Genomic DNA, 137,181 nt, shown 5'->3' on the forward strand with positions numbered 1-137,181 from the left:
CTAACAACCAACCTTGAACCTCTAGAAATATGTCTACTTACGCAGCAAACCCTCCCCCCGCCTCCCGGTATTCTTCACATCGCGATTAAGTTCATAAACATTTCAAAACCCTTTTCCTGTTTACACTATGCTGAGTCCAATGATAAGCATTTACTTCTTGATATCAGAATTTATCTAAAGCTGCACTTGTTTTAAGATGAAAATTTCACAACTTTAGTTTTATTTTATCTCATAATTGCAGTTCATGTTTGAAAATAAATGCACAGACACCTTCGTCAACATAGTTGAGGCAGACAGTGGTAAGGGTTTGCACATCAAGGCAATGGATGGAATGACAAACCCCAGATCACAATGTTTCAGTGGCTTGGAAATTGCAGAATGCTATTTGACCATGGGATCTGGGAGTTGCTGGTAACATTCAGCGCCCATCCTAAAAATACCACAACCACATTGTGAGTTTGAAGTCACATGGTTGCCCAGAATAGCTGTTTTCTTTCTCTCAAGGGACCACATGCGTTTTCACAACAATCAACAATAATTTGAGTTTAATTTGGAAAGCAAAATCTTTCAGAGAGCCAGGACCTCATCAGTAATAATCTCCGCATTGCTTATGGTGCCACATTCTAGTGAGGGTCAGAACAGGAGGCTATGGCAGATGAGTGTGTGACTAAAGAATTGGTTCAGTTGGCAGGGATTCAGAGTTTCAGATCATTGGGATCTTTTCTGGGGCAGAGGCGACCTGTTCAAGAGGGACGGGTTGCACCGGAACTGGAGGGGGACCAATCTCTTGGTGACCAGGTTTGCTCATGCGAGGGTTTAAACTAGATTGACAGGGGGGGTGGGGTCTTCAATAGCACGGAGGCAAGTGCGAGACTGGAAGGAGATACAGTCATCAGAAATAGTAAAGTGAAGAGACAGGTCAGGCTAGAACACAACAGGGAGTGAGGAATCCCTGTTGGATTAAATTGCATCTATTTCAGTGCAAGAGGGCTGACATATAAGGCGGATGAACTCCGGGTGTGGATAGGTAGGTGGGACTGGGATATTATAGCCATTACAGAAACATAGCTAAAGGAGGGACAAGACTGGCAGCTTAATGTGCCAGGGTACAGAAGTGGTGGAAAGAAGGGAGGGGGAGTCCTGTTTTTGATTAAAGGGAGTATCACAGCAGAGATGAAATGATTGAAGGATCATCCTGTGAGGCTTTGTGGGTGGAGTTAAGAAATAAGAAGGGGGTGTTGACATTATTGGGGTTGGACTATAGGCCTCCAAATAGTCAGTGGGAATTAGAGGAACAAATATGCAGGGAGATTGGGAAGACTTGCAGGAGCAACAGGATCATCATAGGAGGGGATTTTAATTTTCCTGACATAGACTGGGACTGCCAGAGCATTAAGGGCATAGATAGGGTGGAATTTGTTAAGTGTGTTCAGGAAAGTTTCCTCAAACAGGATATTGAGAGTGCTACACGGGAAGGGGCAAAACTCAAACTATTCTTGGGAAATAGGGCAGGACAGGGTGACTGAGGGAATAGTAGGGGAGTACTTTGAGACCAGTGACAATAGTTCTATTAATTTTAAAATAGTTATAAAAAGGGACAAAACTGGTGCAAGATGAATTGACTCTGTTTAGATTAGATTAGATTGGATTAGATTACAGTGTGGAAACAAGGCCCTCGGCCCAACAAGTCCACACCGACCCGCCGAAGCGCAACCCACCCATACCCCTACATTTACCCCTTACCTAACACTATGGGCAATTTAGCATGGCCAATTCACCTGACACTGCACATCTTTGGACTGTGGGAGGAAACCGGAGCACCCGGAGAAAACCCACGCAGACACGGGGAGAATTCTGCTGAAATTAGACGGGAGCTTGCAGGGGTTGACTGGAGTAGTTTGTTTGCAGGCAAAGGGACCTCTGGCACATGGGAAGGCCTTTAAAAATAAGATAGCTGGAGTTCAAGGTCTATATGTTCCTGTTGATGAAGGGCAAGGTTGGCAGGAATAGGGAACCCTGGCTGACAAGAGATATTGAGGCTTTGCCTCAAAGGAAGGAGGCATGGCTCAGGTACAGGCAGCTGGGATTAAGGGAATCCCTGGAGGTATACAGGGGCTACAGGAGTTTACTGAAGGAAATCAGGAAGGCAAACAGGGGGCACAAGGTAGCCTTGGCTGAGAAGAGTAGGGTGAATCCAAAGAGGTTCTTTAATTTTATTGAAGGAAAAAAGAATAACTAGGGAGAGAATAGGACCCCTGAAGGATTATGATTGTGTAGAACCGCAGGAGATCAATGGAGGTCCTCAATGAATATTTCTCCTCTGTGTTTACGATGGAGAAAGACCTGAAGACTGGTGAACTTGGGGAAGTTAGTGCTGATATCTTAGGGACAGTCTATATCACAGTAGAGGAGGTGTCGGATGTGTTAGAATATGTGAAGGTGGATAAATCACCTGATCCTGATCAGGTACATCCAAAAAGACTGCCAGAGTCATAGAGTCATAGAGACGTACAGCACAGAAACAGACCCTCAGTCCAATTCGTCCATGCCGATCAGATGTCCTAACCTAATCTAGTCCATTTGCTAGCACCTTGCCCATAACACTCTAAACCCTTTGCATTCATATTCCCATCCAGATGCCTTTTAAATGTTGTAATTGTACCAGCCTCCACCACTTCCTCTGGCAGCTCATTCCGTACACACACCAGAGGTATAGTTATAGAGTCATTGTGGTGTACAGCACAGAAACAGACCCTTCGGTCCAACCCGTCCGTGCCAACTGATATCCTAACCCAATCTAGTCCCACCTGCCAGCACCCGGCCCATATCCCTCCAAACCCTTCCTATTCATAGACCCATCCAGATGCCTTTTAAATGTTGCAATTGTACCAGCCTCCACCATTTCCACTGGCAGCCCATTCCATACATGCACCACCCGCTGCGTGAAAAAGTTGTCCCTTAGGTCTCTTTTATATCTTTCCCCTCTCACCCTAAACCTATGCCCTCTAGTTCTGGACTCCCCCACCCCAGAGAAAAGACTTTGTCTATTTACCCTATCCATGCCCCTCATAATTTTGTAAACCTCTATAAGGTCACCCCTCAGCCTTCAACACACCAGGGAAAACAGCCCCAGCCTATTCAGCCTCTCTCTATAGCTCAAACCCACCAACCCTGGCAACATCTTTACAAATCTTTTCTCAACCCTTTCAAGTTTTGCAAAGTCCTTCCAATAGGAAGGAGACCAGAATTGCACTCAGTATTCCAAAAGTGGCCTAACCAATGTCCTATACAGCTGCAACATGACCTCCCAACTTCTATACTCAAGGAAGATAGAGAAGAATTGTGGGGGCCCTGGCTGATATTTTTAGCATCATCGTTAGTCACGGGTGAGGTCCCAGAAGACTGGAGAGTAGCGAAAGTTGTGTCCTTATTCAAGAAGGGCTACAAAGAAAAGCCTGGGAACTATAGAGCAGTGAGCTTAACATCTGTGGTGGGTAAGTTACTTGAGAAGACTCTGAGAGATAAGATATACATGCATTTGGGAAGACAGGGTTTGATTAGGTGTAATCAGCATGGTGTGGGAGATCATGCCTCACAAATTTGTTAGAGTCCTTTGACGAAGTGACCAGGAAGGTTAACGAGGGCAGGGCGGTAGATGTAATCTATATGGATTTCAGTAAGGTCTTTGATAAGGTTACACATGGTAGGCTGCTCTGGAAGGTTAGATCACAATGAATCCAGGGAGAGCTGGCGAATTGGCTGGATGGTCAGATGCAGAGGGTAATAGTGGAAGGATGCTTGTCAGACTGGACGCCTGTGACTTGTGGAGTGCCTCAGGGGTCAGTGTTGGGCCTATTGCTGTCTGTTATCTATAATCAATGAGTTGGCAGACAATGTACAAGTCATGATTAGTAAGTTTGTGGATGACACTAAAATAAGTGATATTGTGGACAGTTATCAGAAATTGCAGCAGGACCTTGATCAGCTGGGGAAGTGGGCCGAGAAATGGGAAATAGAATTTAATATAGATGAGTGTGAGGTCTTGCATTCTGGGAAGTCAAATCAAAATAGGAGTTTCTTGGTGAATGGCAGGGCCTTAAGGAGTGTAGTGGAACAGAGGGACCTTGGAGTTCAGGGGCACAGTTCTCTGAAAGTGGAATCCCAGGTAGACAGGGCAGTGAAGGCGGCTTTTGGCACACTAGCCTTCATTAGTCAGGGCACTGAGTAGAGAAGTTGGGAAGATATGGTGCAGTTACACAAGACGTTGGTGAGGCTGCACTTGGAGTATTGCACTCACGTTTGGTCACCTTGTTATAGGAAGGATGTTATTAAACTGGAAAGAGTGTAGAGGAAATTTATAAGGATGTTGCCAGGACTCAAGGGTCTGAGATTAAGAAAAAGACTGAACAAGCTAGGACCTTTTCTTTAGAGCATAGGAAACTGAGGGGGCACCTTATAGAGCTGAAAATGTGTTGCTGGAAAAGTGCAGCAGGTCAGGCAGCATCCAGGGAACAGGAGAATCGACGTTTCGGGCATAAGCCCTTCTTCAGGAAGGCTTATGCCCGAAACGTCGATTCTCCTGTTCCCTGGATGCTGCCTGACCTGCTGCGCTTTTCCAGCAACACATTTTCAGCTCTGATCTCCAGCATCTGCAGACCTCACTTTCTCCTCAAAGAGGGCACCTTATAGAAGTGAATAAGATCATGCGAGGCATGGATAGAGTGAATGCACTCAGTCTTTCTCAGGGTTGGGGAATTGAAGACGAGAGGGCATCGGTTTAAGGTTAGAGGGGAAAGACTAAAAGGGAACCTGAGGGGCAACCTTTTTTACACAGAGGGTGGTACGCATCTGGAATGAGCTGCCAGTGGAAATGGTTGAGGCGGGTACATTAACAACATTTAAAAGGCATTTGGATAAATACATAGACAGGAAAGATCTAGAAGGATATGGGCCAAATGTAGGGAAATGGGGTTAGTGTGGATGGACATTTTAGTCAGCATGGACCAGTTGGGCCGAAGGGCCTTGTCTCCGTGCTGTAGGACTTTCTGGCTGTGTCTGACCAGCATGAGCATGATGGGTTAATTGGCAGTTTGTGTCCAATTCCCTGAAACTATGTAACACAATCTGGTTCAGTTGAACCAAACAAAAACAAGGTTTTGGGAAATTCATTCAGATTTTAAGTATGCCCTTTTTTAGATTGTATTAGTTGTTTTTTTTGGACGCAGTTGATCATATCTACTTTCCAGAAACTTCATGATGAAGGCTAAGAAAGAGCAGGCGATGACCATTTGCCTTTGATATCCTCAGGCCGGAGCTGGCTGGTTTTTTATTCCGGATTTTAAAATTAAAGACAAATTTCATCATCTACCATCAATCCCTGCCTCCACTTCATTAGCCTGAGGCTCTGCACTGCTAGTCTAGACTGGGAGTATTATCACTACATCACAACCTCCCTCTAGTTATGTGGAAGTATAATATAAAAAGATGATGTTTCACAACTTGGACTAAGAGTGATGGTTTGAGGGTTTGTTCTGAAGCACACCTTGTGCAGGTGAGACGCTAACCTGAGCCCGGCACTGTGAAATAAAATTCTCATCTATCCTCCACACAACCAACACCTCAAGTCAGCAACTTGAGTCAGTCTGGATCACTTGCACACCTCAGTCAGAAGATTCAAGCCAGACTCCAAGGTTTAAGGGTACAGTCTGGGATGATAGTCAAATGTGCCAAGTATGACAGGGTTTTTTTCTGGTGAAAGACACGACTTGCAATTGACAGGCTTAGTGATTTTGAAGCCAGAGAATACACAAATAAATCATATTTCAAGGAAACGCTCAAAGCAGCTCAGGGCAATACATTTGTGACTGGAAGTGAATTAGGCTCTTGGTCTCTCTCTCCCTCTCTCCCTCCCTCTCTCTCTCTCCCTGCCTCCCTCTCTCCACCTCTCCCTCCTTCTCTCTGTCCCTCCCTCTCTCCCTCTCTTCCTCCTTCTCTTCCTTTCTCCCTCCCTCCCTCTCTCTCTCCCTCCCTCTTTCTCTCTCTCCTTCCTTCTCTTTATTTCTCCCTCCCTCCCTCTCTCCCTCTCTCCCTCTCTCCCTCTCTCCCTCTCTCCCTCTCTCCCTCCCTCCCTGCCTGCCTCACTCTCTCCCTCCCTCTGTTTTGCTAGGGGGACAAAGTCCAGTGGCAAAGCATATTACAGACACATATTTTATACCTACCTGAGATGGCAGACTGGGCCTCTGTTTAACACCTCAGCTGAAAGTAGGCAACAATGTATCACTCACTGGGCACTGCATTATCAGCCTAGGTGACATACTTGAGTCTTTTGGACTTGGAATTGAATCTACAGTCTATTGGTATTAGGTGCACCACAGCGGCTCAATGACTAACACAGCTGCCGCACAGCGGCAGGGACCTGACTTCGACACCAGCTCAGGAAACTGTCTGTATCGAGTTTGCACATTTCCCCCATGTCTGCATGGGCTTCCTCCAGGTGTTCTTGCTTTCTCTGATAGTTCAAAGATGTGCAGGTTAGGGTGGATTGGCCAGGCTAAATTGTCCATAGTGTCCAGTGATGTGCAGGCTAGGTGGGTTAGCCATGGGAAATGCAGGGTTGGAGGGATAGGGTATGGAGATGGATCTGGGTTGGAATGCTCTTCGGACGGTCAGTGATGAACCAAATGGCCTGCTTCCACACTGTTGGGATTCTATGATCTGAATACCAGAACCCAAAAATATCTGCAATATGTACAGCTGCTATTGGTCACCCGGAGAACTGTACAGTCCTTTATCTTCCTCTTTGAACTGGACACTAACCCTATTTTAACTTTGTACCCCTGTTGTTCAGGCCTGTTGGATGTTGTACTCTTTTGTCCTTTCTGCTCACAGTAAGAAAGTGATAATATCGCTCATCCTTTCCGTCCCACGGAGAGGTAAGAGAAATACAAGAAATGAGATTTCAGCATTTGGAGTCAAATGAGATTATTTCTGACCTAAGGTAACTCAAAGACCTGGGATCTTTCACATTGCCCTGAGCAAGCAGATCAGGCATGACATCTCCGAAAGACTCATTGCAACCTCAGATCTGCCGGTCATGCCTTGAACTCTTCAGAATTAGTTTTCTGATGCTTTGTTTAACTGAGTGTGCAAATTAGGATCAGAAGTAGTCCATTCATCCCCTTGAGCCTGTTGTGCCATTCATTAAGACCGTGGCTGATCTGACTGTGGCTTCAACTCCACATTCCTGCCTCTCTGATAACCTTTGACTCCGTTGTCAGTCAAGAACGTACTTGTGTCTGCCTTAAAAATATTCAATGACCCAGTGAACTGAAGAACAGTTATCAATGGATCAGAACAGATTTGAAGAAGGGTCACTGGACCAGAAGCGTTAATTCTGATTTCTCTCCACAGATACAGCCAGACCCTGCTGAGATTTTTCCAGCAATTTCTGGTTTAGTATTACAAAATAGTAATTGCACACAATATTTGATCAAAAAAGCAAAAATGTACAGTAATTCAGGGAGTTCAGATATGTCATTAATTGAAGTACTTGGCTGAAAAACTGGACTGAGCTCAAACTGGGCCATAATCTAGATGCACTATCCTGAACAATGTCCTTTTGAATTTGTTTCTCTTATAATTTCTGCAAGTAGACAGGAGCTTGACTTTACAGTGTTTTCAGTATAACAATGTTGCTTCAAAGCTTTGTGCCATATATCTGATTTCTTGGAGATATTGATGTTCTCGTTGCAATATCACTTTAAGGGAGCATGCAAATGAGCAGCTAACCAGAATGTAAATCAGCAAATGACCAGTGAACGGGTGGGAGGCAAGTGGTCATAAAGAGACTACAGAGGTACAGAGACAGGTTAAGCGAGTGGGCAAACATTTGTCACATGAAATTTCTGAGATTGATTATTTTACAGAATAATCTCGGGACTCTCAGGTACAGGTTAACGAACATGTGCTTGCCAATGCATCAGGAGAACACCACCCCAAAGAGCTCTGCCCTCGACAAGAAACCTCAGATAGAACATAGAATGTTCCAGCGCAGTACACGCCCTTTGGCCCTCGATGTTACGCCAATCTGTGAAATGAATCTGATGCCCATCTAACCTACACCGTTCCATTATTTTCCATATGTATGTCCAATGCCCATTTAAATGCCCTTAATGTTGGCTAGTCAACTACTGCTGCAGGCAGGCCATACCACACCCCGACTACTCTCTGAGTAAAGAAACTACCCCTGATATCTGACCTATATCTATCACCCCTCAATTTAAAGTTAATTCCCTCGTGTTAGCCTTCAACATTTGAGAAAAAAGGCTCTCACTGTCCACCTTATCTAATCCTCTGATTATCTCATATGTCTCGATTAAGTCACCTCTCAACCTTCTTCTCTCCAATGAAAACAGCCTCAGTTCCCTTAGTTTTCCTTCATAAGACCTTCATTCCATACCAGGCAACATCCTGGTAAATCTCCTCTGAATCCTTTCCTAAGCTATCACATTCTTCCTATAATGCAGTGACCAGAAGCGCATGCAATACTCCAAGTGTCTTGTACAGCTGCAGCATGACCTCGTGGCTCCGAACCTCAATCCCCGAACCAATAAACGCCTTCTTAACAACTCTATCAACCTGGGTGGCAACTTTCAGGAATTAATGCACCGGACACCGAGATCTCTCTGTTCATCTCTGTTCGTCATCAGATCTTTGTATATTGTAAGTCAATAGTACGTTGTTCAGATGGACATCTTATTTTCTAACCATTAGAAAATGGCAGAGAGGCCTAACTACAATTTCCTGTCGCATAAATCCATTCATGTTAGCGGTGACTTCCTCTATTCTCTCTCCATCACTCCATCTCCCAGTTTGCTGGGAAGGAGTGACACAGATTTCCTCTTGGTCCTGAGTGATTATCACATCTAGTGACAGCCACCACAATAGAGCATCTATATCCAGTTCGGCCAACTGGGAAACTGCTACACCCACCATCACACCCTCCACTTCAGCCCATGTCACCACCATCGGTTCTTACTCACTTGTCAACACTGGGTCAAATCTCTGACGTCTACAGTTTCACAACCCTGAGAGTGAAGATTGTCCACTTCATCTCTCCACCTTACAAAGGAGTGATCCCTTATTCTGAGATGATGTACTGTGCTCCGAGATTCTCCCACAAGGGGAAACAGCCTTTACGCAACTAACCTGTCAAGTTTTCTAAGAATCTTGGATCATTCAATAAGATCACCCCTCCTTCTTTCAACCTCAATGAAGTAAGGGCCCAACCTACTCAACCTCTTCATAAGACAGTCCCTTCCTAACTTTAATGCCTGTGTAAACATTCCACCCAGGGATTTTTGGAAAGACAAAACATTGTGAAAGATCTGAGATTGGCAATGAATTCATTTTTACTTTGATGTTGGTCAGAGTGGGTCGGTCAGTTCAGTTGGTGATACAGTGTGGTGCTGGTAAAGTATAGCCAATCAGGCAGCATCAAGGAGCAGGTGAGTCAACATTTCAGGCATAAGTCCTTCAACCAGGACTTCCTCAGGTGCTTTTCCAGGACCACACTTTTTGACTCTGATCTCCAGCATCTGCAGCCCTCACTTTCTCTCAGTTGGTGATACGGCTGGTTTGCAACATTGAGTGTCGTTTACAGCGCAAGTTCAGATTATGCACAGGCTGAGGGTACTATGAGATTCCTGCCTTCTCAGCCTCTCCCCTTTCCTGAGGCATGGTGACCCTCAGGTTAAACTACCACCAGTCATCTCTTTTGAATGAGCGATGGGATTATGGTGATGTTTTATATTGACGCGATGGTCAGCGGGCTTCAACAGAGTGAGTTCTGAAGAATACCTGCCTCAGGCCACTGACTGTGTGGAGTTTGCACGTTCTCCCCGTGTCTGCGTGGGTTTCCTCCGGGTGCTCCGGTTTCCTCCCACAGTCCAAAGATGTGCAGGTCAGGTGAATTGGCCATGCTAAATTGCCCGTAGTGTTAGGTAAGGGGTAAATGTAGGGGTATGGGTGGGTTGCGCTTCGGCGGGGTGGTGTGGACTTGTTGGGCCGAAGGGCCTGTTTCCACACTGTAAGTAATCTAATCTAATCTAATCTAATCTAAATCTTACCAGACTCGAAATGTTAACTCTCTCCACAGATGCTGCTGCATTCCTTCAACACTGTACTTTTGTGGGCTTAACCAGAAACCAGACTGTGAGGTCACACTCCACCCCAACTCTTGCTGTTGTACACTGAGGTGGAAACTTCCGAGAAGAGAAATTCTAGGCTGTTCCTTGTGGGTACATTTTCCCATTGAAAAGTTAACACCATTGCAATCTGGTGTTCGAAGGTGTACAAAAGAGATCAACGTAATTTTTGAACCGCGCAGCAGTGAGTCATGAGGAAATGTTAGCTAGCTCTTAAATGAATGAAAATACCTTCAAACGTTCACAACAGCCACATTGAACCGCCTTTTCTGGTTTTAAAAGCCAACAAGAGATGACCAAGGAAGAGGGAGAGAAGAAACTTGGAAAGTAACCTAGCAAGTAACAGAAACAGGCTGTAAGAGCTTCATTAAATATGTAAAGGGGAAGAGCAAATGAACACAGACTGCTTAAAGAATACGGCTAGGGAACTAACAATGGAAAACCCGGAAATGCCAGAGGGGTTCACCAAGTAATTTGACTTAGTCTTCACATTGGAGAAATACAGGGAGAACTATCCATTTGGATACAAAACTGGCTCAAAGGTAGAAGACAGAGGGTGATGGTGGAGGGTTGCTTTTCAGACAGGAGGCCTGTGACTGGTGATGTGCCAGAAGGATCAGTGTTGGGTCCACTACTTTTCGTCATTTATATCAATGATTTGGATGTGAACATCAGAGGTATGGTTACAGAGTCGTAGAGATGTACAACACAGAAACAGACCCTTCGGTCCAACTCATCCGTGCCAACCAATATCCTAACCCAATCTAGTACCCGGCCCATATCCCTCCCTAACCTTTCCTATTCATAGACCCATCCAGATGCCTTTTAAATGTTGCAATTGTTTCAGCCTCCACCACTTCCTCTGGCAGCCCATTCCACACACACACCATCCTTCTGTGTGAAAACGTTGCCCTTCAGATCTCTTTTATATCTTTCCTCTCTCACCCTAAACCTATGCCATCCAGTTCTGGACTCCTCCACCCCAGTGAAAAGACATTGTCTCTTTAGGGAGAAAGTGAGGTCTGCAGATGCTGGAGATCAGAGCCAGAGATGTGTTGCTGGAAAAGCGCAGCAGGTCAGGCAGCATCCAGGGAACAGGAGAATCGACGTTTCGGGCATAAGCCCTTCTTCAGGGTAAATTGTCTATTTACCCTATCCATGCCCGGCATGATTTTATAAACTTCTATAAGGTCATCCCTCATCCTCCAATGCTCCAGGGAAAACAGCCCCAGCCTATTCAACCTCTCCCTACAGCTCAAATCCTCCAACCCTGACAAAATCCTTGTAAATCTTTTCTGAACCCTTTCAAGTTTCGCAACATCCTTGCAATATGAAGGAGACCAGAATTGTATACAATATTCCAACAGTGGCTTACCAACATCCTGTACGGCCGCAACACAACCTCCCAACTCCTGTACTCAATACTCTGACCAATAAAGGTTAGCATACCAAACGCCTTCTTCACTATCCTATCTACCTGCGACTCCACTTTCAAGGAGCTATGAACCTGCACTCCAAGGTCTCTTTGTTCAGCAACACTCCCTAGGACCTTACCATCAAGTGTATAAGTCCTGCTAAGATTTGCTTTCCCAAAAGCATTTATCTAAATTAAACTCAACCTGCCACTCCTCAGCCCATTGGCCCATCTGATCAAGATCCTGTTGTAATCTGAGGTAACCTTCTTCGCTATCCACTACATCTCCAATTTTGGTGTCATCTACAAACTTACGAACTAGACCTCTTATGCTCACATCCAAATCATTTTTATAGAGGACGAAAAGCAGTGGACTAATACTCAAGAGAAAGAAGGAAGAAAGAAATCAATACAAGATAAATCACTAGAGAGAAAGAGCTGGAGAACCTAGTGGTGCTAGAAGCGGCTAAATCATAGAGACATAAAGTCATAGAGAAGTACAGCACAGAAACAGACCCTTCGGTCCAACTCCCTCCCTGAACCTGATGGGATATAACCAAGGATATGAAAGGAATTATCTACAGAGATATTAGATGCATTGATATTAATTCCAGGAATGTTTAGATTCTTTAGGAGCTTTCAAGAAGTGGAAAACTGCCAATGAAATACCATTGTTCAAAAAGGAGAGGAAATAAAAGAAACAAGTAACTGTAGGTCAGTTGGGCTTAAATCCCTCCTGGGAGAAAATGTTAGAACCTGTTATCAACAACGTACTATCAGAGCATTTAGAAATGCATAAAATGGTCAGAGTCAGCACGGCTACATGAAGGGGAAATCGTACCTGACAAATTTATTATAATTTTTGAGGAGGTAAAAAGCAGGAAAGTAAAGGGGAATCAATAGATGTAATATATTTAGATTTCCATAAGATATTTGAAAAGGTGTCACTCGTAGGGCTACGTAATAAGATAAGATCCCGTGGTATTTGGGGTTAATATGTTAACACCAATAAACAATTGGCTAAATAAGAAAAGACATAGAATTGGGATAAAGAGAGTTTTCAGAATGGCAACCTGCAACAGATGGATTGCCATGGGGGCCACAATAATTGAATTTTCCAATGTCCAGTCAGTCCTCATTCCAGTTTGTATGGGAGTTGGGCATAGGGACCCTGTAGGTCCCCATCATAGTAGATTTAACTTGACACTGGAAATTTTTCTGCACCTGGAATCCTCCAAAAATCTCTACTGAAATTGGAAAATTTGGAAGCTCCAATAAAACTAATTAATATATTTACGAAAGAAAAGTTAAACTATTAAATAAATTATCTAACTCCTGGACAACTATTTAACAGACCCCATACTTAGCTCACACACTCCCAACTACACCTCCCCCAAACCTTGAATACCCCAAGCATTTAATAAGTCTTTTCAACTTAGGAAAGATATTCTGGCATTGGAGCTAGTCCAGAGAATGTTCAGTAGGTTGACCTCAAGTATGGAGATACTGTCTTGTAAAGAGACACGGGGTTTGTACTCATTCAGAATTGAGAAGAATGAGGGGTGACCTCATTGAAACATTCAACGTTCTATGGGCTTGACAGAATAGATATGGAAAGGTTGTTTCCCCTTGTGGGAGAGTCTGGGACCAGAGGGTGTAATCTCAGAGTGAAGGGTCGCGTATTTCAGACAGAGATAAGGAATTTCTTCACTCAGAGGTTTGTTAATCTGTGGAATTCTTTACTGCAGAGGGCTGTCGAGGCCAGGTAATTAGGTATATTCAAGGCTGAGATAGACAGATGTTTCATCGTTAAGGAGACCCAGGGTTATGGAGATAACGGCAGGAAAGTGGAGTTGAAGATTAAACATAATGGCATGGAATGGCAGAGCAGACTCAGAGAATAGATTCCCGACAGTGCGGAAATTGGCCCTTTGGCCCAGCAAGTCTAAACCGATCCTCCGAAGAGTAACCCACCCAGACCCCATTCCCCGACCTCATTACTCTACATTTCCCCCGGACTAATGCGCCTAACCGACACATCCCTGAACACATCCCTGAACACCGTGGGTGGCACGGTGGCACAGTGCTTAGCACTGCTGCCTCACAGCGCCAGAGACCCGGGTGCAATTCCCGCCTCAGGCGACTGACTGTTTGGAGTTTGCACGTTCTCCCCGTGTCTGCGTGGGTTTCCTCCGGGTGCTCCGGTTTCCTCCCACAGTCCAAAAGATGTGCAGGTCAGGTGAATTGGCCATGCTAAATTGCCCGTAGTGTTAGGTAAGGGGTAAATGTAGGGGTATGGGTGGGTTGCGCTTCGGCAGGGCGGTGTGGATTTGTTGGGCCGAGCTTACAGTTTCCACACTGTAAGTAATCTAATCTAATCTAAAAAAAAAACTATGGGACAATTTGGCATGGCCAATTCACCCTAACCTGCACATCTCTGGACTGTGGAAGGAAACCCACGCAGACACGGGGAAAATGTGTAAATTCCGCATAAGTTGCTGAGGTTGGAATCGAACCCAGGTCCCCGGCACTGTGAGGCAGTAGTGCTATCCACTGAGTCACCATGGTTCAACGAGCTGAATGTCCTACTTCTGCTCCTATATCTTATGGCCTCTCAGAAAGTGCTTCTGTGGAAACCTATCTTGGGGGAAGTGACTGTTGTCAAAGGAGAAGTGACTAAATGTGAGATCAGTGCAGGCAGAATGAGGGGGCGGGTGGTGAGGGGGAGGCAGACTGCTTGGCCTCGCGTTGAAGGTGAAAGTGGAGAGGCGGCGGGTAGCTGTAGTGGGAGATGAAGGTGCAGTGAGGCGTATAAAGGAAAGTGTGAAGTGTTCATGTGAGGGAGAATGTACAAAGACGTCACAGAAGTTTTTCCCTGACAAAGGTGGGAGTGTTTATGAGCAAGAGGGCAGTGAGCTGTTTTACAAACTGCTTTTCCAAACTTCCTGAAACAGAAGAATCAAGATCGGAAGATCCAGTAACAGATACACGCTGGAACCTTCTGGATTTCTCAACAATGAGCCGATCAGACTTTTCAGATCTCACCGGTCATTCTCTGTCTGCAGAGACTGAGTACTTTCAGGCTTTTCTGCATCTAAGTCCATTTTTTACAAAATGAAACAGACATATAAACATAAACAAAATGTAGGCCATTCAGCCCTTTGAGCCTGTTCCACATCTCAATACGATCACGGCTGACTGTCCGACTCAGTCCCCCGTTCCTGTTTTCTCCCCATTCCCTTTGATCCCTTTAGAATAGAGAACTCTATTCCTATAGAATCCCTACAGTGTGGAATCAGGCCATTCAGTCCATCAAGTGCACATTGACCCTCTGAAGAACATCCCACCCAGACCCACCCCTATGTTTCCTGATGAAGGGCTTTTGCCCGAAATGTCGATTTTCCTGCTCCTTGGATTCTGCCTGACCTGCTGTGCTTTTCCAGCACCACTCTGATCTAAACTCTGGTTTCCAGCATCTGGAGTCCTCACTTTTTCCACGTCTATCCTTGTAACCCTGCATTTTTTTTTTAGATTAGATTAGATTCCCTCCAGTGTGGAAACAGGCCCTTCGGCCCAACAAGTCCACACCGACCCTCCGAAGAGCAACACACCCAGACCCATTCCCCTACATTCACCCCGACTAATGCACCTGACACTACGGGCAATTTAGCATGGTCAATTCACCTAACCTGCACTTCTTTGGACTGTGGGAGGAAACCGGAGCACCAAAGGAAACGCACGCAGACACAGGGAGAATGTGCAAACTCCACACAGGCAGTTGCCCGAGGCAGGGATTGAACCTGGGAGCCTGGCGCTGTGAGGCAGCAGTGCTAACCACGTAACCACCATGCCACCCTCCCATGACTAATCCACCTAACCAGCACATCTTTGATCTGTGGGAAGAAACCGGAGCACCCGGAGGAAACCCACGCAGACACGAAAAGAATGCGCAAACTCCACACAGTCGCCCGAGCCTGGAATTGAACCCAGTTCCCTGGTGCCGTGGGGCAACAATGCTAACTACTGAGCCACCTCACATCTAGCAAGAACTATGTCTAACTGCTTCTTAAAAACATTCTTGGCCTCAACCACTTTCTGTGGCAGAGTATTCCACAGGCTCACCACTCTCTGGGTGAAAACATTTGTCCCATCTCAGTCCTGGATGGCCAACACTATACCATTAGATTGTGACTCATCCAGACCAGAACCTGGCTATTTGATCCAACTAGTCCTTCCTTGTGTTTCTTCTCCCTCCCCCCTCACATAACCTTCTATTCGCTTCCCCTTCATGTATTTATCAGCTTTGATCTCTTAGATGTATTTATACAATTACCTCAAGCACTACCAACACAGCAAGTTTCACTATTCTAACCATTTTCAAAGAATTTTCTGTTCAGTTCCCTGTTTGACATCCTCATCTGTTCTTCCCCATGAGCAATCTTAATTATTCATTCAGTCCCCCACCTTTTCCTCCGCTACATCGATGACTGTATCGGCGCCGCCTCGTGCTCCCACGAGGAGGTTGAACAGTTCATCCACTTCACCAACACCTTCCACCCCGACCTCAAATTCACCTGGACAGTCTCAGATTCCTCCCTCCCCTTCCTCGACCTTTCTATTTCTATCTCAGGCGACCGAATCAACACGGACATCTACAACAAGCCAACCGACTCCCACAGCTACCTGGACTACACCTCCTCCCAACCTGCCCCCTGTAAAAACACCATCCCATTCTCCCAATTCCTTCGACTCCACCGCATCTGCTCCCAGGAGGACCAGTTCCAAAAACGTACAACCCAGATGGCCTCCTTCTTCAAGGACTGCAATTTCCCCCTCGACGTGGTCGACGGTGCCCTCCACCGCATCTCTTCCACTTCCCACTCCTCCGCCCTTGAGCCCCGCCCCTCCAACCGCCACCAGGACAGAACCCCACTGGTCCTCGCCTACCATCCCACCAATCTCCATGTTCAGCGCATCATCCGCCGTCATTTCCGCCACCTCCAAACGGACCCCACCACCAAGGATATATTTCCCTCCCACCCCCATCAGCATTCCGTAAAGACCACTCCCTCCGTGACTCCCTCGTCAGATCCACACCCCCCACCAACCCAACCTCCACTCCTGGCACCTTCCCCTGCAACCGCAGGAGGTGCAAGACTTGCGCCCACACCTCCCCCCTCACCTCCCTCCAAGGCCCCAAAGGAAACTTCCATATCCGCCACAGATTCACCTGCACCTCCACACACATCATCTATTGCATCCTCTGCACCCGATGTGGCCTCCTCTATATTGGAGAGACAGGCCGGCTACTTGCGGAGCGTTTCAGAGAACAACTCTGGGACACCCGGACCAACCAACCCAACCACCCTGTGGCTCAACACTTCAACTCCCCCTCCCACTCCACCAAGGATATGCAGGTCTTTGGACTCCTCCATCGCCAGACCACAACAACACGACGGTTGGAGGAAGAGCGCCTCATCTTCCGCCTAGGAACCCTCCAACCACAAGGGATGAACTCGGATTTCACCAGTTTCCTCATTTCCCCTCCCCCCCACCTTGTCTCAGTCAAATCCATCGAATTCAGCACCGCCTTCCTAACCTGCAATCTTCTTCCTGACCTGTCCGCCCCCACCCCAGTCTGACCTATCACCCTCACCTTGACCTCTTTCCACCTATCACATTTCCGACGCCCCTCCCCCAGGTCCCTCCTCCCTACCTTTTATCTTAGCCTGCTGGACAAACTTTCCTCATTCCTGAAGAAGGGCTTATGCCCGAAACATCGATTCTCCTGTTCCCTGGATGCTGCCTGACCTGCTGCGCTTTTCCAGCAACACAATTTCAGCTCTGATCTCCAGCATCTGCAGACCTCACTTTCTCCTCGAAGTGTGTTCAGAGCCTAGGCAAACAAGTCGAAAATCAACATGAAATTCCTTCCAGCTCATGCCAATGGCAGCCTGGAAGAGCAGGAGAGATTCCTGGTCTGTCTTGTTTGTGAAATGAAATTGGAGTGTCTACCATCACAGTCCATAGCTCCTGGCTACAACATGCTGAAAAACGTGTGCACCAGCCGGGACTTATCCATTCTTTCATGGGATGTGGGCATCACTGACAAAGTCACCTGTGCCCAAAATGCCTTTGATCTGAAGGGCTCGATTGGCCCTTTCCTGATAAGTTCTGGATCCATCTCGACTGGAACAGGGATTGGACCCTACACTGTTGGCACCAATTGCATCCAGACTTGACCAACCAATCCTCAAGGAGAGACAATGGTGTAGTGATAATGTCCCTCGAAATGCAGAAGGGCAGGTCTATGCTCTGGGAGCAAGGGTTTCAATCCCATACATTGGGAATTTCAGAGAAACTGGTTTGGGAGTCATGTTGTCGCCCATTCCAATTAATAACAACAGTTGCCTTCCCTGAAGGGCATTGGTGAGCCAATTGGGTTTTATTTAAACAGCAATCATTGTCACAGTCACCATTACCGACACCTGCTCCCCAGTGGAGGGCTCTCTATGCGGGAGTCCTCCCTCTCTCTCAGGGATCTGGGGTGGAGGGTGCTGCACACAGCAGTCCCCAGCAACCGCTGATTGCGGTGGTTCACAGACTCCCAGCCCAACTGCTTATTCTATAGTGCTATGGTGTCCGTGGACCATGTTTATATGGGGTGTGGGTGCTCTTTAGTTTCCTAGCAAATCTTCTCCTCTGCATTTGGTTGCACTTCAGTCCCACGCTCCTCTTCTTTGGGCACCCTGTGCGGAGGGGGGGAGGGAAGGTCAGAGGATCTCCTCGTGGGTCTGCTCCTGGGCCTGGCCAAACTGGCTATAAACAGGTCCAGGCAGCGGGCCATGGAGACGGTCGTTCGGGGCGACTGCCTGCCCCTCTTCCGCGGTTATGTCAGAGCCCGGGTGTCTCTGAAGAAGGAGCACGCGGTGTCCACCAACACTCTCGGGACTTTCAGGGAGAGGTGGGCGCCGCAGGGAGTGGAGTGCATTATTTCCCCCCTCCAACTCTATTTTGATTTAATCCCTGCCCTCCCCTTCACTGTTTGATCACGCAGCATTGCCCTTTGATGTGAAGGGCATTGCTTGTCACTGGCCACTCGGGTGTTTCCTTTCTTCCTGGTGGTGGAAACTGAATAAAGATTTGTGCACCTTGTGTCTCTCACTGTGTCTCACACCTGCACACACACAACACGGGTGCTGGGGAAACATAAGCAGTACAGCAGTTAGGCGGTGGTATGTGTGGGTAAAGGAAAATATATATATATATATATATATATAAAACCAGGAGATTAGTATCTCTTTAGTTAAAACAGAAAGAAATACTGACACCTGCTTTCAATTCCAGATTTTTTAACCAAATTTAAACTCCACCAGTTCCTGTGGTGGGATTTGAGCCCATTGTCCCCAGAACATTAGCTTTGACCGGACTGGATTATGAAACCAGTGGCTGTATCACTGCACAAACATCACCCCTCCATTTCTTGGCTACTGAAGATCAAATGGGTGCCAACAAATCAAAGACTGGTTCCTGTTCTGGCTGAGTGGATTCAGAATCCTTTCTGTCTTCCATGGGGGAGAGGTTGAGTAGGTTAGGTTTATTTTCGTTAGAAAAAAGGAGATTGAGGGGGGACCCGATTGAGGTTTACAAAATCCTGAAGGGTATAGACAGGGTGGATAGAGACAAGCTTTTTCCCAGGGTGAAGGATTCAATAACGAGAGGTCACGCTTTCAATGTGAGAGGTGGAATGTTTAAGGGGGATACACGTGGCAAGTACTTCACACAGAGGGTGGTGGGTGTCTGGAACGCGTTGCCAGCAGAGGTGGTAGAGACAGGCGCGGTAGATTCTTTTAAGATGCGTCTGGACAGATGCATGAGTAGGTGGGGAGCAGAGGGATACAGGTGCTCAGGAATTGGGCGACAGGTTTAGACAGTAGATTTGGATCGGCTCAGGCTTGGAGGGCCGAAGGGCCTGTTCCTGTGCTGTAAATTTTCTTTGTTCTTTGTTCTATCACAGCACAATAGGCCGGATCTACTTTCAGGCAGACAACTGAGGAAGGGTTGTTTTCTTTGAAGCAGAGGAGAATGAGAGGGGACGTGATTGAGATGTATAAAATTATGAGGGGCAGAGATAGAGTACACAGGAAGGGACTTGTCCCCTTGATGGGGGGAATCAATGAAGAGGTGGGATAGATTTAAAGTAAGGGGCAGGAGGTTTAGAGGAAATGTAAGGAAAACGTTTACTCCCAGAGAGTGATGGGAATCTGGAACTCTTAGGTGGGAGAGGCAGAAACCCTCACCACAGTGAAGAAATATTTAGGTGTGCACTTACTGTACTAAGGCAATATAAGGCAATGGGCCAACCGCTGGAAAATGGGATGAGAATATTTGGTTTTGACCAGTAAAACTCGATGGGCTGAAGGGTCTTTTTCTTTGCTGTAAACTTCAATGATTCTCAGAATCTTAGTCTCGCCACTATTGCATTGCTCACCTCTGCTTTGCCCACATCTCTTTCTGTGATGGGAACAACTCCTACAATGAGTACAGCGTTAGTGTGATGTTTTGGGTCTTGCACCTGAGAAGCATCTTACTCCATTCCTAACAATACAAGCAGCGCACATAGAGAAATAAAAAAACTGTATCTGAGCAGCAGAATACAGTCTAGAGTCAGTAATGAGAAACAAGCAAAGTATTGGGGCGCAGGAATCTGAAATAAAAACAGAAATGATTAGATTGCCCACAATATGGAAACAGATCCTTCAGCCCAACAAGTTCACACTGACCCTCCAAAGAGCACCCCACTCAGATCCATTCTCTCCCCTATATTGACCCCTGACTAATGCACCTCACACTCTGGGCAATTTATCATGGCCTGCACATCTTTGGATTGTGGGAGGAAGCTGGATCACCCAGAGGAAACCCATGCAGACACGGGGAGAACGTGTAAACTCTGCACAGTCTCACGAGACTGGAATTGAACCTGGGACCGTAGCACTGTGAGGCAGCAGCACTAACCACTAAGCCACCGCTAATGCTGGCAGATTTTGTGAGAGAGAAATACACAGAGTCTGAGTCAATCATCAAACCCCATATACAGTATCCTTCATTTAGGAGCTTGTTTGAATTAATGACAGGCTTGTTTAGGGGAACAAAGGGATGCTGAGATGTTTAAATAGATATGAGGAGAATATGCAAACTCCACACAGTCGCCCGAGCCTGGGATCGAACCCAGGTTCCTGGTGCTGTGAGGCAGCAGTGCTAACCACTGAGCCACCATGCCACCCCAGGTCCAGTGTAAATATCAGGAACCAGGCAGGACCAGCTCCAGACTGATAGCACCAATCTGAGTGTTCAACGGGCTTTGAGAGATGGTGCCAAGTCAGGAATGTCAATTAATTCCAGAATATCATGGCAGGGACAAGTTGTTCCTGGAGCTTGCTGGCAATAACTATTGAAGAGAAACAGTTGCAAACAGCATGGACAAGTTGTTCTTTATTCTGATGTTGTGTCTGTGAGATACTTTGTTATCTCTAACCACAGACATCTTCGAACGCTATGTTTGGCTGGGAGGTTTCTACGAAACTCACTCCAAGAAGAGAAAAGCTGAAAAACGAAGTGACGATGTCTTTACAATTTTTTATTCAACGAAATGAAAACATAAGAGGTCAGATAGAGTTCAAATAAAGTAAAAGGGCTCCAGTCTCAGTATGGAAACAGGCCCTTCGGCCCAACAAGTCCATACCGACCCTCCGAAGAGTAGCCCACCCAGACCCATTCGCCGTATTCACCCCTGGCTATGGGCAATTTAGCCTGACCAATTCACCTAACCTGCACATCTTTGGATCATGGGAGGAAACCGACGCAGACACTAGGAGAATGTGCAAACTCCACACAGTCAGTTACCCAAGGCAGGAATCGAACACTGGGTCCTGGGCTCTGTGAGGCCACAGTGAGCCACTGTGCCACCCCAAATCTTGCTTTCTGTGAACTGTACTATAGATGTACATGTGCAGACATACAGAAAAATGTGCTGTATACATACGGATGGATATAAATATACTTGTGATAGTAGTAAAAATGGACTTTTGAATTTGAACTTCCAGAACTGATTGGCATACTTAAAATATTGCATAGTCTAAGATGGTTTTCCAAAAGGAAGAAATATGGATTTAAAATGGCCACAGTGGTCACCTGACAACAGATTGAGACAAGTTTGGAGGGTCCAAAGATTCTGCACTGAAATCGCCCTGTTTTATGTAATGGCTTTGAAACCAGGCAACTGTGTCAACAACAAGAAATTCACATGTCTTGCTTCACTGACAAACACATGATCATTCCACAATTTGGGAGGAGTCTGCCAGTTAGCAGTTTGGAAAGATAGTGGAGTTAGACTCTAAAAGACACATAGAGCAAGCTTTCAGCAGATGATACAAATATCTCAGCAAAGGACCCAGCAATCACCTCCCTAGCTTCCCACAGAATTCTAGGGTACACCTGATCAGGTCCTGGAGATTTCTCCCCCTTTATGCATTTTAGGAAATCCAGCACCTCCTTCTCTGTAATATGGATGTTTTACAAGATGTCACCATCTATTTCCCCACGTTCTATATCTTTCATATCCTTCTCCACAGTAAACACTGATGCAAAATACCTGTTTAGTATCTCCCCCATCTCCTGCAATTCCACACATAGGCTGCCTTACTGATCTTTGAGGGGCCCTATTCTCTCTCTCGTTACCTTTCTGTCTTTAATATATTTATAGAATCCCTTTGGATTGATTCGGCCACTTTTGGAATATTGTGTTCAGTTCTGGTGTCCTTCCTATCAGAAGGATGTTGTGAAACTTGAAAGGGTTCAGAAAAGATTTACAAGGATGTTGTCAGGGTTTGAACGATAGGGAGGAGCTGAATAGGCTGGAGCTGTTTTCCCTGGAGTATTGGAGGCTGAGGTTATAAAATAATGAGGGACATGGATAGGATAAATAGACAAAGGCTTTTCTCTGGGGTGGGGGAGTCCAGAACTAGATGGCATAGGTTGAGGGTGAGAGGAGAAATATTTAGAAGGGACCTAGGGGGCAACTTTTTCATGCACAGATGCATGTTTGGAATGAGCTGCCAGAGGAAGTGTGTAATTGAGGACTGCAGATGCTGGAGATTACAGTCAAAAAGTGTAGTGCATCAGGAGTGATGAAGAGTTTATGCTCGAAATGTCGACTCTCCTGCTCCTCGGATACTGCCTGACTGGCTGTGCTTTTCCTGTGCCACACTTTTTGCCAGAGGAAGTGGTGGAGGCTGGTACAATTACAACATTTAAAAGGCATCTGGATGGGTACATGAATAGGAAGGGTTTAGTGGGCTATGGGCCAAATGCTGGCAAGTGGGACGAGATTAATTTAGGATATTTGGTCAGCATGGATGAGTTGGACCAAAGGATCTGTTTCCATGCTGCACAGCTGTATAACTGTATAACAGATGCTTTTGAGCAGCATAGCAGAGAGGGAGATAGAACAATGTATTTGTAAGCAAGGACTGCAAGATTTTCTCTGCCTTCATCTTTCTCTCATCCCTATGTTGGAATGCTGGTGATAAAGCAAATTGGAAAAATAATGCTTCAGCAAGAACTCAGAAAAATCTACACATTCCACTGTTGCTGAGGCTACGAGTTAGCATCAAACAATTGAGCTCTCAGGTGAAGAACCTAAAATCTCAAGGACTGCTTCACTTTGTAACCATTAACTTCCCTGTCTGTACCAAGAATTCTCCCCTTTTAAACTTATTATCAGGTTCATGTGTGTGTTTGATATAGTGTTATTATTATTCCTCTTCTGGGGGTTAGTTAGCACGTCAGCAAGAAGTGGTTGATAAGTGGGTTATTCCTTTTCTCGCGAGCTACTGTTAACTGAAGTGTGATAGGCACTTGCTAAAACAAAATAAGAATGTTCTTTGCAACTGATGAAGTGCAAGTTGAAAAAAAGACAGCCAGTTCTCTCTCCTTGCAGCTGGTAAAACAGAACCAAAAATTAGGAATAGGACACGGCTATTTGGCGTTTCGAGACTGCTACACCGTTCAGTATGGTCATCCAACTCAGTATCCTGCTCCTGCTTTGTCCCGCAGCCTTTGATCTCTTCAGCGATATTTAACTCTAAGATAGGTGGACACAGAGCCATAGAGATGTACAGCACGGAAACAGACCCTTCGGTCCAACCCGTCCATGCCGACCAGATATCCCAACCTAATCTAGTCCCACCTGCCAGCACCCAGCCCATTTTCCTCCAAACCCTCCCTATTCATATACCCATCCAAATGCCTCTTAAATGTTGCAATTGTACCAGCCTCCACCACATCCTCTGGCAGCTCATTCCATACACGTACCACCTTCTGCGTGAAAAAGTTGCCCCTTAGGTCTCTTTTATATCTTTCCCCTCTCACCCTAAACCTATGCCCTCTAGCTCTGGACTCCCCCACCCCAGGGAAAAGACTTTGTCTATTTATCCTATCTATGCCCCTCATAATTTTGTAAACCTCTATAAGGTCACCCCTTAGCCTCCAACGCTCCAGGGAAAACAGCCCCAGCTTGTTCAGCTTCTCCCTGTAGCTCAGATCCTCCAACCCTGGCAACATCCTTGTAAATCTTTTCTGAACCCTTTCAAGTTTCACAATATCCTTGCAATAGGAAGGAGACCAGAATTGCATGCAATATTCTAATCGTGGCCTAACCAATGTCCTGTACAGCGGCAACATGACCTCCCAACTCCTGTACTCAATTCTCTGACCAATAAAGGAAAGCATACCAAACGCCTTCTTCACTATCCTATCGACCTGTGACTCCACTTTCAAAGAGCTATGAACCTGTACTCCAAGGTCTCTTTGTTCAGCAACACTCCCCAAGACCTTATCATTAAGTGTATAAGTCCTGCTCTGATTTGCTTTCCCAAAATGCAGCACCTCACATTTATCTAAATTAAACTCCATCTGCCACTCCTCAACCTATTGGCCCATCTGATCAAGATCCTGTTGTAATCTGAGGTAATTGTCTTCATTGTCCACTACACTTCCAATTTTCGTGTCATCTGCAAACGTACTAACTATACCTCCTATGTTCACATCCAAATCATTTAGATTAGATTAGATTAGATTCCGTCCAGTGTGGAAACAGGCCCTTCGGCCCAACAAGTCCACACTGACCCTATGAAGAGTAACCCACCCAGACCCATTCCCCCCTCACTAACGCACTTAACTCTACAAGCAATTTAACATGGCCAATTCACCTGACATCTTTGGACTGTGGGAGGAAACTGGAGCACCTGGAGGAAACCCACGCAGACACGGGGAGAACGTGCAAACTCCACACGGACATTTATATAAATAATGAAAAGTAGAGGACCCAGCACCAATCCTTGTGGCACTCCACTGGTCACAGGCCTCCAGCCTGAAAAGCAACCCTCCACCACCACCCTCTGTCTTTTACCTTTGAGCCAGTTCTGTATCCAAATGGCTAGTTTTCCCTGTATTCCATGAGATCTAACCTTACTAACCAGTCTCCCATGGGGAACATTGTCTAACGCCTTATTGAAGTCCATATAGATCTCATCTACTGCTCTGCCCTCATCAATCCTCTTTGTTACTTCTTCAAAAAACTCAATCAAGTTTGTGAGACATGATTTCCCACGCACAAAGCCATGTTGACTATCCCTAATCAGTCCTTACCTTTCCAAATACATGTACATCCTGTCCCTCAGGATTCCCTCCACCAACTTGCCCACCACCGACATACACATGCACTGGTTTGTATGTCCTAATTTAACCATCTGATGCTCTTTTTGAATCTTAAGACAGTCCTAGACTATAAAACAGAGGCAGACTAGTAGGCATTCAGTCATAGAGTCAGGGATGTACAGCACGGAAACAGACCCTTCGGTCCAACCGGTCCATGCCAACCAGATATCCCAACCCAATCTAGTCCCACCTGCCAGCACCCGGCCCATATCCCTCCAAACCCTTCCTATCCATTGTGTCTGCTCCATCATTCAATGAGATCATGGCTGATCTAATAATCCTCAACTCCACTTTCCTGCATTTTCTCCATAATCCCTTAATGATTAAAAATCAGTCTATCTCAGTGTTGAATATTCTTAATAGAATAGAATATCCTTTATTGTCATGTGCACTCAAGTACAGAAGTACAGGAGTACTGTGAAACGTCTTACAATGTCACCTCCTACGGCACCATCTTAGGAACAAGTACTGAGGTACAAATCTCAGATACAAAAGAGGAAGAAAAATAACATTTGTTGCATTACTTTACAGTGTTGAAAGAATAAGTTAGAAATAAGATATAGTCAAAGCATTGACATTACAGTCAGATAAACAAATGACACATAAACCTGACTTTGCAGTAGCTCAGCACAGGGTTTAATCATATGGTCTGACCACCCGCACCAAACACCAGTCCAACAACCGTCCCTGCGCCACTCCAGACGTCCAGTCCACTCCATTCCGGCTCTCAGCTGCTCCAAGGTAAGGGCGAGGACTGCTCCCCCTCAGGCTTGCTCCTTGCACCAGCTCCTACTCCAGGATTGTTCCCTGCACTAGCCGCTGCCCCAGGATTACCTCCCCATGTTAGTTTCTGCTAGGGAACTACTTTTCCACATTGATTGTTGCTCTGGAACTAGCTCATGTTGGTCGCTGCTCTGGGACTACCTCCCCACACCGGTCACTGCTCTGGGACTACCTCCCCACACCGGTCACTGCTCTGGGACTACCTCCCCACGCCATTCACTGCTCTGGGACTACTTCCCCACACCGGTCACTGCTCTGGGACTACCTCCCCACGCCATTCACTGCTCTGGGACTACTTCTCCACGCTGGCCGCTGCTCTGGGACTACTTCCCCACGCCAGTCACTGCTCTGGGACTACTTCCCCATGCCAATCACTGCTCTGGGACTACTTCCCCACGCCAGTCACTGCTCTGGGACTACTTCCCCACGCTGGCCGCTGCTCTGGGACTACTTCCCCACGCCAGTCACTGCTCTGGGGCTACGTCTCCACGCTGGCCGCTGCTCTGGGACTACTTCCCCACACCGGTCACTGCTCTGGGACTACTTCCCCATGCCAATCACTGCTCTGGGACTACTTCCCCACGCTGGCCGCTGCTCTGGGACTACTTCCCCACGCCAGTCACTGCTCTGGGACTACTTCCCCACGCTGGCCGCTGCTCTAGGACTACTTCCCCACGCCAGTCACTGCTCTGGGACTACTTCCCCACGCTGGCCGCTGCTCTAGGACTACTTCCCCACGCCAGTCACTGCTCTGGGACTACTTCCCCACGCTGGCCGCTGCTCTGGGACTACTTCCCCACGCCAGTCACTGCTCTGGGACTACTTCCCCATGCCAATCACTGCTCTGGAACTACTTCCCCACGCCAGTCACTGCTCTGGGACTACTTCCCCACGCTGGCCGCTGCTCTGGGACTACTTCCCCACGCCAGTCACTGCTCTGGGACTACTTCTCCACGCTGGCCGCTGCTCTGGGACTACTTCCCCACGCCAGTCACTGCTCTGGGACTACTTCCCCACCCTGGCCGCTGCTCTAGGACTACTTCCCCACGCCAGTCACTGCTCTGGGATTACTTCCCCACGCTGGCTGCTGCTCTGGGACTACTTCCCCATGCTGGTCACTGCTCTGGGACTACTTCCCCACCCTGGCCGCTGCTCTGGGACTACTTCCCCACGCCAGTCACTGCTCTGGGACTACTTCCCCACGCTGGCTGCTGCTCTGGGACTACTTCCCTACCCTGGCCGCTGCTCTGGGACTACTTCCCCACCCTGGCCGCTGCTCTGGGACTACTTCCCCACCCTGGCCGCTGCTCTGGGACTACTTCCCCACGCTGGCTGCTGCTCTGGGACTACTTCCCTACCCTGGCCGCTGCTCTGGGACTACTTCCCCACGCCAGTCACTGCTCTGGGACTACTTCCCCATGCCGGTCACTGCTCTGGGACTACTTCCCCACCCTGGCCGCTGCTCTGGGACTACTTCCCCACCCTGGCCGCTGCTCTGGGACTACTTCCCCACGCCAGTCACTGCTCTGGGACTACTTCCCCACGCCAGCCCCTGTCCAGCATCAACTCCACGCAGATTCACAACTATTAGAGTGAGGATTGCTCACCTGATTTGTCTCTAATGGGCGGCCTTTACTCAGTGTTTACACCAAGTGGTCCCAGACTGTCACACAAGGGGACACCACCTTTCAGCATCTGCCAAGTCTTCTCAGAATCTTGTATGTTTCAATAAGGCCAATTCTCATTCTTGTAAATTCCAATGAGTCCATTCCCAGCTACTCAGCCTTTCCTCACGTCGGATCATATTCAACTAAAGACCGAAGTTGGTGAGTGGTGAAAATACCCTCTTTATTCAGCTACCGCAGTAGCACAGTTCAAGGCAGCAATGGAATCCCAAAATGCAGATCTTACGTTCGCCTCTTTATACCCACATATTAAAATTCTAACACTATGGTGTTACATCGTTTTATCTGTTGTTTACAAGATTTGGATGACATCTGTCCTGGGGAAACAGGAGATGGTTTAAACATTCGGTTTAAACAATTCTGTAAACGGAAATTCACCCCATAGATATATATTTGTGTCTGCGTGTATGTGTAAGAGGGAGGGAGAGAGAGTATGCATGTGTGTGTGAGAGAGAGAGAGTGTGAGTGTGTATGTGTTTGCGTGTGTACATGTATTGTGGGTTGTAGGTGTATGTGTCTGAGAGAGCGTGTGTATGAGAGAGGGTGCCTCATATACACACACTTACCTTCTGAGAGGCATACAGACACTCCCACACGCACTCACACACACTCTCTCTCTCCCTCCCTCACATACACACAGACACACGTATATATCTACGAGGTGAATTTCCATTTGCAGAATTATGATTGCAGATACACTCTATTTTGTTCAAAAAGCACACAATCTGCAAGCAGCAAAACCATGTGACATTTTATAAATTCCTACTTTAGAAATCGAACCAGTCTGACTCAAGATTGGGATACAGACAGACTCTAACCTCACACCTTTAATACATTACCTGAGCTGAGATGTCACCTTTTGTTTTATCTCGAGAATATGATTCGAAAGAAGTTCTGGGAGTTACATATTAATGAGCCGAAACCTGCACCCTATTCTAAACCTAACAGCAATGTAGGTTTGTTCAATATATCATAGAAGTTGCACTGTGATCTTATACTATAAATCCTGTGTCCTGTGACCCTGTTTCAGAGTTGCGTGATAAAGGAGCAGTGCTCTGAAAGTTAGTACTTTGAAACAAACCTGTTGGACTATAACCTGGAGTTGTGTGATGTTTAACTTTGTCCACCCCAGTTCAATACCGGTGCCTCCACAGTAAAGGGGGTAGCTGCCCTGTTTAACGTATTTAACAAGTACATACCAGTTGGGGAAACTCTGATGTTCTGCAACCTATTCAGGTCTTGACAGGCAGTTGGTAAGGGCTGATGAATATTCTAATTTTTCCATAATTTTAGGTGGGCCATGGAGACACTATTATGATGGTGGGGGTATTGTTTTTGAATAGGTTAGTAGTCTTTGATATTTATTCAGAGATGGCTTTTGATGTAACTAGGTCTGATAAAGGTTGAAAGTGTGAAGGAGGAGCAGTAATGGGTTTGGAAGTAATGTTTTAATTAGTCTATCATGCCATAGTAAAATGCATGACAAAAAATGTGGTTTTATGAATGAATGAATGAAAACATGTTATAATAAACAACAAGTTAGTGACAGGGTATGAATGAATGGGAACGTGATATTATTGAATATATTGAGCTGTTGAGTGAGTTAGTTAACACACCTATAACACAACACCTCACACTCATAAGACAATGCTTTCATACTTGGGGAGAAAGTGAGGACTGCAGGTGCTGGAGATCAGAGCTGGAAATGTGTTGCTGGAAAAGCGCAGCAGGTCAGGCAGCATCCAGGGAACAGGAGAATCGACGTTTCGGGCATAAGCCCTTCTGGGGCTTATGCCCGAAACGTCGATTCTCCTGTTCCCTGGATGCTGCCTGACCTGCTGCGCTTTTCCAGCAACACATTTCATACTTGGGATCAACCAAGTAAAACCTCCCTGGACTGCTTCCAAAGGCAGTACAGCTGGTCATAGTACACTGGGTGCGATCTGACGTGTGCCTGGTATACTTTTAGCAAAACACCCTATTTTTTTAAACTCCATTCCATTTGAAATAAAGGGCAACATTCCATTTGCCTTGTCGGTTAGCAGCTGAACTCTTGGGCCAGCTTTTTGAGATTTTGACCTTCTGCTCCTGCTCCGGAAGCTGGGCATGCGCTGACAAGATGGGTGCACTTGAGTTGGAGAGGAAGTAGAATTTGGAAAAAGGAAGGCCAGCGTTCAAAAACAGCATCGTCTGTCGCTTCAAATAGCCTTCAGTCAGCTGATTACAACTTGTACTGATCCCGAATTCTGGTGGCATTGTGTTCCTTTTTACTGGCTGCGTATGCCACTGTTTAGTGCTGTGCACAAGCTCTGACAAATGATACAGACTTACAATCGACTAGGAGGACCGAGCTACAGCTCTATCTTTGTCGATCAAATCCGTTTTAATGTAAACAGCATGGCGATCCTATTGAAGAACATGATGTGCAGGAGCCGGTGTTGGACTGGGGTGGACAAAGTTAAAAATCACCCAGCACCAGATTACAGTCTATTACGGTCTATATCTTCAGACATTACACATCGCAGCATCAACCCTGCTGTTCCATCCTTTCCCAGACTCTTTTTATACCCATTAACGTGGGCGTCATTGGCTAGGTCAGCATTTACTGTCCATCCCTAATTGCTCAGGGGGCAGTTAAGAGTCAACCACGTTAGCTGTTGGTCTGGAGTCACATGGAGGCCACACCAGGTAAGGATGGCAGTTTCCTTCCCTAACATACATTAGTGAAATGGATGGGTTTACTTTCTCCTGATGGATTCATGGTCATCATAGATACTTAATTCCAAACTTTATTAAAATTGGATTCAATTTCCACCATGTGCCATGATGGGATTTGAACCTGTGTCTCTAGAACATTACCTGGGTTTCTGGATTAATAGTCAAGATTAGAGTGGTGCTGGGAAAGCACAGCGGGTCAGGCAGCATCCGCGGAGCAGAAAAATCCTGCTCCTCGGATGCTGCCTGACCTGCTGTGCTTTTCCAGCACCTCTCTAATCATGACTCTAATCTCCAGCAACTGCAGTCCCCACTTCTGCCTTGCTGGATTAATAGTCCGGTGATTATACCACAAGGTCATCATTGCCCCCTCTCGGTTTTGATTAACACGTGAAAAGTGAGATTCAAAGTGACCAAGTTTATTTTCGCTCTTCTACTTTGGTGTTTGGGAAATACGAGTCAGCCTTCAGCCCCTGTACTGTCTGCTTATTCCATACGATCGGTGGCTGCACTTCCTCGCCTCCTGCTCATTTCCTGAGAGATCAGAGACCTGATTTTCCCAGCCTGAGATATATTCACTGACGAAGCGTCCTCACCCCACCGGGATAGAGAAGTTGAAAAACTCTCAGCCCTCAGAGTGGAGGAATTTCTCCTCAGCTCAGCCCCAAATTATTTACCACCCACTTTCCCACCATCGCTAACCTGAGACTGACTCCACTCCATTTTCCCCATTGTTTAAGTAGTGGGTTGCGGGGTGGGGTGGGGGGGGGGGGGGGGATGGGGTGGGAGTTGGGGAAGGTGGCGTACTGAGGTTTTCAGGCCCACCATTTCTCTGGCCTAGATGTTTGCTACCAAGACAATGAGTGCCATTTCCTGGCTCACTGCACTCACCTTGATAGAAAGCCTCCCGAAATGGCCCTGATGGCGTATTGAGGAGGTGATGTCCCAGTGGTATTGTCACAGGACGATTATTCTGGAAACCTGGGTTTGAATCCTACCACAGCAGCCTGTAGAATTTGATTTCAATTTTAAAAATCTGGAATTAAGAATCTCCTGATAACCAAAGAACCATTGCCATTTGTTGCCTTCTAGTCCACTGATGTCCGAATAATCGAAGGAAATCTGCCTTCCTTACCTGACCAGGCCTGCATGTGATACCAGGCCTACAGCAATGTCTTTGACTCTTAACTATCCTCTGAAGTGGCCTTGCAAGCCATTTGGTTGAATCAATCACTACAAAGTCTCATTAAAGAAATGAAACTGATACTATCTACAAGATGTACTGCAGAAATTCACCAAATTTCATTGGACAGCACCTTCCAAATCCACGACCACTTCCACCTAGAAGGACAGGGACCACAGATACATGGGAACAAGTTCCCCTCTAAGTCACTTACCATCTTGACTTGGAAATATATCACCGTTCCTCCACTGTCGCTGGGTCAAAATCCTAGACTCCTCTCCCTGGGTGGATTGCAGCGGTTCAAGAAGGCAGTTCATCACCACCTACCCGAGGGCTACTAGGAACGGGCAACTAATGCTGGCCCAGTCAGCAACACCCACACCCCTCAAATTGATTTAAAAAAAAGTAATGAATTGGTGGTCTGCTGAATGCAGAAAGTAACTAGTGAGGTACCAAAGAGATTGATGCTAGGACCCCAGCTATTCACAATATATGTCAATGATTGACATGAGGGAACTAAATGTAATATCTTCAAATTTGCAGATGACACAAAGCTGGGTCGGAGGGTGAGCTGCGAAAAGGATGCAGAGGTGTTGCAGTGCGATCGGAGAGGTCGGGTGAGTGGGCAAATGCATGGCACGTGCCATATGATGTGGATAAATGTGAGATTGTCCACTTTGTTAGGAGAAAGAGGAAGGCAGATTATTATTTGAGTGGCTGTAGATTAAGAGAGGGGAATGTTCAACAGGACCTGGGTGTCCTTGTACATCAGTCACTGAAAGGAAGCAAGCGATAAAGAAGATAAATTGCATGACGGCTTTCATAGCAAGAGGGTTAGAATACAGGAACAAGGATGTTTTGCTGCTGTTATACAGGACAATAGCGTGGCCACACCTGGAGTATTGTGTGCAGTTTTGGCCTCCTTATCTGTGGAGGGATGTTCTTGCTACAGAGGGAGATTTACCGAATGGATTCCTGGGATGGCAGCACTGATGAATGAGGAGAGATGGAGTCAGTTAAGATCGTATTCACTGGAGTTAAGAAGAATGAGAGTGTGAAGCTCATTGAAACCGATAACAATTCTAGACAGATGAAAAATTGTGACCCAGTGGTGGGAGAGACTAGACGCAGGGGTCATACTTTAAGAATAAGGCGTTTGATAAGGTTCTCCATGGTATGCTTTTGCACAAAATACGGAGGCATGGGATTGAGGGTGATTTAACGGCTTGGATCAGAAATTGGCTAGCTGAAAGAAGACAGAGGGTGGTGGTTGATGAGAAATGTTCATCCTGGAGTTCAGTTACCAGTGTTGTACCGCACGGATCTGTTTTGGGGCCACTGCTGTTTGTCATTTTTATAATGATGAGGGCGTAGAAGGATGGGTTAGTAAATTTGCGGATGACAATAAGGTCGGTGGAGTGGTGGATAGTGCTGAAGGATGTTGCAGGTTACAGAGGGACATAGATAAGCTGCAGAGTTGGGCTGAGAGGTTGCAAATGGAGTTTAACGCGGATAAGTGTGAGGTGATTCACTTCGGAAGGAGTAACAGGAATGCAGAGATCTGGGCTCATGGTAAGATTCTTGGTAGTGTACATGAGTAGAGACATCTATGACCATGTACGTCGATCCCTGAAAGTTGCCACCCAGGTTGAGAGGGATGTTAAGAAGGTATACGGTGTGCTAGCTTTTATTGGTAAAGGGATTGAGTTTCGGAGCCACGAGGTCATGCTACAGCTGTACAAAACTCTGGTGCGGCCGCACTTGGAGTTCTGGTCGCCATATTATAGGAAGGATGTGGAAGCTTTGGAAAGGGTGCAGAGGATACTTACTAGGATGTTCCCTGGTATGGAGGGAAGGTCTTATGAGGAAAGGCTGAGGGACTTGAGGATGTTTTCATTAGAGAGAAGAAGGTTGAGAGGTGACCTAATTGAGACGTACAAGATAGTCAGAGATTTAGGTAGGGTGGACAGTGAGAGCCTTTTTCCTCAGGTGGTGATGGCTAGCATGAGGGGACATAGCTTTAAATTGAGGGCTGATAAATATTGGACAGATGTCATAGGTAATTTCTATACTCTTGGAGCAGTATGGGCATGGAATGTACTACCTGCAACAGTGGTTGGCTTGCCAAGTTTAAATGTACTTAAATGGTCATCGGATAAACATATGGATGAAAATGGAATAGTCTATGATATATAGGCCTCAAATTGGTTCCACAGGTCTGCACAGCATCGAGGGCCGAAGGGCCTGTACTGCGCTGGAATGTTCTATGTTCTATGATAAGGGGTAAACCTTTGAGAACTGAGATGAGGAGAAATGTCTTCACCCAGAGCCTGTGGGGATTCACTACCACAGAAAGTGGTTGAGGCCAAGACATTATGTTTTCAAGAAGGAGTTCTTGTGCATAAAGGATCATGGGATATGAGGAGAGGATGGGGTCAGGGTATAGAGCTTGATGATCAGCCATGATCATATTGAATGGTGGAGCAGGCTGGAGGGGCCGAATGACCTCATCCTGCTCTTATCGTCCACGTTTCTACGGAAAATGCAGCGGAAAATACAGCTAATTCCCCTTTCAGCTTCCTGAAAGAGCATTCAAAATTTAAACTCGTGTGAATCATTTTAAGTGTCTTACAGAAACAAATAAGCATAATGGGATAAATATGATTAGATCACAATTTGAGAGAAACCAAGCTGTGGGAGGTAGGTGTATCCAGTTTGAAAATGCGGTGTTAATTGTTGGATGGTGCCAATATGCCTGGCAGCAGTGTGACTGGAGACAGAGCCAAGATGAGTAAAGACTCTGAATGCCAGGCATGGTTAATTATGTATCATTACCATCACTGGAGCGATGGTGTTAGACAAACTAATGGAGCTAAAGACAGGTAAGTCCCCTAGCCCTGTGCCTTGCAACATAGGATCCTAAAGGTAGGAATTACAGAGCTGATGAGTGGAGTGGTTGTAATTTTTCTAAGCTCTTTGAATTCTGAGAAGTTCCAGAGGATTGGAAAACTGTCACTCTGGCTCCTCAATTCAAAATAGGAGAGAGGTAAAAAGCATGTAGCTATAACCAAAAGAGAAAATGCTGGAAAATCTTAACAGGTCTGGCAGCATCTGTATGGAGAGAAAAGAGCTGACGTTTTGAGTCTAACTGACCCTTTGTTAAAGCTAAAAAAAAGGGAGAAATAGGGAGGTATTTATACTAGGCTGAGAGAAGGTGATAATGACAGTGCATAGAGAGATTATAGGGAGGTTAGGAGCTGTGAATGACCAAGGCTGAAGTCAGTGCTATGTGACAAAATATGTGGGGGATGGGGGAAGCAGAGGCAAAATGGAAAACAGGGGAGTAGGGTAGCAAAGGGGGAAGAGGAGAGGAAAAAGGTGATGAGAGAGTGGGGAGCGAGAGAAAGAGAGACAATCAAGAAATAAGAGGTACAGAACAGTGAAAAAAAAATACAAAAAAAGAAGAGAAATAAAATAAATGAAATAAAATTACAGAGCAGAATGAAAACAGAGGAGTCGAGATGGGATAACCATCTGAAGTTGTTGAATCCAATGTTGAGACTGGCAGGCTGTGACGTGTCTAGTCGGAAGATGAGATGCTGTTCCTCCAGTTTACGTTGAGCTTCACTGGAACATTGCCAACTCATCCCCCCACCATCCCCCACATATTTTGTCACCTCTCTCCAGCGAAAACATCCTCAAGTCCCTCAGACGTTCCTCATAATACCTTTCCTCCATAACAGGGAACATCCTAGTAAGTATCCTCTGCACCCACATCCTTCCTATAATACCTCCATCTACCACTACTCTCCTCCTCCTGGCTGAACTTGTTCTCGCTCTCAACAACTTCTCCTTCAACTCATCCCATTTTCTCCAAATCAAAGGTGTAGCAATGGGTACCCACATGGGACATAGCTATGCCTGCCTTTTCATGGGGTATGTGGAACATTTCTTGTTCCAGGCCTACCTGGGTCCCCTCCCACAACTGCTTTATCGGTACACCGATGACTATTTTGGTGCAGCTTCATGCTCTCGTCCTGACCTGGAAAAATTCATAAACTTCGCTTCCATTTTCCATCCCTCCATCACCTTCACCTGGTCCATCGCCGACACTTGCCTTCCTTTCCTTGACCTTTCTGTCTCCATTTCCGGCAATAGTCTATCCACTAATATCCATTACAAGCCCACTGACTCCCACAGCTATCTGGACCACAGCTCTTCTCACCCTACATCCTGTAAGGACTCTATCCCTTTCTCTCAGTTCCTTCACCTCCACCACATTTGTTCTGATGAGGCCACTTTCCAAAGTGGTGCTCTTAATGTGTGCTCCTTCTTCTCCAACCATGGCTTTCCCACCTACAGTTGTTGACAGGGGTCTCGACAGTGTGCGGTCCATCTCCCGTGCCACAACCCTCACCCCCCCTCCCTCCCCCTCCCAGAACAAGGATAGGGTCCCTCTTGTTCTCACCTTTCATCCCACCAGCCTTCACATACAAAGAATAATCCACCGCCATTTTCACCAACTCCAACACGACGCCACCACTAAACACATCTTCCCTTCCCTCCCCCTGTCTGCATTCCTCAGAGATCGTTCCCTCCAGGACAACCTAGCCCACTCCTCCATCACACCGAACACCTCTCCCATCACACACGGCACCTTCCCATGCAAGGTGCAACACCTGTCCCTTTACCTCTTCCATGTTCACCATCCAAGGTCCCAAACACTCATTTCAGATTAAGCAGCATTTCATTTGTACCTCTTTCAATTTGGTCTATTGCACTCGTTGCCTCCCAACGTGGTCTCCTGATTAGATTACTTACAGTGTGGAAACAGGCCCTTCGGCCCAACAAGTCCACACCGACCCGCCGAAGCGTAACCCACCCAGACCCATTCTCCTACAATTACCCCTTCACCTAACACTACGGGCAATTTAGCATGGCCAATTCACCTGACCTGCACATTTTTGGATTGTGGGAGGAAACCGGAGCACCCGGAGGAAACCCACGCAGACACGGGGAGAATGTGCAAACTCCACACAGAGAGTTCATCTGAGGCGGGAATTGAACCTGGGTCTCTGGCACTGTGAGGCAGCAGTGCTAACCACTGTGCCACCTTGCCGCCCACATCGTCTCTCCTCTATATTGGAGAGACAAAACACCGACTGCGTGATCGCTTTGCTGAGTGCCTTCGGTCTGTACGCAATCAGGTCCCGAACCTTCCCGTGGCTTGCCTCTTCAACACACAATCCTGCTCCCATGCCCACGTGTCTGTCCTTGGCCTGCTGCAATGTTCCAATGAAGTTCAACGCAAACTGGAGGAACAGCATCTCATCTTCCGCCTAGGCACGTTACAGCCTGCCGGTCTCAACATTGAATTCAACAACTTCAGATGATTATCCCATCTCGACCTCTGTTTTCATTCTGCTCTGTAATTTTATTACATTTATTTTATTTTTTTTACATTTTTTTCCACTGTTGTGTACCTCTTATTTCTTGATTGTCTCTCTCTCTCTCTCCCCACTCTCTCATCACCTTTTTCCTCTCCTCTTCCCCCTTTGCTACCCTTCTCCCCTGTTTTCCATTTTGCCTCTGCTTCCCCCATCCCCCATATATTTTGTCACATAGCACTGACTTCAGCCTTGGTCATTCACAGCTCCTAACCTCCATATAATCTCTCTATGCACTGTCATTATCACCTTCTCTCAGCCTAGTATAAATACCTCCCTTTTTCTCCGGTTTGACAAAGGGTCAGTTAGACTCAAAACATCAGCTCTTTTCTCTCCTTACAGATGCTGCCAGACCTGCTGAGATTTTCCAGCATTTTCTCTTGTGGTTTCAGATTCCAGCATCCGCAGTAATTTGCTTTTATAGCACGTCAATTAGCCAACCATCTATCATTGGAAAAATATGGGTGCAAGTATTCAGAAAGTAATAGCACGACATTTGGAGAATCATTATCTAGTCAAAGCAGACTCAGTGTGACGTGGTGAAAGTGGGTACTGCAGATGCTGGAGATCAGAGTTGACAGCGCTGGAAAAGCACAGCAGCTCAGGCAGCATCTGAGGAACGGGAAAATCGACGTTTCGGGAATGAGGCTGATGAAGGGCTTTTGCCCGAAACGTCGATTCTCTTGCTCCTCGGATGCTGCCTGACCGGCTGTGCTTTTCCAGCACTTCTCTGTCGAGGCAATGTAGAACTCCATTGTAAAGGGGATTGGCCAGGGGTATTTGTAAACTCATCACCAAATCACTGAAATAATCAACAAAACAAACAATTCACAAGCAATACCCAACAATAACAAAACCGAAGTAAAAGGGAAGGGGGTTAAATCAAAATGGAATGAGGAGAAATGTCTTTGCCCAGAGACTGAGGAGCCTGTGGAATTCTGTGCCACAGAAAGCTTTGAAGCCAAAGCACTAGATGGTTTCAAGAAGAAGTTAGATATAGTTCTTACGGTAGAAGGGGTCAAAGGGTATGGTGGTGAAAATGGGAAAAGGAGACGGAGTTGGATGATAAACCATGATCATATGGAATGGTGGAGCAGGCCCGATGGGCTGAATGGCCTGGTCTTGTTCCTGTTTTCCTTGTTCCTAAATGATGTTGGAGGGGAAGGTATTGCACTCCAGTCAGAGGGGATTAAATTACTCTTATTACATGCCCCAACTCTCAAGCAGTTAGAGTTTTAAAGACCCAAATCAGGCTGTCAGTGAGGCTCCGGTGAACGGAGTACGAGCTGTGCCAAGAAATCTGGAAGTATCAGGAAAGAAGTTGAGTGAGATCTTTCTCGACAGCATGATCTGTAAATAAGTAGTATTTTCCAACTGAGTTCCAGACTCTGAGATGAGATTCTCACTAGCCAGCAGCACGGGCCTTATTAATAGGGATTAACATTCATTATCACCCTCATTATTACTTCACCTTAATGCGCAGCTCCCTGTCCTATCAGCCACTGGGATTCCCGATGTGGAAATCTGAGTGGGTACCTAGTGACTCCAGCTTGCTCCTTGCTCCTTTGGATCTCCATCTTGGACACTGGGCAGCAACATCTCAGGGTGCCCTCCACAGGCAGTGTACCACATGCACAGACGCTGACACTGGACACATACCAGCCTCACCAGCGTTAGGCATATTAAAACCATGGCCAGTTGGAGTTATCCAGCTCTGTAATTGTTAAATACCATTGACAAAGAGCCAGGAACTAATTGTGCAGGTATGGATTGTGTGTGTAAATGTTTCAGGGAGAGGGCTGTTGTGATGCAGCAGCAGTGTCCCTGGACCAGGAGGCCTGGGCACAAGTCCTACTTGCTCTAAAGCTGTGTAATAGCATCTCTGAACCAGCTGATTGGAAAATATAACTAAAGATATCAGCAGGACTACATTCACTGCTACACTGGAGAGTCAGGTTATAAATCAAATCTCAGACAGTCTGCTGACCAAGAAGTGTGTTAAACTGAGAGAATTATAGAGTCATAGAGGGGCTACTGCATAGAACAGGCCCTTCGTCCCATTGCATCTGGACTGGTCGAAAATAACCACATAATAATTCTAATCCCATTTTCCAGCAATTAGCCCATAGCCTGGAAGCCTTGGCATCACAAATTCATAACTAAATACTCCCTAAATGTTATGAGGGTTCCTGTCTGTATCACTTTTATGAACAGTGAGTTCCAGATTACCACTGTTCTCTGAGTAAAAACGTTTGCCTCACATCCCCTCTCAACCTCCAGCCCTTACCTTCTGTCTAAACCCCCAGGTCATTGGTCCTTCCACCAAAGGCAAAACCCTATTTTTCCAAGCCGACAGTATAATTGTTTGCACCCAACGGGAACCAGAAGATGTGACAGTGATTACACTCCACTCTGCTTTGAGGGCGAGTGTACAAACCCCACACAGTCACTCGAGGGTGGAATCAAACCCAGGTCCTGGGCGCTGTGAGACAGCACTGAGCCACCATGTTGTCCCACTCGAAGAGAGAAATAATTGCAGGGCTGCAGAGAATGAGGAGATGGTGGGACTTACAGAGCTGCTCTCACAGAGAGTTGGCAGAGATAGGCTGGACTGAATGGCCTTGTTTTTGCTGTAGCCAATATGTGATGGGACATTTGGCTCCTGGTTCCATATCAGACACTGCCTGAGCCAAGAGGTGACTCCAGCTAATGCCCAGTCAGTTTCAACATTTTCAGCAGCCTGCTTTATTTCCTTTATCGCATTATAAATTTGACTTTAAAAACAAAGCATATCAAATTGCACATTTTTATCTCAATTGCTGTATGTTCACTGTGGCGGGATAGTGGCACAGTGGTTAGCACTGCTGTCTCACAGCGCCAGAGACCCGGGTTCAATTCCCGCCTCAGGCAACTGCCTGTGTGGAGTTTGCACATTCTCCCCGTGTCTGTGTGGGTTTCCTCCCTCAGTCCAAAAATGTGCAGGTGAGGTGATGTGGCCATGCTAAATTTCCTGTAGTGTTAGGTGTAGGGGAATGGGTCTGGGTGGGTTGCTCTTCGGAGGGTCGGTGTGAACCTGTTGGGCCGAAGGGCCTGTTTCCACACTGTAAGTAATCTTAAAAAAAATTCTGCGCGTTGCACTTTCCCAGAACTGATGTTTACACAAGGATTTAATGTTGCTTCGGATAATGTGTGTATTTCCATTACATCAAAGGCTATTTCTCACAGCTCCTTCACTAGTAATGAACACCAGTTGATTAAATATTGATTTTCTCATAGCTTGAGCTTTTATCTGAATCTCTCTGTAGCTTGTTGCTTGGAATGGCAGCTTTTACAGGTGGAAAACCCAGAGTAATGCAATCTTAATTATTTACAAAAACTGTGTGTGTGGACTAACTACAAAGTCCTAATCGTCTCTGTGTAACATACACCTGTGGTTTCCTTTCTGTATATTTTGACTTGAAAGAGTTGTTTTCTGCTTTATTCCAAAGATAGACACCAGACACAACTAAAAACGATCGAATCATAGAACTGCTACGGTGAAGATGAAAGCATAGGTGAGAGACAGAAACGCAGTTTGATCCTATTCTAAGCAAAGTCCTACAATTGCTGGAGCAGATACTGCTCGAAGCACTCAGCACGTCAGACAGCCTATTACTGGGGGGAGGAACAGAGTTAACACTGCAACTGGGAAAAGATGAAAATGCCATGGCTCTTGAGCAACAGCAAGGCAGCGAGTGTGGGAAGGGAAATAAAAGGGGAGGTTTACGAAAGGTTGAACAGCAGGAACATTTAAATGATGCAAAGATTACATAGCTGGTCGGCTCATGCTTGCAGACTAAAGGGAAGTATCCCACAAAGCCATCTACATTTGGTTTCCTCAATGAGTCAGAAGCCAGGGTTAGAGCCTTCCGAAGCCATGGACAGTACGAGCTGTGCCGAGAAATCTGGAAGTATCAGGAAAGAAGTTGAGTGAGATCTTTCTTGACAGCATGATCTGTAAATAAGTAGCATTTTCCAACTGAGTCTCAGACTCTGAGATGAGATTCCCACTAGCCAGCAGCACGGGCCTTATTAATAGGGATTAACATTCATTATCACCCTCATTATTACTTCACCTCAATGCGCAGCTCCCTGTCCTATCAGCCACTGGGATTCCCGATGTGGAAATCTGAGCGGGTACCTAGTGACTCCAGCTTGCCCCTTGCTCCTTTGGATCTCCATCTTGGACACTGGGCAGCAACATCTCAGGGTGCCCTCCACAGGCAGTGTACCACATGCACAGACGCTGACACCGGACACATACCAGCCTCACCGGAAGGCAGCCAGAGCACAGTGGACATTCCCCCTCTAATGTGGTGTGTTGGTCACCCAATTGGCGCACTGTCTTCACAAAGTCGGGGCCTATGCTTGGACCGGGCTGTAGTGGAGCAGATGATTGGGCTGCCGAAGATGCAGCATAATTGCAGCAGGCAATGAGGCGACGTGTTGGATGTTGAGGAACTGGGGAAGTGGGAACAATGTTCTGAGGAGGACGATGAGGACACAGGGGAGGAGGAAGTTGTCCTTGTGCATTTCAGAGCTCATTGTGCTGGGCGCTAAAAGCCAGACAGGACCTGATTGGTACCTAGTTCCAGTCAATGAGATCAGGGTGAAGTAGGCCATCATGGAATTGCGCGTGCGCACACACTGTCTCTCACTCACACGCAAGCGCGCACACACTGTCACTCAATCACACACACACTGTCTCTCACTCACACACGTGCGCGCACATACTGTCTCTCACTCACACACGTGCGCGCACATACTGTCTCTCACTCACACACGTGCGCGCACATACTGTCTCTCACTCACACACGTGCGCGCACATACTGTCTCTCACTCACACACGCGCACGCACACACTGTCTCTCACTCACACACGCGCACGCACACACTGTCTCTCACTCACACACGCGCACGCACACACTGTCTCTCACACACATGCGCGCGCACATACTGTCTCTCTCTCACACACGCGCACGCACACACTGTCTCTCACTCACACACGCGCACGCACATACTGTCTCTCACTCACACACGCGCACGCACATACTGTCTCTCACTCACACACGCGCACGCACATACTGTCTCTCACTCACACACGCGCACGCACATACTGTCTCTCACTCACACACGCGCACGCACATACTGTCTCTCACACACATGCGCGCGCACACACTGTCTCTCACTCACACACGTGCGCGCACATACTGTCTCTCACACACATGCGCGCGCACACACATACTGTCTCTCACACACATGCGCGCGCACACAGTCTCTCACTCACACACACGCGCACACAGTCTCACTCACATGCAAGCGCGCACACAGTGTCACTCACTCACACACATGCACATGCACACACTGTCTCTCACTCACACACATGCGCGCACACACACTGTCTCTCACTCACACGTGCACACACACTGTCTCTCACTCACATGCGCGCACACACACTGTCTCTCACTCACACACATGCACGCACACACACTGTCTCTCACTCACATGCACGCACACACTGTCTCTCACTCACATGCACGCACACACTGTCTCTCACTCACATGCACGCACACACTGTCTCTCACTCACATGCACGCACACACTGTCTCTCACTCACATGCACGCACACACTGTCTCTCACTCACACACAGACGTGCACACACATTATCCCTCACTCTCACACACATGCACACACTGTCTCTCACACGCGCGTGCACACACTGTCTCTCACACACACACACACGCACGCACACACTGTCTCACACACACACTGTCCCTCCCACACGCACACACACTGTCTCTCACGCACACACTCTCTCTCACGCACACACTCTCTCTCACGCACACACAGACACACACACAATAATATAAAACAAAGAACTATGGATGCTGGAGGTCTGAGACAAAAATAGAAATTGCTGGAGAAATTCAGCAGGTCTGGCAGCAACTGAGGAGAGAGAAACAGAGTCCGGTGACTCTTCATCTGAACTGATAACCATTAGAGAGAAGTGGTATTTATGTTGAAGGTTGGGGGAGAGTGCAGAGTGGACAGGTGGAAATGGAGACCAGCGAGAGAGAAAGACATGTGAAATGGCCTGGCAGATAAGGGCTTATTAATAATAGGCCAGGTCAGAAGAGAAGCTGAATAAGTAACAGAGCACTGAGTGTAGGAAGGAATGGGTAGGCTCTGCTGAAAACAATCAATGTCATGACAGGACCATGGTGTGGGACTTTAAAAACACGGAAAGACAAAATTAGACTCTAAAGTTATGGAACACAACTGTTTTTCCAGCTTTCTGACAAGGGAGGGGAAGGAGAATATGTGAAACAAAAATAGAAATTACTGGAAAAACACAGCTGGTCTGGCAGCATCTTTGGAAAGGGAGCAGAGTTAACGATTCGGATCCAGTGATCTTTCTTCAGAATATGTGTCTCCTTGTGGAATCCACTGGAGGAAATAGAGATGTTGGAGTTTCCGCCCTGCAATTACCTTCGCTTGGTCAATTTCTGATTCCTCTTCCTTTCCCTTCCTCAACATCTCTATTTCCATTTCTGGGGATAGGCTGGCCACTAATGTCCAGTACAAACCCACTGACTCCCACAGCTGTCCTCACACCCTGCCTCCTGTAAAAGACTCTGTTCCATTCTCCCCGTTCCTCTGTCTCCACCCACATCTGCTCTGACGGCGCCAAATTTGACAAGGGGGCTTCCAACATGTCTGCCACCTTCCTCAGCTGAGGATTTCCCAGCACTGTGCTTGTCAGGACTCTCAGCCACGTCCAACCCATCTCTCACACTTCAGCCCTCAACCCCTCTCTTCCGCCCCCCCCCCCCCCCCGACACAACAGTGATAGGGACTCCTTGCCTTCACCACCATCCCACCAGCATCCACATCCAGAGGATCACTAGCCCATCTCCAGTGGGACATCACCACCAGACACATATTCCCCTACCCTCCCTTGTCAACCTTCCACAGCGATTGTTCCCTCCAGGAAACCTGGTCCACTCCTCCTCCTCTCCCTACACACCCACGGCACCTTCCCCTGCAACCGCTGAAGATATAACACCTACCAATTTACTTTCCGCAAACTTACTAATCATACCTTGTATATTCGCATCCAGATGACTTATGGAAATAACAAACAACAAAGGTCCCAGCACTGATCTTTGTGGCACACTGCTTGTCACATGTCTCCAGTCCAAGAAACAACCTTCAACCATCACCCTCTGCTTCCTACCATCGAGTCAATTTTGAATCCAATTAGCTAGCCCTCCCCAGATCATATGCGACCTCAACCTCCTAACTTGCCCTGGCATATGGGACCTTGTCAAAGGCCTAACTAAAGTCCATCAAGATTACATCACTGCCCTACCCTCATTTCGCCCCTTGGTTACCTCTTCAAAAAACTCTAAACCATTTCCTGCGCAGAAATCCATGCTGACTATCCCTAATCAGACCTTGACTATCCAACTGTTGGTTGATCCTGTCCCTCAGTTTCCTCTCCAACAACTTGCCTCCCACTGACATCAGGCTCACTGGCCTGTCATTCCCTGGCTTGTCTTTGCTACCTTTCTTAAACAATGGGACAACATTTGACACCCTCCAGTCTTCCAGAACTTCACCAGTGGCGAAAGATGAAGCAAAAGTCTCTGCGAGGGCCTCTGCAATTTCTTCTGCAACTTATTCACCATCCCTTCTGACCTGGTTTCCTGTCAATAATCCTTTCCTATCTTCCCCCTTTGTCTGTGGACTCTGTTTCCACCTATCTGCTCACCACACCCCCAACCCACACGCCCTACCTACCCCAACCCTGCCTTCAGCATAAATACCAGGTTTTCCCTTGCTGCTGTCCATACTGAAGTAGAGTTGCATCATTTCTTAAATGTTAACTCTGCTTTTTCCCCAGTGATGCTGCCAGACCTGTTGAGTTTCGGCAGCAATCTCCGAGTTGGTCTCAGTCACATACACCCTCGCACACTCAGCAACACAATCTCACCCTAAAGTGCACTCTGGGCAGGCACAGAGGGTCAACAGGACACAGATGTCTTCAACTCTCTGTGTCTCCGAAGGAAGTGTTTATTGATGACTGCGATTAAAGAGGCCAAACTTCTTCAGAATGAATGCTCTGCTGCTTCTGCAGCAAACGCTGCGAAGCGTAGAAAGGAAACACGAGCCCGCAATTTGGTCAAAAATAGAAGTAAGAAATGCAGCAGCCACTTGATGCACACTGCAAGCTCCTAAACATGACTGCTTTCTGTGAGGGATAAAATCTGTTTAGGAGAGCAGCAGGGAAAAACACAATGTGAAAGGCAGAGCAATCTAGGGGCTCAGGTACATAACTCTTTGAGGTTCGCATCACATATAGACGGCGTAATTAAAAAGACATTAAACACACGTTACCTTCATTGCTCAGTCCTTTGAGTATGTGAATTGAAGAGACATGTTGAGGTTGTACAGGACATTGGTGAGGTCTCTTCTCAGATACTGTGTCCAGTTTTTGTCTCCCTGTTGTAAGAAAGATGTCATTAGATGACCAGAAGAGAGGGTTCGGTCGAGATTTACCAGTATGTTGCCCGGAATATTTGAGTTATAAAGAAAGGCAGATAGGCTGGGATTTTTTTCACTGCAGTGGAGGAGATCGAAAGGTGACCTCAGAGAGGTTTATAAAATCATGAGTGGTGTCGACTAGGATGGGGGATTTCAAGACTAGGGGGACACATTTTTAAGGTGAAAGGAGCAAGACTTTAAAAAGACATGGGGGGGGCAAATCGTTTACACAGAGGGTGAATAGCATGTGGAATGACAATGTTCAAAAGACATTTGGATAGGTACTTGGATAGGAAAGGTTTGGAGGGATATGGGCCAAGTGCAGGCAGGTGGGACTAGTTTAGTTTGGCAACATGGTCAGCATGGACTGGTTGGACTGAAAGGTCTGTTTCCGTGCTGTATGACTCTATAACTCCACAGAGGGTGGTATCCCATCACCAAGTCCCTTTTACTTACACATGAACAGTCATTGACTTTAGTGCTGCCTCACTCAGTCAGTTAACAGTATCTCTGATGCTCTGCTTTTTAGCCATCAGCCCGGCATCCCTGATTGGACCAGATTAACAGCCCCAATCAGGGAACTCATGCTCAATGATATCCAGCTGACTGACCTGATTACAATCACTACACCTCTCAATCTCTCACGAGGAGGAGAAAGGGCCTCAGGTTAATAATTTATCCAAAAGACAGCACTTCCAATGGTATAGCACTGGGAATGTCAGCCTGGGTTTCTCAGTTCTGAATCCAGAACCTTCTGGAAATGAGTTTATCTCAATCAGAGCAATAGATTTTGACTTGACCATCAGAGAATTTGTAAGTGGTCAATGGAACTAAAGCTAGAGACAGATGTAAAGAGAGGGGTTGTTTATGTTGTTATGAACTGTTCTATTACTTTGTAGACCCTTTGGTGAGTCCACCCCTGGAGTATTGTGACAAGTTTTGATCACTGTATCTAAGGAAAGATGTATTTGCTGTAGAGAGGGAGTGGAGGACCACCAGGCTGATGCTGTGATGGTATATTGCTTTGTGAGGTGAGACTGAGGCAGCTGGCTCTGTCTTCCCTGGAATTTCAAGGACTGAGAGGTGCTCTCATTGGAACCAATCAACTTAGAGGATATGACTGGGTGGAGGTAGATAGGGTTTTCCCCTTTGCTGGGGTGGGGGAGATGGTGAGGGGGGACTTTACAATACTAGGAGGTTTAATCTCAGGGTAAAGGCCAGCCATTCTGGTCCGAGATAAGGAGGGATTTCTTCATTCAGAGGGAGGTGAATCTTTGCTATTCTCTACCCGAGAGGGCTATCCAAGCTCAGTCATTGGGTTGGCTCAAGTCAGAAATCAATCGGTTTCTGGAGATCTAAGGGATGTGGAGATAGTGCAGGAAGGTGATGTTGAGGAGACAGTCAAATATGGTCTAATCGAGCAGGTTTGAAGAGCTAAATGGCCTACTCCATCTCCCATGTTACTGTTGTGTTGCAGAGACGAATAAACAGAACAGTTATTTTTATCAAGACTGACAGCGTGTTCCTGTCTCTGAGTCATCTCACCACATCTTCCCAAACTCATCTCATGAACTCCCTATCCGACCCCATCAGTGCCTACCTTACCCAATGTTTGCTGTACCCGGGATGTCCCGGAACAGGCCATTATCTCTGGCACCCAAAATCCAGCTGTGTAGCCAGACAAGCACTCTCAGTCTGGAGCTACCCTGCACAATTCCGGACATTTGTCCCGACATGGGGAAAGAAGGACTAACTGGTCCAGCGGTCTGAGGCAGGGTTTTCCAGTCGATGGGTAGGGTAGGTGTGTCCCTGAATACAAACTGTCCTGGTCAAACTGCAATGATGTTTGCCTGTACACTTCGTTTTCTAATGTATTTTCAATCTAAAGGAGCGTCGTACCAGACCCAAAGCATTAACTGTGTTTCTCTCTCCACAGATGTTGAGTTTCTCCAGCAGATTCTCTCTGTTTTTATTCCCCAGCCTGAATGACTAGTGCCGTGGAAACAGCACTATGCCATTATCTCTGCTGCTGATTATTGCCCAATTGTACTTTATTGACTGTGAAGTACATCAGGATGGCGAGTGTTGATGAAAGGCGCTAGATGAACGCACCTCTTGCCTTTAAGCCACCCTTGTGGGAGATCCTGCCAGCCAATTGTGGATGGAAGTAGCAATCATACAGTGGGGCACTAGTTGGGGAACTGGGGGCAGAACTACCTGAGTTTGTGACTCTGGTCCCCACAAAGTGGGATGGGTCTTCATGTTCCCTGAAGGTTTCATTCTTGGAAGGCGGGGCATCACTGGCGAGGCTGGCATTTAATTGCCCATCTCTAATTGCCCCTTGAGAAGCCAACGATGCGTTGCCATTGGTAACCAGTGCAGGGAGGAGGGAGAGGTGTGGGGTAGGGATGGTGTCGTCACACCTGCACTCCTTTCCACTCTTGGATTGACACCAGGGCAGACCTTGCTTGACCAAATCAGAGGGTGACCCACATTGCTGTGGGTCTGTTGTTCGGATAGACAGACTACCCTTGTGGATACTCAAGGTATTCTTTGTATATGTTCCAAGGCACTAATGTGAGATGTAAGCTGGCCCGTTGGGAGAGGTCAGGTCCCCTTTGGAATTATTAAAATTAGACATGAATGTGGGGATGAATAAGCTGACTAACTGGCAAATCTGTGAGAACTCCACAAACCTGTCAAAAGGAACAATCAAAAAGATCAGTCAACTCCTGCCCTTTCTACATTGCTGTGGGCCTAGAGTCAAGTGTGGGCCAGACCAGGTAAGGATGATAGATTTCCTTCACTTGTCTTGACCCAGAGGGGTCCTTACCTGGTAACTTCAATATCAGTATTAAGAAAGTTTAACATTTTGGTGCCCAAAGTACAATTTTATTTAGTTTTCATTTCACCAGCTGTTGTGTTTAGACTAGATTCCCTACAGAGAGGTAACAGGCCCTTCGGCCCAACAAGTCCACACCGACCCTCCAAAGAGTAACCCACCCAAACCTATTTCCCTCGAACTAATTCCTGAATACTACAGGCAATTTAGCCTAGTCGTGGGCGGCACGGTGGTTAGCACCGTTGCCTCACAGCGCCAGAGACCCGGCGCTGGTTTCCTCCCACAGTCCAAAGATGTGCAGGTCAGGTGAATTGGCCGTGCTAAATTGCCCGTAGTGTTAGGTAAGGGGTAAATGTAGGGGTATGGGTGGGTTGCGCTTCGGCGGGTCGGTGTGGACTTGTTGGGCCGAAGGGCCTGTTTCCACACTGTAATGTAATGTAATCTAATCTAATCTAATCTAGTCAATCCACCCTAACCTGCACACCTTTGGGAGGAAACCAGAGCACCCGGAGGAAACTCACGCAGACACGGGGAGAATGTGCAAACTCCACACAGACAGTTGCCCGAGGCTGGAATTGAACCCGGGTCCCTGGTTTGAGGGCGTAGCCTCTCACCGACAGACCACTCATCGAGTCCTCTCGATAACCCCCTGACTCTGAGCAGCAAGCTGCAAAAGGCCAGCAAACCACAGTTTATGCTGCAGGAAAATATTGCAAAGCGTCAAGTGAATCAATGTATTAGAAACCGTGCCCACATCCTGAGATAAATTCACAAACATCCCACATGCAGGGTTGGGGGGCGCGGTATGTGGCAGCGTTTCAAAGCAGAGGCCAATAGAACATTCCGGCACCTTCCCGCCCGCACCGAGAAAGCTCGCTGAGTCAACTGACAATAAACAGTAGGTGCAGGAGTAGGCCATTCTGCCCTTCGAGCCTGCACCACCATTCAATATGATCATGGCTGATCATCCTTAATCAGTATTCTGTTCCTGCCTTATCTCCATAACCCTTGATTCCACTATCTTTGAGAGCTCTATCCAACTCTTTCTTAAATGAATCCAGAGACTGGGCCTCCACTGCCCTCTGGGGCAGAGCATTCCACACAGCCACCACTTTCTGGGTGAAGAAGTTTCTCCTCATCTCTGTCCTAAATGGCCTACCCCTTATTTTTAAGCTGTGTCCTCTGGTTCGGCACTCACCCATCAGCGGAAACATGTTTCTTGCTGCCAGAGTGTCCAATCCTTTAATAATCTTATACGTCTCAATCAGATCCCCTCTCAGTCTTCTAAACTCAAGGGTATACAAGCCCAGTCACTCCAATCTTTCAACATAAGATAGTCCCGCCATTTCAGGAATTGACCATGTGAACCTATGCTGCACTCCCTCAATAGCCAGAATGTCTTTCCTCAAATTTGGAGACCAGAACTGCACACAGTATTCCAGGTGTGGTCTCACCAGGGCCCTGAACAGCTGCAGAAGAACCTCTTTGCTTCTATACTCAATCCCTCTTGTTATGAAGGCCAGCATGCTATTAGCTTTCTTCACTACCTGCTGTACCTGCATGCTTGCCTTCATTGACTGGTGTACAAGAACACCCAGATCTCTTTGTACTGCACCTTTACTTAATTTGACTCCATTTAGGTAGTAATCTGCCTTCCTGTTCTTGCCACCAAAGTGGATAACCATACATTTATCCACATTAAACTGCATCTGCCATGCATCTGTCCACTCACCTAACCTGTCCAGGTCACCCTGTAATCTCCTAACATCCTCCTCACATTTTACCCTGCCACCCAGCTTTGTATCATCAGCAAATTTGCTAATGTTACTATTAATACCATCTTCTATATCATTAATATATATTATAAAAAGCTGAGGTCCCAGTACTGATCCCTGCGGTACCCCACTGGTCACTGCCTGCCATTCGAAAAGGGAGCCGTTTATCACTCCTCTTTGTTTCCTGTCAGCCAACCAACTTTCAATTCAAGTTAGTGCTTTGCCCCCAATACCATGCGCCCTAACTTTGCTCACTAACCTCCTAGGTGGGACTTTATCAAAGGCTTTCTGAAAGTCCAGGTACACAACATCCACTGGATCTCCCTTGTCCATCTTCAGAGTTACATCCTCAAAAAATTCCAGAAGATTAGTCAAGCATGATTTCCCCTTCATAAATCCATGCTGACTCTGACCTATCCTGTTACTGCTATCCAGATGTGTCGTAATTTCATCCTTTATAATAGACTCCAGCATCTTTCCCACCACAGAGGTCAGACTAACTGGTCTATAATTTCCTGCTTTCTCTCTCCCACCTTTCTTAAAAAGTGGTACAACATTAGCAACCCTCCAATCCGCAGGAACTGATCCCGAACCTATCGAACTCTGGATAATAATCACCAACACATCCACGATTTCTCGAGCCACCTCCTTCAGTACCCTGGGATGTAGACCATCAGGCCCCGGGGACTTATCAACCTTCAGACCTAACAGTCTCTCCAACACCAATTCCTGGTAAATATAAATTCCCTTCAGTTCAGGTCCTTCAGCCACTGTTACCTCAGGGAGATTGCTTGTGTCTTCCCCAGTGAACACAGATCTGAAGTACCAATTCAATTCTTCTGCCATTTCTTTGTTCCCCGTAATATATTCCCCTGTTTCTGTCTTCAAGGGCCCAATTTTAGTCTTAACCATTTTTTGCCTTTCACATACCTAAAAAAGCTTTTACTATCCTCCTTTATATTTTTGGCCAGTTTACCTTCGTACCTCATTTTTTCTCTGCATATTTCCTTCTTAGTAATCCTCTGTTGTTCTTTAAAAGCTTCCCAGTCGTTCATTTTCCCACTCATCTTTGCTATGTTATACTTTTTCTCTTTTAACTTTATATGTTTCTTAACTTTCCTCGTCAGCCACGGCCACCCCTGCCTCCTCCTAGGATTTTCCTTCCTTTTTGGAATGAACTTATCCTGCATCTTCTGCATTATACACAGAAATATCTGCCATTGTTCCTCCACTGTCATCCCTGCTAAAGTATTGCACCATTGAACTTTGGCCAGCTCCTCCCTCAAAGCTCCATAGTTCCCTTTAATCAACAGAAGTACTGTCACTACCGACTGTACCCTCTCCCTTTCAAATTGCAGATTGAAGCTTATTGTATTATGGTCACTACCTCCTAATGGCTCCTTCACTTCGAGGTCCCTGATCAATTCTGGTTCGTTACACAATACCAGATCCAGAATTGCCTTCTCCCTGGTCGGCTCCAGCACCAGCTGCTCTAAGAATCCATTTCGGAGGAACTGCACAAAGTCTCTTTCTTGAGGTCCAATAACCATCCTGATTTCCCAGTCTACCTGCATATTGAAATCCCTCATAACAACTGTAGTAACATCTTTGCGACAGGCTAATTTCAGCTCCTTATTCAACTTACACCCTACATCCATACTACTGTTTGGGGGCCTGTAGATAACTCCCAAGAGGGTCTTTCTACCCTTAGAATTTCTCAGCTCTATCCATGCTGACTCTACATCCCCTGACTCTAGGTCCCCCCGCACAAGGGACTGAATATCCTTCCTTACCAACAAGGCCACCCCACCCCCTCTGCCCGTCAGTCTGTCCTTACGATAGCACGTGTATCCTTGAATATTCATTTCCCAGGCACTGTCCACTTGAAGCCACGTCTCAGTTATCCCCACAATATCGTATCTGCCAATTTCCAAAAGAGCCACAAGCTCATCCAACTTATGTCTAATGCTTCGTGCATTCATGTATAGTATTTTTAATTTGTTACTGCCCTCACCCTTCCTATCAACCCCTATTTCACTCAACCTTACAGCATGATCCCTTTTTGAGTCAAGGTCTAATCCATTCGGTACAAACAGACTGCTGACCTTCTCAGGAGAAAGTGAGGACTGCAGATGCTGGAGATCAGAGCTGAAAATGTGTTGCTGGAAAGTCCTGAAGAAGGGCTTATGCCCGAAATGTCGATTCTCCTGTTCCTTGGATGCTGCCTGACCTGCTGCGCTTTTCCAGCAACACATTTTCAGCGCTGTTGACCTTCTCAGCCAATCACAGGCCTTGACATTGAAGCCCTGCTTCGGCAGGATGGGGGAGTTGGGGGTGGGGGGGGGGGAGGGGGAGCGGTATCCTGATCCTCGGGGGTACATGGACAGGCAGTAATTCTTGGTCTTTTGGGACTCATCGAGTGAGGTTGGGTCTGTGTCAGAGGAGGCAAGGGGCTTGTGTCTTTGATCATCCCTATCCCCTCCCCCTCCAGATTGGGGTAAATGGAAAAGCCCAAGCATTTGGGAAACCAAGCAGTTTTCATGCCGACGAAGAAAGAGGATAATTGGGCCGGGAACAAGTGGATAATTGGAGGCCTCTTTTTGACCGCTCAAAGGCCTTCATTACTGGTGAGATGAGCAGATCCTCAGTGGACCCTCCCCCAGCACCTCATTGCTGAGGTGACAAGAAATGGGGAGCAAGTATCTCTCCAGGGTCAACCTGCCCCATTATCTTCCAATTGTCTGCAGCTTCAACACCCCACCCTGTTCCCTCGCCAACATCTCTGTCTCGGGCTTGCTGCAGTGCTCCAGGGAAGCTCAGAGCAAGCTGGATAAATCTCATTTCCCACTTGGGGTCCCTCCCGCTTCAGGATTCAATATCGACTTCAATAATATTTGGGCCTGAACACCTTCTCACATGTCCTTTACCTACCCCACACCCCAGGCTCTGGGCTGCTTCGAGCACAGCCAACCCATTCTCACCCCCTCATGGTCCCCATTTATCAGTTTCTCTCCTTCCCTGTCTTAATACCAACCCACCCTTTGTATGCCAAACTGTCATTCTCCCTATCTGGGCTCTGTCTCCACCCATCCCCTCACTCCTTTCCCTCCCGAGCTCCACAGTCTTCAGCATAATAACAACCTTTTCTGAACTACAAGCAGTTCTGAAGAATGGTGACTGGGCCCGAAACATTAACTCTGCTTTTCTCTCCACAGGTGCTGCCGGACCTGCTGAGTTTCTGCAGTAATTTCCGTTTCTGTTTCAGATTTTCAGAATCTGCAGTTCTTTGTTATATCGTATTCACCCCAATTACCTGCCACATCCCTGGCCACCTCCAGGGAGGGGGAGATTGTGCCCTACGCAGTTAGACACTCCAACAACAATCACTTGCCAGAAGAACTCTGCCACAGAGGGTTACCCACGGAGGCTAGGCCGACACTGCCAGTGCTACACTGAGGGGGTGCTGCACTGTCAGAGGGGCCACATTTCAGAGAAGACATGGATCACAGGAGTTCTTCCCAATATTGTGGCCAATACATATCCCTTCACCAACATCAGTGTAACAGATTATCTGGCATTTACCTCATTTATGTCTGTTCGCGGAAGCTTATGTGCGTGAATTGATGGCCATATTTCATATGTTATAATGCTCAGGGTGAGAAAGGTGCTACACAAATGCAGGTTCTTATTTTAGAACAGAAAATTACCAACAAACCCACCCAGACGCAAAGGCTCGTGCAAACCAGCCCCTATATAAGAATCAGAGGGTCTGGCTGATACTCTGGGTCCATGGGTTCAAATCCCACCAGCGAAATCTGTACAGAGTCATGGAAACACACAGAAACACACCCTTTGATCCAATCAGTTCATGCTGACCATAATCCCAAACTAAACCAGCCACACCTGCCTGCTTCTGGAATATGAAACTAGTGGTGGTGACAATTGTTGTGTTTCACTGAAGGAAGTTGAAGGCAGTATTGTAAAACAATTTATCTCGCCAACTGAAGGTGAATGTTTACCCTACATCTGGAATTGTGAGGCAGCAATTCTGTATAATGATTGAACAGGCAGTTTATTGATTGTAACAGTTTAACAAGGTAATTCATTGAGTTACTCTGCCTCGCCTTCAGGATATGACCTCTTGTGAGTGTTGTAGTAAGTGTGGCCAGCCCTTCTGGTGTGATCCACTCTTGGACCTTGACCTCTCGATGGGAAATGATTCTTTATTCTCTCATCCATCAGATTCAGAGCCAGAATGTATTACTCATCTGTCATGAACCGTGAGATAGTGGGGTGTGCACCAAGTGCTTGGCTGAACCATTGATAAATGAATAAAGAAATATTGCTTTGGGAGAAAGTGAGGACTGCAGATGTTGGAGAGTCAGAGTTGAAAAGTGTAATGCCAGTCAGGCAGCATCCGAGGAGCAGGAGAATCAACGTTTCGGGCATAAGCCCTTCATCAGGAATGGGAGGTGGCCCAAGGGGGCTGAGAGAAAATGGAAGGGAGGTGGGCCTGGGGGAAGGTACTTTGGGTCTGGGGTTAGGCCAGACTGAATAATGGATAGTAAATTTATCTTCTCCAAAGGGCATTACTGATGAGATGAGTTTATGTAACAATCTGGCACTGCCATGGCCCTCATTACTGATATCAACTTTTGGTCTCGATTTATTTGAGTGAATGAGTTGAATTTGAGCAGCTCGGATGGGTTTATCAGTGATATCTATTATTATCAACGATACCAACCTGTAAACCCTGAATTCTATAGTGTCACTCGCGCCAAGAGAATCTTGGGACATTTTCCTACAACAAGGGTTGTGGGTTATGACGTCCATTAGGGTCATGGGTCAAGCAGTCAGGGCCACAGGATCCAAAGCAGCAATGGTGGCTGTAAGGCAGAGGCTGGGACTGTCCTGGTTTTAGCTCCCCTGGTCACATGTGTGTGACTCTTCCTGCCTTGGTTCAAAGCAACATCTCTGGTCCATATGCACCGACCAACCCCACAGTCCAGTGGCCAACCATTTCAACCACCCTCCCTTTCCCCTGATGACACGTCCATGCTAGGCCTCCTCCACTGCCAAATCAAGGCCACACGCAAACTGGAGGAGGAACACTTCATCTCCCGCTTCAAGAACCTACAACCACACGGCCTCAACATTGATTTCACCAGTTTCCAAATCTTCCCTCCCCCCAGCCCATCCCAGATCCAACCCTCCAGCTCAGGGCCGACTCCTTGACCTGACCTACCTGTCCACCTTCCTTCCCATCTATCTGCTCCAGCCTTCCCACCGACCTATCACAATCACCTCCCACCTGCATCCACCAATTGCCAATCCACCTACCTGTCCCCCAGCCCCACCCACCCTCCACTTATTTATTTCCCAGTCCCCTTCTCCCTCCCCAGTCCTGCCCAAAATGTCGAATCCCCTGCTCCTCAGATGCTGCCTGACCTGCTGTGCTTTTTCCAGCTCAACACTTTATCAACTCGAAAGTATGTGCCATCAAGGATTGAGTGCCGAGGGCTGGTCACAGTCTCCAACACAGCCTCCAAAACAGCAGGCAGCTGAAATTATACATCTGGCAAACTTTGCTCTTGTGAAAACCATTTATTAGGGTTTGTAGAGGCAGTGGTGTCCTGGTGAGATCATGAGGCTAGCGTCTAAGAGCATGGATTCAAATCCTTCCATGGCAGGTGATGAAATTTCAAACCAATTTTTTACATGGCCAACCTGACCTCCCAGTCACCACGCCTTTCAGTTCCCCCTCCCAGTCCCTCTCCGTCATGTCCATCCTCGGCCTCCTCCATTGCCATGGTGAATCAGACCACAAACTGGAGGAACAATACCTTAACTTCTGCCTGGGCAGCCCACAGCCCGGAGAACTCAACATTGAGTTCTCCAATTTCAAATAACTTTCCCACCCATCCCCCAACTCCCTCTCCAGCCCCTCCCCCTCCCTTCCACCTACTGACCCTTCCTTCCAGCTACCATACAGATTCATCTCTCCCTTCGACCAATCAGGTCGTACCCACCACTTGTGTTCACCCATCACTACCTTACCATTCTGCCCCATCAACCCACCCATAACCCTTCCTCCCAACCTTTATCTGCAGCTCCTCCGAGCCCCACCCCCCAATCCTGAAGAAGGGTTATACCTGAAACGTTGACTTCTCCACCTCCTGATGCTGCCTGGCTTGCTGTGTTCTTCCAGCCTCCTGCTTGTTATCCCTACACATGACTCCAGCCCACAGCAATGTGGCTGGTCTTCAACTCCCTCTGGCCAATAGGAATGGGCAATAAATGCTGACCTCATCAGCGATACCCACATCCGGTGAACATATAAGAAAAACGCTGCCCTGTGAACTCTCTCACCTGCCCCAATCTGGTACCATTCTGCTATCACAGCATTAAAATGGGATCACAGTGCGAAAGCATTTGGTAACCACTGCCCATGGTCAAGGCATGTTAGACTTCCTGAATGTCTGGTTAATACCACATGGCAGACAAGTTACCCACAGTGAGGCAACTAACAGGAATTCATCCACCACCTGGAAAGGAAGACTCATTGTGTTTGGGGAGTAACGTAGACGCCAGCTGCAGGAATGATAGGCATGTGGTTTGGTTTGGTGTGTTCTAACAAGTTTAATTCCAAACTCAATTCCACTCCATTCAATATAGCCAACTCCCTCCCATGCAACACTTAGAGGTTGGCATTGATCTTTCGAACTGGTGGTCCTTTGTACATGAGCTGGAGGGACCGAGATCCTCCCCACACTCTGCAATGAAAGTAGAGGTCAGAGGTCATGACTGTGGAAGGTCAATGGTTGAGGCCCCAGGGTTAGCTGCAGCCCTTGATCTTTTCCTTTTTTAGGGCCACACCAAGAAGTGAACTTCTCCTCTGGGCACCTCCACAAGTAATTCAAGTCTTATCACTCCTGGATCCACATTGCATCCTTCACCCTGTCCAGAGCACTTCCGTTCAGTTCCATCCTAAATAAACATTGGGCATCTATTGGCATCAAAAGGCTCTGATATCAAACAGAATTAATCATTTGAAACAGGCAGCTCTTTGGACACCTGCCGTTAGATTAGATTATTTTTTTTTTAGATTAGATTACATTACAGTGTAGAAACAGGCCCTTCGGCCCAACAAGTCCACACCGACCCGCCGAAGCGAAACCCACCCATACCCCTACATTTACCCCTTACCTAACACTACGGGCAATTTAGCATGGCCAATTCACCTGACCTGTACATCTTTGGACTGTGGGAAGAAACCGGAGCACCCGGAGGAAACCCACGCAGACACGGGGAGAACGTGCAAACTCCACACAGTCAGTCGCCTGAGGCGGGAATTGAACCTGGGTCTCAGGCGCTGTGAGGCAGCAGTGCTAACCACTGTGCCACCGTGGGTGATGGCTGGGGAACCCTACTAACCCACAAAAGTCCATTCAAGGTTTGCCCCCAGCATCTGATGCACAGGAGTCTGACGAAGGCCCTTGCAGAACACTGGTAGTGTCCCTCCCTATGAGCCAGGAGGCTTCTTCTCAATCTCTACCCACTATTGAGGCATGTAATAAGATTGCTGAACAAGTTGGTACGAAAAGGAGGCTGATCCCAGATTTAACTCAATTAGCCAGGTGGGAGAGCCGGCATGAAAAAGTCATTGAAGCCAAGGACACATCAGACATGATCTTGTTGAACAGTGGAAAGCTTGAATCAGTGAACTCTTTCCTAGTTCTTACGTCCTAATGTTTACAATCATCTTCTCTCCTTCTATCTTCCTACCTGCTTTCATTTAATATTCCAGTTTTAATTACATTTGGTTATTAATCTGAGTCCTGCATTATCTATTGTCTGCACTTGATCCAGGATCATTGCGGCTGAGGTCTCGATACATATTGTAGTGATATGCGATGGAGAAGGCAGTGATGTTGTGGTAATGTCACTGCTACTCATCAATAATCCAAGGCTAAAGATCTGGGGACATTGGTCTGAATTCCACTATGTCAGATGGTGAAAGTTGAATTTAATTTCTTAAAAAACTTTAATTAAAAGCTGATCTAATGTAACCTTTGTTCATTCTTGTAAAATCTCAGGCCATCAGGGAAGGCAATCTACATCCTTACCGAGGGGAAAATGAGTGCTGCAGATGCTGGAGATTAGAGTCGAGAGTGTGGTGCTGGAAAAGCACAGCCGGTCAGGCAGCATCCGAGGAGCAGGAAAAATGAAGGGCTTTTGCCTGAAATGTCGATTTTCCTGCTCGGATGCTGCCTGACCTGCTGTGCTTTTCCAGCACCACACTCTTGACTATCATCCTTAACTGGGTAAAAACAATGACTGCAGATGCTGGAAACCAGATTCTGGATCAGTGGTGCTGGAAGAGCACAGCAACTCAGGCAGCATCCGAGGACAGGCAAAATCCGAGGACAGGCAAAATCGGATTTTGCCTGTCCTCGGATGCTGCCTGAATTGCTGTGCTCTCCTATCATCCTTAACTGGCCTATATCCAATTTCAGACCCATGTCTGACTCTTTAGTGGCGTCTGGGTCAACAGGTATGGGGGACAACCACCGGTCTCCCCAGCAACACCCACATTCCGTAAACAATCTTTAAAAATTGTAGCCGGCACTGCTGGTCATTCTTGTGTGCTGTATATTGTTCTGATGACTGAGCTTTCTCCTGGGAGTGACCGTAAAAGGGCCACAGTTAACCTGGAGGCCTCAACTGTTGACCCGCCACAGTCATGACCTCTGACCTCCACTTTCATTGCAGAATGTGGTCAGCATTTCGGTCCATCCAGCTCCCCTCCCTCATGTACAAAGGGCCACCAGTTCGAAAGATCAATATCAACCTCTAAGTGTTGCATGGGAGGGAGTTGGCTATATTGAATGGAGTGGGATTTCTGGACCTTACTGTTGCAATGCACTTCAAGTTCGTTCCTCACATTTATAACTTTAGTTTGTAATAAATAATTCATCTAAATTTACTTCCGGTTTATAAGCTTTCATCAAAAATTTATCCTCCACTAATCTTCTATCGTTTATCAACATGAGTTCCTTGCTGAAGAAACTCATCAGTTTTAAAATCATCTTTCTTATTTTCATATCATTCGATTTCCTCATTCTCTCTTTTCTCTGTGTTCTCCTCCCATTCTGGTCTCTCGTTTATGCCAGATTTTACTCACTGCACCATGACGTCAACTTCCTGTGACTTGGAATTGGATGTACAGGTCATATGTACATCCCTCTGTTTTGAAGTACGCAAGATGTGTCGGGCCAGTATGTTCGATTTGCCAGTTTTACTGGTCTTTGTTCCTCTGGGCGGTGAGATGACGACAGTCCAGTGCTGAGTTTAGACCTTCAGATGGGGATGAGGTGACCACCTAAAACAGCCAGGTGCCCCTAAAACAGACAGACGCACATTAGGGGCTTATGATCTCAATGAGGTGCCCAGTGGCTCTTTGACCTGAGCTCAAGATACCTCATGTTACCTCACCGCTTCGAGTACACTCTCCTGAGAAGTCCAAAGGCTGTAAAATCTGAAACAGGAGGTCACACCTGGAAGCTGACGGTGGCCTGTCTCTCTTCAGGGGTAACCCAGACCAATCTGGATGAAGCAGAAAGCCAGGCAGCTTTACAGAATGGAATGAGCAAATGGCCACAGCATCACTTGGGTCTGTGTTGCATCTCTGCAGCACCCATTCACTGTATCCCAGTTGCAGTGGGAGAGGATGACCCACATTTGTTAACCTTCTGACGTGAGCAAGATGTCTCTCTTGATATTAAATGATGTGGCAATTTGTTGACCTAACTGGGCTCGGCAACCAATCTTGCACAAACAGAGTCAGTGTCAGAGCATCAAAACTGTGACGAAACTGTCTGAACATGCTACATATCTAGAAACGCATCCTGTGACTAATCTGCCATCTGTTCCTCACTGCAAAATATTCTCAGACAAACCCTGTCGCAGGCTTTTCTCTGCACAGCGACATTTTCTGTTCCTTTCTGCGGGGATGGATGTGTTGTTGAGTTTTCCTCATTGACATCTTGGATAACCCATGGAGATAATCATAGACCTGATGGCACAAATGGCCTCATTCTGTGCTCTATATCAATGTTGTGTTGTGCCTCATGATCAGTATGTCAGTATACCCCTGAAGGGTATCATCTCTGTATGATGTATAATGTGTGACGTGAGGGTATAAACATCTCCAGCTCCATTATCCTGGGCTGACCTCTCCCTATCCCTTTGTCTGTCCAACTGCTTTTCTCTCTCTCTCTGGGCTCCACCCCCATCTATCATTTACACCCCCGCCACCCCTTCTTTAACATCAATAATAATCTTTTCCCAGATACAATCAGTTCTGATGAAGAGACACTGGACTCGAAACATGAACTTTGACTTCTTTCCACAGATGCTGCCAGACCTGCTGAGTTTTCCCCACAATTTCTGGTTTTGTTTCGGATTTCTAGCATCTGCAGTTTTTTGGCAATTTTTTTCATCTTAGCTCAGATCACTTGAAGCATGACACACAATTATAAGTACATTGGCAGGTAAGCGATCTGGTAAACATTGCAATAGATGTTCTGAATGAACTGTTTAGGTTACAAAAATTTATGGAGGCGGAAAGGTGGAACATTCTTTGGATGCAGACAGGAAGCTTATGTTGAACAGTCATGATTTGGTGATGCCGGTGTTGGACTGGGATGGAAAAAGTTAAAAATCACACAACACCAGCTTATAGTCCAACAGGTTTAATTGGAAGCACTAGCTTTCGGAGCGACGCTCCTTCATCAGGTGATAGTCTATCACCTGATGAAGGAGCAGCGCTCCGAAAGCTAGTGCTTCCAAATAAACCTGCTGGACTATAACCTGGTGTTGTGTGATTTTTAACTATGTTGAACAGGAAATTAGAAAGCAGAAGAAACTAGGAAATAAGTCTCAGCCTTCAATTTCCTGGCCATCACCTGCATCCTGTTTCAGGATAAAAATGCTCATTAAAGAAATGTCTTCTTGTTTATGGAATTAGTCTGGCTTATGGTGTGTGTGCAAGTCTGTGTGTGTGTGAGAGAGACAGAGAGAGAGTGTGTGTGTGTGTGAGAGAGAGAGACAGTGTCTATGTTTGTATTGTGTGTGTATATGTGTCTGTGAGTGTGTATGTGTATATTGTCTGTGAGTGTGTGTCAGTGTGCATGTTGTGTGTGTGTGTACGTGTGTCTGTGAGTGTGCATCGGTGGGTGTGCATGTTGCATGTGTGTATGTAAGCCTCTGTCTATGAGTCTGTGCCTGTGTGTGTGTACATTTATGTATGTGTGCCTGCGTGTTTCTGTGTGTGCATGAGGTTGTATGCGAGTGCACACATGTTAGTGTGTGTGTCTGTATGAATGGATGTAAGTATGTGTGATTGTGTGTGTGTCTATGTGTGTCTATGTGTGAGTGTGAGTAGAAACAGATAACGAAGCAGAGTCAGCATGGCTTGATGAAGGAGAAATATTGCCTGAGAAATGTAGTGCAGTTCTTTGAGGAGCTACAAACAGATAGATAAATTTCCAAAGGCATCGATAAGGTACCACACAATATGCCACTTAATATGACAGGAGCCCACAGTGTGGCATTAGGATATTAGCATGGATTGAGGATTGGTTACAATAGAAAACAGAGAGTTGGGATGAGGGTAACCTGTAACTAGTACAGTGCTACAGGGAGCAGTACTAAAGCCACAATTATTTGCAATATACATTAATGACTTTGATACAAGTGAATGTACTATTGCAAAGTTTTTGGATGACACAAAACTAGTGAGGAAGGCAAGTGGTGAGGATGGTATGAAGGGTCTGCAGAGGGATGTGGAAGGGTTAAATGATTTGATATAAACTTGGCAGATAGAATCGAAATTGGGTAAATGTGAGGTCTGCACTTAAGCAGGAAGAATAGCGAAGTTAGTGTTCTTTAAATACAGAAAGATTGTAAAAGCTGCAGCACCAACATTGGAAATGTTATGAACTGCACGGAGGCTAGTGAGAGAATTCAGGTGGATTTAGACAGACTGGTGGAGTAGGTACACACATGACAGATGAAGTTGGATGCAGAGAGCTTGAAAGTGAAAGACTGTGGATTGGAGAAGTGGGCTTTGATATTCTAGCTCTGGAATTCCTCAGAAGGGGAAATTCTTTCTCTACTTTTCTTCTTGCCGTGAGAGGGCTTCAGGACATTGCAACACCCTTGTGATGATGTCGTGATGCTGCACATCACTGAGCATAAATAGCACAGTGTGGGTGGAGTTAGAGGAAAATAAACCCACACTGTACCAGACTGGACTAGACTCCTGAATGAAATGAGTTTTCATAGCATATGGCCAAAATTGTACGCAGTCCTCCAGGTACAGTCTCACTAATGCCTTGCCCAGCTGAATGTATAGTATATGATAGGAGAGGTCCTGTGGTGCAGTGGTAGCATCCCCACCTCTGAGCCAGAGAGCCCAAGGTCAAGTCCCACCTACTCTGAGGTGTGCAATAAGATCTCTGAACAGGGTGATGAGAATATATCGGCAATGTGTAATCAATCATGTTACCTAGAGGTCTAAGCCTGACCTCAGTCTTTGAAGACAGTTCTTTGCCTTCTCATCGATCAATCTACAAAAATGCAATGTCAATAAAAGTGAAACAAACAAAATCCTAAAAATCTCCTTCATCCTTTTAAACGAGATCACCCATTGGCTTTTCCTCTTCGGGGGAAGAGAGTTACAGCCTCCTCTACCTCTCGACCTTTTCGACTGCTCCTTTTCCCTGTGCACGTTTGTTTTTGCAAATAGATGAGTTTATATGCATGCTCCTCGAATGTTTTTCACAAAGGCAACCTATACAGTCATAAGATGAGACATATGAAGATGAAGGAGCAAAATGAGTGTTATCTGTTATTCCCACACTGAGTGTACGTAGGTAAAGTAATTATCTTAATTGCCTGAATCTGACATACATAATTACAATATAATCCATGATAGTGTTATAAAATTTTATAAAAGTGAATTAAAAGGTTGCCGACTCACAGTTAATGTCGCAAAGACCTACAAGAAAATAAGAATACACTGGAATTCTTACGATACACCTACGTTCAGTCGGTGAGATGTAGAAAATGGTAAAGATGTGTGACACACTGCAAGGGACTTAATCCAATTTTCTCTTAGTTTCGTATTAGCTAAAAAGGAAGCCAAATGATGCTAATCCTGCATAAGTTTAAATGTTGCGATATTACATTTCGTACCAATTAATGGCAGTAATGTCACTTGATAACTGATTGGAATAGCAAATCTTAGTTCTTCAATCCAATTAATAACAACTGACAGCTGATAGATTGCATTTAGCCCAGATTCTGCCAGAAATATTAGTGAGCCTAGCATCTAGGGAGAGGGTGGTCTTGAAGGAAATCAGCATAAATAGGGTCAGTCTAAGGATATGCCGTAAACCATTTTAGACTGGCATGAGGAGACATTTCTTCACCCACGGGGTGGTGAGACTGTGGAAATCTCTGCCACAGAAAGTGATGGAGGCAAAAATCATTGAATGTTTTCAAGAAAGAATTAGGTATAGTTCTGAGGGACCGGAGGGTATTGGGAGCAGGCGGGAACAGGGTACTGAAACAGATCATGAGCCATGATCATAATGAATAGCAGTGGCAGACTTGAAGGACAAAATAGTTTACTCCTGCCCCTATCATCTATGTTTCTATGTTTAGTAAGAAAATGGTGCCAGTTAAATGAATAGGGTTAAAGGTTGACAAATCACCAGGGTCTGGTGATCTATATCCCAAAGTATTAAAGGATATGGCCCCTGGAAATATTGGATGACTCAATGGACACCTTCCAAAATTCTATAGACTCTGGAGCAGTTGCTACAGATTGGGGATGGCAAACATAACCCCACTATTTAAAAGGGAGGGAGGAGGAGAAAAAGACAGAATTACTGACCAGTGAACCGAACATCTGTAGTGGGGAAAATGATGGGTCTATTATAAAAAAATGTGATAACAGAACACTTGGAAAGTATGAACAGGTTTGGACAAAGCCAGCATGTGCTAATGAGAGCCAAATCATGGTTAACAGCTCTACAGGAGTGTTTTAAAGAGTTAACTTGCAGAATAAAATAAGGGGACATGAGTGGATGTGGTGCATTTGGATTTTCAGAAGCTTTTGATAAGGTCCCTCATAAAAGGTTAGTGGGCAAAGTTAAAGCACACGGGATAGGGGCAATATATTGGCATGGATCAAGTACTGGTTGACAGACAATGGGAATAAATACATCTTTTTCTGAGTTGCAGACAGTGCCTAGTGGGGTACTGCAAAGATCAGCGCTATGACCTTCTCCATCTCTCTCCTTTAAAATCTACTTAAAACATATCCCTTTAACCAAGCTCTCAATCGCCTAAATGAATAACTCTACATATGCCTTTCTTTTCAAATTGGCTACACTGTCTTGGAACATGTTTTATTACTTACCAGGCAACACAAAACGATCAAACATTGAGCTACAACATGATAAAACATGTGTTAACCAGATCTTCAGGCTTCACTTCCAACATTAAAAGTGCAATACCATGTGTGACTCGTGCTTCAGTCAAAACTATGAGCCAACAGCAATAGTATTGCATAAATACAGGAGAACATCTTAGCCTGTCTTACAATTAAATAACAGAATAGCTCAAAATACAGGAAACTGCAGAGTGAGACTTAAGTTTGAACATTAACCCAATCTTCAAATTTATTTCTTCCAAGACAACCCTCAGGTTTCAGGAGTCTTTGGTTCTTTGTTTATTTGTAACAAGCTCCAGAGAATCATATTAATTTGCACAATTAACACAGGAAAAGCTACAAACTGTAAACTCAGTCTCACAGAGAGCAGTGGAGGGGGGCGGGGGGACACAGCACATTTACAAGAATGGTGGAGGTGGGTACTGCAGATGCTGGAGATTAGAGACAAGATTAGAGTGTACAAAGTTAAAAATCACACAACACCAGGTTATAGTCCAACAGGTTTAATTGGAAGTACACTAGCTTTCGGAGCGACGCTCCTTCATCAGGTGATAGTGGCGGGCTCAATCCTAACACAGAATTTATAGCAAAACTTTACAGTGTGATGTAACTGAAATTATACATTGAAAAATTGATTGTCTGTTAAGCCTTTCATCTGTTAGAATACAGTGATAGTGTGCTTCCAATTAAACCTGTTGGACTATAACATGGAGTTGTGTGACTTTTAACTTTGTACACCCCAGTCCAACACCTGCATCTTCAAATCAAGATTAGAGTGGTGCTGGAAAAGCACAGCAGGTCAGGCACCATCCGAGGAGCAGGAAAATCGACATTTCGGGTGATGAAGGGCTTTTGCCCGAAATATCGATTTTCCTGATCCTCAGATGCTGCCTGACCTGCTGTGCTTTTCCAGCACCACTCTAATCTTGACATTTACAAGAACACTGCGTACTCTCTTCATAAGGAAATGTTGGGACTGCTCTCCATTGAGCGGGGAAGAGGGTCGGATTAAGAAGTTGTGAATGATTCGGTAATGAGGAGTTATTTCCACTGGTGGCACTATCGGTGTTGGGGTGGAATGACCAAATGATTCACTCAAAACCCCAGGCGTTCCCCTGCATCAAAGAGTTCATTGAAATTACACCAGTGGGAAGAAGCCCTCTGAAAATCCAGACAGCTCCCCTCCAAACAAAGAAAAGAAGTCCATTTTTATACATTTGTTGCATCCCACCTTTAACATTTACAAACCAATCATTTTATTAATTAATTACACAAGCTTTATATTATGCCCGAAACGTCGGTTCTCCTGTTCCCTGGATGCTGCCTGACCTGCTGCGCTTTTCCAGCAACACATTTTCAGCTCTGATCTCCAGCATCTGCAGACCTCACTTTCTCCTCAACTCCCCGATGCTCCATGGTCTCACGATGTTTCCCAGATTGTCTTCACTCCCATCTCGGGGCTTTTCACAATGGACATGGGTATTCAAGTACAGACCTTCCCAAACATTTGCAAACTGCCAAGTAATTGGATACTTGCCTATCACTTAAAAATCTTTTAAATTCCATTATACAGTTCATTAACCTCATTGCAGAATATGCAAAAAGATATCAATCTTACTATTTGTTATAATATCAGTTCCAATAAAGTTGTATGGCTACACCTAATGTTAGAATTATCTGGCTAAAAAATTTAGTCTCTTGAATTTGCAGCCAGGTTATGTATCTTCCAGAATGTTCTGTGCATTCTCCCATCGAGTTTTCTGTCAGGAATGTCTTTTTCTATCGAGTCTTCTGTCAGGAACATTTCCTCTGATTCTTCTGTAAGGAAAGCCTTTTTCCATCATTGGTATTTTTCTTTTGTACAATGCTTTCCCTAATACATAGATCACTGTGAGAGCCAGTTTCTCTCTAGAGAGGTGAGGGCCATTAGTTCTGGTGGATAGCTGTTACTCTGGGGTCTTTGTCCAACTGTCCTCTTCCTTCATACCCTTGATGACATATCTTTGTTTTTCTACAGTAGGGATTGGTCCGATGTTGTCAAAACCTTCAAATTTTGATTGAATAGGTTTCTGGTATCGACATGCCTGGTTCAAATTAATTGGCTAACTTCCAAAAAACAGTTGTCTTGGTAAAAGCTGATGCTTGGCCTGCTAACTGTATGGCCCTTCAAGACAAATGTTTCAGTTCGGGTGCTCTCTGTGCGCCTGCAAACCCCCAAGCCGCTGCTTACAGACTTACATTCCAAATCTCTAAGCATTGAAAAAACATCATCTTTTAAGGGGGCCACTCAATGCTTTTCCCCCTAACATTTTACAATTTTACAAATGTCAAATTCTAACTTCCTGCATCCCAATGCATAATTACTCCATCCAACTTCACAACAGTAAGAAATAATTAAATAATTAGAGAGATTCAGTAACTAAACACAGAGTGAAATGTTCTTAACCATGTCTTATGCGTAAATATCTGCAGCTATATATTCTACCATTGGTCTACCTGTGCAGGCTTCATTAAGCAAATATTTTCCTCAGGCTACTGTCAGCTGAACTTTCACTGTTCTTGCCATGGGCGGTCGTCAGCCATTTTGAGCTGCTCAGTCATGGGCAGCCCTAACAATCAGTAATCAGAGATCACACCTTTAAGGCAAATTTCTAAATGGCAGAGACACTGTAATTGATTGGTCTCTGGTACCCACGGCATGGTAGGATGGCAGATGCAAATTCCATCATTGATTTCAAAAGGGAACTAGTGAAATATTGAGAGGATAAAATTGTAGGAAAAAAGTAGGGAAGAGGGACCCAGTGTATAATGGGCTGAATGGCCTCCCCTGTACTGAAGGTTTCTATGGTTCCAGGAGGCATCAGTTTCCGTATGCAGAGCCACAGGAAGTATATTGTGTGTGCTAGACGTTGTTGTGTGATGTTTAATGCATTGAGTGTGAGTAAATTGTTCTTCAGAATACATTAGACTGTGAAGGTGTCCCTTCCCATACATCAATACTACACTGGAGGATCAATGAGTCTCTTCACAATGAGTCTCTTCTCTTCGCTACACTTGTATTGGATACTGAACTGTGCTAGAAGAGTAACCAACCCACATCCATTTTCAATTTGGATTGGTCACACTACAGGGATTTTGGTGGTTAGGTTACAAAACCAGGTATCTCATGACCTGGGCTAATGATGAGGACACCTGAGTTTGAGAAAGGAGCCAGGGAGGGAATTTAAATTTGATCCATTCATTAATTCAAAAGAAAACTTGGGGCATCAGTGATCACGGATCTATTTTTGCTGTAAAATCCCACTCGGTTCACTAATTCACTTAATGGAAGGAAATCTGGTGTCCTTCCTCAGTCTGGCCTGCATGTGACTCCAGTCCCACAGCCAAGGCCTGAGACATGAAGGGAGGGTGGGGTTAAATCAGGGCCAACATAACAGTCCTTGGATCTCTAGAGGGTCCCAGCTGTGTTTGGGTTGGGGGGGGTTATGAGGCTGCGGTGCTGGGGACCATAGTTGGGGAAGGAGACTCAAGAGCAACAGTGGGGTCATAATCTCAGTCCATTCCTCTGGCTGCCACAATACAGTTCACTCTTAGTTTTGTTTTAGATTCACTTGTGGGACATGGGCATCACTGGCTTGGCGAGCATTTATTACCTGTCCCTCATTGTCCTTGAGAAGGTCGGGGTGAGCTTCCTTCTTGAACCACTGCGGTCCATGTGCTGTAGGGTGACCCACAATGCCCTTAGGGAGGGAATGCTGGGAATTTGACCCAGTGACAGCTGCCTCTGAATATACCACTGAGTAATACTCCAGAAGGTAACTCACCACAATCTCATCACAATTAGAGTTGGACAATGAATGTCAACTCTGTCTCTGATCTCTTGAATAAGGAACAAAATATTCGCCAACGTTTATCCTGCCTTCAGAATTGATTGTCTGACCCACCTCCCTCACCAGCATCTGACTGACAGCATTACCAGGGAGGAGTCCCAAATTCTTCCCTGACTTCCTGTAAAACTGTCTTCCTTGCTGAAGCATGTTTTTCTGGGTCAAAGCAGTTCGTCACAAACAGTTCACTTCTCAATCAAGTGAAAGGAAGATGCTGCAGGGGGCTGGAAATCTGAAATGAAAACAAAATTGCGGGAGAAACTCAGCGGGTCTGGCAGCATCTGTGGAGAGGGAAACAGAGTAAATGTTTTGAGTCCAACGTGACTCTTCTCCAGAACTGAAGACTTCAAAAGCCGCCAGCGCTCAGTTGTAAATTTATTTTTAGTTTCATTAAGCTCACAGATGGAGGATACACCAAGATGCATGCTACACATTAAATGAAGCACATGTTACAAATCAGAGTAGTTGATGTTGAATTACTTAGCTTTGAGACTTACTTTCGACATGATTGGATAACCTGAAACAATGACATTGCGGTGTAAATGGTAGTTCCATTGGCTCATTGTTCAAAGCACAAATCGCAAGCTCACTTAGAAATTCAGTGGATGAAGAATGAGCTGGAATTACATGCAAATTTTACCATAGAAGCTAGTAAACTTGGCCAAACGAAAACTTATACTTAATATAACAAGACTGCATCCTGCCATTCACTGAGAGCATGGTCAAGCCTTTGCCACTGGTCCCTTAATATCACTGATGAACAGGAATCAATCAATCAATTAATCTCAAACTCCAGACCTGAGACCCCAATAAAGACCTGTCATCCTGCCAACCAGATTTTCAATTTTGTGGCTCCTGCCCCTCAGTCAGTTTTGGGATCAAGCCAACAATGTACTTGCAATTTCAGAATCTCTCATTGAGATTTAGCGAATGTTTTTGGAAAGCCCACATTAACAACATGGACAGAGATCCAAAGCAAAGAAAAAGAGAACAGCAGATGCTGGTGGTCTGAAACAAACATAAGCAGAAATTGCTGGAGAAACTCAGCAGGTCAGGCAGTGTCTATATGGACAGAGAAAGTAGAGTTAATGTTTCAAGCCCAGTGAGCAAGAAGGGTTTCTGGACTCAATGTTCATACTGCTTTCTCTCCACAGATGCTGCCATGCCTGTTGAGTTTCTCCAGCAATTTGTGTTCATGACTTCTGTTCACTAGTGTAGTCACCTCTTCAGAAAGGGTCATTGAGCATCAACTGTGATTTTGAATGGCAGAGAGGTTTGAGGGGCTGAATGGCCTACTCCTGCTCTTATTTCTTTAGTAAGATGGATCCTTTACAAATCCACGCTGGCACTTTCTGATCCATGAAAAAAAATTTGAGAAAGTTCAATCATTTACATGCTGGTGTAATGTCCCAACCAGAGACAATAAGATAACTGGGCTCTGCAATTCCCTGGTTTTTCTCACAATGACATGTGCAACTCTATAATCTGGTGGAACAGTTCCTTATCGGCCATGCTTTCTGATCACTTGGTGGCACAGAATTGTAAAAAAAATGAAACATTTTCAAAACTTTTCACCTTATGTTTATCAAAACTAAGACAAGAATAGCAAATTCTAAAATTACAACAATTGCCCTGCCATGTAAATTTCTGTAATAATACAATATCGTTGCCAGTGTCAGACAATCAGTTGTAGGAACCTGACCCGGTGCTAAAATGCCCCAGGAGCTTTTAAAGGAAAAGGGACAGGCCAAAGCACATGGACTACAAGGATGTTGCCAGGGTTGAAGGGGTTGAGCTATAGGGAGAGGCTGAACAGGCTGGGGCTGTTTTCCCTGGAGCGGCAGAGGCTGAGGGGTGACCTTACAGAGGTTTATAAAATCATGAGGGGCATGGATAGGGTAAATAGACAAAGTCTTTATCCCTGGGGTGGGGGGAGTCCAGAACTAGAGGGCCTAGGTTTAGGGTGAGACGGGAAAGATATAAAAGAGACCTTAGGAGTAACTTTTTCACGCAGAGGGTGGTACGTGTATGGAATGAGCTGCTAGAGGAGGCTGCAACATTTGCAACATTTAAGAGGCATTTGGATGGGTATATGAATAGGAAGGGTTTGGAGGGATATGGGCCAAGTGCTGGCAAATGGGACTAGATTAGGTTAGGATATCTGGTCAGCATGGACGAGTTGGACCGAAGGGTCTGTTTCAGTGCTGTACATCTCCATGAGCTATGACTTTAATTTGGAAATGTTCCTCTATACATTGCTATTTTCCTGAATTGTCCTAATGAATGCAAGACAAAAAGCTACAGTAACATGTGCCTTTTTTTGAGCAATCCTCAATAAGAAACATTAACATCCTTCATTCAGTCAAATAAATAGAAATACCATGACACGTATGCATTTCAACACAAATAAATATGTATAAGCTTGATTTTACATTACTTAAAATCAGTTCTTTTTAAGAAAATTAAGTTTGATTTCAAAGTCATACAGAAAGAGACATAAATAATGTGAATAAGGAAATGGATGATTGTGCTCTATGTTTGGTGACAAAATGCAGTTGATAACACTCCTGTGAAGCATTTTGGGCTATATTGCTATCTTGAAGGGGCTGCGCAAATGCAAGTTGTTGTTGTAAAATGAGTCTAGCCCTAATTTTAAAATCTTGCCTTCCCTCCTGCAGTTGCATGCACTCAAAATGAAAGAAGATCTAGGACTTTCAGCTTTGCTGCTGATTTCGTAAAATAGGGTTAACTAGGTCAGTGACAATGGATGCCCTTGTTAAGCAGGACACTGGTTAAAATGACTGCGCTTGCATTCAGCTCTGTACTTGCAGCCTGGATATGAAGGGCTTGTTTCTGCTAAAAGCACATCGGTTACAAGACCAAGCAATCTCTGTTGTTTCTCATAAGGTGAACAAAGAACTAAAACGCACAAAGTTTCAAGCGTAAAGGTGAAATGGACATTCTCAAGAATGAGGCTTCTTATCCAGTTGCTGTGGTTGAGCCCTGTCGCTGTCGTCCTGAGCTGTGGGTGGCTAACACTTACCACTCAGCTCGAGAAGGTTATGTGTCACCTCAAAATCACAATCCATCTTTGTAAACACTTGGGAGCCTCTGCCATGATTAATGCTGGGAACTGCACAAAGACAGACTGTCCCGTAGCTTTGTGATCTGTTTACTCGGTCACAACCCAGACACAAAACCAGAAACAGCTCACATTGCACAAGTCTAATCAGGCTTCACCGAGTCACTTGAAGTTTCACTTCCAGCTATGCACCAAACCTAACAATCACACTGACACAGTATTTCTCAGAGCGATAGCAGAATGTAACGTGGGCTCATGAGGCTGAGAATCTTTGTTCCCCCATGTCAAGCTTCTTGAACGAGTGGTTCTCAGAGCCAACTTTTAATGGGTGGCTTTAAACTGGGCTGTTTCAGGATGTCATAGGAACATCAACTGCATTTCACAGCAACTCCTGTGCTGCAGCACTGGGTTACCAACAATCACTCCAGTGTGGATACCCCCACATTTCAGTATTGTTACACAGTCTCTGTTGTCATGCAGTGAGCTCTCCCAAATTTTCCAAAACCAGCCAACTCAAAAAAAGATGATGCTCACACATTCCTTTAGCTGCAGTAACTATTGAATTGTGGGTGCATCACAGGATGAGGGAAGATCTTAGGTCAAATCGAGAACCATTTAAGAAACCAGTACTAATGGCTGAAAGGGGCAATAGGTTCGGGGACCCTCCCGACGTTCATTTTTACAGATTCATTTTGAAAGAGGTTTGCAAAATGGGAATCCCACAATGAATTTTAATTGGTGATGGGGTCCCAAAGGACAGGAGGGGAGATTCCCTGATACAGTTCAATATGACAGCTATTTAAAAGAGGGAAGTTACACTCTTCTGGCAACCTATCCACTTAACTCTCTATCTCTGTTTGCTCACTTGTCTTTTTGAAAGCTATTTTGGTCGTCCTGGGTCAGAAATAGCCTTCTGAGCATCAATGAATCATTAAAAAGGCCTCACTGTCCAAACTTTCCCTTGTTTGCTGTTTACATTTAGTCTCTCTGATGATTCACTCCTTCAACGACAGAAATAATAGTTCCTTAAACACAAGCCCTTCGGACGGTAGAGAGCTCACAGAACAATATTCCTGACTAAACAGATAAAATGATCAGGATAAGCAACAGAGTCAAAAAGTGCGGCGCTGGAAAAGCACAGCCGGTCAGGCAGCATCCGAGGAGCAGGAGAGTCGACACTCGAAACATCGATTCTCCTGCTCCTCAGATGCTGCCTGACCAGCTGTGCTTTTCCAGCGCCACACTTTTTGACTCTGGTCTCCAGCATCTGCAGCCCTCACTTTCTCCCAGGAATAAGAAATTACACGGAGGGCAGTTTAGTCAGAGTATTTAAGATGATGCCAGTAAGCTTGCAGGGTGCAGCAGATGGTGAAGAAAGCAAATGGTATTTGGGCTTCACATTGAGAAGATTCGAATGGAAGATGTAGTGTAATATGGATGAGTGTAAGGTTATCCATGAGGAGTAAAAACAGGAAGGTTAATTATTATCCGAGTAATGATGGGTAAGGGGGAGGTGCAACAAGACCTGGGTGTCTTTACACACCAAACCTAGGTCCCTGGCGTTGTAAGGCAGCAGTGCTAACCACTGAGCCACCCTATGTTCCTTTGCAACAGTTTGAATTGAATTGAATTTATTGTCACGTGTGCCGAGGCACAGTGAAAAGCTTTGCCTTGTGAGCGATACAGGCAGATCACAGAGTTTTACATGTGTGTCCCTTATTCTGTAATGATGTAACCTAGATTAAGACTCCCCCCTTAGTGGAAACATCTTCTCAAAATCTCCTCTGTCAACCCCTCCAACGTCTGGAAATATTCAGCAGCTACGTCAGTATCCGTGCAGAGAGAGAAGCAAAGTTAATGTTTTGTGTCTGATCGGGCTTCTTTTGGACAGCATTTGTGGTACTGAATCCAACATTGCACATTCACACTGCCTATCTTCTGACTTCTCAGCAGGATTAGTAAATACTAAAAGATCCTAGGGATTAACAAGTAGAATTTAACCCCTTTTGATGTTTATCTATGATGTGTGATTCTGAGCAAGCAGAGAGCATGCATCAAAACTTGGGTGAGCAAGTTTGCGGATGATACGAAAGTCGGAGGAGTTGTTGACAGTGAGGAAGGATGTGGCAGGTTACAGCAGGATATAGAGAAGCTGCAGAGCTGGGCAGAAAGGTGGCAAATGGAATTCAATGTAGCTAAGTGTGAGGTGATTCACTTTGGGAAGAATAACAAAAAGATGGGGTACTGGGCTAATGGTCGGATACTTGGTAGTGTGGATGAGCAGAGGGATCTTGGTGTCCATGTACACAGATCTCTGAAAGTTGCCACCCAGGTAAATAGTGCGGTGAGGAAGGCATATGGCGTACTGGCTTTTATTGGTAGAGGAATTGAGTTCCGGAGTCCTGAGGTCATGATGCAGTTGTATAAGACTCTGGTGCGGCCGCATCTGGAATATTGTGTGCAGTTTTGGTCGCCATACTATAGGAAGGACGTGGACGCACTGGAACGGGTGCAGAGGAGGTTTACCAGGATGTTGCCTGGTATGGAAGGAAGATCGTATGAGGAAAGATTGAGACACTTGGGGCTGTTTTCATTAGAGAAAAGAAGGTTTAGGGGTGACTTGATTGAGGTGTACAAGATGATTAGGGGGTTAGATAGGGTTGACAGCGTGAACCTTTTCCCGCGTATGGAGTCGGGTATTACAAGGGGGCATAGCTTTAAATTAAGGGGGGGTAGATATAGGACTGAAGTTAGGGGTAGGTTCTTCACTCAGCGAGTCGTAAGTTCATGGAATGCCCTGCCAGTAGCAGTGGTGGACTCTCCCTCTTTATGGGCATTTAAGCGGGCATTGGATAGGTATATGGAGGATAGTGGGTTAGTATAGGTTAGGTGGGCTTGGATCGGCGCAACATCGAGGGCCAAAGGGCCTGTACTGCGCTGTATTCTTCTATGTTCTATGTTCTATGTAAAAGAGTGACGTGGAACTGGGACTTGCTGGATAAGGGGAGGTGAGTTCCAGAACAAACCTCTCTCTCACAAACTGAACCAATCGAAAGAAGCCTGAACAATCACTGACCTGATTTCTCCTGAAGGAGCCAATAACACAACAGGAATGAAGATTTGGAATAAATCTGCCCTCTGAAGAGCAGAGCTGTAAATTTGTAAATGGTTATAGATTTGCTCTTTATAAGAACCTAATGTTCTATTGAGACAGGTTCCAAAGATTAAATTGCAATTCCCACATGGATACAGACCTTCGACCTTCCTTAGACATGTCACTTGGCCATTGAGGTAGGGCTATTCAGAATATTTCAGTGTGTTTACCCTCAATATATCCCAGCAGCAATCCAGACTAGAAGCACAAACAAGTTGTTTCCAATCTCTGCGACAAGAGGACAAGAGAGAGAGTCATTGCTCAAACTCAGTGCAAGAGCAGAGCCACAGCTGTCATGAAAATACAGTAGACAGCAATACTGTATCTGGTCAAGTACATCAAAGACCCACTGTCCTTAATCAAATACGACGTGTGAAACTGTTCATGTCCCCTTTCATTTGAAACACATTGGTATGAGCTACCTCCACGTTCTGCAAGGTTACTTATGAAGAAAAGGCATTCATCTTCATTTGAAGAACAGTCCATTGTCTGGTCTTGCATCTTCCATGAGTAATGTGCATGATGGGATTGCTTAGGGCATGAAAGGTAAACTGAGCCATGGCCCTCCAGGACAAGAGCGGGATTCTCTCTTTGTGAGGAACGGTAAAACGCAACTAGGAGAAAGAAAACCAGAATCATTAGTGCTCCATCTTGTTAAAGCCGCCTTCAAACATTGTCAGGTATGAGGACAGATCTGACATATTTCAGGACTTCTTGCCTTCGTTTCAGTTCAGTTAGACACTTCAAAGAGCCATAAACATTCAGATCACCAAAGGATCTGCCCCCTCTACCCTTGACTGGTTCATGGTCTTTGACAGAACGATCCAAACTGATCCCACTGACCCGCACTGTCCCATGGGCTCAGAATGTTCCTCAGCTTCAAACTGCAATGACCTTCGCTTCAGTCACCGTTTGTAAAACACCCCATATACCGTCAAGTCTCTGCGCAAACTGAGCTGCACATACTGCTGGGGGTGAGGGTGAGCGGAAACTAATTTGACTGAACCTGTCACTGAAGGAGCCCTTGAGGTCACAGATAGAAATCTGCTCCTTCTGTAGACAGTAAATTCGGGAAAGGTGACAAATTGAACTTCCACCCAGTCATGTAGGTCCCCCACCAGATAGAAATGTGAAAATGTCCCCTACTTCAGAGGGGATTGTAACTGGGGGGGTGGGCTTCTTTGAAGGGCCGGAGCTGCATGATTTATTTACATTCTGTTTCCCACAGACCAACATGGTGGAGGGAGGGGGGGGGGGGTATGTTGGTGTCGGGGTTGGAGGGAACAGCATCTGGCTGGTTAAACCTGTGTGAATTAGCAGCAATAAACTGGAGCTAGGCTGATCGGGATTGTTCCCCAGTGGGAATGGGAATGTCACGGTGTTGGGAATGGAATATTCAGTGCAGCATCAGGACAATGCAGCCAGCACGATGGTTTGATCAGTAACGGGTAGATCACTGACCTACAGGGGCAGTAGGGTGTACCAGCGACAAGATGCACTGCAGCAACTCAACAAGACTCCTTAGACAGCGCCTTCCAAACCCGCAAGGGCGTGGGAACAGACACATGGGAACACCACTTTGCAAGTTCCCCTCCAAGTTGCTCAATGTTCTGTCTCGGAAATACATCAGAATTCCCTCACTGTTGCTGGGTCAGAATCCTGGAGCTCCCTCCATAACAGCACTGTGAGGTATCTACCTCAAGGACTACAATGGCTCAAGATGGCAGCTCACCACCAGACACCAAAGGGTAATAAATGTTCACCTGTCCAACATGCTCACATCCCATGAGTAAATAATACAAGAAGGCAAACAGACAGGATGCCACTATCACCTGATGAAGGAGCGGTGTCAGTGTCAGTGTCAATGGTTATAATCCTGATGAACACCATTTCACTTCAAAGATAATCATCAAGATTGAAGTTCCAACAAAGCATTGAAAATTTTGGGGTGGCACAATGGCTCAGTGGTTAGCACTACTGCCTCACAGTGCCAGGGACCAGACTTGGGTGACTGTCTGTGTGGAATTTGCACATCCTCCCCGTGTCTGCGTGGGTTTCTCCAGGTGCTCTGGTTTCCTCCCACAGTCCAAAATTGTGCAGGTTAGGAGGATTGACCATGGGAAATTGCCCATATTGTTCAGGGATGTGTAGGCTGGGTGCACTAGTCAGGGGTAAATGTCGGGAAATGGGTTTGGTGGGATACTCTTCGAAGGGTCAGTGTGGACTTGTTGGGCTGAATGGCCTGTTTCCACACCGTAGGGATTCTATAACGTTTCACCAAGTGGGGAAAGATTTGAAATTCAGGCAAAAGCAGTTAATGTTTTCATTCTCCCTTCCCCAGGTGAATTTCAATCCCAGTTTTGTAACTGGTGAGGCCTCCAAATATTTAAAAAGGACAGAAAATTGGGTGCCTCTTGATATCTTTGAAACAAAAATGTAACAGTTTGGAATGTTAAAATGCAAAGTGATTACAATATCTTTTGGAAGCTGTTGCAGTTTTAGTCAGAAACGTTTCTGATTATTTTGTGTCTGTTGTGATTGAGCTGCTCAGAGAAATCATCCACTCATTGTAACAAGTGACCTTCATAACTGCTGTGCTGTTGTGAGCGATAACTGAGAAATGAACTGAGATACTGATTCTGTGGCCAGATCAATAAGAGCGAGAATCGCTGTACTCTCTCTCAGCGGAACCTCACCTCTTTCTGAAGGACATTTCTTGTGATCACCATTTTCAGGATCTTGGATAAGGTTGCTGTGAAAATAAATACAATGCTGAGGTAAGTCTGGGTGCTACAGTTCTCCCCTCTGTGAGGTTAATCACAGGACATTAATGCTTTCACAGCCTTCACATTCCAAAAGGGAGATTATCAGCAGGGCACCATTAGTCTTTATTTCAAAAGAAAATTAATGTTTTTCCGGTTGCCTCTTACATGTCTTGGTTTACAAAATATTTTTGGGACGCGGGCGATTCTGCTGCCCATGGCCTGACTCGGAGTACTCTTCACTGAGCATTCCAGTGCCCAGTGATCTCCACTGGCTTCCAGTGCACTCTCAAACCCAGATTGGTGCAGTTTAATGGGAATTGTACTGGGTAATGGGGATTCAACTAAACAATGGACACTACACTGGGTAACATGGGTGCTACTGGGTAACTGGCATTCTAAAGGATGTGTAAAAGGTATTGCACTGTGCGCTGTAGTGATCATTGTATTGGGCATTGTAATGGGCACTGTAATGGGCAATGAACTGGAAACTGTAATGGGCAACGCACTAATAGGAACATGCTCCCTAGGTTACAAGTGACCCCTTCAGTGCCTGGTCATGTGAGCGAGAATAGACTTCTTCAGTGAGTCACTGGTGGAATTGTGTGCAACTACACATGCTGATAATGCTGAAAGAAAGGCCTGCCTCTAGGAACAACTTCAAAACATCCCAAACCACTTTGTAGCCAGTGAAGATCTTTCAAACTGCTGTCATCTTCCTATTGTAGGAAATGTGGCAACTGACCTGTGCACAGCAAGCTCCCACCAGCAGCAGTGAAATGTTGAGGTGGTAAGCTGACTTCAGTGACTTTGTCTGAGGGGTAAGTATTGGCGATGGGAGAGACCCACATCCCATGTGTCATCAAAACAATGTCACAGGATCTTCTGCATCCCCCCTGAGGGGGCAGAAAGGAGTTCAGTTTAAGGTCACACCATAATGGAGGTACCCCGAGGGCCTGAGGGCTACACTGAACTGTCAGCCTCGATTAGTTTCCCTCGGGAGAGCAGAAGATGGGGCTTTGAAAAAATAAGAAAAGGGGTTTGAAATATGGAAAATGGTTCCCCATACGTACCTGGAGCGAGATGTGACAGGGACACAATTCTTCTCTCTGTCATCCCAAGCACAGTAGGGGTCCCTGGCCATGACGCAGCTTTCACAGCTTTCATTATATTTTTCACACTGCATCAGTGGGATCCGAACCACCTCTTTAGCAGCGGTAACGTACAGAAGTTTCTAGAAAGACAAGTAAAAATATTAATTTCACTGCCTTTTTTTCTTAAAACAGTAAAGGATTCCTGCTACTGCCTTTCATTTTCTGGTCAGGTGGATGACCCCTTGACCTTTGTACTTACAGCTTCAGAGTCCAGGGACATTGATGAGATTGGTCCTGGCTCCTTTAGAATCGTAAGTTCTGAAATGATGAAGACTGACTGTCCGATTTCCAGAACCTTCTGGATTTTACCATCTCCTGTGGGGAGAAAAGAGAGACTCAGCGTTTCAATAATGTCAAAACCCGGTGAATTCACATTCCTCATGATTAGATATCTGTTGGCGGCAATCTCTAGAATGGTCAAAAGCCCCAGTGTGAGAAACTGGGCGTTTGATATTCATATAATAGAGGTTTAATATGAAAAACTAAGTCACGTGATCTCAATGGAGCCAATGGTGATCGTTACCTGAGAATAGTTTAGATGAGAAAGAATCAAAGATTGGCAAAAACATCAGAAGAACTGTGGTGTTCTCCCAAACACTGCCGTGGGGTCTTTAACTCGCCCTGGGCCACTTGGGGCCTTGGCTTAACTTTGCACCAAATGTAACAGTGTCCAATTTTACATTTGACAAGCAACAGAAGTCTTCTATTGACTGACAAAACTAGGAAGAAAATGTGATTCTGGATAAGTGGTCCTGGAAAAGCACAGCAGGTCAGGCAGCATCCGAGGAGCAGTAAAATCGACGTTTCGGGCAAAGGCCCTTCATCAGGAATACGTCGATTTTCCTGCTCCTCGGACGCTGCCTGAACTGCTGTGCTTTTCCAGGACCAGTCTAATCCACAATCTGGTTTCCAGCATCTGCAGTCATTGTTTTTACCTAGAAACAAAATGTGAGGCCATTCATCCCATGAAGTTCATGCTGTCATTTAACTCGGTTGTGGGTTGATTTACATCAGAAGAGAATTGCTTTCTCTTTTTATTTGATCAAATCCATATTCACATAAGGCCACAAAGCAAATTCCTGTCAAATCCTGATGCATCTGGGCATTAGCTTCGGATCATTATTCTAGTGGAGGGATATCAGGCTCTGCTTATTTGTAACTCCCTCCAGCATTTAGTCTCAATTTGCAAGGACACGTGCCACTGAGACACACAACCAAACCAGGAGACCCTACCTCTTCACAGCTTCACTCATAGAAGTATCTGAAATGTTATCCCGCAGTCAAAAACACCCATGGGTGTTGGAAGTGCATTCAATGTGACATATTGAAATGAGAATTGGATAAGTGCATGAAGATAAAGGTTGCCTGGCAACAGTAAATAAGTGGGGTAAATTGGATGGCAAAGGAACAGCATGGAGGAGAGGGACAGAATGGCTTCTGTCTGCGCTGTGTAATTCTGTGGGGTGTCCCATTATGCTTTACCTCAGCACAGATGAGAATTAATATGTCGAGTACCAAGTTATTTACAAGTGGTAACATCGGGTATCTTCTCATCTATACAAACTGTTTGGTGGGAAGACCTACCCATGGCCAGGAAAAGGACGTAGAACACTGTTCCATTGAAGCCAACAACGAAATCCACGACGATTTTCTTGAAATGATCCTCATCCTTGAAGACGAGGGGGCCTTTTCCGATGGGATGGATTGGACTCTCCATTTCAGGATGGTGTTCCACCATTCTCAGTACTTTACTTTCCAGACTTTGAGTGTTAGTCCCACACTGCAACAATGTGAGAAGAATAGAAGGCTGTAAGTTATCTTGTGACGAGACACACTTTGGATTCCCTCGACACCACATGATCTCCTCTTCTAGCTGAGAGACCAGAGAGTGCCTTGCATTCGAAGCTACTGAATCCTGACCTTGTTCACACTCTGACCCTAAGTTCACACGTGACAAATGGGTGACCCCAGAGTGAAAACAAGGGATTTGTGGGGAGTGACAGAGTCCAAAGGGGCACGGACAAAACTAAAACAAGTTATGACTTTCAAAGGAGCAAAGGTTTCCGGTAAAATAATGTCCCATTGTTCTACTGGAGACAGGATTGGAGTCAGAGATGAATCCAGGACTATCCCATCCCAGTCCCTACTCCACAGCCATTGTACCATTGTACCTTGGAGTTTGGGACCCCCATTGCTCAGCACATGATCACAGTAGGGGTCATGACCCACAGCTTGAGCACTTTTGCTCTAAGATATTTGTTTTTCTTGGCCAACAACTCATTTGGTTTGATCTGTCCTGGGAGAAACTAAAAAGTGGAAAGGGTAGGGAAAAGGAATTGAAATCAAGGAGAATAAGATTTTCTGTAAATTGACTGGTGAACAATGAGATGTCGATGAATCACCAATTCAACCAATCAGCAAAGAGAATAACAAGGAGAAACTTGACACCTAGACACAGCGTCAACCAAATTTAGAAGAAAAGTTATCAGGAAAGGATTGTATTTGATTGGATTTGATCAGTTCAGTAACGTGGAGATTGGATGGTGCAGTAATTCACACTGAACATCACCCTCTGGAGTATGTGACGGAACAGCGTTTAGACGAATCAAACATCTGACCTGCGATATTGAACACACCGTCTCGGTCAGGATCCAGGACCAGTTACATCAGTAAATTCTGGGATATCAGATTTAACTGAGAGTTATTTCTCAACGTGAGGTATTTGTACTGTGTGCGCTGCAACAGACCAGTCTTTGATGTAGACATTGTCAGCAATGTATTGTAGTCAGTTTAATTGGGGGATAATTCCATTTAACTCTGCCTTCAATCCATTTTGAGATACTGCCCAGTTAACTACAGCCAGTAAGTGCCACTAAACCGTGTATGCTCATCTCACACTTGAATGCCAGTCGTCCCATTATGGATTTTTCTGTGAACGTTTATAATGGGATCGACCTATGTAAACAAGGTCCACCTTACAATGACACTCTCCCACCAGGAGTGCCATTGTGGTGCCTCAGTTCAGCATCGCCCAGTTCCTCAGCTGGTAATGTTCCTCAAACTGCATACAACTCTGCTGTTCAAGTTGCTGCAGGTTTTGTTTCTTCACAATAAATTTTCAAACAGAATCAAATCATTGTGTACAACGAAGTACAAAATGATGACTTCAAATTGACACAGAACTCCGCCACCCTCTGAGACTGCTTTATCTGAAAGATTACACACTGTGTTCACTGTCCCTGTGTAAAATCCAAGCCCGAATACCTCATTTAATAAAGCCATAGAAAATCCAACTTTTCTATCCTCACATAATAATTAAATCATTAATTAGACTGAAGTGTTTCAGTCATTTTCTGGATCTGGTAAAACCAGTGCCCAAGTGAACAAGAATCAGCAGCTTCTTACCGTCCCAGGTCTTGGGTCAGGAATAGATTCAGTGAATCCTTTAAACGTGGAAGTACTGAACACATTATTAATGTCCTCCATGGAGTATGTGCAGATTGCTGACCCGTTCCTAAACACAGACAGATTATTGAGTGAAAGGTTCAGTGAGAAAGGGAATTAAAACAGTTTGTACTGACTTTTCATGCAAGACCAGAAAAGTGAAAACCCAGACCTTGGTTTTCCTGAAATAGAAACAGTAAGTGCTGGAGAAACTCAGCAGGTCTGGCGGCTGTTGTGCAGAGAGAAACAGAGTTAACGTTTCGAGTCCAATAGACTCTTCTTCCAAACACTGAAGACTTTTCCAAAGAAGTCGAAACGTTAACTCTGTTTCTCTCTCCACAAATGCTGCCTGACCTGCTGAGTTTCTCCAGCAATTTCTGTTGTTACTCAGATTTCTAACATCTGCAATATTTTGTTTTTAATGCTGATTTCCTGCTGACTTTTAGATAAAATGTTCCCCATCCAAATGGAAGATTTTCAAAACTGCTTCCAAAGTTTTGAACTTCTCATCACTGAAGCTGCATTGGATTTGAGAGCAGGATTGGAATCTGATGGAAATTAAAGACCGCTCCTTGGACAGTGGGAGCCTGACTGAGACTTCACTCTGACAGACTCTCCCAGTGCTGGCTCCATGCACTGGCCACCACAAACAACTGTAACCCCCACCCTCTCTCTCTGCCCACACTACAGCATCAATCCTGAGGTGGCTACACAGGGAGTGTTGAGATTTTATCACACCCTCTTTCCCGTTTCCAAATGCTTCTAAGACAGTTTTCTCAAAGAAACTGTGTCCCTTTAACCTTGTAATGAGGCCCACACTGTGTGACCTGGTAGGAGCTGCCAGATGGAGCAATCTCCCTGGCTTCAGTCGCTTTGACCACAACTCACTGATACACATTCCACCTTGAGTGGCATCTCGCTCAACTGGATTCTAAAGACATCTTGTCCCAAAGTGGAATCTGGTGTGTGTGTGTGTGTGTGTGTGTGTGTGTGTGTGTGTGTGTGTGTGTGTGTGTGTGTGTGTGTGTGTGTGTGTGTGTGTGTGTGTTTTGTGTGTGTGTGTGTTGTGTGTGTGTGTGATTGTGTGTGTGTGTGTGTTTTTGCATTTGCGTGTGTGTTTGTGAGTGCGTGTTTGCATGTGTATGTGTTTGTGTTTGTGTATGTGTATCTGTGTGTGCGTGTTTTGCATGTGTGTATGTGTGTGTGTGTTTGTGTGCGTTTGTGTATATGTGTGTGTGTATGTGTTTGTGTTTGTGTGTGTGTATATGTGTGCACGTGCGTGTGTGTATGTGTGTGTGCTTGTTTGTGTCTGTGCGTCTGTGTGTGCATGTGTGTGTGTTTGTGTGTGTCTGTGTGCATGTGTGTCTGTGTGTGCATGTGTGTGCGTGTGTCTGTGTGTATATGTGTGTGTGTTTGTGTGTGCGTCTCTGTGTGTGTGTGCATGTGTGTGTGTTTGTGTATGTGTGTGTTTGTGAGTGTGTGCTTGTGTGTGTGTGCGTGTGTGTTTGTGTGTGTCTGTGCATGTGTGTGTGTGTGTGCGTGTGTGTGTGTGTCTGTGTGTGTAGGATTTTGTTTCGCTCCTTGTTCTGTCCTGAACATGTCACTATCTTGCTGACTCACCAGTTACTCTGAAAAATTCCGTAAACGCGGTCTCCACTCTGAGCAACAAAGACATCTTGAATCCTGTTGAAATGCACGTTTTCGGACGGAACGTTACACAGCAGGCGAGCTTTCAGAAAGGTTGCCCATTTATTTTGCAGTTGGAATCGGGAACCACCTCTGTCATTCTGTGGAGGAGAGAGATCACAGCCTGAAGTATTCCCTCACACACACAGCAAACCCACGAGTTCTGGAGTGGATCCATAATCTCCCACAGAGAGACCAGAACGTATGGTCCCAGGGCCTGAGCTCCTAAGGGAACCTGTTCAGATGGATTCAAGGAAGATGTTTCCTCCAGTGGAGGGGAGACAAATATGAGGGGACACAGTTTAAGAATAAAAGGTTTCCCATTTAAGATGGAGATGAGGAGATTTTGCTCTCAAATGGTTTTAATTCTGGGGGGTTTCTCTTCCCTAAAAAATAGTGGAGATTGCAAGTCATTGTATTTATTCAAGGTTGTGTTAGATAATTTTGCTAATTTTTAATGAGTTAGTTTGATTGCTGACAGACAAGGCAGTCAAGGGTCACAGAGGCCAGTCGGGAAAGTGGAGTAAAGACAATAGCCAGATCAGCCATGGCTTTACTGAAGGGCAGAGCATGACTGAAGGGCTGAAGGGTCTGCTTCCATGTTGCTATGGCAACTGCCCCAGGATTCGGGAGATTGAGATATATCAGAATCAGAACAAGAGCTACAGGGTTAAATGCAATTACACATGACATTTCCATCAATAAAGAGGAGAATCCACTTATTGTAAACATGGGGAAACTGGGGAGGTTTCTCTAACAAGTTCCAATCTGAAACTTCAGTTGTCCACCAGGTCAGGAAGGTGAACATTTGGCCCAGTGCTGGGATGGGACAGTCCAACAGCACCCTAAAGGGGCTCTATGGAATATTGAGGACAGACACTCCGTCGCTCAGGAAAATGTAATGACAGGTTATAATGAAAATTCGAGTCCATGTATGAAACATCCAGCTGAAAACATCAACCATTAACTTCATCTGTCGGACTCACCCACCTTACACACACGGGCAACCCGCGATATCCAGGGGTCAACGTCCAGGTTTTCTGCCAAATTCCTTTCCCGGAAAAAGAACAAAACGTGTTCACCCATTGGTGACATTCCCACAAAACTGGGATCTAAATGGGAAGGAGAAGGGAGGGAACAGGAACATGGGTCAATAACATCACAACAGTCCAATACAGCTCAGGGAAATACATCTTAAATTGGGAACATGAGACATGGAAAACTATAGGTGAGTGGAGTCTACAGAAATGCAAGCCTTGGACCCAAAGGCTGGCATTTCTGTAGCACCATTTGTTACCTGAGTCTTTCCTAAAGCACTTTGTGGCCACTGTTAGAATTCTAGTTACTGTTGTAGTACAGGCGACACAGGAGGCAATTTACTCAACGTGAGCTCCCACAAACAACAAAGGGATAAATGATCAAATTGTGTTTTATAACATTGATGGAGAGAGAAATACTCATCAAGACACAGGGGTGAATCTGTTATGATCCCAAAGAAGACCACCAAATTTTGTTATAATCTGGTTACAGCCAGTAACTTCAATTTTGTTTTAAGTGGATGAAGTTTGAGGCCCACAACATATAAAACGACAGGTATCCCCCACTTTGCAAATGTTCACTTTACACAGTTTCACTTTTACAAAAGACCTACATTAGTACCTGCTTTCACGAAGCCAAAGAGGATTTTTGCTTTTACGTGAAACGGTGATACTTTTTCCATGTAAATCACGCACCTTCGCTTTACGCCATTTCTGGCATACGAAAGGTTTCCTGGGAATGCTCTACTTTCGGATAGTGGGGGCTACCTGTATACAATTTATATTCTAGCACCCAATTTTAACACAGGACAACAAAGGACTGATAGACAAACTGTGGTCAAACACCCCACAAGAGCACTCCAAGTAGCAAATGCAGTCAAGATGGTTCCCATGGATATCTAAGCAATACCCTCCCTAAGATTGCAAGTAACCAAATCTCACTGAAACTTTGCCTCCTTTACAAGGGATTCTAAATCTTCATGTCTGAGGATCTATCCTTGGAATTCCCATAAGAACCAGTCACTGAGCCACAGACTGCTCATGTCCTGCCTGTTGAATCTCTACTCCTGAGGTTGTGTTCTACTGGATTCCCAAGGTTGCACTTCAGCACGCATTCCTGGGCACAACTCCAGCTCTTTCACACTGAGAGAGATAATCCAAACTGGCACTGCCTCTGGCTTCTCTGGGCTCCCATATTTACTGCACCAAGCAAACATTGCCTGCGGGCTTCCCTCACCCTGAACTCTCAGCTGCCCTGAAATATCAAAGGTTCCCATGACTTATTCTGAGCTCAATCTCCCAGCCACCTTCTGTTGCTTCTCAGCTCCTCACAACTTCTACCAAGTCTGAGCTGCACGGAGACTCTGGCAATGGAGCCCTTGCTGAATGGAGCCTTTATTCTGATGTTGTGTGACCAGCAATTGCAAGAAGGTTCAATCATTTCTGACCAACACCCAGTTCAACTTCTCTGACTCTTGCTCCCCGACTAAAACTGTCTCTGACCTGTGACCTGCTCTTCGATGAATCTTGTACCAATTAGGGTGACTTATCAAAAACTCTCCAGGAAAATTCCATCATTTTTTAATAATCATAGAGTCATAGAGATGTACAGCACAGAAACAGACCCTTCAGTCCAACTTGTCCATGCCGACCAGATATCAGAACCCAATCTAATCCCACCTGCCAGCACCCGGCCCATATCCTTCCAAACCTTTCCTATTCATATACCTAACCAGATGCCTTTTAAATGTTGCAATTGTACCAGCCTCCACCACTTCCTCTGGCAGCTCATTCCATACACGTACCACCCTCTATGTGTGAAAAAAAGTTGCCCCTTAGGTTTCTTTTATATCTTTCCCCTCTCACCCTAAACCTATGCCCCTCTAGTTCTGGACTCCCCCAGCCCAGGGAAGAGACTTTGTCTATTTATCTTATCCATGCCCCTCATGATTTTATAAACCTCTATATTTTATGTTCAAGGATGAGTTACCTTTATTCAATTATCAGCAAAAATCAGCATTCTTAATATGGAGAGTTAATGTTCTTAATGTGTAGCCTTGTCCCTGTTTCTGTCTCTTGCTCCAACTTACGGTGATGTTGGAACCACTTTCCTGGGTGATTTATTGGAAACCTGCAATAAGCCCAGTTTCTGTCACAGGGAAGGAGTGTATGTTGCCATCTCCCTATACTGGAACATGGTGTGCTCTGAAGGTAACATGTCACAGAGAAGTAACAGTCAGACCTTTGGGAAATGGGTTTCATCACATGCCGAAACCAGTGCTTCACATCCAGTACTTCAACCACTGGAACGTCTTGTGGTGAAATGTAGCAATCCTTCAAAGCGCAAACAGATACAAGCAAACCTGATTCGATCTAAAAGGCCGGCCGGCCAAAAGATGACACTTCTGACAGTACAGCAGTCTCTCAGTAATGCTGTGTCAACCCAGATTGTAAGGTCAAATCTCTAGGAGGTGACTTGTACCCCCACAGTGAAAATTAGGGGAGCCCTGTTTTCATTCCATACAATTTCTGGGTTTGGCACTCCATCTTTTTCTACATCCTCATTGTCTCACACTTCCCATATGATTGTGAAAGCCTTCAAAACTCCTTCCCTGATGAGTCCGTGCTTATCCACCCTGCCACAGTTGGTGCAATTACTGAGTGTTCACTGCAAGTTTCGACCATGTCCAAAATTAAAACTATTGGGCAAGATTATAGAACTTGTAGTTCCTCGTGTGTGAAGCTCTGTCTTGTGTCATATCTCCCTAGGCCGTTTTGCTAAGACACTGGTTTCGGCATCCTATCACTTGACGGTTTCAACTGTGGACCTTCGCAAAATAGAATTGGTTCACAGTTTGCAACACAGGAATGCTGAAAATCTATTTCGCAGTACGATCGACGCAATGCTTCTTCATATTACATGCGAGTGAGGCTCAGTTGCTGTCCCGCATTGCAATCTGTGATCTGTCCTTGTTATTCTGTTTGTTTTGTTGGAGGAACCTACACTGCATCTCTCACTGTATATCACACAATCCTGGCACGTAAAATCACAGCTTAATATTTATCCATCAAAACCCCAACATCAGCTATTAATAGTTGGTCTATAAGAGGGAAATTGATTGTTGCCCTTGAGTTTCCTAAGTGTAAGATGTGTTCTGCAAAGGATTCCCTCAGAATTACAAGTTGAACAATCTCAGCCAATCCAGAGAATAGCTGTGCAAATTTAGCCAAACCTATTTGCATCTTTCAACATCAATCATTAACACTTATTCCTCATCTGTTTCACTCCTCTACTACCATTCGCATTCTATTTGTACTTTGATCTGAACACCCTTTCCCATCTGTCCCACTTTCTCCAAGCCCTCACTTTTTCTGACTGTATGAAACCTGTCATTTTTCCAGATCTTTCAAATCCAAAGGAGAGTCAAGAATTCTGAGGTGGTGCCTGGTCCAATCCAGTTCAAGGAGCAGAAATCAGCTTTCAGCGCCTCCCCTCGATGTGTTACATCCCTGCCACCTGATTAGAATACTTACAGTGTGGAAACAGGCCCTTCGGCCCAGCAAGTCCACAACAACCCTCTGAAGAGCAACCCACCCAGACCCATTCCCCTACATATACCCCTTCACCTAACACTACTGGCAATTTAGCTTGGCCAATTCAGCTAACCAGCACATCTTTGGACTGTGGGAGGAAACCAGAGCACCCGGAGGAAACCCACGCAGACACGGGGAGTTTTAGACATCCATCAGGGATGCCAGAGAAATGGCCTCATCCACTTTCCATTTGGACACTGCTCAGTATTGAGTTGACACTTACCTCTCAGCCACTTGTCAACAGAAAGTAACCATGATGGACTCTGTTCCTTAAACCTTCGAAGGTTCACATTTCCATTCTCAAATAAAGGGGCAGCTGAGTAGAGTTTTTCTCCTGTCATTGGAAGTCAAACACACACACACTCAGTGAGTAGGTCCCTGATCTCTGAACGACAATGAACGTCAATTGCAAGGGGACCCACCTTCAACCAATGAGGTGAAGCCATGTTTCGGACTGAAAGGACACACTCCTCGTCCAATCGGATGTCCTCCTCCATTAATGATTTCACTGAATGTGTCGTTAATCTGCAAAATCATTGCTGTTCGTCAGCATTACTATTTTCAAAAATTAGCAGGTTGATCACACATCATGTCATGGCAAATAATCATGCGGGAAGGAATTTTACATCAATAGAAAGAGTTGACAGGATGGGTGAAGAGCGATGCATCTTTGTCTTGATGCCTCTAGCAATTCCCACGTTGTTGTTCCAGGATTCACCTGGTTACATAGCAACCTAACAGTGATGAAATAGGCCATTTGGCCCAATGGACCCACACCGAACAGTATCCCACCCAGACCTATCCCCCTATCTCTGTAAACCTGCATTCCCCCTTGGCTAACCCACCTAGTCTGCACGTCCTGAACACTATGGGGCAAGTTATCCTGGCTAATTCTCCATAATTTGCACATCTTTGAACTGTGGGAGGAAACCGGAGCACCCGGAGGAAACCCACACAGAAGCAGGGAAAATGTGCCTCACAAAATGTTTAATTGAAGTAAGTGGGCTCAGAAACCGTGCACCTGCCAAAGTAGTTGAGCGATGGGCTTATCATGATTTGATTGCAGTCTTTGAGATAATGTTTTAAATGCACAGCTATATAAAAGGGAGTGTGGGAAATTAGTTTCCTTTAAAAGGAGGAATATCATTTTCCTCAGATTGATGTCAGAGTCCAGTGACATATTTCAATGGAGTTGATGTTATTAAAGTGCTGGTTTGTAAATGAATAAGATGGTAGCAAGGAAATTATTTGGAATATTTTCTTCATTACCGGTTGCTGGATCTCCCTGAAAGTGCACAAATCCGAAATCCTGGAACTCCCTCCTTAGCAGCACTGTGGCTGTCCGTACACCACTGCAGTGGTTCAATCAGGCAGCAGCTCATCACCAGCATCTCCAGGGCAACTAGGGACGGACAAATAAATGCTGGCCCAGCCTTCGATGCCCACATCCCACGGATGAAAAGCCCCCAGAGTACCTGCCCTGTCCCAGTTCTCTATCCACACTGCCCTGGACCCTGATATTGGGAGATACACCAGCAAAGGATGAGCTGGGGTCATTTCCCAGCTCTGGCTGGTTCAGAACCACTTGGCATCTGGCAGTAATGACACCATAGACGGGGAAAATGGCAAAGTGAGTAGTCACTGGCTCAAAAGCTGAAGAAGCTCATTCCCCCATCAAGCACTCGAGGGGGGTGTGGGAGGAGGCTGGGCGAGTGGGTTAACTTTGATTTGTGTGGAATCTCAGAATAGCCATCCAACAGGGGGGCTGTATGACAGGCAAGAGGTCTAATCTCACCCATAAACGCTATCACCCAGGCCAGTAGATTCCTGCTCCCCTCCATCTTGTCTCTCTTTGGCCAAAGCATTAAGTTAGAAGGCTGAGTTTGGACAAATAGACATTCAACGTCAGCCAAACTATACTTACGAGTGACCAGCATTTTGGATTCCAGGCATTGGTCCCACACAGAAGAAGATGGGTTCTGTTGAATCTTTGCAGGACCATGATAACATTCTGACAGTACCCCTGAAGTTAAATGCAGACCATGAATATCGTCAAGGAAACAGCAAACTGAAGAAACTAATCAAAAGCGCATTTGTTTGGAATATGTTCTGACAGGCTTCTATATAAATGATGTGAAAAGTCTCAATGCCAACTCACCACAACACGCCCAACAAACTAACTGCACGATTCCAACCTCGCTGGGGTGGCAACACTTGACACACACGTGCGCGTACACACACACAGACACACACACACACACCCCAGACACACACACAGACACAGACACACATACACATAGACACACATACACACACACATACACACACACACACAGACACACACAGACACAGACACACACACACACACACACACACAGACACACACACAGACACACACACACACACCCCAGACACACACACAGACACAGACACACATACACATAGACACACATACACACACACATACACACACACACAGACACACAGACACACACAGACACAGACACAGACACACACACACACAGACACACACACAGACACACACACAGACACACACAGACACACACACACACACACACACACACGTGCATGCGCACCAAGGCACACCACGAAGTGCTGCAGTTTCTTTGGATAACCATTTCCCAAGGCACAACTTCTCACAAACACCAAACTCCATTGGCTCACCAGACATCCAATCAGGGTTCACTTGACAACTGGTGGCCATTAGCAAGTAGGATATGGACAGCTGACCAGAAGGTTGTTCAGTGTTGACATTGACAGTTCTGAGGGAGGCTGGGATTCCACAAGCTGGGGTCAGGGGTCAGGGGTCAGGGCCCAGGGGTTGATGGCAGGTGCTGCTGGGAGCTGGGGGGAAGAGGGGCTGGGAGAGGGGGGAAAGCAGGCTTAAGGTGAGAGGAAGGCAGGGGGCCAGGGGCTATGTGTTGAGAGTGGGGAAGGGAACACGGTGCTGGGGTTGTGGTGAGGGGATGGGTAACCTTTCGGAATCCTTTAATTTTATCTTGGAGTTGAGTCTGATGGTTGGATCATTCCCTTTCTTGAAAGTGCATAGGAACCAATATGAGGGGCTCAGAAGGGTAAATACTGATCCATTGTTTCCTCTCCAGACTCTGGGGTTAGCAAATGAGGAAGCTATCGCTTGGCTTCAGGGACTTGGTGGAATAATTAACCCGCTTCATCCCAATAAGGTGCCATCCATCGAGGGGTCTCTGGGAGGTCAGAGACTGTCAGTGCCAGGCTCACAACTCATGTAATTCTGTTGTCCGTTTATCCACCTCTTACAAATCATTCAAACCCCTGCTCACAATTCACAAGCTGCCCCCTCACTAACAGCTCCATGCGATAACCTGGTTATGGTAAATCACTGAGGAACAGAGTGAGAATTCAGGAATGGTGCAGGAAAGGCAGCCCTGATCGGGGAATGGGTTTATCTATCCCACAGGAGGATGGTTTGGCCATTGTAATAACAGTCAAACACGAGAAAACGAAACTGTATAAAAAGTCGATTATAAAACAGGCACAGAAACTTGCAAGAGATATCTTTTAACTGTTGCGTTTCAACAAAGTGAAACAGGCATGAATGTTTTTCAGAGCGTAACTCACCAAATTCTTCTTTTGGCATTCTGTCATGGATTTATTATCCACAGGCACTGTAATCTGGAAAGTGAAGAGAAACGCTTGTAAGAGATTGATGCTATGTAATGTTCTTTCATATTGAAAAGTAACAGAGCTGATTGAATGTGGGTCGAGAATGTGTTGCTGGGAGAGCTGATTGAATGCCATTGTTTCACTATGGTCAGTCCAGCCCCAACAAATATCATCAACTCAGTGTTTCAATGAAAATGTAGCACCTTACAGTGGGTCGTATTGATGGACTATTGTAGTGCATTTATATAGTGCCATTCAGGCTGTTCTAAAGTCAACTTATGGCCAATAATATTCATGAAGTGTTGCTGAATTAATTTTAGAAACACAACTGCCAATTTACACACAGCAAGCTCCCATGAGTAGATTGGTCAAGGGGGCAGTAGGAGGAGGTGGCTGCGATCTGGCGTTTAGCCTCAGCGGTGTAAAGGTCGATGCGCCAAACTACACTCCTGAAGAAGGGCTCATGCCCAAAACATCAATTCTCCTGCTCCTTGGATGCTGCCTGACCTGCTGCGCTTTTCCAGCAACACATTTTCAGTCATCACTTTCTCCCATGAGTAGATTGCCTGTTTTATTGGTTAAAGGGATAAATATTAACCAGCACATTAAATGATGTCATGCCATTTTTCACATTCACCTGAGGGGGCGAATAGGGTACCAAGACATGGCAGAGACACTGTGCCCTGCTGAACACCACACCCGCCTCCCCACAATATACCACATCACTAGCTTTACCCAACAGCACAGCCCCAGAGGGTCAGAGTGAGGGTGGATGCTCAGGGTTAAATCTCAATGAAGCATCATTGTTCTCACCCATTGGCTGGATAAGATAGTGAAAACATTACCTCATTTGTCCTGTTTTAAAATAATAAACATGAGATTGGCACACTAAGTTCAAGTAATTAGTGGAAAGAGCTGTGATTCCTAATTCAGAAAGCTCCCTGAAATGTGCTGTGGTGTACAATACTCAAGCAACTCTTTTGAAATTTATATCATCACTGCTTATCAGTGTAATGACAAGGATACAAAAGCTCAGAGTTTCCAAATGCTATAAATATGGTTGAGAAGTGAAGACTAAATGGACATTTCCTCTGAAATATCTGAGTAATAATGACGCCTTTGTGTTTTAATAATGAATATGATTAATGTGCTGTCAGGTTCTGGTAAACACATCTTCAACAAAATTTCCTCAAGGTACAGAAGTTGATCCAGTCCCCTTTATTTGACATAATAAAGCTCCATCATTGATACGAGTCACCCTGTTAATTAACCTATCCTTTAAACAATTGGTGAAATGATCAGACGCGACCTTAGAAAGTCTTCTTTCCGAAGCAATAGGCGCAGAGCAAATACTGTTCATTGGGGGCCATTCTGGAACAAGAGGTCATAGCTTTAGGGTATGAAAACTAATTTTCATAAATGGTCTTGAATCTTTGGAATTTGCTCGCCCAGAATGAGGTGGTTGCCAGGATTGCAAAAGGGGCTAGACAGATTTTTAATTAATGTTGGGTCAAGGGTTATGGAGAGCGAGCAGGACAATGGAGTTGAGGATTAAGGATAATCCAAAGAGATTCGAAAAGTACATTAAGAGCAACTAGAGAGAGAATATGGCCCCTTCCAGATCAATGAGATGGTCTACACATTGAGCCTCAGGTGGTTGGAAACATAACGAATATTTTCCTTCAGTTTCGACTGTGGAGAAAGGAACAGAGGCTTGAGAATTTGGGAAAATAAATGTTGATGTTTTGAAAACAGTTCACATTGCCAAAAGAGGAAGTGCTGTTGATCTTAGAAAACATAAAGGTGGGTAAATCTCCAGGACTTGATCAAGTGTATTCCTGGACATTGTGGGAAGTTAGGGAAGAAATTGCTGGGCCACTAGCAGAAATATTTGTATCATCTATAACCTTGGGTGAGGTGCAGGAAGATTGGGAGGTTGTGCCTTTGTTTAAGAAAGGCTGTAAGGAGTGGTGGGTAGGCGTTGCAGGTGATTCTGAAAGATGGATTGGCATGCATTTGGAGACATAAGGAATGATTAGGGATAGTCTGCAAACTGCGAGGGGAATCATTTCGCACACGCCTGATTGAGTTTTCTGAGACAGTAACCAAAAGGATTGATGAGGGCAGAGTGATCGACATTGTTTACATGGATGTTAGTAAAGCTTTTGATGGGGTTCTGCACAGTAGACTAATTAGCAAAGTCACATGGGATTCAGGGTGAGTTTGCCAGTTGGGTACAAATTTGGCTTGATGGTAGGAGACAGAGGGTGGTGTTGGAGGTCTGTGACCAGCAGTGTTCTGCAGGTATCGGCAATGGGTCCATTTTTGTTTATCATTTATACAAACGATTTGGATGAGAGTATAGGAGGCATGGTTTGTAAGTTGGCATATGACACGGAAACTAGTGGCATAGTCGACAGCGAAGAAGGCTATCGAAGATTACAAAGCGATCTTGGTCAATTGGCTCAATGGGCTGATGGAGTTTAATTTGGATAAATGCGAGGCATTGCATTTTGGTAAAACAAACCAGGTCAGGACTGATATAATTAATGGTAGAGTCCTGGGGAGTGTTGTAGAACAGAAAGACCTAAGGGTTCAGCTACATAATTCTTAAAGTTTGCATCACAGGTAGACGGGGGGGGGGGGGGGGGGGGGGTTAATAAGGTGTTTAGCACGCTTGCCTTCATTGCTCAGACCTTTGAGTATAGGAGTTGGGACGTCATGTTGAGGTTGTACAGGACATTGGTGAGGCCTCTTCTGGAATACTGTGTACAGTTCTGGTCACCCTGCTGTAGGAAGAATATTATTCAACTGAAGAGAGTTCAGAAAAGATGTGTAAGGATATTTCTGGGAATGGAGGGCTTGTATTATAAAAATAGGCTGGATAGGCTGGGCTTTTTTTCACTGGAGCTGAGGAGATTGAGGAGTGACCTTATAGAGGTTTATAAAATTATGAGGGGCATGGATAAGGTGGGGGAGTTTAAAACAAGGGAATATGTTTTTAAGGTGCGAGGAGAAAGTTTTAGAAAGAACATGAAGGACAGCTTTTTTTTACTCAGAGATTGGTTGGTGTATGGAATAAACTCCCACAGGAAGTGGTGAATGCAGGTGCAGTTGCAACATTTAAAAGACATTTGGATACGTACATGAACAGGAAAGGTTTGGAGGGATAAGGGCCAAACGCAGGCAAATTAGACTAGTTCTGTTTGGGAACATGGTCAGAGTGGACTAGTTGGGCCGAAAGGTCTGTTTCCATGCTGTATGACTCTCTGACTCAATGACTATGAGTCCTTGAGATCATGATGGTAGTAAATGGCTCGAGAGGTTGAATTGCTCAATCCTGCACCTCATTCTTATATAACAGCACATAGTAATCTCTGTGCCAGAAACATTGCTGAAATAATTGACAAGTATGAAACTACCACTCATGCTACATGTCCCCACCTGATTCCACATAATTAGATGTAAAATGCTTTCCCATGTTTTACAACGCAGACAAACTACATGCCTATGTCTGCTTCTGCAGCTGTGAGTTTTTAACTAGATTTAGCATTTTTTATTTGATCACAAATTGTGCTGTTTCAGATGGTTGGCTGCACTATTCACAGCTGCATGTAATTGGTTTCGTTTTGTCTCTGCTGGATTATAGGAGATCCTGTTGCCTTTCCTAAATCATTGCAACAGGTTTGTTACCTGTACTGGGACTGGGATTTAAATATTACCCAGTTCCAAGAATCAATTGCAGAATCACCATCTTGCTCAAGGTAAATATATCTTTTGCTCCCCCATTTAAAGAAAACCAGACATCTTACTAAGTAATTTCTCAATCTGAGATAGTTGCTATCCAGCAGCAAGCCTGATTCATCAGAATCTCTAAAAGTGTGGTGCTGGGGAAGGCACAGCAGGTCAGGCAGCATCCAAGGAGCAGGAGGATCGGAACAGCTTATGCTCAAAACATCGACTCTCCTGCTCCTCGGATGCTGCCTGACCGGCTGTGCTTTTCCAGCACCACACTCTCGACTCTGATGTCCAACATCTGCACTCCTCACTTTCTCATCAGGAATTTCTCTCAATGTCTGCTACCTGTTGGCCCAACCTGTTATGAATGCACTATTGATTACCATCAAGTCCTGGAGTGGGAGTCAAACCCAGAGCTTTGGATGTAGATTATTATCTTTCATTACCTTTAATTTCGTGGTTAAATCAGGGAAGGTGAGGATATAATAATGGAAAGGCACCAGCACTTTCTTTGAGTTTTAAGAGACTCAGTAAAATACCAATGGATAACTAATAAAGAACTAGTGCAAGGCAACAGTTTGGTGATGGTTGGAACACTTTACGTCATTGAGGTCACTACTGAGGGAAGAGCATTAAAGGTTTGGTTGATAAACAGATTAAACTAAAAGTAAACAGTGATGCGTACAGGCAGACAATTCCGTGAGAGGTAATTATCCTGATTAGTGTCAGTTAATCTACATTTACTGCAAATGGAATTAGCAATGTTAACTTGGTCCTGCTCTCCCATTAGAGACAGATAGAGGGAGACAACTGCTGTTGGGTCACCAGGCCTCAAGTGAGGAGTTAGGGTCATCACACTATATTACAAACCAGCTGTCCAGCCAGCTGAGCTATCTGACCACCCACAGCTAAGACTTGCACATTTACACAATGTTTTCCAATGTACTTCAGCTCTTTTATTCAATGCTGATCATAAAGTACAATCAGTACCCTACCCTGACCTTCACTCGTTCCTTCCTATTAAAACATTTGACAACTCATTGAAGTCTAAATAATAACTACTCCTCTTCCCACAGCTTCAAGTAGTTCTGCAGAGTTTTGTTATGTCCCATTCCCTGACCTATATTATTCTCAGATAATGTTCATACTTGATATAAAGTGAACAATGTCCCATCGATAGAACTATATTGTGAAAACATGTATCACTTCTGGAACAGTGATTGGAGATTTGTAAAAGCCTGAATTTAACATGAGTGAAAGGTGGCTTTGGGCATTCAAGAGACTAAATGGTTCAGTGGGTAGTGCTCCTGCCTCTAGGGCTCCCAATGTTGATTCCCACTCCAGGACGTGTTGGCTATGGAAGAATCCAGCGACTGGTACAGATAAGCCAGAGAGCATTGGTGTCAGCATCCAGATGGTAGAGGTCAGAACAGGAGTGATATCTGATTGTATAACCATCTCCCACATTTGAAAAGGAAATGACAATATGAAGAAATGATCTAGCAACGCTGTGACAATGTGTTCTTGTATTGTTGCAGGGTTCGGAATCAGGAACTGCAGGACAGTGTTCTGGGCACATGGGTTCAGATCCAACTCTAGCAGATGGTGAAGTATTCAATAAAATCGAGACTGAAAAGCTAGTCTAATGATAACCGATGTTGGTGATAAACCCATCTGGTTCAGTAATGCCCTGTAGGGTCAGAGATCCCTTTGCCTATCCCTATTCCAATATCATCTAGCCAGGATGTGGACTCTACAGAAAACCAGAGGTGTCTGATGACAGAGGCCGGTATCCATCACCAAGTCCCCCTTTATTTAAACATGAATAGCCTTTGACTATAATACTGCCTCATACAGAGTCAGACACCGGAGTGTCAGCCCTGACGTTCACCCTTTTATGAGAGACAGTGAGGGCTGCAAATGCTGGAGAGTCAGCGTCGAAAAGTGTGGCGCTGGAAAAGCACAGCTGGTCAGGCATCATCTGAGGAGCAGGAGAGTCGACATTTCGGGCATAAGCCCTTCATCAGAAGCATCCTTGAATGTGGCCTGACCACATTCCTGGTGGAGGGCTTATACCCGAAACATCGACTCTCCTGCTCCTCGGATGCTGCCTGACCTGCTGTGCTTTTCCAGCACCACACATTTTTATGTCAGCCAGGGCTACCTAATTGGACCAGATTAACAGCCCCAATCAGGGAGCTCATATCCTATGATGTCAAGCTGACTGACCTTGTTACAATAACTGCAATGACAATCATTTGATTTTTCTGTGATTTGTATTATGGATAGCCACAAGTATGAAGAGTGAATTTCCCTGCCACCCATGTCTCAGAATCCAACGTTGTTCCGCTGTCGCTGAAGGTATTCGGTTAGCAGAAAAATAAAGCTGAAAGGCACAATGTTCTGTGAATGGTGAGAGTTAGGAAGTGCTGTTGTCCAAGGGATATCCTTCTCAGGAGTCACTAGAAACTAGCCTGCAGGTGCAACAAGCAATTAGAAAGGCGAACAATCTGTTGGCCTTGATCACAGAGGGGGGGGGGGGATTTCAGCACAAGATGTCTTACATTCAAGATTAGAGTGGTGATGGAACATTGACTCTTCCTGCTCCTCGGATACTGCCTGACCTGCTGAGCTTTTCCAGCACCACTCTAATCTTGACTCTAATCTGCAGTACCCACTTCTGCCTACAAGATATCTTCGTGCGTCTGTATGGAGTTGGTGAGACCTCACCTGGTGTATTGTGTAAAGCTTTAGTCTCCTTGTTTGAGGATGGATGGACTTGTCAGAGAGGAAGTACAACAGGAGGTTTATCAAATTATTTCCTGGAATGGCTGGATGGTCTTATTAAAAGACATATTCTGTATTCTCGATATTCTCGAGAACTTCCAAGAATGGAATCTCACTGTGATGTACAAAATTCTTAAAGGATGTGAAAGGGTGGGTATGGAGAGGATAGTTGCGAGAGATATAACCTCAGGGGAAAGGGTTAGCCATTTAAGAATGAGATGAGGAGGAATTCCTTCACTCAGAGGGTGGCGGATCTTTGAAAATCTCTACCCAAGTAGGCTGAGTAGGTTTGAGACCCCACAGACCAATAAGATTCCAGGGACTAAAGACGTTAAGACATCTCAAAATAGCATGGGAAGGCAGTGGTTGAACTGGAAGTTCAGCCATGCTGTAGAATGGTCATCCAGGCTCAATGGGCTGAATGACCTGCTCCCATTCCTGGGTTGTTGAAAAACTATCTGCACGGACACTTAGAAACATAGAACATTTATGGCATAGGAAGAGGCCACTTACTCCATTGTCTGCACATACCGATAGACAAGCCTTCTCCCACATCCGGCCTTCTCCCACATTCCAGCATTAAGGAAAACTAGAAGGACAAGGGCAGCAGGTCCATGGGAACACCAGCCTCTGCAGGTTCTCCTTCAAGCCCCTCCCCACCCTGACTTGGAAACATACTGCCATTCTTTCACTGTCACTGGGAGAAAACCCTGGGACTTCATACACAGACACACACACACTCACACACACAACACACAGACACACACACAGATACACACACACAGACACACACTGACACACACACAGATACACACACACAGACACACACACACTGACACACACACACTGACACACAAACACACAGATACACACACAGACACACACACGCACATAGACACACACACACAGACACACACACGCGCACACAAAAAACCCCCACATACACGTAGACACCCCCACACACACACACAAACAAACACACAGACACCCACCCACACACACACATTCACAGTCACACACACACAGACACCCCCACACACCCACACAGACACATATACTAACACAGACACCCCCACACACACAGACACCCCCACACACAGACACACATGCACACACATATACAGACACACACATAGACACACACACACACGCACACAGACACACACTCTCACACACACACTCTCTCTCATCTCACATACACACACAGACACACACACATACTCACACGCACACAGGCACACACACATACACACACAGACACACACACATAGACACACACACAGACAGACACGCACTCTCGCACACACACTCTCATCTCACATACACACAGAGACACACACATACACACACGCACACAGACACACACATACACACACATACAGACACACACACAGACACACACACAGACACACACACAGACACACACACAGACACACATGCACACAGACACACACACATACAGACACACACACACACAGACACACACACAGACACACACTCTCACACACACCAACTCTCTCTCATCTCACATACATACACAGACACACACACACAGACACGCACACATACATACACACACACATACATACATACACACATACATACATACATACAGACACAGACACACACCCCAATGGCATTGTGGGTCAACCTGCATCACAGAGAGTGCAGTGGTTGAAGGAGGCAGCTCCCCACCACCTCCACAAGGGCAACTAAGGATGGGCACTGAATGCAATAAATGCTGACTTTGCCAGTGACACCCACATCCCCATGATGGACTTTTTAAAAAAAAATTGAGGTCAGTTAAAGAGCATTTTTATCATAGCAAAAGATCCCAAGTCATTTTACAGGGATGTTATCAAACGATATTTAACAGTTTGTTATGTCGCTTCACTGACGTTGCACGCACAGAGCAATGGTTATGTTCCGATTGATTTAACTCAGTCTGTGATCTACATCTTTGTGGATAAAAGAAATATATAAAGCAATGAAGTTATTATTTCCCAGCGAGTGTACGTCTTGGCTTCAGGCTAAAGTCAAGACTGTAACCTTGTGACTTCTTCGGTTGGAGAAATGTGGCAGAGCATGTGCTTTTATTTCCTGGCCAGAAACCAGAAGTTTCAGAAAGTGACCTTCACGAAGGATCAGAGAATACCTCAACGTGTGAGACATCAATGATCTGGGCAAAGGAACTGAGGGCATAGTTGCTGAGTTTGCAGATGACACCAAGATAGGTGGAGGGAAGTGCTGAGGAAATGAGAAGGCGACAGAAGGAGGTGGACAGGCTAAGGGTGTGAGCAAGCAAATGGCAGATGGACTCCAATATGGGAAAGTGTGAGCTCATGCACTTTGCTCGGCAGACTCAAAGTATAAATATTTTCTCAACGCAGAAAGGCCTCCAGAATCCGAAACACAAAGGGACTATAGGGGTCCGAGTTCAGGATTCTGTTAAGGTTAACATGCAAGTTCAATTGACAGTTAGGAGGACAAATGTAATGTCAGCATTCATTTCGAGGGCTGCCATACAAGAGCAGGGATGTACTGATGAAGCTGTATAAGGCTCTGATCAGACTGCATTTGGAATATTGTGAGTGGTTTTGGGCCTCGTATCTAAGGAAGATGTGCTGTCCTGGGAGGGGATCCAGAGGAGGTTTACAGGAATGATCCAGGGGATGTCGGGCTTGTCATATGAGGAGCAGCTGAGGATTCTGGGTCTGTATTTGATGGAATTCAGAAGGATAAGGGAGGATCGGATTGAAACTTACAGGATACTGAGAGGCCTAGAAAGAGTGAACATGGAAAAGATGTTTTGACTCATAGGACAGACTAGAACTTGAGAGTACAGCCTCAGAATGAAGGGAGGATCCCTTAGAACTGAGATGGGGAGGATTTCTTTCAGCCAATAGGTGGTTAATCTGTGGAAGTCATTGTCGCTGAGGGTTGTGGAGGCCAGGTCACTGTGTGTATTTCAGACATAGATAGGTTCTTGTTTAGTAAAGGGATCAAAGGTTACAGGCAGGAGGATGGGTCTGAGAAACATCTCAAACTCAATGGGTTGAAAGGCCAAACTCTGCTCCTGTATCTCATGGTCTAATGGTCCATCACAATGCACTTTTCTCAGTGAGGAGTTACTTACTACAGGAATTGCTTATGCAATGTCACTGCCAAAATCCTGAGGGTTCCCATTGACCGGAGTCTGAACTGGACTGGCCATATAAATGCAGTGGCTACAAGAGCAGGGAATGCTCCTGTGAATAGCTCACCTCATAACTCTACAAAACCTGCCCACCATCTATAAGGTACAAGTCAAGAGTGTGATGGAATACTCCCCACTTGCCTGGATGGGTGCAGCTCCAACAACACTCAAAAAGCTTGACATTATTCAAGGGAAAACAGCCAGCTACCATATCCACAAACATTCACCCCCTCCACCACCAACGCTCAGTAAAAGCAGTGTGTACTATCTACAAGATGCATGGTAGAAATTCACCAAAGATCCTCAGACAGCACCTTTCAAACCCATGACCACTTCTATTGAGAAGGACAAGGGCAGCAGCAGCATGGGAACACCACCCCCCTCCAAGCTCCACTCAAAGCCACTCACCATCCCGACTTGGAAACATATCGCCGTTCCTTCACTGTCGCTGGGTGAAAATCCTGGAATTCCTCGCCTAATAGCATTGTGGGTCTACCCACAGCAGGCAGACTACAGTGGTTCATAGAAGGCAGCTCACCCCCACCTTCTCAAGGGGCAACTAGGGACAGGACCCCAGGCAGTGACTCCCGCATCCCATGAGTGAGTAAAAAAAGAGGCTTCCCAAAGTAGAGGCTGGGATATGAGGGGGCTCACGAGCTGAAATGTTGAGCTCATATGTTCTGGCCACTGCCGAGCTTTGACTGAGTTACAACAACTGCGTCTGGCTCTGGCAGGGCCTCTCCCCCCACCTATACCCCTAACTCCCTCCACACTGTCCTCGCTGAGGGAGCACTACCATTTTCACTCCTCACGTTGTGATCCCAGTTGAACAATATTTGGGAAGCACTAGTTTGTCGTTTGGAAGTTTTAGGGAAAATTTAAATCTGAATTTCCCCATGTCTGAGAGCCTTCATTTTTAAACTTGACGAAGTAAATACGTATTTTCTTCCACTCTAACCATTGAAGGAAACTTTGAAAAATAAACTCTGCGACAAAAATGGTCAGAAAGTCCCCAAAGAATACATGTGCCGTCACCTTAACCAAAACAGAAAAGGGAGCAGATATTAAAAAGGTATACTTGCATTTACATAGCACCTTTTCTTGCTACATCATTTTCCAACCAATGGATTCCTTTTAAAGTGCTGTAATATATGGATCACTGCTGCCAATTTATACACTGCCAGCTTCTGCAAAAAACGGCAGTGTGATATTATCCAGACGACTTTTGCGACGATACTTGAAGGACAAACAGGCAGGAATCAAAAAAGTAGGCACACTCCCCACCCCTACCGTCCGAGCCTTCACATTCGTCTTCCCCTGTTCTTCAAAGTGGTGTTATGTTTAGCTTACAGTCATCCCAACTGAGTCTCGATTTACCATCTCCATGAGAGTATAGCGCTCCCTCACTGCAGAGGCCAGATTTAATTTTTACATCAAGCCTTGGATTGGTACTTATCATGTTGTCATTCCCCAAGAGGTTTCTCCCCTTTTCAAAGCAGCCAAACACAATTGACAAATGATACCAGGGTATCTTTGCAAAGATATCTTTTTTTTTCCCGTCAAAGGTCAAACATTCTCTCTACAATGGCTACAAATTCTCGGCATTTCTCATTTTGATAATTGCCTTGAGTTATGTTTGTCTGGTTCAGCTAGTGTTTGGAACTAATGCCTACATTAATGTTTCAGATCTTAATCCTACCTCATGATGCTCCAATAATTTTCTGGAATACTTTGTGAATTGGATCATTTGGGTAAAACCATCGCTGAATCAACTAGACTAAAAAGGAATTCCCTGTTCCCATCTCACAATAATGATTAGATTCCCTACAGTGTGGAAACAGGCCCTTCGGCCCAACAAGTCCACACTGACCTTCAGAAGAGTTACCCACCCAGTCCCATTTCCCTCTGACTAATGCACCTAATACTACAGACAATTTAGCATGGCCAGTTCACCTGACCTGCACATCTTTGGATTGTGGGAGGAAACCCACGCAGACACGGGGAGAATGTGCAAACTCCACACAGACAGTCACCCGAGGCTGGAATCAAACCTGGTACCCTGGTGCTGTGAGGCAGCAGTGCTAACCAGTGAGCCACCGTACTGCCCATAAATATAAAACAAAATCATAACTGGCTACAACCTGATCAGATTGGCCAGTAGGCATGGGAGTGGCAGATGGACTTTTTTTCCCCTGGAGTGTTGGAGGCTGAGGGCTGGCCTGACAGAGGTTTATAATATCATGAGGGGCATGAATAGGGTGAATAACCAGGGTCTTTTTTCCAAGGGTAGGGGAGACCAAAACTAGAGACATAGGTTTAGGGTGAGAGGGATAAGATTTTTAAAGGGACCTAAGGGGCAACCTTTTCACACAGAGGGTGGTGCGTATATGGAATAATCTGCCAGAGGAAGTGGTGGAGGCTGGTACAATTACAGCATTTAAAAGGCAGCTGGATGGGTATATGACGAGGATGGAGTTAGAGGGATATGAGCCAAACGCAGGTCAATGGGACTAGGTCGGATTGAGACGTCTGGTCAGTGTGAACAAATTGGACCGAAGCGTCTGTTTCCATGCCGACTCTAATGACATTAAAAATGCTGACAGTGGAGATCTAAAACAGAAACAAAAAGTACTAGAGAAAATCAGCAGATCTGGCAAGTTCTATGGAGACAGAAACAGAGTTAATGTTTTGAATCCAGTGACCTTTCTTCAGAACTGAAAGCTGGGGATAGGATGGGAGTTCGGTTGCTGATCGGGATAGGTATGATTTGAATCGATGGAGGTGGTGCCCAGAGAGAGAGAGGGAGGGGAGAAAAGGAGAAAAAGAAAATGTTTTCAATCGAGATTTAATCAGCCATTTATTTCAGGGTATTGTTTCCAAGTTAACACTTACATTGAGGAAGTTCAGCTGTGTGAACACAATGCTGTTCAAACCGCAGGAAGCATTATTCAGTGAGTATTGTCATAATCTGGCATCTGTTACATGAGCCTATTTACTGTCAGCTGAACAGCTGAAGAGAAAAGATCTCTTCTTCTGTCACATCCAAGGACAACAGTCATTCAATTGAATTGGAAATTGGTTAACTTTTAAAAGTTGTTGACAAGAAAACGTAATAGCCGGCAATGAATAATGAAGCATTTTTCTTTCCTTTGTCCCTTCCCACGATGTTGGCACCCCTGCCGAGGACAGCGTTTCTTACCCAATGGTAACCGTCCTTGAGTAGCTCCCAAGGACAATTGCACAGGGCAGCTCAGAGTCGGCCGCGTTATTGGGGAATCTAGCAGCATGTGGAGGGGAGTTGATGGTCTAGTAGTATTATTGCTGGACTGTTAATTCTGGTAAATATCCTGGAGGCACAGGTTCAAATCCTGGTATGGCAGGCAGCGGAACTTGAATTCAACAAAAATCTGGAATTAATGATGACTGCGCAACCATTGTTGGATAAAACCATCTGGTTCACTAATGCCCTTCAGGGAAGGAAACTGCCATCCTTACCTGGTCTGGCCTACATGTGACTCCAGACCCATAATAATGTGGTTAACTGTTAACCTCTTCAGGGATAAGTGCTGACCTAGCCAGTGATGCCCTTGTCCTGTGAATGTGCTTTTTAAAAGAACATAGGTAAAATTGCCAGGCTTCCTTCCTTAGCAAACCTATCTATCTCAGTCTTAAATATGCACAAGACTCTGTTTCCACAGCTCACTGCGGCAAGCAGTTCCAAAGACTCTAAAACTTTCAGAGAAAAATTCCTCCTCATCTCAGCCTTAAATTGGCACCTCTTTACTCTGAGGCTATGCCCTTTGGTCCTAGACTCTCCCATGAGGAGAAACATTACCTCAGCATTTACCCTGTCAAGCCCCTTAAGAATCCTACATGTTTCAGTGAGATCACCCCTCATTCTTCTCAACTCCAGAGAATAGAATCCCAACCTGTTTAGCCTTTGCTCATCAGACAATTCCTTCAAACCAGGGATCAGCTTAGTAAACCTTCTCATAACTGTCTCCAAGGAAATGACATCTTTCCTTAAATAAAGGGACCAAAACTGCTCCAGATGTGGTCTCATCAGCACCTTGGTGAGTTGCAGAAGGACTTTCCTGCTGTTATACTACAACCTCCTTGAAATAAGGGCCAACATTCCATTAACCTTCTCCTTGCTCAAATGCAACAATATCTGAACAATATCCAGGCTTGGGCCGACAAGTGGCAAGTAATATTCACAGCACACAAATGCCAGACAATGACCATCACCAATAAGAGACTTTCTAACCACTGTCCCTTGGTATTGCCATCACTGAATCCCCCCACTGTCAACAAACTTGGAGTTACCGTTGACCAAAAACTCAACTGGATTCACCACATAAACACCAATGGCTACAAGAGCAGGTGAGAAACTATGGATACAGCAGCAAGTAACTTACCTCCTGACATCCCGAAGTCTATCCACCACCTACAAGGCACGAGTCAGGAGTGTGATGGAATATTCCCCACTTGCCTGGATGGGGGCAGCTCCAACAACACTCCAGAAACTTGACACCATCCAGGACAAGGCAACCCGCTTGACTGGCACCACATCCACAAACATTCAATTCCACCACCACCACGCTCAGTAGCAGCAGTGCTTACTACCTACAGGATGCACTGCAGAAATTCACCAAAGATCCTTAGACAGCACCTTCCAAACCCATGACTACTCCCATCTAGAAGGGCAAGGGCAGCAGGTACTTGGGTACACCACCGCCTGCAAGTTCCCCTCCAAGCCACTCACCACCCTGACTCAGAAATCTACCACTGTTCCTTCACAGTCGTTGGGTCAAAATCCTGGAATTCCCTCCCTAATGGCATTGTGGGTCAACCCCCAGCAAGTGGACTGCAGCGATTCAAGAAGGCAGCTCACCCCCACCTTCTCAAGGGGCAACTAGGGGTGGGCTATCAATGCTGGCCAGCCAGCGACACCCAAGTCCACAAATGAATAAAAAAACCTTCCTGATTTCCTGCTGCTGTACCTGTGAGCTAGCTTTCTGTGTTTTGTACACAGTACCCTGTGAGATATTGTATTATAGGCCTCTAACCCACTCCCAAGAGTCTATATTTAATAACATCTCATTCCCATTTAATTCATTCATAACTCCTTACTTTCAATCATAAAACCGTGGTTTTGCAGTATATCTTACTATTACAATATTGACGAAAATGAAAACATCCCTTTCAACCGACTATTGCCTCTTCACACCTTTAACCCTTATCAAGCCATCAAAAGCCACCTCTGAATAAGTGTCCGTTTTATAAACAATACCATACCCCTCAACCTGAATAGATTACAGGTGTGACAATGCTGCTCCTTTAACAAGGTTATGTTGTCCTTGGCTTTGTTTTCAGAGAGGTCATAAAAGACATAGACTCCAAAAAGTCTGGGGTTTAGGGCCGATTTGATTATAGCTAACAGTTACCACCTCAGGCAAAAGGCTTTTAAGTTTTAAAAAAAAAACACTTGTACAATGATAGGGGAATGGTCAGTTCTCCCAGCTCAGGTTTGGTTTGGTTTTAGCAGTCTGGCTGTTCACTGAAAGGCAGTCAGTCAGTGAAGCTGCTGACCCAAGAAACAGCTCGATGGAAGAAGGTGTTCCCTGCGGAATCTCTCTGCCATCTCTCTCTCTCTCTCTCTCGCTCCTGTAAGATCCTGTGTTTTGTGCCAAGAGGTGTTTATGGGGATTGTTGCAAGTATTTGGAACAGCATCATTAAGTTGGTATAATTTGTTGAGTTTTCAGATCAGTTAAGTTATTTGGTACCATTTGTTTGTGTTTCATTCAGTAATCTTGTTAATAAATTCTGTTTTGTTGAAAACTAAGTGGTTGGGTCAGCTGCATCACTCCTGGAATATCCGCGTTACATCAACTTAAAACAACAAGCAAAGTTAGGGTCTGGGCTATTTCTTGAAATGTTTTGAGGGAGTCTGGCCTGGTACATAACAGATTGAGGGCTCTTTGCGGGATTTGTTCTATAGTTCCAAATTGGGATTGGGATTGTTGGAGTCAAAGGCAGCAAGTGGTGGGTGTTAGTGTCTTTTGTCCCGGGTGTTGAATTCGATTGGTTTAAATGATGTTTGGGATATCAATGCCTCTTCCAGTCACCACGAGTTTTCTGGGGATGGAAGGGGTGACCTTGGGGGTTTTGTAAAAGGTGATTAAGGCCAAGCTGCTGGGATTAACAGACAGGCTGGGCTTGGAGCTGCCTCCTTCCATGAGTAAAGGAGAGATAATTACAGCAATAGCTCAGCATTCAAATTTGCTGGAGACGCCACCAGAATCTTTAGAGAGAGCTAAAATTCAACTGAAAATGAAGCAGATTGAGTTAAGGAAAGGAAAGGGCAACAGAAATGAAACAGTTTGAATTACGAGAAAAAGCCAAGGACACCATAGCATTGTTAAAGGAGCAGCATCATTACACAGAACACCAAATGGTTAATGTACTTGTTGAATATCTTTAAACAGGGCCACTAGGCCCTTAACTGACAAAACAGCACTTCGGTGAAACTGCATGAATGAATGAACTCACACCGGCAAATAGTAAACAAATCTCTTGACCCAGCTGCAGTAATCAGTTTAACATCGTTTACTCTTCTATTAAATACATCAAAATTTCTAACCTCTTTAGAGTATCTAGGCCAAGTATTATTACTAACTTAAAAGACAAAAGGATTAACGTCTCTTAATTATGTAAGCAGACTGGACAGAAACTCTTAGATTAGATTCCCTACAGTGTGGAAACAGGCTCTTTGGCCCAACCAGTCCACACCGACCCTCTGAAGAGTAACCCACCTAAACCTATTTCCCTCTGACTAACAGACCTACCACTATGGGGCAATTTAGCATGGCCAATTCACCTAACCCACACAGACACAGGGAGAATGTGCAAACTCCACACAGACAGTCGCCCGAGGCTGGAATTAAACCTGGGACCCTAGTGCTGTGAGGCAGCAATGCTAACCACTGAGCCACTGTGCTGCCTTAATCTTATCAGGAATACCAGCCAGCACTTAGCAAATGTGTAGGCCATCTCCTGCTTCCTGAAACCTTTGGGTATTATAGATAAAACAATGTAACACCACAGTGATGGAATTTTAACGTATATAAGAATGGTAGATAAAGAGGCAACTGTAAGAGCTGTACTTTGGGATTCCATTGCTGCCTTGAACTGTGCTACTGCGGTAGCTGAATAAAGAGGCCATTTTCACCACTCACCAACTTCGGTCATTATTTGAACACGATCCCACAGCCCCCAAGTCTGCCATTTTTCTCCATTTAAATAATGGACTGGACACTGGCTTACAATTCTGAATTATGAGCACAATCACATTGCTACTGTCTCCCCAAAGACAAGTCCCAAGCCAATTCCTTATTGTCCTGGAGATGTAACATAAATACAGGGGAACCTCAATTATCCGGACGAGGTGGGTGGGCACTAGTTCGTTCGGATAATCGATTATTCGGTTAATCGAATAAATGCTTTTCCTCTGGGGCCCGGAGTTGGAAGGGGCAGGAGGTTAGGGTACACACCTCTGTAGAACTCCAGGGAAAGTGTGGGGAGAGAGAGAGAGGGCGGGAGGTCAGTCATTTGGAGATGGTACCTGTTTAATTACTCTAAACAAAAGACGCGATCACCACTGGAAACACCTCTTTGATATAATGTTTCTATCAGGACCTCGAGATCTCCTTCAGATAATCCGTTTTTCGGATAATTGGTATTCGGATAATTGAGGTTCCTCTGTACAAGCACTTATGGTCACCACTAGGTCACGCATTTGGAAGAATTCATATTTGATTCCTGACGGAAACAGAAATTGGAGAATTGTGTGCCAGACAGAGATAGAGGGGTAAAAACAATGACTGCAGATGCTTGAAACCAGATTCTGGATTAGTGGTGCTGGAAGAGCACAGCAATTCAGGCAGCATCCGAGGACAGGCAAAATCGACGTTTCGGGCAAATGCCCTTCATCAGGAATAAAGGCAGAGAGCCTGAAGCGTGGAGAGATAAGATAGAGGGGGCCCAGTACTTCCTCAAGATGCTTGTGTGTGGTTGCTGCGTTTGACGCATCTGTCAAACTTCCAGCTCAATCTGACAGTCCCTTCGCATTTCCGTTGTGGACTCTCCCTCTACTTTTTAATCCAATTTCCCAATATTGGAGAAATGTTGTTTCTTTCCTGTCAGGTACAAAGCCGAAACAAAACTGAAAATAACAAATGTGTGTGGGTTCCCTGAAAGTCCACACTGTAGGGATTCCGTGATCTATGGTCACACCACTCACCAGTGATATTTGCAACAAGGCATTTCACATGACACTATTTCTACAGCAGGGTAAGGATGAGGCTCAAAAAAATTGCAGAACACTGATATTTGGAAATAGAAACGCTGGGTTCTCAAATTTATTGAAATGTCATCAACTTGAAATGCTATATTTTTAATCATTTCACAGTTGCTGCCTGAACTTTACCAGTAATTTTAAATGTAACTCAGTGCTCACAGAGCTGAGGGATTTCATTAGAGGTTTGAACTGTGAAATTCAGTGGATTATTTCCCCTTTCCTCCTCCTAATAGCAAATCACACTCAAAACTCAAAACAAGTCACATGGAGATGGACAACAGCCAAGACATAGGGCACAGGAGTAGGCCATTCAGCCCCTCTTCACTTTTCTGCCCCTCATAACATCATGGCTGATCTGACTGAGGCCTGAACTTCATTCTCCTGCATGTCCCCATAGTCCTGAACCCCCCCTTGTCGATCAAAGACCTGACAAACTCAGCCTCGAATATATTCAATTCATCTCCTCCTGTGGATTGTCTACAGTTTGTCTGTCATTTTACCAACCATGGCATCTGGTCAAGACATTAGCATCTCCGGATCAGGCTGATCCCACTGTACCGTTTTTATCGAGCTGGGAGCTTCTTCCAAATCTATCTGGTAAAGAACTTCTTTCCCTCCAACATAAACAGTGCTTCCCTCACGGAGCGTGGTTGTATATTCCTCAGTCGAGCGAAATGGGGACCGATCTTGAATTTCAGCTGTAAAGATAGAAAAGAGCACGGATTATTGATCAACGCAAAAGGCAGGGAAAAGAACAAATTGTCATTGGAATGAAATGGTAACCATGGCGATGGGATCTCAAGGAGTGGCTGAAACGGCCCAATTTCCCATAACGAGGATGATGCCGTGTAAACACGACATGTAGACCCAGATTAACACAAGCATTCTCTCTCTGAACGTGCCCATTATAGTTTCTCCACTGGGATAATGAGTGATGGGGGAGCGGTTATCTCGACCTTGGACCAGCTCTCAAATGCAGACCGGCTCAGTATCCCACAAGAAGCCCTGATTATGGTACCTCCTGAAAGCAAGGGGATAGGCAGCATTAGGTCGTTGAGAGAACTGCACACAATTACATTATTTATCACAGTTCTCAGTGTGAAGTGTGTTGCTGGAAAAGCACAGTAGGTCAGGCAGCTTCTGAGGAGCAGGAGAATCGATGTTTCGGGCAAGGGCTTATGCCCGAAACGTCGATTCTCCTGCTCTGCGGATGCTGCCTGACCTGCTGTCCTTTTCCAGCACCACACTTTCGACTCTGATCTCCAGCATCTGCAGTCCTCACTTTCTCCTAGCTCTCAGTGTGAGCCTTATACACTCCTTCAGAAGGAACAGGTGTGATCAATATTCATGTTCACTTAACCACGGAGAGTGACTGTTGGGTCTATCCAAAGCCAATGCAAAATCATGTAATTCAATGAAGAAGGTCTCTCAGTGCAGTGAATGGTATCCCCTTCCTCTGAGCCAGGGGATTCAGATTCAAATCTCACTCCAGGCAATCACTGGTCCAGGAAGGTGTGTTGGAATGTTGCAAAACAGGGAGATCATCAAGTTTTAACCCTATTACATGCTAGAAAGTGAGAGAATCGGCCACAGGATGGGAAGAAATTGGAGTCTCTAATAGCTGTCTCTCCAAGCTACAATATACACGACACAAAAGTGTCTGTCACCATTAGCTGGAGCACGAGGATGAATGAGATTGGTGCTAACACACTGAGTTTAAATCCTATTCTGGCTGTATTTGGGACGTGCCCCATTGTAATATGAAGCCATCCTCAGATGGCTAGCTGGAGAAGGGATTACAATTGCGTTGATATTGCTGAGCATTAGAAGCCTTTGTGCTGACAGAAACAACATTGATTCACCGTCCAATTGTTTCTGGGGTGCTGCACCTTGGAAGGGAAACTCCTCCATGCTGGACGAAAATACCCTTTCAGTCCACAGTCACTGTTTCCCAAATTTATCAGGGGTTTCACTCCACCGACCCTTAGGTTCTTTCAATTTTGTGTCCTCTGTTTCCTCAGGGACAACTCTCCCTCATTTACTCTTTAAAAATGTGTCGCCATTTTGAACGCCTGATTTACATTTCCCCATTGTCTTCCCTGTTTCAAACCTCAGGTTTTCTGAGATCCTCTGAAGAAGAGTCACCGGGCTCGAAACGTTGACTCTGATTTCTCTTCACAGACACTGCCAGAACTGCTAAGCTTTTCCAGCCATTTCTGTTTTTGTGTCCATTTCTCTGACCGTCCCATATCATTGACGTCCTGCACAATATTCTGGTAAATGTAATGGGTTGCAGTGGCTCAAGAAGGCAGGTCATAATCACCTTCTCACTGCAATTAAAAGTGGGCATTTGGTACTTGTACTGAAGCCCATATCCCAAAAATAGATTTTTTAAAATTTCACGCTAATTAGTGAATTTCACGCTAATTAGACACAAATCTTTGGGCCTTTCTTGCTGCAGTGTTAAGTAGGTTAAAATGGGTACTGCAGGTGCTGGAGATTCGGGCTTTTGCCCGAAACATCGATTTTCCTACTCCTTGGATGCTGCCTGACCCGCTTTTCCAACACTCCTCTAATCTTGACTGCTGCAGTGTTAAACCGATTCATCTTCCTTGATTGCACTGCACCCTTTGGTAGTAATGGACTGGGAACTGCAGATGCTCCTGGCACTGAGAGTGGGTTGATGGGTTGAAAGACCTGGAAGCTGCTTAATAAAAATAAAAACAAATACCCCAAAACATCCACCAAGTCAGGAAACTGTTTCACCAACTCTATGATTATCAACCCTTCTAACTCACTCCACAGTTTCTCCATGACCCACTCTGTCCTGTTGTTTCTATTATGATTGCCGATGTTTAGAATTCACTGAGTTTTATGGTAAAGCTGTTTTCAACTATGATTTACAGATCATTCCACCCATAAGCTTCAAACCTCAATAACACCATCATCTGTTTTTCTTCTGTCCTGTTTTCCTCTCTCAACATTTTGCCTTTTGCATTTTGTTCCACTCATGTATTTCTGGAACATTACATTGTCATTCTATTCCAGTGGTTTGGGATGCGGCCTGCATCACAGTTGACCAACCAAGCCTTGGCACAATTCATTTTTACATATTTTAGAAGACAGAAAAATAAATTCTTCCTCTTAATGTTCATTCTTGGGACAAGGGCATTGCTGGCTGGGCCAAGCTTTATTGACAGTCCCTAGAGTCGTACAGCCATCGAGCCCAGACAAAGACCCTTCAGACTAACCATTCCGTGCTGACCACAATCCCAAACTAAACTAGTCCCACTTGCCTGCTTTTGGCCCATATCCACTCAAACATTTCCTGTTCATGTACTTATCCAAATGTCTTGTAACTGTACCCGCATCTCTGGAAGTTCATTCCACACCCGAAACCACTCCCTATGTAAAGATGTTGCCCCTTCTGTCTTTTTGAAATCTTTCTCCTCCCATCTTGAAAATATGCTCTTTTGTCTTGAAATCTCCAACCCTTGGAAAAGGGCACCTGCCATTCATCTTACCTATACCCCTCATGATTTTATAAATGTCTATAGGGTCACCCCTCCACCTCATATGCTCCAGTGAAAACGGTTCCAGCCTACAGTGAGGTGGTAGTGGTGGTGCGCTGCCTTTTTGAACCACTGCAGTCCATGTGCTAGACCACTATCTGTTATGGAGGGAATTCCAGGATTATGGCCAGCAACACTGAAGGAACGGCGATAATTTCCAAGTCAAGATGCTGAGTGGTTTGTAGGGAACTTGCAGGTGTATCTGCTGCCTTTGACCTTTTAGATGGAAGTTGTCATGGGTTTGGAAGCTGCTGTGTTAGGAGCTTCGGTGAATTTCTGCACATGGTACACATTGCTACGCAGTGCATCCATGATAGAGGGAACGGATGTTTGTGGATGTGATGCCAATCAAGCAGGCTGCTTTGTCCTGGATGACATTGAGTTTCATGAGTGTTGTTGGAGCTGCCCCCATCCAGGCAAGTGCGGAGTATTCCATCACACTCCTGGCTTGTACCTTGTAGATGGTGGACAGGCTTTGGGGAGTCAAGAGGTGAGTTACTTACCATAGTATTCCTAGCCTCTGATCTGTTCTTGTAGTCACTGTAGTTATATGGCCAGTCCAATTCAGTTTCGGGTCAATGGTAACCCCAAGATGGTTAACAGTGAGGGATTCAGTGATGGTCATTGCCTGGTATTTGTATGATGTGAACGTTATTTGCCACTTGTCAGCCCAAGTCTGGATATAGTCCAGATCTTGTTGCATTTGATCATAGACAGTTTCGGTATCTGAGAAGTCGTGATTGATGCTGAACACTCATCATCAGGGAATCATCAGGGAACTTCCCCACTTCTGACCTTATGATGGAGTGAACGGCATTGATGAAGCAGCTGAAGATGGTTGAGTATAGGACCCTACCCTGAGGAACTCCTGCAGAGATGACTAGAACTTAGATGACTGACCTTAAACAACCACAACCACCTTCCTATGTGTCTCGTATGACTCCAATTAGGGGAGAGTTTTCCCATTAATGCATGCTATTTCCTATCTTGCTCAGGCTCCTTGCTGCCACACTTAGTTGAATGTAGTCTTGTTCAGGACAATCACTCCCACTTCTCCTCTCTCTGTATTCAAACTGAGATTGTAATGAGGTCAACAGTTGAGTGGCCCTGACAGAACCCAAACTGGCCGTCACTGAGCTGGGCAAGTGCTGTTTGATAAAAACTAATAATAATTCCTTCCAATATTTTACGATAATAGACCTTGGATTGATGAAGCCTTAATTGACCGAATTGGATTTGTCCTGTTTGTGTACGGGACATACCTAGACAATTAGATTCCCTCCAGTGTGGAAACAGGCCCTTCGGCCCAACCAGTCCACACCAACCCTCTGAAGAGTAACCCACCCAGACCCATTTCTTTGTAACTAGTGCACCTAACACTATGGGAAATTTAGAATGGCCAATTCACCTGACTGGGATATCTTTGAACTGTGAGAGGAAACCACACCACCTGGTGGAAACCCATGCAGACACATGGAGAATGTGCAAACTCCACACAGGCAGTTGCTCAAGGCTGGAATTGAACCTGGGTCCCTGATGCTGTGAGGCAGTAGTGCCAACCACTGAGCCACCGTGCCACCCCAACCACCATGCTGCCCCAATTTTCCGCATTGTCAGGTAGATGCCAGTGTTGTAACTGTACTGCAAGAGCTTGGCTAGGGGAGAGGTATGTTCTGGAGCACATGTTTTCAGTACTATTGCTGAAACCTAACAGGGGGCACAGTCTTCACAGTATCCAGTACCGTTAGCCGTTTCTTGAATTCACGTGGAGTGAATCGAATTGGCTTAAGATTGACAACTGTGTTCCAATGTGTAATATAATATATTAATGTTCATTCTCTGTGCAAACCACAGCCCAGTTGATCTTCACTTCATTCCATCTGCTCGTTCTCACAGCCCTTTCCTTCTCAAGTTTATGTAGCTTCCCTTTCAAGGCATCGTTACCTTTCACCTCAAGTGTTCCTGCTGAGGAGTCATTTTGTTGCGCAGCGGATAATATCACTATCAGAAGTTTCGGGTTTGAGTCCCACTCTGGGACTTGATAGCCAAGGAAGGTACGCTTGTACCCTGGCCAAGACCAACAGCGTGTAAAGAATTTCTGGTGTGCCTAAAGCAGGCAGTGACAGTGGGATGGGTCACCTAGTTGCATGCGTTATGTGGAACGCCACTCCTCAAATTATATGCTACAGCAGCTTATTCCGGGAAGAAAATAAAAGCTTATGGAAACATAGATGGCACTTGTTTTGACTGCCAGCTACATCAATAAGATAGAGAAGACTGCAGTCATGCTACACTCTAACAGTTCTCTCGGCAACTTCCTCTTGAATTTCCTACTGAATTTACTGGTACACTCAATTTGATTTCCCCAAAAATGAAAATATTTTGTCAACATCTACCATCTCAAACCTGTCCCTAATTTTAAAAACTTTTTCATCTCTCATCTGTCTCTCTTCTGAGAAAAGAGAACAAAGCTGTTCAGAATTTCCTGAAATTGGAAACCTTACAGAGTCAGCCTCCAGGATTCTCAATTTCAGTACTATCCATCACCTCATACCAGCAGGTACAAAACCTCAACAATGGTCCGTATTGTGGCTCAGTCGTTAGTACTGCTGCCTCACAGCACCAGGAACTCAGGTTTGATTCCACCCTCGGGTGACTGTCTGTGTGCAGTTTGCACATTAGAACATAGAACATAAAACATAGAAGAATACAGCGCAGTACAGGCTCTTCGGCCCTCGATGTTGCGCCGATCCAAGCCCACCTAACCTACATTAGCCCACTATCCTCCATATGCCTATCCAATGCCCGCTTAAATGCCCATAAAGAGGGAGAGTCCACCACTGCTACTGGCAGGGCATTCCATGAACTCACGACTCGCTGAGTAAAGAACCTACCCCTAACATCTGTCCTATACCTACCCGCCCTTAATTTAAAGCTATGCCCCCTTGTAATAGCTGACTCCATACGTGGAAAAAGATTCTCACTGTCGACCCTATCTAAACCCCTAATCATCTTGTACACCTCTATCAAGTCACCCCTAAACCTTCTTTTCTCCAATGAAAACAACCCCAAGTGCCTCAGCCTTTCCTCATACGATCTTTCTACCATATCAGGCAACATCCTGGTAAACCTCCTCTGCACCCGTTCCAGTGCCTCCACATCCTTCCTATAGTATGGCGACCAAAACTGCACACAATACTCCAGATGCGGCCACACCAGAGTCTTATACAACTGCAACATGACCTCAGTACTCCGGAACTCAATTCCTCTACCAATAAAAGCCAGTACGCCATATGCCTTCTTCACCGCACTATTTACCTGGGTGGCAACTTTCAAAGATCTGTGTACATGGATACCAAGATCCCTCTGCTCATCCACACTACCAAGTATCCGTCCATTAGCCCAGTACCCCATCTTTTTATTACTCTTACCAAAGTGAATCACCTCACACTTAGCTACATTGAACTCCATTTGCCACCTTTCTGCCCAGTTCTGCAGCTTATCTATATCCTGCTGTAACCTGCCACATCCTTCCTCACTGTCTACAACTCCTCCGACTTTCGTATCATCCGCAAACTTGCTCACCCAACCTTCTAACCCCTCCTCCAGGTCATTTATAAAAATGGTCCCAAAACAGATCCTTGCGGAACACCGCTAGTGACAGCACTCCAAGATGAACCTTTGCCATCAACTACTACCCTCTGTCTTCTTCCAGCCAGCCAACTCCTAATCCAAACCTCCAACTCACCCTCAATGCCAAACCTCCGTATTTTTTGCAGTAGTCTACCATGGGGAACCTTATCAAACGCCTTACTAAAATCCATATACACCACATCTACCGCTTTCCCCTCGTCCACCTCCTTAGTCACCTTCTCAAAGAATTCAATAAGGTTTGTGAGGCACGACCTGCCCTTCACAAAACCATGCTGACTATCCTTGATCACATTATTCCTATCCAGATGTTCATAAATCCTATCCCTTACAATTCTCTCTAAGATTTTGCCCACAACATTCTCCCTGTTTCTGCGTGGGTTTGCTCCGGGTGCTCTCTGGTTTCCTCCCACACTCCAAAGATGTGCAGGTTAGGTGGATTGGCCATGCTAAATTGCTTGTAGTGCTCAGGGATATGCAGGCTAGGTGGGTTAGCCGTGGAGAATGCAGGATTACAGGGATAGGGTAGGGGGTACGTCTGGGTGGGATGCTTTTCAGAGGGTCAGTGTGGACTTGGCACACTGTAGGGATTCAGGGATAACACCTCCATGTCAATTGCTGCAATTTCATTTCATCACCCAGCTAGCTGACTAATCTTGATTCACCTTGACAAATCTCTGCTGGCGCCCTGCGAACGATGAATGAATCAATGCATCCTAATGCAATGTCATCACCACTAATCATCCAACAGGTATAGTGACAGATGCCTGAACAATGCCATGAGATGACAGACTAACCCACCACTCACTCGTTATCGCCCAGTGAGATTGTGCAATCCCTTCATTGCAATTTGATCATCCTGTTCCCCCTGTAAGGTATGCTCTCAGTCTTTATCCTGTCAAACTCCTGAAGACCTGACCTGTCAGCCCCTGTTCCTCCAACAAAAATGCAAAACACTGCGAGTGCTGAAAGTCAGCAACATGCAGAGAAATTGATGTCAAAGCTCAGCATGTCTGACAGCATCCGTAAATAAGTTAAGGTTTCAGGTTTCAGAGAAGAAGTTTTAAGTAAGGCAATTTCTGTCTTTCGCTCTTTCTCCAACGACTGTGTAATCTTTCCTGACTGTGTAACCTGATAACAAGACTCTGTTGTCATTAAAGTGTGAATGCCAGTTCTCTAGAAACTGGTGAGAAACGTCGAGGCTGATTATATTTCTGTGGATGGCACTTTAAAACGTTAAACAACACACAACGCCAAGTTACAGTCCAACAGGTTTATTTGGAAACACTAGCTTTCAAGGTGGCTCACAGTCATAGGGCACCTCACACCTTAAATGCATAATCTGGGCTGACAGGAAATCATTCCCAACGAAGGGCTTTTGCCCGAAACATTGACTCTCCTGCTCCTCGGATGATGCCTGACTTGCTGTGCTTTTCCAGCACCACACTCTCGACTCTAATCTCCAGCATCTGCAGTCCTCACTTTCACCGACCAATTGTTCAAGTTCCCTTGAGGCAGTAACTTTTAAAATGTTCTGTGATTTACATATGAAAGAACTGAAACCAATATGTTCACTCTAAAAGATGAGAAACTTAACAAACAATCCAGATCTTTTTCAACGTATAATTTCAATAATATCACACTGTAAACTTTTGCTATAAATTCTATGTCTTACGATCTTATACTCCACAATCACCTGATGAAGGAGCAGTGCTCCGAAAGCTAGTGCTTCCAAATAAACCTGTTGGACTATAACCTGGTGTTGTGTGATTTTTAACTGAGGAAAGAGACATCTACAATGACAGTGCCAGTATCACCTGGGACAAAAACCTTTACAATGACAGATATGGATCACCAGAAGGAGAGAATTCACAAAAGAGAATGACAGGGAGAAATAGATAGTGTAAATGGATACAGATACTAGAGATAGTGATTAATGAGAGCCAAAGATCAAATGATGCTGATTAAACCATAGGCACACAGATCAGCATGGAGAGAGAAAAACAGATGGAGATAGATTAAATAAAGGTATAGAAGAAAATAAAGAGCTAGTCTTGTTGGTCCAGTGCTTTCTCTCCACAGATGCTGCCAATCCTGCAGAGTTTCTCCAGCAATTTCTGTTTTTGTTTCTGATTTCCAGCATCCACATTTCTTTGTTTTTAGAAATAAAAACAAACAGCTTTTCTGTCCGTCCCGGGTGCATTGAGGGCGATAATGGGAGCAAATGGCTGGAGATATAGATTGACAGAGAGATGCAGAGCTCAGTGAAAGAGTTGGAATAATGCAAGTCCCAAGCCCCAGGCTGCCCCAGAACTGGGGACAAAATAGGCCGGCGACACTGGAGAGTATTCAGCGATATAATTTAAATCCCCTCCCTCACTGAGTGCTCACAGTTTACACACACCCACCACAAACGCACAGACACACACACACACAATGCCCTCCCCATGGAAATGGGGTCAGGAGCCCCTACTTACCCCTCAGATTCAGTTTGAGTCGGGGTAAGGTACTGGATGAGGCGCTGCTGAGGAGGAGCGAGAGGAAGAGACGGAGCAGAGACATGTCTGGCTCTGGATTCTGTGTTAAGTTCCTGACAGACTGAGCACTCTTCAGCTCCCCCCTTCCCTTTCAGTCTGAGCTGCACCCCCTGCAGTGGGAGGGACTATAGTGGGTGTGAGGAAATGTCTCTGTACTGCAGTTATACTGAGACACTGTAATCATGTAGAGATCCGATTACAGTCACTGGTTAAATATCTAACATTACCAAACAGAAATACTTCATCAATGCGATGCTCCTCATATTGGCGTGTAAAATGATGACTTTAAAAATTCATCCATGGGAAGTGAGCGCGGCTGGCTGGACCAGTTCTTGTTTCTATCCCCTAGTTACTCTGGAGAAGGTGTAGATGGGTTATATTCTGGAACCAATTAGTATACAGTACAGTATTTACTATAGAGACACACTGTGCTGTTAGAGAGAGTATTCCAGGACTTAGACACGAAAGGAACAGCGATTTACTTCCAAAATAGGATGTTGGGAAGGGTAGGTGCTGCCTTATTCTCCAACATGGTAGAACTCATAGGTTTGGAAGGTGTTGTCTGAGGAGCCTTGATGAATTTCTGCAGTGCATCAGTGGTAGGCACTGCTACTGCTCAGCTTTGCCTGTGGTGAATATTTAAGGCAGGGAATGGGGCGCTGGTCAAGAAGACTGATTTATCCTGATTTGGAGATGCCGGTGTTGGACTGGGGTGGACAAAGTTAAAAATCACACAACACCAGGTTATAGTCCAACAGGCCTAATTGGAAGCACTAGCTTTCGGAGCTACTCCTTTATCAGGTGGTGGTTGTCCTGGGTGGTGTCACGCTTCTTGAATATTAATGAAGCACATAATATTCCATCACCTGAATCGTACCTTGAATGGGGGATCTAATATAAGGGGAGTGGATCTTAATGTGTACTGTTAGATGCTGAAGGTTTTTGCCTGTAGCTAGAGACTAATTACTTGTAAAAACAAAGGCACTCTCGTTCGATACCAAAACCATGTCTGTGCCTTCTGTTGACTAGGTTCTGAAGATCAGCTAAATTGGGGAAATTATTGCGTACTTTTGAAAATCTTTAACTTTTCAGTGAATCTGGGAAATAACAGAACTTGATTTCCAGGGCATTTCCCTTCTTAGATATGATAGCCTTTATTTAGTTTCCAGATTGTCTTATTGAATGTTTTAATTCAACTGACTGCTGTCAGGGGAATTTGAACTTGAGCCCCCAGATCATTCGGCTGTGACTTTTAGTGACATTATTACATCGTTACCATTTGGCCCCCTTAATCTGTATACTGTATATTTAGAGCAGAAATTGCTTTTGTACCACTCAAAAAGGGATCTGAAATAAAACATTACATTCCAGAACACAATTTAGTGAAAAGGAGAATCAGAAAATACATTGTCAAAGAAAAGGCATACAATGACTGGCTCTGTTTTCCCCAGCTCAGAAATGACTAGGGACAATCACTGTTCTACTCATGATCAGTGAACACGAGGGTCAGTCAGTTGTGTCCCATGTGATATCCTTCTCAGTAACCAGTTCTTGATTTCTCTCCTCACGGTAACATTGGGAGAATGTGAGGCCAGAGAATATATGGACCATCTTGCAGCGTGGCACTGCCCGCAGATGGGCAAAGGTCAGACTCACCCGCCCAGAATTTGGGAGAGCCGTCCACAGGTTAAAGAAGCCAGCAATCACTGAGTCTGATGCTACCTTCGCTCTGTGATCACTCTCAGACCCGGAGAGTAGCTGTGGCTAAATGTGCAGCACAGTGGCAGAATAAGGTGCCGACTCAGAGACGTCATCTGCCTCTGTACTAAGTACCTGCGACATGTTAAAGATGGAGCTGAGTATTCTTCATGCCAGTGGATGAGAATAAGCATCTCTAATCCTCCAATCAAAGATAGTGATGACGCTCGGAGCAATTAAGATTACAAGGAAGTTCCATGAATATCTTAGATTAGATTAGATTACTTACAGTGTGGAAACAGGCCCTTCGGCCCAACAAGTCCACACCGACCCGCCGAAGCGCACCCACCCAGACCCATTCCCCTACATTTACCCCTGCACCTAACACGACGGGCAATTTAGCATGGCCAATTCACCTGACCTGCACACTTTTGGCCTGTGGGAGGAAACCGGAACAGCCAGAGGAAACCCACACAGACACGGGGAGAATGTGCAAACTCCACACAGTCAGTCGCCTGAGGTGGGAATTGAACCCAGGTCTCTGGTGCTGTGAGGCAGCAGTGCTAACATCCTTAATTTTGATAGAGCCAAGAATCTGAGTGCAAGAATTGTGGCTTACTTCATGTTCTCGTGAATCTCAGTCAAAGTCATTGAGGGTGAGGTTTTGTGGTATTGTCACTGGACGAGTAATACAGAACCCCGGGCTAATGTTCTGGGATCAAAAACAGAAATTGCTGGACCAGCTCAGCAGGTCTGACAGCATCTGTGGAGAGAGGTCAGAGTTAGTGTTTCGGGTCACTGAAGGTTTACTGGACATTAACTCTGATTTCTCTCCACAGATGCTGCCAGACCTGCTGAGCTTTTCCAACAATTTCTGTTTTTGTTTCTGATTCACAGCATCAGCATTTCTTTAGGTTTTTATTTAATGCTCTGGGAACATGAGTTCAGATGGTGAAATTTGTACCATTATGGGAAAAATACTCGTCTAATGCTGACCATGAAACCACTGTTGATTATCTTAAAGGAAAACCATCCATTTCACTAATGTCCTCTTGGAAAGGAAATCTGTCATCTTTGCCTGGTCTGGCCTACATGTGACTGCAAAATCCACAGCAATGTGATTGACTCTTAACCACCCTCTGAAATGGCTGAACAAGGCACTCAGTCCATGGATAATTAATGCTGCCTTAGTGAACAATACCCACATCCCAGGAACAAACAAAATGAAAACCCTCAAACACGGCCAATCAATTTAATTCTGAAAGTATTATTGCTGATTTTGTTGATGGCACAGAGAAAGGTAGGAAAGAAAGTTGTAAGTTATAACTAGGAAGATATAAGGAGTCAGCAAAGGAATATAAATAGGTTAAAAGAGTGGGCACACTCTTTGTCAAATGGAGTACAATATGGATTCTATCAGTAAGTGCGGCGCTGGAAAAGCACAGCCGGTCAGGGCTGACATTCCTGATAAAGGGGTTATGCTTGAAACGTGGATTCTCCTGCTCCTCGGATGCTGCCTGACCTGCTGTGCTTTTCCAGCACCACACTCTCGACTCTGATCTCCAGCACCTGCAGTCCTCACTTTCTCCTACAATATGAACTCGTCCACCTTGGCATGAAGCCTGAAAAAGCAGCACAGTTTCTCAGATGCAGAGAGAGAGATACAGAACTCTGAGGAACAAAGGTATCTGGCTGTCCCGCTACATGAGTCACAAAGGGTTAGGATTCAGGTACAGCAGATGGTTTCTTGGAAGATGTACACTTTAGAAAAATTGATTTCAAGTTTTCTTGGAGCTAAAAGAGAGCATTGTAATTTCACTCTGATGCTGAAGTTTCTTGAACAAGGCTTTCTCAAAATCATGTCATGATTTGGAGTTGCCGGTGTTGGACTGGGGTGTACAAAGTTAAAAATCACACAACACCAGGTTATAGTCCAACAGGTTTAATTGGAAGCACTAGCTTTCGGAGCGACGCTTCTTCATCAGGTGGTAGTGATGAAGGAGCGTCGCTCCGAAAGCTCGTGCTTCCAATTAAACCTGTTGGACTATAACCTGGTGTTGTGTGATTTTTAACTCAAAATCATGTGACAGTCATAACCGCATACTCTGGTGTACACCCCTGTTGGACAGCTTAGAAAATGCTTTGTCATGCGCAGTTAGTTGGGAAGGGATGTCCAGCTGATTTGTCCAATTTCTGAAAATAAAACTAAAAACCAAGTAAATGGAATGAAATAAAATGTTTCTATGTTGAATTCATGGTGACACCCATTTGCTCATCTGGGAGAGTGATTGAAGGAGCTTCTCAACAATGTATTTCTTGAGCATACTGTTACAGTCATGACTCCAGGGAACATTGCTCATGAATTCTGACTTCACCTTCGTGCCAGGACATCAGCAGAGCAGACTGAGGAACATTCTATACTTTATCCTGTCTTACTTTACCTAATGGGCTGAAAACATTCTGATTTTAAAGTAAATTACTTCAGAGAGAAATCTGTTTCTTACCTCTTTTTCTGTTGTGTGTTTCTTTGTTTTGAGCTATTTACACTCTAATATCACTGACTGTGTATGTTAACCAAGTATTGCACCTGCATTGAATACATTTCAAACTACTAATAAGCCACTAATTGCACTTATGAAAGAAATTGCTGGTAGATCTACATACAACGTGAAGTAGATAAAGTATTGGCCAAAGTATTTTTCATTTAGTGTTGCGACCTGTGGATCAATGGGACTAGAACAACACTGCATTTCCCAAGCCTCACTTGTAACTAAAGACAAATAGAATATTGTGCTTTATTGCAAGGAGAATGCAACATCAAAGTAGGAATGTCTGATGCAAAGGATATTTGTGAGACCCCATTATGAGCACTGTGTATTGATTTAGTCTCTTTATTTAAGAAAGGATACAACTAGCCTCAAAACAATTCAGAGAAAGTCCAGTTAACTGATTCCTGGGAAGAAGGGACGATTGTATGAGACACGGTTGGATGGACTGGATGTGTATCCTTTAATGGCATTCCTGATGAAGGGAACAGTAAATGTTGTGCATCCTTCCAAGATTCCAATGAAGTTGACATTTATGCAGCTATGCCCTGGAGCCCATAAATCAAAGTAACTGTAACAAACTGACAAATACGCCACTAATCTTTTGTAAAGTGATTCAACGAGTATTCATGAATCTCACTCATAAACAACTTGACAGCTCTCATTTCCAGTTCATCTGAAAGCAGTATGGTTTCACCTCAGCGTTGGTCCAGACTTGGGCACTGTATAATGCTGGAGGAGTGGGACGTGCAGCTGACCCCAACTTTAAGGTAGAACATGACAGAGTGTGGTCCCGCATTGACCTTCCAGGTGGCACGGTGGCACAGTGGTTAGCATTGCTGCCTCACAGCACCAGGGACCTGGGTTCAATTCCTGCCTCAGGCAACTGCCTGTGTGGAGTTTGCACATTCTCCCCGTGTCTGCGTGGGTTTCCTCCGGGTGCTCCGGTTTCCTCCCACAGTCCAAAAATGCGCATTTAGGTGAATTGGCCATGCTAAATTGCCCGTAGTGTTAGGTGAAGGGGTAAATGTAGGGGAATGGGTCTGGGTGGATTGCTCTTCGGAGGGTCGGCGTGGACTTGTTGGGCCGAAGGGCCTGTTTCCACACTGTAAGTAATCTAACCTTGGAGAATGCGAGTAAGGGTGGAGAGTAGTCCTGCAGTAGCTGGGAATCATTGGTAATGCAAAGAGAAAACAAGTTCTGACAGTCAAGGGTCAGTGCACCATGGACCCAGAATATCACTGCGGATGATCCTTGGAGCTGTCCTAATAGAATAGATGCTTCTCTCTGACTTAAGTCCAGCAGTTAATTTGCTCACTGTGAAGTCCACTCTGATATGTCCTGTTCCCTTTACGGCTACAATAATGAAGGAGTCCATGGTAGACTACAGTATGATCTGAACAACATACACTCCACATTGCAACTAGGAGAAAATGTATATTTGTATCTTTCAAAGCCATCACCAAGTCCCTGGTCATCAATGTCATACCAGACCCCAGTTCAGATTGTGACCAATGGACTTACCAATTCCAATACAAATGGCTGGTTATTCTGCTTACAAATAGCTCCCATCCCAGTGTTGTCTCCAAAGTTTAAAAACACACAACACCAGGCTACAGTCCAACAGGTTTAATTGGAAGCACACCTAGCTTTCAGAGCGCCGCTCCTTCATCAAAGCGCAGTTCAGGGGAGAGCTGGAAAATGCACTACATTACTGAGAATTGCAGAGCCTGTGTTTGATTTAGTGAATGTTCTACAAAGGAATTTCAGGTTTGCTGCCAATCTTGGATTTTGTCTGCAGGATTTTCAGCAAAAAGCGTCGTAATATTATGGTGAAGACAGTTCAGGATATGAATAGGTAAAACTAAACAGGTTAGGTAAAAGTGTCGTAATATTATGGTGAAGACAGTTCAGGATATGAATAGCTAAAACTAAACAGTTTGATTGTAATAGTCAAAATAAATACAACACATTGTCTTCACATTCTCAGCAACAAACAGGTGAGGGAGGCATCAAACAGCCACAGAAGAACTTTATGAAATGTGTAAAAGACTAATTTTGATTTCCTCCAATTGCCATTCTTATGGATTCTATTAAGGACCAAATGACCAAATAAATCCCAAATAAAGGACATGGTGATGGCTTTGAAAGACACAAATATACATTTTCTCCTAGTTGCAATGTGGCAGTCCACGTCCAGAATCAAAGAGTTTATTGAAATTACACTGGTGGGAATAAACCTCTGAAAATCCATGCACTTCCTCAGTGGACAAATAAAAGGCATACATTTTTATACATTTGTTTTCAGCCCAATTTTAACAATTATAGACCAATTATATCATTAATTAATTACAAACACTTCCAATTAAGCTAATCATGTAATTGCATGGCTCAAGATGGATGGGTTTCTGGTCTCATCATGTTTCACAGGCTCTCTAAACTCCCTTCTCTAATCTCCCTTCTCGGGGCTTTTTACAATGGGTACTGTATTCAATCACATTCCAATACATGGATAACCACACTCCTTTCAGACACTTGCCAACTGCACTGGTTAATTGGCAATAATTTATCAGTACAAGCCTTTCAAACTCAGTTATACAGTTTATTTTTCTTACTGCTCGCATTGTAGGAGATACAAAAGGATGCTGATTTCTGTCAATTATTATAAAATTTGTAATATCAGTTCCAATACAAAGTTAATATTTTGCGTAAAATTATATAGTTACACCTAAAGTCAATATGAGAACAAATTCTTTCTCTCTCGACCTTGGAAGTCTGTCTATCTTGCAGCTGCAGTTCCAATTCCTTCAGTTCAATTGCTGTAAGAGGATATACTCATGGTTCATCTGGGTAGACTTGATAAAAGAAAATCGAATCTCCTTAATGCTTGCTGTGGACTCTTTATATATGTATATGGTTATCTGGAAAGCTTAACTAAAGTGAACAGATAGTCCCAACTACAGTATTTGCAACAGATCTCAGATTATAAATTAATTAAGTATAAACTTTGTCGATTAGCATATGGGGTAAACAAATGGCACTGTGTGTAATCTGTAACCTTGGATGCATTCCTTTCACAGAGACACGATTATTCTAATTTAAGATTAACTCCAAAACAAACTGCACCAGGTGTGCTAATTCTAAGTTAACTAAAACCTGCTTAGTCATGGGCAGCCCCAACAGACTCCCATGGGAAAGATCATGACTTCTCAAGTCACACTAACCAAAGTCAAACCTGATCCCATTTTGTGTAATACAGAAGGGGTGCTGCACTGTCAGTGGTTTCATTACTTCCAGTGATATTCCACCTTTCGTGTCCTCATGATCACCCGAGTTCTTTCCAACTGATGGCGTTCCTGATCATGGTTATCATTTGGAAATGCCATCGCCAATTTACATATTGTAAGCTCCCAAAGGGCAATGCAAACATGACCAGGTCATCTGTTTTTAGTGTAATTAATGCAGAAGGCTGATGAGACTGGAAACCTGAAATAAAAGGAGAAATGGGGCAATGTGCAGTGTTTTTGACTGTTCCCCAGATGGTAGCCTTGACTTTCAGGTTCAATTCTGAAACTCCAGGGAACATAACATGGTAAAATCGAACAGTCTGTTTGAATGGGAGAAAATTGGGTTAGCTACAACGGTGCTAAACTTAAATAATTACAAATTACAGTGATTGCTGGAGTGGACTAGGTAAGGAGTTCAGCAGAGAGGAAAAATAGTAGACTTTTATGAAAATAGCAGCTCATTGCTCACAGCTAACATCAAATTAAAAGAAAAAAACATAACGTCATCAAATTAAAAGAAAAAACATAGAAAGTGACAAAGAATGGAAAGATTTAAAACCAACAAAAGACGACCACAAAAAAAAGAGGGAGAAAATAAACTTTGAGGGTAAACTTGCAAGTGATATCAAAACAGGCAGCAAGAGCAACTTGAAATATATTAAGAGTAAGTGGGAAGACAAAGAGAATGAAGATGGGGAATTAATACTGGAGAACTGGAAAATGACAGAGGATTTGAATAATTACTTGGCATCAATTGTCATAATAGGAGTAACGCGGTGGCTCAGTGGTTAGCACTGCTGCCTCACAGCACCAAGGACCTGGGTTCAATCCCAGCTTCAGGTGACTGTGTGGAGTTTGCACATTCTCCATATGTTCCCATGGGTTTCCTCCAGGTGCTCTGGTTTCCTCCCACAGTCTGAAGATGTGCAGGTCAGGTGGATTGACCATGCTAAATTGCCATGTAGTGTCTAGGGACATACAGGCCAGGTAGACTGGCCATGAGAAATGGGGGTGTGTCACGATGATAAGGTGGGGGGGCTGGGTTTAGGTAGGATGCTGTTCAGAGTGTTAGTGCAGATTCAATGGGCTGAATGGCCTCTTTCTGCACTGTCAACATTGTCATTGGTAGTCCCTAGCAGACAATAATGACTCTCTTCCTCTCTCAGGGTGAGTCTGTAGGTGACTGTACAGACCAATGCAGCTACTCCAGGCTCTGTTACACTGGGAGCAGGTAGTGATCACAGGAAGGGAGTGGGTGGGGCGTTGGTATGACAGTGTGCTCCTTTCCCTGTTTGCACTGTCGGGAGTCTATCATTCTATACCGTTTTAGCATTGCTGGGCAAAGTCTCTATTTTCTGAAGGAGGCGTTCAAGGACAATTAAACAAATAAACAAAATAGATGACAATGAGTGTGCAATGAAGTCTTGAAAAAACTCACTCTGTATCAGTTGGTGCTGTATTCAGTTCGAAACTGTACATTTAGCCAGTGTAATCCAGATATTCCTGTAAACAGACTAGAGCCATAATCTGCATTTCCTAAGCGGTCAGACAACTTAATGTAATATGCTTAAGCTCTAGAAATAGCAACTTCATTCAGCTAATAGCAACGTGACATTTATCCAATGGATCAATTCTTTAACATCACAAACCCTCCTGATGTTGAACATGTATCATCACTGCTGCATTGCCACTGAATCAATCGCTTGGTACAAAGTACTGGCCTGAACGTGGGTGTAAAAGGGAACCATTTCCAAATCCGCAGATGACACACACTTGAGCTGTGAGGAGGATAGTGATAGAATTCAAATGGACACAGCCAGACTGATGGAAGGGGCAGACAGGTAGCAGATTAAGTGTAATGCAAGCAAGTGTGCAGAGATTCAGATTGGTCAGAAGAATAAGGAGGGGCAAAACAAGGGATACCATCCCAGGGAGGGCATGAATTCATGTGACGCATGAATTTTGAAAATGTTTTTGAAAAGACGGTAAATCAAAAGTTATGACTCAAACTAAGAGCTCCTGGTGTTGGGGATAATATATAGTATGGATAGGCAATTAGCTCAAAGGGTGAGAGGGGTATGTAAGTCTTGTTTCAGCAAGCAAGTGATTGATGTGAGTGGTTCTTGCAGAAAGCTAGCATGGATACAGCAGGCTGAATGGCCTTCCCCTGTGCAGTCGCCACTCGATGAATCTCCATCCTGGAATTCTGTCTTGGCAGATGCAAGAAAGAAGGTGATTCACACTTTCTCAGGGAAATGGTCTGTAATGCCCACACTCCCAGCAGTATCCCTTTTGGAAGCCCTTGCCTTAAACATTACCCCACCACCCTTTTGCACGAGTGAGTGAAAATTCAACAATTCTCAAGGAGCTCGACACCATCCAGGAGAAACCGCCTGCTTGATTGGCACCTAAACTACACCTTTCACAGTCACTCCCTCCACCCTCAATGTGCAAAGGTGACAGTGTGCCCACTCTATAATGTGCCTTGCAGTAACTCACCAATGGTCCTTCAACAACACCTTACAAACCCACCATGTTTACCATCTAGAATGACAGGGCAGGAGATGCGTGGGACATCACCCCCTGCAAGTTCCCCTCCAAACCACACAATTTCCTTGAAGGACGTTAGTGAATCAGATGGAGCTTTCCTGTGGACAGTTACCAGCGTTTCATGGTCGTTATTAGATTTTAAACTCTAGACATTTACTGAATTCAAATTCCACCATTTGCCATGGTGGGACTAAAGCCCTTGTCCCTGAACATTATCCTGGGATTCTGGATGATCCTGTGACATTGCCACGACATCACATTCTCCGTTAAGAGGGCTGTGGGTGTACCTGCACCACATGAACAGTTGTGGTTCAAAAAGGCAACTCACCACTACCAGGATAACTGGGGATGGGCAATAAATGATGGAATTTGGGGAGGGGGGTGCCCAAGGGGGCTGAAAGATAAATGGGAGGGGTGGGGCTGGAGGAAGGTAGCTGGTAAGGTGATAGGTAGATGAAGGTTGACAGTGACTGTGATAGGATAGGTCAGAGTGGTGGGTGGAGCGGATAAGTGGGAAGGGAAATGAACAGGGAGGGCAGTTCAAGATGGCTGGATTGGAGGATTATATCTGGGGTAAGGTGGGGGGGAGGAACCACCCAACGCCTGGAGGAAGAAAGCCTCATCTCCGCCTTGGGACCCTCTAACCACACGGGATCAATGTCAATTTCACCAGTTTCCTCAACTCCCCTCTCCCCACCTTATCCCAGATCCACCGCCCTCTTGAACTGTCCTACCTATCCGTCTCCCTTCCCACCTAACCTCTCCATCCTCCACTCCAACCTATCACCATCACCCCTCACCTTCACCTACCTATCGCATTCCTAGCTACCTTCTCCCCAGCCCCACCCCCTCCCATTTATCTCTCAGCCCCCTTGCCATCCCTCCACATTCCTGATGAAGAGCTTATGCCCGAAACGTGGACTCTCCTGCTCCTCGGATGTTGCCTGACCGGCTGTGCTTTTCCAGCACCATACTTTTTGACTCTGATCTCCAGCACCTGCAGTCCTCACTTTCTCCCTGAGCCAATCGCCATCTCGTCAAGCAGATGCTGAACTTTTCGGTACTCTGTGGATGAGCGTAGCCAACCATCCTGATCGCACTGTAAGGTATGGCCTGTTACTATGGAGACTCAGGCTAATGTTCTGGGAACATGGGTCCAAATCCTATCATTCCACGTGACAAAATTTGAATTCAATAAATCCGTAATTAAAAAAATAGCTAGTGTAATGGTGACCATATGACTAATGTTCGGGAAAAACCCATCGGCTCAAGAATGCCATCCTTCCCTGGTCTGATCTACATGTGACTCCAGACCCACAGCAATATGGTTGACTCTAAGCTTCCCTCTGAAATGGTCCTCATGAGGCAATCAGTTCCATTAGAGATGGATAAAACACAGTAGCTGTGCCAATAATGTCCAGATCCCAGGAAGGAATAAGAAAGTATCTCTTACCTCACTGTGGTGTCATTTCCTTTGTCTAAAAAAAAGAAATGATACCTGCCTAAATAAGAATGAAATAATTTACGCTTGTTTCTGTTCTGAGATTCTATATATATACAGAGTTGTAAAAATTCCCTTCAAGCTAGCTCGATAAGTGACTTCCCTCTTTCCGTAAACCTCATGCTCCATGATCTTTAAGAAATTTTCATTCTGATCCATTCTTTCAGGGGCTAGGTCTCCTGGGTGGGCCGAAAGCAAAACAATTTCGGTCATGGACCGCTCCTTCAGATGCACAGGAACACAGGGAGGCCCTGAACCTGTAACTGTTCTCCCCTCTTCCATTGTGCAGGATGTTTGATCCTACATACAAAATAGAAGAAGTGGGCCATTCAGTAAGTTCTCAGCTGATCAGTTTGTCTTTCGAACTTCCACATTCCCATTTCCTCCTGTAATCTTTGATTTTCCCTACCAAGAATATATACGTCTCCATCTTCAAAATTTCCAATGATTCCATCTCCACCGTCTTCTGAGGCAAAGTTCCAAAGTTGCATCACCCTCTTAGAGAGAAGATAAAAGTCCTCCTCATCTCTGTCCTGATGCTTCTCGCCCTGAACTCACTCACGAGATGAATCATCCTTTCGACACCATTCTTGTCAAGACCCTTCGATCAAGTCACCCCTCACCCTTCTAAACTCCAGTGGAAACAAACCCAGTCTGTCCAACCTTTCCTGCTCAGACAACCCACTCATTCCAGGTATCAATCTAGTAAGCAATCTGAAAGGGTTAACGAAGGGTTAATCTCCAGCTAACATGGCGATGACATGAGACTTGTCTGGCGATGAAAGCTTTGAAGCAGACAGACAATCCACTGAGGTGTCCTCATAATCTCAGCTAGAATAGCTTTCAGGTAAATGTAATTTGTATTTGATTGCTGTCGTGCAATGAACGCCATCTCATTTAAGGTAATGGCTTCCTCTCGTTCGACCCCCTTCTGGTTTTCCATTATCACTATAGGCCCAACGGGCCCAGTAGATCCCAGTTGAAACATTGGCTGGTAGCAACAAATCTACCTGTTGGTGACTGAGCATCCAGCTAGCTCACACGACATGGTGCCAGTGGTGAACATGACTTCATGTTACAACATGATGAGCAGTGGTGAGGATTCATCATGTAACATCCCCTCCCCACTCTCCCTCCTAAATCTTTCCCCACCTTTTCTCATTGCCCCTTTCTCCTTCTTTCTCTTCCCCTCACCTTCCCACAACCTCCCCCTCCCATTCCCTCATTGCCATTTCCAGGATCGATGGTCGTGATGTTTGAGTGGTCGAAGGGAAAACAGGCCAGGATCAGAGGCAGGGTGGTTAGGCAGGATTACCTGACATTGTACATTGTAATTGACCAGGTATTGCATCACCATGAAAATTCCTGCCTTTGAGCACTGGGCCAAGAGCTCAATTGACTTTGGGTGGTGGGGTGGGGGGGGGGTTCACAATCTCAGTTATCTAATATTGCAATATTCTGATACTTTATTGAGGTTACGAAGCATAAGATATGATAATATGATACATCAGCTAATCAGGCAGCATAGTGAAGGACACAACCTGTGACAGATGAGATGTGACAGATGATCCCAAAGCCGTTCTGTAGAATGAACAAGTACAGGCAGAGCACTCCTATAACAGAGCATGCAGTTTCACAGTAGCCTTTGGTGGCAGCTATCTGTGTTCTTCACTTGGGCTGAAGTTGGCGAATCCCTGGTCTTCCCTCAAGAAGATGGTGTCTCACCCCCCCCCCTCCCCCACCCCGCTCTTGCTCCTAACCCTTTCTCCCCATGTTTCCCCTATTGATGTACTTGCGTGTGCAGGTGTTGGACACAGTGGAGAACATCAAGCGCGTGAATCTTTATTTATATTCCAGGAAGAAAGGAGTGGCCAGTGACAAACAACGCCCTTCTCAACAAAGGGCAATGCTGCATGAGCAAAAGGTGATGGGGAGGGCAGGGATTAAATCAAAATAGCGTTGGAGGGAAATCCCCTATTAATGTATGCTGTTTTGGGAGCAGACCATCTCTGCTGTATCAATTAATAGTCTGAACCCTTTTGGCCAATGGCAATGTGATAGTGACTCATGACCTTGGGTGACCATTGTACCCTTGGCCACCTCCATTTGAAGGTTAGTTTTCATTCCTTCTTAAATCCAAACCTTGTTATTTTTGCAGACATTGCACTCCCCGTGTTTAGCACGCATAAATTGCTGATGTTAGTTCAACAGGCATCGTGACTCTGTTTTTTGCAATTCTTTCGCTTTCCCACACAAGACTTTTGGGATGTCAATTGCTGCTGTAATAGCAATTCATGCTACATTGTAAATACCAGGAAAAGTCCAATTTTAAGAGACCTCAATTCCTAACAGGTCACAAGGCAACAAAAAGAATCATGCGGCTGGCCAGGAATTGCATGTTCATAACAGAGTGATCTGTTGAAACATACAAAGTAAGGAATGACACGGAAATCTCTGTTTTGTAATCACATGAAATTACCATGCAAAAGATTGCAGGGATTCTGCAAAAATGCTTTTAAACTTTGAATTTAGTTTCCCACAGTTCCTGCTCTCTCATCAGCTGATGGCTGTTTTCTTTTCTCTTGACACTAATTGTCATCGACAATCACTCACTAATGAGCGCCAGGGACCCGGGTTTGATTCCAGCCTTGGACAACTGTCTGTGTGGAGTTTGCACGTTCTCCCCGTGTCTGCGTGGGTTTCCTCCGGGTGCTCCGGTTTCCTCCCACAGTCCAAAAATGTGCAGATCAGGTGAATTGGCCCATGCTAAATTGCCCGTAGTGTTAGGTGCATCATTTAGAGGGGAAATGGGTCTGGGTGGGTTACTCTTCAGATGCTCAGTGTGGATTGCTGGGCTGAAGGGCCTGTTTCTACACTGTAGGAGAATCTAATCTAAAAAACGAGTGTGATTGACCACCCAGGAAATTCCGTGTCACTAGTTATGGTTTCTGTGGGTCCATAGGAGGCTGATCCTCGAGCCATATCTCCAACTGCACATTTAGCAGGTGTTTATGGAGGAGGTGAAAGTGGTCCTTGACCCTCAGACAATTGGCATTCGTTTCTATCCTTCCTCTTCAAGAATATGTCCTTTCAGACAGGTGTTTGCTCCAAGTCTGTTTCTTCTGAACGAGGGTCTCTCTCGTCAGTTGCTATCTCTCCGAGGGAGTCTTTGAAACACGTGCGTCTTGTTCAGTGAGCTGGAGACAAAAAAAAAACTGCAGATACTGGAATCGAAGTTGGATAAGCAGCAGGCAGGAAGAACACAGCAAGCCAGGCAACAACAGGAGGTGGAGAAGTCAACGTTTCGGGTGTAACCAGAAGAAGGGTTATACCCGAAACGTTGCCTTCTCCACCTCCTGATGCAGCCTGGCTTGCTGTGTCCTTCCAGCCTCTTGCTTATCACCTTGTTCTTTGAGCTGGGCGATGATGGTTGGCTAAAGCAGTCAGAACTCAGTCAGTGTTACTACACGGCTGGCCCAGTGAACTTGACCTCACACCCACCTCCCTTTGCATGAGTAATATTTTCACTGCTCTCTGTTCCCGGGATTATTGAGTTTGTTTTCATTCTTCGTGTGCATTTCCCTTAAATATCAATGAATTTATTTGAAGCTGTTACATGATGGCCAGAGAATAATTCCTAATGAATTATTAGCTAAAATCTAACTAGTTTACCTGTATCCAAAAATAAGGAGTGTCTAGCTATATTTCTGCCTCTTTTGCGTTGCCCCTCCCAGGGTAAGAGCTTACCCTGCTTGTAGCATGCAGATCACTAATCCTCTCAGAACATTCGATAACAGCCTAGCCAATTGCATTTTCCTCATATGTCACGTGCTTTACCTTTCTGCTGGAATGTTCTATTCCACTTGAGCATAAAAACATGGAGCAGGAGAAGGTCATTCAGCCCCTTGAGCCTGCTCTGCCATTTAATACGATCATGGCTGATCTCATCTTGTCCTCAACTCCACTTTCTGCTTGTTCCCCGTAACCCTTCAACCCATTACCAATTAAAAATCTCCTCAAATTTACTCAGTGTCCCAGCATCCACCATACTCTGGAGCAGCAAATTCCACAGAGTTATGATCCTTTGAGAAAATAATCTCTTCTCGTCTTTTTTTTTTAAATCTGTCACCCTTTATCCTAAAAGTATCACCTCTTGTTCTATATTATCCCACATGAAGAAACATCCTCTCTACGTCTGCTTTGTCAATTCTCTTTCGCATCTAGTGGTGGACACAGTGGCTCAGTGGTTAGCACTGCTGTCTCACAGCCGCAGGGACCCGGGTTCGATTCCAGCCTCGGCTGACTGTCTGTGTGGGTATCCTTCTAGTGCTCCAATTTCCTCCCACAGTCCAAAGATGTGCAGTTAGGTGGATTGGCCATGATGAATGTGAGGTTACAGGTATAGAGTAGAGGGTCACAGTTTCTACAATCCTATGTACCTCAATTACATCTCTGCTCATTCTTTCAAACTCCACAAGGTAAGGGCGTAAACTGCTCAATCTGTCTTCATGAGGTAAACCCTTCACCTCGAGAATGAATCTCCTCCGAATTGCCTCCATACACTGTATAACTGTCCCTCCTTGAGTGAGAGGACCAAAACTGTCCACAGTGCAGGTAGCTCAGTGGTTACCCGCAGGTACATGGATTCGATTCCAGCCTTGGGCAACTGTGTGGAGTTTGCACGTTCTCCCCGTGTCTGTGTTGTGTAAGGTCTTACTAATGTCTTGCACGCTTGAGTATCCATTCTGTAATACTAACTTCTTTTACAGCTGGACTATGCCTATCTGTCTCTTTATCCTTTTTATTATTGGCATCAAAGTCTGTTTCCATCAATTAAGATACCCTTCATTAACATAAATCTTTACTGCCAGTAATTTTCAGTAATTTTCTGCCCTGTATTTATTTCCTCTTATAAATTCCCAGAATTAACCCCAAAATCTTGATGCCAGTCCTGCTTGATCTTCATATTCAGTCTATAATTTCCCGATCATTGGTTGCCCATTTGATGTTGCTCTTTTTTCCAAAATAGCCTTATTTTCAGAAAGCAAGAAGTTGCATTTATGTCATCAGTTGCATGACCTCTGGACATTTCGAGGGTGGTAAATAAGTGATATCACACTCCACTTCAGTGTCTCTTCAGCACGTTTTGCTTGTATTTCAGATTTCTAACATCTGCAGAATTCTATTTTACTGACAGCATTTCAGATACACTTGAATTCTTTTGAATTCACGATATGCATACTTGAGGAGGCCATGATTTATTTTAGTTCCTTTGATGCAGTACTTACGTATTAATGTCGCATCGTCATTGATAATTCAGATTGGTTTAATGTGTTTTTTTTGAGTCCAGTCAGATG

At 45.2% G+C, this 137,181-nt stretch overlaps 1 protein-coding gene and 1 long non-coding RNA gene across 2 annotated transcripts; both read right to left on the reverse strand.

Annotated features, from left to right (window-relative positions):
- Positions 1-40,368: 40,368 nt before the first annotated feature.
- On the reverse strand, positions 40,369-59,808 carry LOC148137564 (uncharacterized). Its single transcript, XR_015754103.1, has 3 exons — positions 59,596-59,808; positions 45,648-45,752; positions 40,369-41,152 (listed from the first exon to the last, which is right to left on the reverse strand). It is a non-coding gene; the product is annotated as an uncharacterized LOC148137564 (long non-coding RNA).
- Positions 59,809-69,179: 9,371 nt separating this feature from the next.
- LOC122542615 (semaphorin-7A-like) lies at positions 69,180-120,337 on the reverse strand. The gene is made up of 14 exons (XM_087982134.1): positions 120,183-120,337; positions 111,041-111,180; positions 92,357-92,410; positions 90,660-90,758; positions 89,158-89,260; positions 88,959-89,069; positions 85,095-85,216; positions 84,039-84,205; positions 82,380-82,488; positions 80,559-80,754; positions 79,174-79,289; positions 78,894-79,054; positions 77,755-77,810; positions 69,180-75,672 (listed from the first exon to the last, which is right to left on the reverse strand). Exons 1-14 carry the CDS (start codon positions 120,265-120,267, stop codon positions 75,326-75,328), a joined length of 1,866 nt encoding a protein of 621 aa, XP_087838260.1. The 5' UTR covers positions 120,268-120,337; the 3' UTR covers positions 69,180-75,325.
- Between the last annotated feature and the right edge of the window lie 16,844 nt (positions 120,338-137,181).

The sequence above is a fragment of the Chiloscyllium plagiosum genome, unplaced genomic scaffold (assembly GCF_037043375.1).
Source record: "Chiloscyllium plagiosum isolate Xiang-an unplaced genomic scaffold, Cpla_swu_hap1 HiC_scaffold_42, whole genome shotgun sequence".
NCBI classification, from domain to species: Eukaryota; Metazoa; Chordata; class Chondrichthyes; order Orectolobiformes; family Hemiscylliidae; genus Chiloscyllium; species Chiloscyllium plagiosum.

What these genes read in the sequence shown, in the direction of transcription:
- LOC122542615 (XM_087982134.1), bottom strand. Translation starts at nt 120,267, where the DNA reads ATGTCTCTGCTCCGTCTCTTCCTCTCGCTCCTCCTCAGCAGCGCCTCA. An exon ending in ACTCAAACTGAATCTGAGGG is followed by an intron (nt 111,181 to 120,182) that starts GTAAGTAGGGGC and finishes CTATCTTTACAG; the next exon opens with CTGAAATTCAAGATCGGTCC. An exon ending in CGTCCTTTTCCTGGCCATGG is followed by an intron (nt 79,290 to 80,558) that starts GTAGGTCTTCCC and finishes TTCTCCCCACAG; the next exon opens with GAGATGGTAAAATCCAGAAG.